General features: G+C 34.6%; 13 protein-coding genes and 1 non-coding gene across 14 annotated transcripts; 7 read left to right on the top strand and 7 right to left on the bottom strand.

Moving 5' to 3' along the window:
* Positions 1-3,055: 3,055 nt before the first annotated feature.
* LOC112422078 (uncharacterized) lies at positions 3,056-4,951 on the top strand. The gene is made up of 2 exons (XM_024784818.1): positions 3,056-3,116; positions 3,207-4,951. Exons 1-2 carry the CDS (start codon positions 3,056-3,058, stop codon positions 4,949-4,951), a joined length of 1,806 nt encoding a protein of 601 aa, XP_024640586.1.
* Positions 4,952-4,953: 2 nt separating this feature from the next.
* LOC112422077 (uncharacterized) lies at positions 4,954-12,658 on the top strand. Its single transcript, XM_039834670.1, has 5 exons — positions 4,954-6,521; positions 6,811-7,680; positions 7,759-8,686; positions 8,774-9,829; positions 12,539-12,658. The coding sequence occupies exons 1-5, from the start codon at positions 4,954-4,956 to the stop codon at positions 12,656-12,658; spliced, it is 4,542 nt and encodes a 1,513-aa protein (XP_039690604.1).
* Positions 12,659-16,334: 3,676 nt separating this feature from the next.
* LOC120580640 (uncharacterized) lies at positions 16,335-17,588 on the bottom strand. Its single transcript, XM_039834669.1, has one exon. It carries the CDS (start codon positions 17,586-17,588, stop codon positions 16,335-16,337), a length of 1,254 nt encoding a protein of 417 aa, XP_039690603.1.
* Positions 17,589-29,591: 12,003 nt separating this feature from the next.
* Positions 29,592-30,614, bottom strand: LOC11423438 (AUGMIN subunit 7-like). The gene is made up of 2 exons (XM_039834029.1): positions 30,449-30,614; positions 29,592-29,841 (listed from the first exon to the last, which is right to left on the bottom strand). The coding sequence occupies exons 1-2, from the start codon at positions 30,580-30,582 to the stop codon at positions 29,721-29,723; spliced, it is 255 nt and encodes an 84-aa protein (XP_039689963.1). The 5' UTR covers positions 30,583-30,614; the 3' UTR covers positions 29,592-29,720.
* A 7,481-nt stretch (positions 30,615-38,095) lies between these two features.
* Positions 38,096-39,221, top strand: LOC11433625 (germin-like protein subfamily 1 member 7). Its single transcript, XM_003614164.3, has 2 exons — positions 38,096-38,252; positions 38,511-39,221. The coding sequence occupies exons 1-2, from the start codon at positions 38,135-38,137 to the stop codon at positions 39,056-39,058; spliced, it is 666 nt and encodes a 221-aa protein (XP_003614212.1). The 5' UTR covers positions 38,096-38,134; the 3' UTR covers positions 39,059-39,221.
* A 3,153-nt stretch (positions 39,222-42,374) lies between these two features.
* LOC11426661 (germin-like protein subfamily 1 member 7) lies at positions 42,375-43,536 on the bottom strand. Its single transcript, XM_003614162.3, has 2 exons — positions 43,375-43,536; positions 42,375-43,146 (listed from the first exon to the last, which is right to left on the bottom strand). Exons 1-2 carry the CDS (start codon positions 43,490-43,492, stop codon positions 42,599-42,601), a joined length of 666 nt encoding a protein of 221 aa, XP_003614210.1. The 5' UTR covers positions 43,493-43,536; the 3' UTR covers positions 42,375-42,598.
* A 1,455-nt stretch (positions 43,537-44,991) lies between these two features.
* Positions 44,992-45,603, top strand: LOC112422076 (uncharacterized). Its single transcript, XM_024784816.1, has one exon. It carries the CDS (start codon positions 44,992-44,994, stop codon positions 45,601-45,603), a length of 612 nt encoding a protein of 203 aa, XP_024640584.1.
* Positions 45,604-61,996: 16,393 nt separating this feature from the next.
* Positions 61,997-70,124, bottom strand: LOC11435841 (receptor-like protein 7). The gene is made up of 3 exons (XM_024784814.2): positions 69,069-70,124; positions 66,767-68,940; positions 61,997-62,156 (listed from the first exon to the last, which is right to left on the bottom strand). The coding sequence occupies exons 1-2, from the start codon at positions 70,122-70,124 to the stop codon at positions 66,781-66,783; spliced, it is 3,216 nt and encodes a 1,071-aa protein (XP_024640582.1). The 3' UTR covers positions 61,997-62,156; positions 66,767-66,780.
* Positions 70,125-79,597: 9,473 nt separating this feature from the next.
* On the top strand, positions 79,598-79,704 carry LOC112422267 (small nucleolar RNA R71). The gene has a single exon (XR_003012634.1). It is a non-coding gene; the product is annotated as a small nucleolar RNA R71 (small nucleolar RNA).
* A 5,884-nt stretch (positions 79,705-85,588) lies between these two features.
* On the bottom strand, positions 85,589-87,324 carry LOC11436870 (F-box protein CPR1). The gene is made up of 2 exons (XM_003614158.2): positions 86,195-87,324; positions 85,589-86,004 (listed from the first exon to the last, which is right to left on the bottom strand). Exon 1 carries the CDS (start codon positions 87,277-87,279, stop codon positions 86,224-86,226), a length of 1,056 nt encoding a protein of 351 aa, XP_003614206.1. The 5' UTR covers positions 87,280-87,324; the 3' UTR covers positions 85,589-86,004; positions 86,195-86,223.
* A 2,666-nt stretch (positions 87,325-89,990) lies between these two features.
* On the bottom strand, positions 89,991-91,727 carry LOC11427256 (F-box protein CPR1). The gene is made up of 2 exons (XM_003614157.2): positions 90,598-91,727; positions 89,991-90,407 (listed from the first exon to the last, which is right to left on the bottom strand). Exon 1 carries the CDS (start codon positions 91,680-91,682, stop codon positions 90,621-90,623), a length of 1,062 nt encoding a protein of 353 aa, XP_003614205.2. The 5' UTR covers positions 91,683-91,727; the 3' UTR covers positions 89,991-90,407; positions 90,598-90,620.
* A 24,029-nt stretch (positions 91,728-115,756) lies between these two features.
* Positions 115,757-119,231, top strand: LOC120580537 (transcriptional elongation regulator MINIYO-like). The gene is made up of 4 exons (XM_039834290.1): positions 115,757-116,741; positions 117,661-117,755; positions 117,889-118,076; positions 119,134-119,231. The coding sequence occupies exons 1-4, from the start codon at positions 115,922-115,924 to the stop codon at positions 119,138-119,140; spliced, it is 1,110 nt and encodes a 369-aa protein (XP_039690224.1). The 5' UTR covers positions 115,757-115,921; the 3' UTR covers positions 119,141-119,231.
* LOC120580536 (transcriptional elongation regulator MINIYO) lies at positions 119,147-125,074 on the top strand. Its single transcript, XM_039834289.1, has 6 exons — positions 119,147-119,239; positions 119,329-119,589; positions 120,007-120,192; positions 120,324-122,612; positions 123,663-123,872; positions 124,594-125,074. Exons 2-6 carry the CDS (start codon positions 119,332-119,334, stop codon positions 124,786-124,788), a joined length of 3,138 nt encoding a protein of 1,045 aa, XP_039690223.1. The 5' UTR covers positions 119,147-119,239; positions 119,329-119,331; the 3' UTR covers positions 124,789-125,074.
* Positions 125,075-126,630: 1,556 nt separating this feature from the next.
* Positions 126,631-129,095, bottom strand: LOC11432078 (protein CRABS CLAW). The gene is made up of 7 exons (XM_024784812.2): positions 128,765-129,095; positions 128,397-128,528; positions 128,107-128,206; positions 127,931-127,979; positions 127,628-127,703; positions 127,026-127,085; positions 126,631-126,929 (listed from the first exon to the last, which is right to left on the bottom strand). Exons 1-7 carry the CDS (start codon positions 128,858-128,860, stop codon positions 126,924-126,926), a joined length of 519 nt encoding a protein of 172 aa, XP_024640580.1. The 5' UTR covers positions 128,861-129,095; the 3' UTR covers positions 126,631-126,923.
* Between the last annotated feature and the right edge of the window lie 15,084 nt (positions 129,096-144,179).

Raw genomic sequence — 144,179 nt, 5'->3', positions numbered from 1 at the left:
TTCATAATAGACTTGATTTCTTGTAATTAAAATTTGACCAACCTCACCTTATTTTATCTGATGCCTTGAGGCTTCTTATCCCTTCTTAAAACCATTTTCTAAAATTTAAAATCAACCAACCCACCAAAAAGAAACTTTTTAGGTGAACTACATTGGTTTTGATCCCTTTTCTTTAAGGGTATGTAGGCATAGGATTTTCATCCTTCCAAATCAAATAAAAATAACCAAAAACATACTTCTTCTCCCTCCATTCTTTCACTTAGACTTTTAGGTAATAAAATAAGCACAAGATAAATTAGGCAAGAGGTTCCTACGGAATACCGTAGACGCTTAGGGTGCTAGCACCTTCCCTTCGCGTAACCAACCCCCGAATCCAAAGTCTCGATAAGGGTTTTCACTCATTTTTTTCCCTTCCCACGAATAAAAATCGAGAGTTCAAAGATTGACGATTCAAATCAATTAATGGTTTGATATCCGAAAATCACGAGCACAGAAATGGCGACTTCACTGGGGACTTAAATTCTACGCGGGTTAAACCCACCTTACTTTATTTATTTTGTGCTGTACTATTTGCTTATGCTTTGTAAATATTTTGCTTACATACCTTGTTACATGAGTGGTGAGATAAGTCCTACACCCGGGCTTGAGTGAAACATAAGATAGGACGGAGTACGATCATAGTGCCATACCAGGAGCGGTCCTGCGATATGTGTACACGTGATGTAACCCCACTCAACATAGGTCTTTCAAAAGTAATAATATGTCATCATGAGCAGTCGTGATTGGCGTTATTATTTTTGAAGTCCGCTAAACGTTGAGGACCTTTAGACCACCCTTAACCCATCTTGGCCTTTTTAGGACGTAGTGCGGTGGCTAAACCAAGAGCAGTCTTGACTTTGGTCGACACGCAATACTACACTCAAACTAGACTTACTTATGGATGTTATTGGACTAGGAGCGGTCCTATACACCGATATGTTCATAAGGGAAGTTGTAATTTGGGAACTTGGTAGAACCCGTGATACAGGTACATTTGAAACCGTAGTCCTTACCAAATGGCATTGTTACCTTTGACTCCAACATTGTCGGTTTAACTGCATCATGCATAACCATTCATACATGCATTCATCCATAAATGTTTTTTTCATCCATTAAATTGTCGAAGGACTTAGACAAGAATTTTTTGTAAATATTGTAGATGGATTCTAAGACGAGGAGTATTAAGAAGTACACTTTCAAGAAACCGGATTTGACGAGGCTAAGGGAGTTGGCATCTCATGTGACTTATCCAAGAGACTTTCGGGAACATCATGGGAGATTACTTGACCTCCTCAAAGTGAAGGTTGAAGATAGAATTTTAGAGACCTTGGTGCAGTTTTACGACCCAATTTGTCATTGCTTCACGTTTCCCGACTACCAGTTGGTCCCCACTCTTGAAGAATATTCCTTTTGGATTGGCTTACCAGTATCCGAGGGAAGACCTTTCGACAGTCTTGAACCCAGCCCTAAAACTGCAACTATTGCAGAAGCCCTTCACCTCAAACCTTCTGACTTGGTTCATCCTCACTTCACCATTAAAAACAACCTCCAAGGCTTAACCGCCAAATTCCTGTACCAAAAAGCCTCCGACTTTGCGAAAGCCAAAAAGACCAATGCCTTTGAATCTGTTTTCACCTTACTCATATACGGCCTCTTCTTGTTTCCCAACATGGACAATTTTGTCGATCTCAACGCAATTAAGATTTTCCTAGCCAAAAATCCTGTTCCCACTTTACTTGCAAACACTTACCATTCTATTCACCACAGAAACATCCAAGAGGGTGGGCTGATTGTTTGTTGTGCACGCCTGCTATACAGATGGTATGCTTCACATTTACCTAAGTCTGTCTTCTCCAAAGAGAACACCGGGAAAACTTCTTGGTCTGAGAGGATCATGCCTCTCACTCCGGCTGACATTGTGTGGGTCCATGGGGGTACTAACACCGAAGGAATTATTGGTAGTTGTGGAGAGTTTGAAAATGTGCCCCTTATTGGTACGTGTGGAGGAATTACTTACAACCCCACTCTTGCTATGCTTCAGTACGGATACCCTATGAAGGGGAGACCTGACAGTCTTTCTCTGTCCAATGAGTTCTATCTTAACAAAAATGATCATACAAGTTTAAGGATGCGGTTTGTGCAAGCTTGGCACTCTATTCGTAAGTTTGATGGAATCCAATTGGGAAGAAAACAGAGCTTTGCACATGAATCGTATACACAGTGGGTGATTGATAGAGCTACAACTTTTGGTATGCCTTATACCTTGCCAAGATTCTTATCCTCGACCGTCCCGGAAATACCTTTACCTCTACTCCCACAGACCAAGGAAGAGTACCAAGAGCGTTTAGCCGAAGCGGAACGTGAGATACATAGGTGGAAAAGGGAGTATCAGAAGAAGGATCAGGATTATGAGATTATAATGGGCCTGCTGGAGCAAGAAGCCTATGATAGCCAACAGAAAGATGTGATAATCGCCAAGCTGAATGAAAGAATCAAGGAGAAGGATGCCGCCCTTGATCGAATTCCCGGGCGAAAAAAAAGGCGTATGGATCTCTTTGATGGTCCACATTCTGACTTTGAGGATTAGTCCGCTTCAGGAGCTTGAGAGTCTGTTAGTTTGTTTTTCATGTCATTTTCTAGTTTTCCTTTATGTATTTTGGAGTCTATCCCTTGACTCAGTTTGTTAAAAGGGAATTATTTTTGTTTCACTTTAAAGTTTATCCCTTGGCTTTGTTGTTAGAAAGGGAATTATCTTGTAATCAACTTTGTTTTTTTAATGAATTGTTTAGGTTGATATGTTTACAAAATTGCTTCTATAGGTCCTTCGATAAAAATATATAAAAATTGCATATTCTGGCATATAGCATATCATGCATCATATCGCATTCATAAAAAGTGTCAAAGCCAAGTCTCATACTTTCCTCATTTCTGCCTCAGGAGAAAAGCAAAGGTGGCCCGGCGTATTCAGTACAGACCTACCCGTGTTCACCATACTCGAGCATACATAAAAAAGAAAATGGTAGCTACTGAGCAAGAGAACAATGACCTTAGGGAAGAGGTTAGTAGCCTCAAGGAAGGTATGGAGAAGATAACTGCAATGATGATGGACATGATGGCCGCATAGGCACAAGCCTCTTAAGCAAAAGCTGTTCAGACTGTTCTGGCAGATGTTGAAGTCTCTCAGCCTACTGGTTCTCTGGTGACCCAGCCAATTTCTACTGCAACTATTGGTACTACACAACCTTTGGTGAATCAGTTTTCCGCTGGTGATATGACAAACATGTACAATTCAGGGTTTCGTCCTGCTGGCTCTCTTGGTTTTTCTATCCCCCCTCAGTATCATATGCCGCCAGGCTATCAGTGGGGAATGCCACTCGCAAATAATGAAGGTGTTCATCATAATGCACCGGAAATGCAGTTCCCTTTTGGTCAGCAACAAACACCGTTTTATCAGTCCGGCCAGCCTTTTCCTCAGGCCACTATGACCTGTGCTGGACCCCTCGTTCATGCTGCTCATCAAGAAGAAGATCAAGTTTATCACTCCAATAGTGTGGCTGGTGATGATAGGGTGGGAAACTTGGAAGAAAAGTTTGAGGCGGTGCATAAAGAGTTAAAGACTATCCGCGGTAAAGAAATGTTCAGTCAGAATGTGAATGACCTCTACTTGGTTCCAGACGTGGTGATACCTCATAAGTTTAAAATACCGATCTTTGAAAAGTACACAGGGGATACTTGCCTTGAGATGCACTTAGTCACATATGTCAGGAAGATGATAGCTCACAAGAATAATGAGCCTCTGCTTATTCACTGTTTCCAGGACAGTTTGACTGGTCCCGCACATACGTGGTACATGAATTTGAAGGGCATCACTACATTTGAGGAGTTGGCCAATGCTTTCATCCAACAGTACAAATATAACTCTTATCTGGCACCTAATCGGAAAGAATTGCAATCTATGACTCAGGGTGATAAGGAATCTTTCAAGGAATATGCTCAGCGCTTCGTTCAGAAATCTGCTCAAATCCGTCCGCCTCTGGATGAAAGGGAAGTGTCCGATCTATTCTATGAGACTCTGAGCCCTTTCTACTCAGAGAAGATGCTTGGTTGTGCTTCACAAAAGTTTACCGATATGGTAGATATGGGCGTGCGCATTGAAGATTGGGTCCGTAAGGGACGTGTGAGTAAGGATGGTGCTTCTTCAGGTGGTTCATCTAATGGTAATAGGAAGTTCGGAAATGGGTACTCAAAGAAGAACGCTCAAGAGGTTGGCATGGTGGCCCATGGCGGATCCCAGCCTGTATACCCCAGCTACCCCTATGTTGCTAACATTCCACCACCTATCCCAGCTCCACAAAACCCAAACTATCAACCACAAATGCCTCAAATACCCCATCCATATTATCCACCACTATATCAACCACAATCTTATCAACCACAACCTTATCAGCCACAACCGTTTTATCAGCAACCATACTATACCCCACCACCACAGCCACAACAGCCTCGCCCTCGAGCTCAACAACAACAGCCTCGCCCTCAAAGAAACCAATTTCCCCCTATTCCCATGACATATGAAGCCTTGTTACCTTCGTTGCTTGCCAGAGGTCTTGTTCAGACCCTACCACCTCCTCGTGTGCAGAACCCTTTACCCCCATGGTTCCGTGCTGATAGAAATTGTGCCTTCCATCAAGGGGCACCGGGACATGACATTGAACACTGTTACCCCCTTAAAGAAGCAGTTCAAAAGTTGATTCATAACAAAGATTTATCCTTTACTGACCCTAACCCTGTTGCTCCAAACAATCCTCTCCACCCCATGGGCCTACTGTTAACATGGTTGAAGATTATCAAGAAGGGGGTCTTGTCACTCGCTCTCAGGATATCAAAACTCCATTGGTTCCATTACATGTGAAAATGTGTGAGGCAACTATGTTTAGCCACAATCATAATAGTTGTGAGGTATGTTCTATGGACCCCCGCGGCTGCGTGCAGGTTCAAAATGATGTGCAAGGGCTAATGGATCGAGGTGAGCTGGTTGTCACAAGGGAGGACAAGAGCATTTGTGTTGTAATCCCTATGTTCAAGGATAGTGCGAAGACAATTGACGGTGTTACTCCGGTGTTCAAGGACAATTCCAAGCCAGTCGTCACTCCTCTTGTGATTTGTGTACCAAGACCCAAGCCGTTTTTCTCTCAAAACGCCATGCCGTATAACTATGAACCTAGAAGCATAGAGAATGGTAAAGAGATATCCTTGAGTCCCTCAACTTCCGTGAGTAACATTGCGGAGAATAGTCAAATTCTGAGAAGTGGACGTATTCTTCCGGCTGTTGTGCAAGCAAAGAAGAAAGCTCCGGTGATAGAATCCGTGCCAGTACCAGATCCTAGCAAGGGTAAGAGTGTGGTTCAACCTAGTGGAACTGATAATGATGAGATTTTGAAGCTGATCAAGAAAAGTGATTATAAGATAGTGGATCAGTTATTGCAGACTCCATCAAAGATTTCTATCATGTCACTATTGACAAGCTCTGATGCTCATAGGGATGCCTTGATGAAAGTGTTGAATCAAGCCTACGTAGACCATGATGTGATTTTGGGTCAATTTGGGAGCATTGTTGGAAATGTGACGGCATGCAACAATCTGAGTTTTAGTGATGAAGACCTCCCAGTGGAGGGGAAAAATCATAATATGGCCTTGCATATCTCTGTTATGTGCAAAACAGATTCTTTGTCCAATGTCTTGATAGACACCGGTTCTTCCCTCAATGTGATGGCGAAGACAACCTTTGATAAATTAACATATTCATATGGATTTATTAGGCCTAGTTGCGTGTCAATAAGGGCATTTGATGGATCCAGGAAGACGGTATGGGGAGAAGTAGATTTACCTATCACTATTGGGCCCCAAGAGTTTAAAGTTACATTCCAGATAATGGATATTCAAGCTTCCCACAACTGTTTACTTGGTAGACCATGGATTCATGAAGCCGGGGCAGTAACATCCACCCTTCATCAAAAGCTAAAGTTTGTGAGTCGTGGAAAGCTTGTTACAGTGAGTGGGGAATCAGCTCTTTTGGTTAGCCATTTGTCGTCTTTTTCCTTCATTGGTGGTGAAAGTTCGGATGGAACATTATTCCAGGGGTTTTCGGTTGAAAGTGGTACTACGAGAGGTGAAACTTGCATGGCCTCTCTAAAGGATGCTCAGAGAGTAATTCAAGAAGGAAAAGCTGAAGGCTGGGGGAAGTTAGTACAGCTGCCCGAGAACAAGCACAAAGAAGGTCTGGGTTTCTCCGGCAATAAGCAAATGATGTTCGACCCAACTAGGGGTACCTTTCACAGTGCCGGATTCATTAATGCGCCACCTGAGACTAATGCAATCTTGGAAGATCAATCAGAAGAGGTGGCACCTGACTTTGTGACTCCTGGTGGAAACTGCTGCAATTGGATTGCTGTTGACATCCCTTCTGCGATACCTCTTTCTAAGTAATGTGTTTGTCTTTTTGTTTTTTTTTTTAAGAAAACTCCTTTCGTCCTACCCCAGACGAAAGTGAAATCTTGCAGGGTTGTTTTTACTTTGAGTGTGTTTTCAGTATTAATGAAAATTTTCGTTTCTGTCACGGCCGTTATTATATTTTAGTGCTTTTTCTGGAAAAAATGGTAATACAAAAAACCAAAAAAAACTTGTTCTCCTTTTCTTTTTAAAAAAAAAAAATCAATTTCAAAGGTCTGCATTCACTATCTTACTAAAAAATCAATCATGAATCATATGCAGACTGAACATACATGAGCCCGTTGAACATGGTGACCCTATGCTGCCTCCCAACTTTGAGTTCCCAGTTTACGAGGCTTGGGTAGAAGAGGATGAAGAGATTTCTGATGAGCTCCGATGGATGTTAGAGCAAGAAAGAAAAGTCATTCAGCCTCACAAGGAAGAAATAGAGTTAATCAACCTGGGCTCTGAGGATGATAAAAAAGAAATTAAGATTGGAGCGTCGTTGGAGGCGTCTGTCAAGAAAAAGATAATTGAGCTTCTCAGAGGGTATGATGATATATTTGCATGGTCCTACAAAGACATGCCGGGGTTAGACCATGATGTTGTGGAACACCGTTTGCCTTTGAAGCCTGAGTGTCCTCCAGTCAAGCAGAAGTTAAGAAGATCTCATCCAGATATGGCTCTCAAGATCAAAGAGGAAGTGCGAAAGCAAATTGACGCAGGTTTCTTGATCACCTCGGAATATCCTCAATGGTTGGCCAACATAGTGCCCGTTCCAAAGAAAGATGGTAAGGTCAGAATGTGTGTTGATTATCGGGATTTGAACAAAGCTAGTCCGAAAGATGATTTCCCTTTACCTCACATTGATGTATTGGTTGATAGTACTGCTAGATGCAAGGTATTCTCCTTCATGGATGGATTCTCCGGGTATAACCAGATCAAGATGGCTCCAGAAGATAGAGAAAAGACGTCGTTCATCACGCCTTGGGGTGCTTTCTGCTACTTAGTAATGCCGTTTGGGTTGATAAATGCTGGTGCCACTTACCAGAGAGGCATGACTAAAATATTCCATGATATGATACATAAAGAGATTGAAGTGTGTGTGGATGACATGATCGTCAAATCAGGCACTGAAGAAGAACATGTTGAGTATTTGTTGAAGATGTTTCAACGGTTGAGAAAGTACAAACTCCGTTTGAATCCTAACAAGTGTACCTTCGATGTTAGATCCGGCAAGCTCTTGGGTTTTATTGTCAGCCAGAAGGGTATTGAAGTAGATCCCGACAAAGTCAAAGCTATCAGGGAAATGCCTGCTCCAAAGACAGAGAAACAAGTTAGGGGCTTTCTAGAAAGATTGAACTACATCTCCAGATTTATCTCTCATATGACTGCCACATGTGGACCGATATTCAAGTTACTCCGTAAAGATCAAGGGATCGTTTGGACAGAAGATTGCCAGAAAGCTTTTGACAACATTAAAAGGTATTTGTTAGAACCTCCGATTCTTGTCCCTCCAGTCGAAGAGAGGCCTTTGATCATGTACTTGACCGTGTTAGAAAATTCTATGGGCTGTGTGTTGGGTCAACAAGACGAGACTGGAAAGAAAGAGCATGCCATTTACTACTTGAGTAAGAAGTTTACTGATTGTGAGTCCCGATATTCTATGCTTGAGAAAACCTGTCGCGCTTTGGCATGGGCTGCTATGCGTCTTCGTCACTATATGGTTAATCACACTACTTGGTTGATATCCAAAATGGATCCGATCAAGTACATTTTTGAGAAGCCGACTTTAACAGGAAGAATTGCTCGTTGGCAGATGTTATTGTCCGAGTATGATATTGTCTACCGCACTCAGAAAGCCATCAAAGGTAGTATTCTTGCTGACCATTTAGCTCATCAACCAATTGAAGATTATCAGCCTATCAAGTTTGATTTTCCAGATGAAGAGATCATGTATTTAAAAATGAAAGATTGTGACGAACCATTGTTTGGTGAAGGTCCCGATCCAGACTCTAAGTGGGGTTTGATATTTGATGGGGCCGTTAATGTCTATGGTAATGGAATAGGGGCGGTTATCCTTACTCCAAAGGGTACTCACATTCCTTTCACTGCAAGACTCCAGTTTGATTGCACGAACAACATTGCAGAATATGAAGCTTGCATCATGGGTATTGAAGAAGCCATTAACTTGAGGATTAAAAATATTTACATATATGGAGATTCAGCTCTTGTGATTAACCAGATCAAAGGAAAATGGGAAACTCACCATGATGGTTTGGTACCTTACAGAGACTATGCAAGACGTCTGTTGACTTTCTTCAACAAAGTGGAACTGCACCACATTCCTCGGGATGAGAATCAAATGGCAGATGCCCTAGCTACTTTATCTTCAATGATCAAAGTGAATCGTGGCAACGACGTGCCGCTGATCAGTGTCAAATTCCTTGATAGGCCTGCTTATGTGTTTGCAGCCGAAGCAGTTTTCGATGATAAGCCGTGGTTTCATGATATTAAAGTGTTTCTCCAAACTCAAGAGTACCCTCCTAGGGCATCCCGTAAAGATAAGAGAACTTTAAGAAGATTGTCTGGTAACTTCTTTCTAAGTGGAGATGTTTTGTACAAAAGGAACTTTGATTCAGTTTTGCTCAGATGTGTGGACCGACGAGAAGCAGATTTATTAATGCAAGAGATACATGAAGGCTCATTCGGGACCCATTCTAGTGGATATTCAATGGCTAAGAAAGCATTGAGAGCAGGCTACTATTGGATAACGATGCATGCTGACTGCCATCACTATGCCAAGAAGTGCCACAAGTGCCAGATTTATGCGGATAAGATTCATGTGCCACCGTCAATGCTCAATGTTATCTCGTCACCATGGCCGTTCTCTATGTGGGGTATTGATATGATTGGTCGGGTCGAACCAAAAGCTTCCAATGGACATCGTTTCATACTAGTGGCCATTGACTACTTCACCAAGTGGGTTGAAGCGGCTTCTTATGCCAATGTGACCAAGCAGGTGGTGGTCCGGTTTATCAAGAACAATATCATATGTCGCTATGGTGTCCCTAACAAGATCATCACGGATAATGGTACGAATTTGAACAATAAGATGATGAAGGAATTATGTGATGATTTCAAGATTGAGCATCATAATTCTTCTCCTTATAGACCCCAGATGAATGGTGCGGTCGAAGCGGCAAACAAGAATATTAAGAAGATTGTGCAGAAGATGGTGGTCACCTATAAGGACTGGCATGAGATGTTACCCTATACTTTGTATGGTTACCGTACTTCAGTACGTACTTCAACAGGGGCAACCCCTTTGTGCTCGCGATTTTCGGATGTCAAACCATTAATTGATTTGAATCGTCGATCTTTGAACTCTCAATTTTTATTCTTGGGAAGGAAAAAATGAGTAAAAACCCTTTTCGAGACTTTGGATTCGAGGGTTGGTTATGCGAAGGGAAGGTGCTAGCACCCTAAGCATCTACGGTATTCCGTAGGAACCTCTTACCTAGATTATCTTGTGCTAAGCTACTTGTTTATTTGAAAAATTATTGCCTAATGTCTAAGTGAAAGAATGGAGGGAGAAGAAGTATGCTTTTAGTTATTTTTATTTGATTTGGAAGGATAAAAATCCTATGCCTACATACCCTTAAAGAAAAAGGGATCAAAACCAATGTAGTTCACCTCAAAAATTTCTTTGGTGGGTTAGGTTGATTTTAAGATTTTTTGAAAATGGTTTTAAGAAGAGAAAGAGGCCTCAAGGCATGAGATAAAAGAAATGAGTGAGGTTGATTGATTTTAAATTTTGAAAATGATTGAAGTTGAATTAAAATTGATTAAAAATTTGATTAAGAAAATAAAGAGAAAATATTGCTAAGAAGAAAAGATTTTTGAATTTGACATATTTGATTTTTTTTATAAAAAATGATTTTTTTCTAAACTAACGGTGAAAACTAACGTAACGTCGTAAAAAATTAACGGAAAGCGGTAAATAAGATGTGGTAGTGTCGGTGCATGTGTCGGTGCTTGTGTTACCTACATTATTACATCAATTCCTAAATACAACCCTAAGGCCTTTATGCCAAAATAAAAATGCGAGAAATAAAATTACATCAATTCCCTATTTATACATACTAAGTCAATGACAAAATAAAATGATGAGAAAATTAAATGTGCATGCTATGATTCAAGACAAAAATTAAATGGTTAGTAATCACAAGAAATATTATGATGAATGAGACATAAGAAATAATGAGCAAGAATTAAGACAAATAATAATTAATATCATCATATAAGAAATAAACAAAAAATTAAAAGAAAACAAATAGGATGGATTTTTAAAATTAGAGAAAATTAAAATAGGGAGAAAAATATTTTTTTTTGGAATTTTTTCTAAGCACAAAAATGTCAAAAAAAATGTAAAAATAGTATTTAAAAATAAAGACAAAAGGAAATAAAAAAAATGACTCAACAGGAACTAATCTAGACCGTCGGATTAAAAAAAAGAAAAGGATCTAAAGGTTTAGAAAGAAAGGTGAAAGGAATCAAATGGACCGGTCCGGTTCAAGTGAACCAGACCGGTTCACACATGCTTATAAAAGGCAATAGGGACCGTTTTTTTCTATTTTTCCTTTCCTCCCTCTCTCTAAAAATTTCTAGTGAGAGAAGGTCTGCAATTGCAGCCTTCTTCTCCGGCCAAGCTATGACTTTCCGGCGTGGTGGCTGCCGGCCAACAGGCGGCGCCGCCGCGCCGGAGCAACCAAAACTCCTCCGTTTTGAAATTTTTTTACGTTTTTAGAAATCCTTTTTCTTGTTTTGCATGAATCCCAACTTAGATTTTTGAAAACAAGCTTCTACAAGCCTAGATCTAACAAAGAATATTCAAAGAAAATGAGCAAAAAAAAACTACCTCTCTCTCTCTCCGATCCGGTTTTCTCCCTTTGGTCTGGTGGCTTCCTCCGTTCCGTTTCTTTCCTTTTCCGGTTCGGTTTCCTCCCCTGAATCCGGTCCGGCGCAAGTTTTTTTTTTTTGTTGTGATTGTGTGATGTTGTTTGTGATTGTGGTGTTATGTGACTTGTTTATTGATGATTTTTGTGAGAAAGTGTTTTTGTTGGTTTATTATTATGAAGAATTTTGGTTCCTAGAATGGAAGAGGATAATGTTCATGATGCATGGCTATGAATATTCATGATGATTGTTGTGTATTTTTTTATTTTTTCTTTGATCTGAAAAAGTTGGGAGAGATGAAAGATTAGGGTTTCTTATGGTGGTTGCTGCAGCTGCTACAGTGATTTTTTCTCTGACCCATTTCTCAATGATTGACAGGGTTTTTATAGTGACAAACTAGGGTTGGCTCTGGTACAAAACAAAGACCAAAATGTCCCTGCAGCTGAGACTTGGAGAAAAAGACTTTAACAAAGAAATAAATAAATAAATAAGAAAAAGAAAAGAAAAGAGGAAGGAAGAAAGAAAGTCACTCACGTGACTTTCCTTTCTTTGTTTTTTTTTTTAAAAAAAAAAAAAAAATTAATAAAATAAAAATACTAATAAACAAACTAAAATATAAAAAATAAAAAGTCCTTTCGAAACCTGACATGAGGTACTTCAAAGTATCCTTCCTGCCGAAATTTCGGTTGAAATGATTAAAAGGACGCGATTTTTAAAATATGATTAAACCTTTTAAAATGACTTGATTATTATGACTAACAAGATTATAAAATGCGCTCCAACAGTTATAAAAATGCAGATAAAAGTTTTTTTAAAATGATTAAAGAAGAAAAACACGAGTTTTAAATGGTAAAAAAAACAAATAGAAGAGAATGTGGACTATTTTTAAATATGGACAAAAAGATTTTAAATGGTCCAAATTTGGGGTATGACAGATGCCCCTATTTAAGTTTCTTCGTCACGAAGGTTTTAAAAGGGAAAACTTTTAAACCAAAGGGTCGAAGAGACTTAAATATAAAAAGACGCCAATTTGGACCGTTTGAAATGCCAGATATGCGATGCTGATGAATGTGATGATATGACTGCACATGATACAAGCATGAATGTAAAGATGATGCATAAAAGACTGATTGGGGGACAATTGGATAAATATCACTGGGGAAAGAAATGATAGGTAATGCTTAAGATTGCTGTGAGATAACTTGGAACAACTGAACTATGAATGATAATGTTTGTTAACATTGTTTCAAGACGAAAGTAAAGACATGATTGATTGCCGACGAGTGGTGAAAGTAAAGACATGATTGATTTGCCGACGAGTGGCGAAAGTAAAGACATGATTGATTTGCCGACGAGTGGCGAAAGTAAAGACATGATTGATTTGCCGACGAGTGGCGAAAGTAAAGACATGATTTGCCGACGAGTGGCGAAAGTAAAGACATGATTGGCCGACGAGTGGCGAAAGTAAAGACATGATTGGCCGACGAGTGGCGAAAGTAAAGACATGATTGGCCGACCAGTGGCGAAAGTAAAGACATGATTGGCCGACGAGTGGCGAAAGTAAAGACATGATGGACCGACAGGGTTTACTAACATTGTGGGATAGCAAACACACGGTAAAAATAAAGACATTGGTAAAGTAGTTGTTTGACACAAAAGTATTTGCGGGCTATTAACCTGATTCAAAAACAATTGCAAGGTATCAACCTGATTCAAAAGCAATTGACAGGGTGTCAACCCGACTCTGAAGGTATTTTGCAAGCTATTCACTTGACACAATGAAGCAAAAGTTGTTTGCAAGCTATTCGCTTGACACTTAGGTAGCAAAAGAGGTTTGCAAGCTACTCACTTGACACACATGAAACAAAAATATTTGCAAGCTACTCGCTTGACGCATAGGTAACAAAAGATATTTGCAAGCTACTCGCTTGACCCGTAGGTAATAGCAGATAATTGCAAGCTACTCACTTGACCCACATGTAACAAAAGATGTTTGCAAGCTATTCGCTTGACACACAGGTAACAAAAAAGGTTTGCAAGCTATTCGCTTGACACAATAATGAGTGAAGACTGAATTGAAGGGATACGACAAAACAGGACCCTGGGTGAAATTTCTGGGTCAAACACATTGGAGACGATGTTTTTGTGAGATACAAATGAAGTAAGACACAAGGTAGTCAATGCAATCATGTATAAATGGTATTTGTTATGCATGCAATGCGTGCAAGAATGTTTATATGCATGAATATGTATATATGAAATGAATGAATGTATGAGTACATGAATATATGACTGTATGAATGCATGATTTAGACGACTCTATACAACAAGTGAAGCTGTCAAGACTAGACAAGTAAGATGGAAGGCGGACTGACATCGCAGTACAAACACTCGACAATCTTCATTGGGGATAGTATTACTGGAGATGAATCAAACCACTGACGGGGTAAAGCTCGATATCCAATCACTGATGAGAGGAAAGGGTAAAACCCAATTATCAGACCGCAGGTAGAGGTTGCCATTCATCAAACTACTAGAATGATATCAACCCCTGTTTTGGCAGAAGTCGCCATTAATCAAACCACTGGCCGAAGTCGCCATTTGTAAACCAAACTCAAGGTGTATTCTTCTGTTTGACTCATTGGAACTGTGATGCCTCTGTCTTTTCCATTTTTTTTATTTCATTTTTTTTTGTATATATTGTTTTTTGAAAATCCCTAACTTTTGCCTGGACCGCCCTTTTGGGTTTTCGATCCACCGGGAATATTGTCTTTTTTTTTTTTTTTTTTTTTGTATGCCCCTAATTTTTGCCTGGACTGCCTTTTCGGGTTTTCAATCCACCGGGACGCTCGTTTTTGGCTTAAGCCGCCCTTTCGGGTTTTCGACTTAATGAGTTTTTTTTTTTTTTTTTTTTTTTTTTTTTTTTTTTTTTACAGAGGTCATCTCTCAGCTTTTGGTCATGCCAACCTTGCAGAGTTTAACTGTCCTTGAGACGGATGTTGATGTATGTTTCACCTACTCATAAGTTCAAAGAACATGTACTGGTTGTTTATGCTTTTCAAAAGACATGAAAAAGTTTTAAAAGATTTTTTTTTTTGCTTTACATATTAACATCAAAAATAGAAGAAAATTTGCAAAATAGAATAAATGAGAATTTCAAATAAATGGGCATAAGCTCAAGTTAATGTAAATGGAATGGTGGCCTGCCAAAGGCGTGGTTCCACAGATTTTAAAAGTTTGGAAAAATGGTAATTATATGGAAAAGGTACGTTGAACACAATAATCACTGTTTCCTCTACCAACTTTGAATTCCACTATTTTGAGTCTTTGATTTGCAGACATTTCAGATCGGAAGCCCTTTAACAGCTAAGATGCCCCAGATGAATCATATCTGATTTGATGCAATTACCTTGCCATGAGTCGGAAGTCTTTTGACGGCTGAAATGCCCCATATGAATCATGTCCGACCAGATGCAGTTACTTTGTCATGATGCTTAACTTTTGCATAGATCGCCCTTGCGGGTTTCAACCTATCAGGATAAACACATTTTTTTTTATATATGTCTCTAACTTTTGCATGGGCCGCCCTTTTGGGTTTTCAGTCCATCGAGACGCTCTTTTTTTTTTGCCTAAGCCGCCTTTTCAGGTTTGCGACTTATCGAGCTTTTTCATTTTAACAAAGTATTTCTTGACTGCATCGGTATTCACAGGACATACAAGTTTAACCTCATGCTTTGTATTAGGCATTCATTGCTCCTGGAGCTTGTTTAAATCAGATAGCATAACTTTTGAGCACAAGGCCACTCTCTTGACATTCATGGGGACGAGCCTTCTCTTATTGAAAACATGCTTTTGATACAATTGTTCACGCCATACAACAATAACACTTTTAACTTCAATCAAGCTTAGCTTTCATTGGAACTCCCGTTGATGGGACTTTGACCTTCATGTGAGGCATTGCCTTTATGTTGTATACTGAGGGATGGAGGGGGGGTTGCCCCTGCTGAAGTGTTCACTTGAAGTACAATATCCTTGCAAGGAAAATGGTGGCATCTCGTGCCAGTCTTTGTACATGAAAGTCCTCTTCTAGACAATCTCTTTTGATATTTGCAGCTTCGACGGCCAAGATGCCCCAGTAGGCGAGAAATCTCAGTGGAAGCTTCTTCATCATCCTCTTATTCAGCCTCGGATACAAGGAACTCAAGGTCGAGAGGGAGCATATGATTAAAGTGTTCAACGGGTTTATTAATGCATGATTTGATTATTGATATAAACATTATGATTATGCAGATATGTGGAAATGATTAAAGAAAAGGATTCTTTTTTTTTTTTTTGGTTTTTTGTATTACCATTTTTCCAGAAAAAGCACAAAATAAAACAAAGTCGGGATCAAGCGACCTTTCACTAATGATGAAAATACATAAAGCAAAAAGCCCTAGATGAATTCACTTTCATCTCGGGTGGGACAAAAGGATTTTTTTTGAAAAAACATAAAGCAACAAACAAACATATTAATTGAACAAAAGAGTATTAGAAATAAACATCAGTAAAGAACCAATTGCAGCTAAACATTCCACAAGTCAACACAAGGTGTAAAAATCCGATAGCGGATTAACTTGCATATTCAAATTCAAACTCTTCGAAAGGTATGAGGTTTTTTTGGATCAACTTCTGAACTACCTTCTGCAATGCAAAGCAGTGCTCAATATCATGACCTGGTGCCCCTTGATGGAAAGCACAAAAGAGGTCGGGCCTGTACCGGGATGTCAACTTTGCTGGCATTGGAGGAGGTGCCTTGGTGTAGACCAAATTCCTTTCGAGCAACTTTGGAAACAAATCTGCATACTTCATGGGAATAGGATCAATCTGTGTCCTTGGGCCTGTTGTCGAGGCTGTTGTTGATATTGTTGAAACTGGGGTTGATAACCCGAACTTTGAACAACATCTATGATAGGCATAACAGCGGCAGCAGGGTGAAAAGCCAGATACTGTTGTTGAGGCTGACTTTCTACCACACTCATTTCCTGATCTTCGTACTCAAAATCATCTGTGGGAGCACTTTCTTTGACCAATTGTCCTTTTCGGACCCATTCTTCAATACGCATGCCCACAGTCATCATGTTTACGAAGCTGCCGGATGCACTTGTAAGCATATGCTCATAATAGAACTGATCCAGAGTCTCCAGGAAAATCTCGGTAAATTCTTTCTCTTCTAGAGGTGGACGAACCTGTGCAGCGACGTCTCTCCACCGTTGGGCATAAGCTTTGAAAGATTCATTATCACTCATGGTCATGGCTTGCAGTTCCTTTCTGTTTGGGGCTAAATGCAAGTTGTAGTTATATCGCTGGACGAAAGCCTCACACAAATCATTGAACGTTTTGATATCAACCTTGTGTAGGCCCATATACCATATCAGTGCGGCACCAGTCAAACTGTCTTGGAAACAGTGGATAAGGAGCTCATCATTACCTACTTGAGCAGACATCTTTCTCACGTACATTACCAAATGAAGCTCAGGACAAGTGTTTCCTTGGTATTTCTCAAAATTAGGGACTTTGAACTTGGGTGGTATCACGACATTGGGAACCAAGCAAAGATCATAAGCATTTTTCCCAAACAGTTCTTTCCCACGAAGAGTTTTCAATTCCAATTGTATTCTGTCAAACCTTTCTTCCAGCTCAGCTGTCCGGTCGTATGCAACCACCTTTCCTGAATGATAGATTGGTTTATGGCCTTGTTGAGTAGTATGAATCATAGCAGCTTGAGGGAACAAAGGACCCGGTTGAGGGATAGGCGTTGTCAGTTGCACAAAAGGAGCTTGAACCTTAGAGTCATCAGGACGAAATACTTCACTAGAACCAAAGGGTGTGCCCCATAGATAACCTTCAAGCATAGCATGTTGAGGACTACTAGCAAACACTGTTGAAATCGGGGTAGTGGAAGCAACCGTCTGAGCCTGAGTGCTGACAACAGGATGAGATAATGGTTGTCTCTGTGCCATCGTCATCAAAGATACTAAGTTCCTTAAAATCTCATTCTCGGCCCGGAGGGTTGTCACCTCTTCACGAAGCTTGTGGTTCTCTTCTTCAAGATGATCCATTCTGATTTGCTCGAGTGTTGTAGATGCGATTAGACCGACGGATAGACCTTTTATGGAGAAGATACAGTATGAGACACAAACTAGAAACTATGAATGAAAAAAAAATGATGCATGATATATGTATGCAAAAATGTTTTTTTTTTTTTGAAGGACTTATCAAAGTTAATTTTTAAACATGGTAGAGAAACATGGTTTCATTTGAAAATTATGAAGATATTGCAAAAGGTTCTTTTTCGAAAGGTAAGATCGAAACCAAAGAAAAAGTTCTTAACAAAAGCTAAAGTTTAGTTAAGATTTTTTTGAAGTTGTATCTCTTGGTGTTCATTCTTACAAAGTCCATACCCATGATGTTTGCAAAAAACTTGTCTAAGTCCTTCAATTTTTGATGGAAAAAAGTTGTTTATGAATGAATGCATGTATGCATGGTTATGCTAAAGTACATAGAATACATGGTGATGTTAAGTCCACATGTTGGAGTCGAGGGTAACAACGCCATTCGGTAAGGACTATGGTTTCAAATGTACCTGTATCACGGGTTCTACCAAGGTTCCCAAAGTCCTCGACCACTTCCGAATATTATCGGATACCGAGAAAACACCCGGTCCAGCAACGTTCGTAGGAAAGTCTCATTTGAGTGTAGTATCGCGTATCGACTAATTCCGAGAAAACACCCGGTTAGCCACCGCACTACGTCCTAAAAGGCCAAGATGGGTTAAGGGTTACTAAAGGTTCTTAGCTTCATTGGAAGATTAAAAGTAATAAAGTCTAAACGTGAAAACACACGCCGACATTTATTACTTCAATCTCCTTTGCTAAGTGTGGTTATCTCACGTGTGACAAGACACGAGTATACTCTCGGTATGCCACTATGAGTCTACCACTCCTATCTTACATTTCCCTCAAGCTCGGGTGTAGAGCTTATTTTCTCACCCCTCACGTAATAAGGTAAACATGTAAGCAAATATTTACAAGATATAAACAAATAATAAAGCACAAAATAAAGAAAGTAAGGTGGGTTTAACCCGCGTAGGATCTAAGTCCCCAGTGAAGTCGCCATTTCTGTGCTCGCGATTTTCGGATGTCAAACCATTAATTGATTTGAATCGTCGATCTTTGAACTCTCAATTTTTATTCTTGGGAAGGAAAAAATGAGTAAAAACCCTTTTCGAGACTTTGGATTCGAGGGTTGGTTATGCGAAGGGAAGGTGCTAGCACCCTAAGCATCTACGGTATTCCGTAGGAACCTCTTACCTAGATTATCTTGTGCTAAGCTACTTGTTTATTTGAAAAATTATTGCCTAATGTCTAAGTGAAAGAATGGAGGGAGAAGAAGTATGCTTTTAGTTATTTTTATTTGATTTGGAAGGATAAAAATCCTATGCCTACATACCCTTAAAGAAAAAGGGATCAAAACCAATGTAGTTCACCTCAAAAATTTCTTTGGTGGGTTAGGTTGATTTTAAGATTTTTTGAAAATGGTTTTAAGAAGAGAAAGAGGCCTCAAGGCATGAGATAAAAGAAATGAGTGAGGTTGATTGATTTTAAATTTTGAAAATGATTGAAGTTGAATTAAAATTGATTAAAAATTTGATTAAGAAAATAAAGAGAAAATATTGCTAAGAAGAAAAGATTTTTGAATTTGACATATTTGATTTTTTTTATAAAAAATGATTTTTTTCTAAACTAACGGTGAAAACTAACGTAACGTCGTAAAAAATTAACGGAAAGCGGTAAATAAGATGTGGTAGTGTCGGTGCATGTGTCGGTGCTTGTGTTACCTACATTATTACATCAATTCCTAAATACAACCCTAAGGCCTTTATGCCAAAATAAAAATGCGAGAAATAAAATTACATCAATTCCCTATTTATACATACTAAGTCAATGACAAAATAAAATGATGAGAAAATTAAATGTGCATGCTATGATTCAAGACAAAAATTAAATGGTTAGTAATCACAAGAAATATTATGATGAATGAGACATAAGAAATAATGAGCAAGAATTAAGACAAATAATAATTAATATCATCATATAAGAAATAAACAAAAAATTAAAAGAAAACAAATAGGATGGATTTTTAAAATTAGAGAAAATTAAAATAGGGAGAAAAATATTTTTTTTTGGAATTTTTTCTAAGCACAAAAATGTCAAAAAAAATGTAAAAATAGTATTTAAAAATAAAGACAAAAGGAAATAAAAAAAATGACTCAACAGGAACTAATCTAGACCGTCGGATTAAAAAAAAGAAAAGGATCTAAAGGTTTAGAAAGAAAGGTGAAAGGAATCAAATGGACCGGTCCGGTTCAAGTGAACCAGACCGGTTCACACATGCTTATAAAAGGCAATAGGGACCGTTTTTTTCTATTTTTCCTTTCCTCCCTCTCTCTAAAAATTTCTAGTGAGAGAAGGTCTGCAATTGCAGCCTTCTTCTCCGGCCAAGCTATGACTTTCCGGCGTGGTGGCTGCCGGCCAACAGGCGGCGCCGCCGCGCCGGAGCAACCAAAACTCCTCCGTTTTGAAATTTTTTTACGTTTTTAGAAATCCTTTTTCTTGTTTTGCATGAATCCCAACTTAGATTTTTGAAAACAAGCTTCTACAAGCCTAGATCTAACAAAGAATATTCAAAGAAAATGAGCAAAAAAAAACTACCTCTCTCTCTCTCCGATCCAGTTTTCTCCCTTTGGTCTGGTGGCTTCCTCCGTTCCGTTTCTTTCCTTTTCCGGTTCGGTTTCCTCCCCTGAATCCGGTCCGGCGCAAGTTTTTTTTTTTGTTGTGATTGTGTGATGTTGTTTGTGATTGTGGTGTTATGTGACTTGTTTATTGATGATTTTTGTGAGAAAGTGTTTTTGTTGGTTTATTATTATGAAGAATTTTGGTTCCTGGAATGGAAGAGGATAATGTTCATGATGCATGGCTATGAATATTCATGATGATTGTTGTGTATTTTTTTATTTTTTCTTTGATCTGAAAAAGTTGGGAGAGATGAAAGATTAGGGTTTCTTATGGTGGTTGCTGCAGCTGCTACAGTGATTTTTTCTCTGACCCATTTCTCAATGATTGACAGGGTTTTTATAGTGACAAACTAGGGTTGGCTCTGGTACAAAACAAAGACCAAAATGTCCCTGCAGCTGAGACTTGGAGAAAAAGACTTTAACAAAGAAATAAATAAATAAATAAGAAAAAGAAAAGAAAAGAGGAAGGAAGAAAGAAAGTCACTCACGTGACTTTCCTTTCTTTGTTTTTTTTTTAAAAAAAAAAAAAAATTAATAAAATAAAAATACTAATAAACAAACTAAAATATAAAAAATAAAAAGTCCTTTCGAAACCTGACATGAGGTACTTCAAAGTATCCTTCCTGCCGAAATTTCGGTTGAAATGATTAAAAGGACGCGATTTTTAAAATATGATTAAACCTTTTAAAATGACTTGATTATTATGACTAACAAGATTATAAAATGCGCTCCAACAGTTATAAAAATGCAGATAAAAGTTTTTTTAAAATGATTAAAGAAGAAAAACACGAGTTTTAAATGGTAAAAAAAACAAATAGAAGAGAATGTGGACTATTTTTAAATATGGACAAAAAGATTTTAAATGGTCCAAATTTGGGGTATGACACCCTTTTTCTTTGGTGTATGGTATGGAAGCGATACTCCCCGTAGAAGTTGAAATCCCGTCTTTGAGAGTCTTGATGGAAGTTGAGTTGTCAGAGGCTGAATGGTGTCAGAATAGGTACGATCAGTTGAATTTGATTGAGGAAAAGCGCATGGCTGCTTTGTGTCACGGACAACTATATCAGACAAGGATGAAACAGGCGTTTGATAAGAAGGTTCGTCCCCGTGAATTTAAAGAAGGAGACCTAGTGGTCAAAAGTATCAAGTCTTTTCAACCAGACCCCAGGGGCAAGTGGACACCTAATTATGAAGGTCCCTACGTAGTGAAGAGAGCTTTCTCTGGTGGTGCTTTAATTCTTACAACCATGGATGGAGAGGAGTTACCTCGTCCTGTGAATTCTGATGCAGTCAAGAAATACTTTGTCTAAATATGTATAAAAGAACAGCTCGGTAGGTCGAAAACCCGAAAGGGCGGCCTAAACCAAAAATGAGCGTCTCGGTGGACTGAAAACCCGAAAGGGCGGTCCAGGCAAAAATTAGAGACATAAAAAAATTTGATTGTCCTGATAGATTGAAAACCCGAAAGGGCGATCTATGCAAAAGTTAAGGATTGGGTCAAGTAACTGCATCAGTAAAGCATCACTCACTTGAGGTACCTTAGCCGTCCAAAGATCTTCGATATTGAAGCAATCTAAACAGTGGAATTCAAAGTTGGTAGGAAGTATGATGGTTATTGTGTTCAATGTACCTTTCCCATATTAATTACCATTTTCCAAACTTTGTGATCTGTGGTGCCATGCCTTTGGCTGGTTACCATTTCTTTTAAATCAATTTGAGCCTGTGCCTTTTATTTGAAGTTCCTATTTATTCTATGTGCAAGTTTTCTTCCCTGTTTACTGTTAATACTTGAAGTAAAAACTTTGAAAATTCTTTTAAAATCTTTATGTTTTCTTTTTTCAAATAACAAAATTGACAAACATTTTCTCTTTAATTCATGTATCATAGAAGCATCTGTCAACATTCGATTCGAAAGCATGGACATAGGCATTGCTAAAAAAAAAAGAAATAAAAAAAAAAGAGCTCGCTAAGTTGAAAACCCAAAAGGGCGGCTTAGGCAAAAAAGAGCATCCCGGTGGATTGAAAACCCCAAAAGGGCGGTCCAGGCAAAAGTTAGGGATTTCACAAAAATTAATATACCAAAGAAAAAGCAATGACTATTCGAAGCATGAGTTTGCAAGAGTACATCCGTTCAGTTCTGGAATGGCGACTTCGGCTAGTGGTTCGATTATTGGGTCGTATCACCATCATTGGGTTGATTATTGGGTTGTTCGCCCGCCAGTGGTTTGATTTTGGGCTTTATCCCGCCAGTGTTTGGTTTAAAGGGCTCTACCCCGACAGTGATTGGTTCATCTCCAGTAAAGGGTATCCCCGATGAAGATTACCGAGTTGTTTGTACTATGACACCGGGCCATCTCAGTTCTGGACCTGCCCAATCATCCCTCAATGATCTTATCGTTATATTGTCATATGTGCCTCATACATGTTCATTTCATTCATGCATATATAGCATGCATACCAATATCATTCATGCATTGTTGCATTTTTACCTAGTGTCTCATTTCAGTACATCTTGTAAAAGCGTCACCCTCAATATATTTGATTCAAGTTTGTCACTAATTATTTCAAGGGGCAGACCCCATCAAGTAGTCTTTGTCTCGACATATATCCCAGCTCCCTAGTACCTTATGTGAGTTATCCTTGTACCGAAAGCATATGCCTTTTATCTATGTTTGTCGCTATCTCAGTAAAGGTAACTGACCGTATTTCTGTTCGTATGTTTGTCGTTATCTCAGTAAAGGTAACTGACAGTATTTCGTTTCGTATGTTGGTCGTTATCCGAGTTGAGGTAACTGACGGTATTTCCTTTTCTTATGTTGGTCGTTATCCGAGTCGAGATAACTAACGGTATTTCCTTTCCGTATGTTGGTCGTTATCCGAGTTGAGGTAACTGACAGTATTTCCTTTCCGTATGTTGGTCGTTATCCGTGTTGAGGTAACGTATGTTGGTCGTTATCCGTGTTGAGGTAACTGACGGTATTTCCTTTCCGTATGTTGGTCGTTATCCGTGTTGAGGTAACTGACGGTATTTCCTTTCCGTATGTTGGTCGTTATCCGAGTTGAGGTAACTGACGGTATTTCCTTTTCCTATGTTGGTCGTTATCCGTGTTGAGGTAATTGACTGTATTTCCTTTCGTATGTTGATCTTTACCTCAGTAAAGGTAAGTGACAATATTCATGTTTGTATGTTCGTCTTTACCACAGTAATGGTAATAAAATAATATTTCCTCCCCAGTGATATCTATCAGTTTTTTCCCAGTCAATGTATTTTTGTCGTACTTGCATTCATACTTGCATCGCAGACATTCATACCAGTATATTCATGAGCATTGCATTCTCAGCATTTCAACTGGTCAAAAATTGGTGTACTTAGTATTTAAGTCTCTTCGACCCGTTGATTTAAAAATTTCATTTTTTTTAAATCTCCGTGACGGAGAAACTTAAATAGGGGCATCTGTCATACCCCAAATTTTGACCACTTTTCTCTATTCTTACCGATTTTATTCGTATTTTTAAAGTCGGGAATTTTCGTCGTTTCAGACGAAATTTCGACAGAGAGGTTACTTTGAAGTACCTCATTTTTTATTCCGAGTCGAACCCTCTTCTCTCATTATTTTCTCTTTATTTCATTATTTAATTTCCATCTTTTATTAGTTTTAATTTTAATTTTGATTTTTAAAATTGGTTACTTTTTTTTTTTTTTTATATATTTAATAGTTTATTTTCTGTTTTGTCCGATAATGTCAATGAGTCCGAAAAATCCCGGCAAGGGTCCAAAAAAATTATTATTTACACGCCTCATATTCAGGCAGATGGTCAAACTATTGTTTCCAAATTCAGTATGTTGTTTCCTTTTTTCCCTTTAACCCTAATGGTATAAATTGAAACCTGCAAAAAAAAGAGAGAGGGGAGGAGATCATAAAACCCTAGCCGCACAGTCAAATCGAAAAAACCCTAATTTTCCTTTTCTCTACCCATTTTCGGATCACACAAACTTGACACAACCGATCCAACAATTTTTCAAACCCCTCCATACAAACCGATTCACAGCAACACGAATCCTCCAAATAACCAATACAAGGAATTCGATCATAGTTTCCGATCCAAGCACACAAACATTTCAGATCATGAATCCAGTAAACACTGATTCACGAATCCGTACAACTCGTCAACAACAAACCGAATCAGAGGTACAAGCTTGGAACGCAACCGGATCGGAGAGAGGAAGCAGATCAGATCGGAGCGTGAAGGAAGAAGAAGAAACTGAACCGGCCTTACAACGCTGAAGCACAAACCGAATCGGCTCCTCCTTGTTAGAGCAGATCGGAATCCGAGGTAAAGAAGGTAGTATTTTATTTTCGTATTGTTTGATTGTAGATCTAGACGTGTTGTTGCTTTTCTTTGAAATCTAAGTCCGGATCTATCATCTACACGAAAAAAGATATAATAATATGTAATTGTTTTTGAAAAAGGAGTGTTTTGAAAACTCCGGCACGGTGGTGCACCACCGGCCACCGCGCCGGAACCCCATCCCTTCCGTCGGAGAAGACGAAGAAATTAGGAGAGAGAAGGGAGAAAACGTGTGAGGAGAGAGAAGGAAATTTGGAAATGAATGAATTTTGTGAACTACAGCCTATATATAGCCCTCTTTGATCCCATACGCGTGGGTGTATGGCCTTACCATGCACCCACACACCCTTGTCCTTTGAATCTTTGATCCTGTGGTCTATGTTGCTCCTCTGTCCGATCTTAATCTGTCTGATCTTAATCATGCGGCTAATGTTTAACCTGATGACCCGCTCCAGTAACCCGAACCGACCCGTTTTTGCTTAAGCCCAATTTTTTTTTAAAATTCACTACAGTTTTGTTAATTATACCCCTGTTTTTACTTTCTCCACCTCTTTCACTTTTTAAAATCTCTCTAAAAATTACAAAAAATATGTTTTGCTTTGTGTTAATTGGTTATTTACTATTTTGTCATTATTATTGTAGTATATTTGAATCATCTCATGCATATTTAATTTTTTGTCATTTTATTTCATTGGTATTATTTTACTATGTATGATTAGGAAGTTGATGTAATTTATTTTGTGCATTTTTACTTCTGGCTATTATCTTTCTCTTGAGACCATAGAATGTATCTAGGAATTGATGTAATAACACAACGCACCGACACACGCACCGACACCACCGCACTTTATTTTCTTTCATGTTACGTCGTTGCGTTTAGTTTTTTAGCTAGCGTTTAGTTTAGAAAAATCATTTTCTCAAAAAATCAAACATGCAAAACTCCAAAAATATTTTCTTAATAAACCTTGGTTTGTAACCCAAGTGTTTTCCTTTTTATTTTCTTAATCAAATGCTTAATTGAATTAATATTCATAATAGACTTGATTTCTTGTAATTAAAATTTGACCAACCTCACCTTATTTTATCTGATGCCTTGAGGCTTCTTATCCCTTCTTAAAACCATTTTCTAAAATTTAAAATCAACCAACCCACCAAAAAGAAACTTTTTAGGTGAACTACATTGGTTTTGATCCCTTTTCTTTAAGGGTATGTAGGCATAGGATTTTCATCCTTCCAAATCAAATAAAAATAACCAAAAACATACTTCTTCTCCCTCCATTCTTTCACTTAGACTTTTAGGTAATAAAATAAGCAAAAGATAAATTAGGTAAGAGGTTCCTACGGAATACCGTAGACGCTTAGCTTTCGCGTAACCAACCCCCGAATCCAAAGTCTCGATAAGGGTTTTCACTCATTTTTTTCCCTTCCCATGAATAAAAATCGAGAGTTCAAAGATTGACGATTCAAATCAATTAATGGTTTGATATCCGAAAATCACGAGCACAGAAAATATAAACATAAGAAAGTGTGAATAGTGTTTGATTATGTTACGTTAATGCTGCTTGCTTCTTCAATTCGTATCGATGATGATTGGGTTCACCTATTTCAACTTCAAAATTTATCAACTACCAGTTCTATGTGAAAGAAAAGAAAAATTCAAATTTGAATGAGTATCTCTTAGGCATAGATACTTCTAAAATGGTGAAATAATTTTACAGAATTTGCGAATAATACTCGTACAGTATTACCGATAAGTATCCATTTTTTACTTGGTTGATCCGGGGTGGTGGATAGCAAAAAGGTGGTGGTTGTGGAAAAATAGGAATAAATATTTTGATTTTTTTATTGTACTACTATAATAAGGTTAGAAATTGGATAAATAAATGTCCTCGTGAGCTTAGCTCAGTTGGTAGGGATAATGCATAATATATACAAGGTTTGAGTTCAAATCCCACCCACCACAAAAAAGAAATTGGGAAAATAGTCAATCAAGATTGCAATGGTGATATTGAGATGAAAGTGAGTTTTGTTTTTGTTCGATTTACACCTATTAAAAAAAGCTTAATAGCAGTTTTAGCTTCTAAGTATCAGAAAATTGTGATTTTGGTCTTCTAACAAAATAAATTACAACTCAGCTCTCTAAGTATTACCTTTTTTGCACTTTTGTTTTCATACCAATTTTAACCCGAACAACGCACATGTGGAACCTCACTTAAGTGAGTTGGATGTTATGTGTGTAATTTTCAATTTAAAAGTAATTAAAAAATTCAAATATGTATTTTTGAATTAAATAAAGACAATAAATATAAAAATAAAAAAGGAATGACACGTGATTTCTTCTTTAAAAAAACCCAGAATTTCTTCTTTAAAAAAACCAATTCAGTCCATTTCATATAAAACATACTAATCAAACATGATTTCATTCCAAATCTAGTGAGTTAAGGCATAAATGACGGTTGAAATATAAACCACAAGAGTAGAAGAAACAAGAATAGCCATATTTGGATTTTTTAAATTTAAAATTACACATGTGGCATCCAACATTTTAAGTGAGGAGCCACGTGTGTGGGTCAAAATTGATCTAGGGGTTAAAACTTCAAAAGTGAGTTGTAATTTATTTTGTTATTAAGGGGTCAAAATCGCAACTTTCTGATACTTAGCGGGACAAAACTGCTATTAAGCCTAAGAAAAATTGTATTGTATGAGAGAGAGAGAGATAGAGAATGGTTTTGAGTGCTTTAGTCAAGTATTAGTGCATTATTCTTTATCTTAAATGTAATGTAGAATATTAAAGTTATAACTGGAAGAAAGAAAAAAAAGTAATTAATATTGTATTGAAAAGTGAAATGAGTCAATTTTTTTGGGACACTATTTTTTACAAATGACTCACTTATTATAGGATGAAGGAAGTAATCTTTAATATGTAAGCTACTTGAATTAGCTTATCACAAAATGATATACGCTCATAAAAATAAGATATAAGTTCATAAAAAGATGATTGTTACTAAGCTTATATGACATAAGCTATAAGCTATAAATTTAGAATAAGCTTACCAACATACCTATATATATAATATAATTCAGTTGAAAATTTGTTGGGTTTTATTTTTATTTTTTAGCTTAAATTTGGTTAATTATTCAAATTAGTCATGTAACATATACGAAATATGAAAAATGAGACCGTAAATATATTCTAACGTTGTAATTTGATATTCTTCTTATTTTTCACTTTATAGTCCAAAAAAAACTATAGAGATTGAATTTTTTATGATTTTATGGAGTTATGTTTAGGAAGTGTTTTTCTTTTAAAAGTGTGATATTCATGACATTAAAATATGGCTTTCCATAAAGAAGATAAAATTTTCTCACAAGGGACGGATGAATTAGGAATTTTTTTAAAGCACAAAAAACTCAATAAAAAAACGTCTTGATTTAAAAACCTTTACCATGAAATTCCAATTTTGGTCTGACTAAACATTCACTTAATTTTTAGGCATTATGAGAACGTTATAAGAACCTTCACAATGAAATTTTGGAGTTTTTAAACGATAAACAAATTTATTATGAATTATCCAAGAAATTCATAATTATGGGGAACGAAAACTCATAATTAATCTTTCTCTTGCCAGAAAATTCCAATTTTTTTTTGGAAAGCCGTATTTTAACATCCTAAAACAGTATGCAAAAAAAATCATGAAAATTGAACCTCTGACACTTTTCTAGACTTCATATATATTATATGGTCAAAAATAAGAAGAATCTCAAATTACAAGTTTAAAATATGTCTTTTATTTTTATAGGGTTATTTTTTAGAATTCACGTGTATTACAAGATCATTTTGAACAATTAATTACCCTAATAAATTTGACATGTTTTTGTATTTTTCTTTTGAAGTGTCTATAACAACAGATAGGTTTTTAGTTTTCTATTTTTATCTGCATATTTATTCGTTTGAAGAGTGAATTTGTGACTATCCTTTAATCATTTTATGTTTATGATATCTTTTACTTTAGTTCAATCTTTTCCTTTTCAAAAAAGTGATGGTCAGAGGTCTGTTATTTTTTTTTTTTGGACCTTTTTAGACAAAAAAATTGACTTTTGAATCATATGATTTGAACGAATGAGTTGAACGAAATGTGTTAAATCAAGTTGCTCGTGAAGGTTAAACGAAACTAACTTGTGGTAAAAAGAAAAAAGATTCATATCAAAATCGAGTCAACCTCAGACGAGTTCGATTCGACTTATGTCCATCCCTATTCGAAACAAAGAGTTTAGTGACAAAGCTTGTGCAAGATTACGCTCTTTGTTCAACTTTGTTCTCAATATAGAGATGTCAAATGCATGAGACAATGTATTTATTAAAAAAAATTATTAGCACACTCAAACAAACATTAGATGGTAAAATTATTCTATCGAGTTTATTTGTTATCATAAAAATTTGATTGAGTCTGTGTTCTTCAAAGTTAATTTGTTTAAGGAGACTCTTTGCATGATTACCATATAAGTCCTTATTTTACTGAAAAAGGGTGCATGACTACCGCGTGGTAGCCATGCAAGCATCAAACATGCATGTGGATTAGCATTGCTTAGTGCCAGACTGTCGCATGAACTAGTATGATTCTTTTCGGGGTTAACATGTGATTGATGAGTTTGCAAAATGCATATATGGTTCCAAGAACCTATGATCTTTTCCAAGAACCTCTAGTATGGACCACATACATCATTAATTGAATGAATCTAAAAAGTAAAATTTGTTTATATTTAGAAACGAAGGAAGTACCATTTTAAGTGGCACAAATCTTTAAAAAAAAAGTAGCTCATATCATATCTTTAAACAAGCAATAGTTTGGTCCTCAGTGTTGCAAAACTCGGTTGCAAATAAAGCTTGGATGCTGAGGTATCAAACAACAACAACAACCAAGCCTTATCCTACCAAGTGGGGTTGGCTATATGGATCAAATTACGTCATAATGTTATGTCATAAACCATATTTGGATCCAACTCATTAATCTCTAGATCCTTCCTACTAGTTTCAACCAACAAAATTTTAATTTTCGAAACAAAGAAAAAGAAACCTCTTACATTGAATTCGAGCCGTCTCCTCATCCCGATCAAGGGCATCCCCTTGTAAGTTTTGTTGAGAGAAGGGTGACTTATCACCTAATAGCCTGTTGCAAGTACAAACATCAAAGATCATTAGGTCTAACTCTTACCATGGAAATCAATACATCACAGAAGTGTTAGCAGCACTGCTGCAAATACGCTCAAACAAGGAAATCCAAAACATCGTGAAAATAGAAAATTGGCAAAATAATCAGTAAAAATTACTTTCAAGCTACAGAAGCATAGCTAGAAGAAAACACTTTGGGGGTTATTGAAAACACCAAGCAAGAGAAAAATAAATTTTTGTTCCAAATTTTCAACTGCAGTCTGCCCCTATTTTCACCTGCCTAATTTTAACTCTGAAACAGTTAAGAAATGCGCGTCAATTCCAAAACATGCACTATAAATCCTTATCATCCAGATGGTTGTATGAACTATGAAAGATTATTACGCAAATCTAACACCTTAAGAATTCCAGTTTCCGTTAACTTGTTTTCGAAAACAACTTTACAAGGAAGGTTTTAGAAAAGCGGTTGTTAAACATTTTGACAGCCAAAATTTGATTATAATTATTGCAAAATATAAAAAACGCAACACAACTGTGATTTTAAACCTTGTTCATAAGCGCCAACAAAATCAGAATGGATTTTAATGACAGAGAAAAGAAGATACCGAAAGAAGAGCCATTCAAAAAGGGCATAGCGCTCCATGCCAGCAAATAAAAGGGACTGAGCAGATGCATTTGCCCTTGGATAGTTTAGCATTCCTAATTTCTTCTGAATAGCTTCCATTTGCTTTGATGCCATCTTCTTATGTATCAAATTATTTCATCCACCTTTAGATAACAAATTCGGAAACTTATTTGATAGTGATTTACAAAGACATAGACCAATTTGATTGTTCATTCAACAATCAATCAATCTGAAAACAGAATTATTTACCAGATGAATCTGGATCTGATCTGAGGCAACAAATTGCAGGCAGTGCAACAAAGACAGCATTGAAGTGACGGTTATAAAATGAAAGTGGGAATGTGGAGATTAGAGAAAAATCGAAAAACAACGGTTAGTTAGTTACTAACAAACTTCTATAAGAAAATATAAACATAAGAAAGTGTGAATAATGTTTGATTATGTTACCTTAATGCTGCTTGCTTCTTCAATTCGTATCGATGATGATTGGGTTCACCTATTTCAACTTCAAAATTTATCAACTACCAGTTCTATGTGAGAGAAAAGAAAAATTCAAATTTGAATGAAATAATTTTACAGAATTTGCGAATAATACTCGTACAGTATTACCGATAAGTATCCATTTTTTACTTGGTTGATCCGGGGTGGTGGATAGCAAAAAGGTGGTGGTAGTGGAAAAATAGGAATAAATATTTTGATTTTTTTATTGTACTAATATAATAAGGGGTTAGAAATTGGGTAAATAAATGTCATCGTGAGTTTAGCTCAGTTGGTCGGAACAATGCATAATATATACAAGATCTGTGTTCAAATCCCGGCCACCAAAAAAAATGAAAATTGGGTAAATAGTCAATCAAGATTGCAATGGTGATATTGAGATGAAAGTGAGAAGTTATACATCCTCCATCCCATTAAAAGTGAGTTTTGTTTTTGTTCGTTTTACACCTATTAAAAAAAGTTTAATAGCAGTTTTAGCTTCTAAGTATCAGAAAATTATGATTTTGATCTTCTAACAAAATAAATTACAATTCAGCTCTCTAAGTATTACCTTTTTTGCAGTTTTGTTCTCATACCAATTTTGACCCGAACAACGCACATGTGGCACCTCACTTAAGTGAGTTGGATGTTATGTGTGTAATTTTCAATTTAAAAGTAATTAAAATATCCAAATATGTATTTTTGAATTAAAAAAAGACAAAAAAAAATAAAAATAAAAAAGGAATGGCACATGATTTCTTCTTTAAAAAAACCCAGAATTTCTTCTTTAAAAAAACCAATTCAGTCCATTTCATATAAAACATACTAATCAAACATGATTTCATTCCAAATCTAGTGAGTTAAGGCATAAATAGCATTTGAAATATAAGCCACAAGAGCAGAAGAAACAAAAATAGCCATATTTGGAATTTTTAAATTTAAAATTACACTTAGTGGCATCCAACTCACTTAAGTGAGGAGCCACGTGTGTGTTGACTGGATCAAAATTGGTCTAGGGGTCAAAACTTCAAAAGGGGCAATATTTAGAGAGCTGAGTTGTTATTTATTTTGTTAGGGGGTCAAAATCGCAACTTCCTGATACTTAGGGGGACAAAACTGCTATTAAGCCTAAGAAAAATTGTATTGCAAGAGAGAGAGAGAGAGAATGGTTTTGAGTGCTTTAGTCAAGTATTAGTGCACTATTCTTTATTATAAATGTAAAGTAGAATATTAAAGTTATAATTGGAAAAAAAAAGTAATTAATATTGTATTGAAAGGTGAAATTGATCAATTTTTTTAGGACAATATTTTTTGCAAATGACTCACTTATTATAGGATGGAGGAAGTATTCTTTAATATGTAAGGTACTTAAATTAGCTTATCACAAAATGATATACGCTCATAAAAATAAGATGTAAGTTCGTGAGAAGATGATTGTTACTAAACACGTCTTAGTGGAATAAGCTTATATGACATAAGCTATAAGCTATAAATTTAGAATAGGTCTTACCAACTTACTTATATATATAATATAATTCACCATCTAAATATGAGCATATGAGGACTGTAATATCTAAAATGTCAGCTGAAAACATGGAACTCAAGGAGCGGTTGAAGACTAACGAGGAATTGATTCGTGCATCACAGGAGGAGTCACGTTTTGCTCGAGAGCAGTCACAGGAGGATTCGCGATTGCTCCGAGAGCAGTTCCAGAAATTCATGGAGTCTTTTACACAAGGCCATTCAGATATACCTCCTTATCGACCTCATCGTTCGAGTTAGGATTAACATCTGTGTCCACCTACTTGATTATTTATCAGATTATTTTGAAAATTTGATTATAAGTTTTAGTTTAAAGTAAATGTTCTAATACTATTTAGTAAGTATTTCAATATATTTTGATGCAAAAGATAAGTAGTGTGATTCTTGTGAACGTAATCAAAAAGGTTTTTCATCAAATATTAATGTGATTTTTTATCGTATTTTATCATATTAATGTATTTTATCTTGTGATTTTTCATCACCTTGTTTTATATTCCAAAAGTGTTTTGAGAAATAATTGAGAAATTTCCTAAACTAATTTTAAAGGGAAAAAGAAAAAAAAATTGATTTGTGATGGATAATATGAAAGTCACAAAATTTTTGTCTTGCAGTATAGCGTCGGATAGCATCGCGACGCTACTTAAATTCCCATATATTTTGCGACGGGATTGTTCTCTCATAATGTTGGAGGCTTAGCGACGGATTTTTGGTGATTGCGACCGTGTGAGCCGCCGCAATGAGTGACGGAGTTGATATCCGTCGGTCAATTTTTCCGACCCCATTATTACGACGGACTTTTGAGGCGTCGCAAACCCCGTCACAAAGTTGTTTGCTTCGGAATTTTAACTCTTTTGCCACGGAAAACGGCCGTCGCTAAATGCGAGTTTTCTAGTAGTGAAAGAAGATAAAAATTTCTCACAAGGGAGGGATGAATTAGGAATTTTTTTAAAGCGCAAAAACTCAATAAAAAACATCTTGATTTAAAAACCTTTACCATGAAATTCCAATTTTGGTCTGACTAAATATTCACTTAATTTTTAGGCATGATGAGAACGTTATAAGAACATTCACAATGAAATTTTGGAGTTTTTAAACGATAAACAAATTTATTATGAATTATCCAAGAAATTCATAATTATGGGGAACGAAAACTCATAATTAATCTTTCTCTTGTCGGAAAATTCCAATTTTTTGTGGAAAGCCGTATTTTAACATCCTAAAACTGTATGCAAAAAAATCATGAAAAATTGAACCTTTGACACTTTTCTAGACTTCATGTATATTATATGGTCAAAAATAAGAAGAATCTCAAATTACAAGGTTAAAATATGTCTTTTATTTTTATAGGGTTATTTTTTAGACTTCACGTGTATTACAACATCATTTTGAACAATTAATTACCCTAATAAATTTGACATGTTTTTGTATTTTTCTTTTGAAGTGTCTATAACAACGGATAGGTTTTTAGTTTTCTATTTTTATCTGCATATTTATTCGTTTAAAGAGTGAATTTGTGACTATCCTTTAATCATTTTATGTTTATGATATCTTTTACTTTAATTCAATCTTTTCCTTTTCAAAAAAGTGATGGTCAGAGGTCTGATTTTTTTTTGTTGACCTTTTTAGACAAAAAAATTGACTTTTGAATCATATGATTTGAATGAATGAGTTGAATGAAATGTGTTAAATCAAGTTGCTCGTGAAGGTTAAACGAAACTAACTTGTGGTAAAAAGAAAAAAGGTTCATATCAAAATCGAGTCAACCTCAGACGAGTTCGATTCGACTTATGTTCATCCCTATTCAGGACAAAGAGTTTAGTGACAAAGTATATGCAAGATTACGCTCCTTGTTCAACTTTGTTCTCAATATAGAAATGTCAAATGCATGAGAGACAATGTATTTATTAAAAAAAATTATTAGCACACTCAAACAAACATTAGATGGTAAAATTATTATATCGAATTTATTTATTATCATAAAAATTTGATTGATTCTGTGTTCTTCAAAGTAAATTTGTTTAAGGAGACTCTTTGCATGATTACCATATAAGTCCTTATTTTACTGGCATGCAAGCATCAAACATGCATGTGGATTAGCATTGCTCAATGCCAGACTGTCGCATGAACTAGTATGATTCTTTTCAGGGTTAACATGTGATTGATGAGTTTGCAAAATGCATATATGGTTCCAATAACCTATGATCTTTTCCAAGAATCTCCATTATGGACTACATACATCATTAATTGAATGAATCTAAAAAGTAAAATTTGCTTATATTTAAAAACGGAGGGAGTACCATTTTAAGTGGCACAAATCTTTTAAAAAAAGTAGCTCATATCATATCTTTAAACAAGCAATAGTTTGGTCCTCAGTGTTTGTGAATAAAGCAAACTTTGTTGAAAAAAGTCTCATTTGCTTTCAAAAATACCTAATGATGCGATTAATCTCTAAAGTTGTCGGCTGAGATAATCTAATTTACCAAATGAGTACTACCCTTCAAGGACTGCTGTATTTTATTTTTTATTGGTTGTTTTTTTAGGTTCATTTGTTACATAGTGTCTTACATAAAAAAATGATGTCACAATTTTTTTTAATAAATAGTTAGACCCATCAAATGCAAATTTGTATATGCAAAAAAAAAGTCATTAATGATTAGCCATGTTATAATAATTAATTAAATATTTTTTTACTTTTAGCAATTATCGATGCTTTAAAAGAGGAGCTTCAACATTTAAAAGCAGAAGTTATGCTTCAGGAAGAAATTTTAAGTGGACGAGTGCAACAAGACTAAGATAACAATCAAGCTACGCACATTATTTTAGCTTTGCCACACTTACAACAAGAGGATGGAGAAGAGGACGAGGAGGAAGATGATGAGACGAAGAGGAAGAGGAGGGAGAGGATAATGATGATGATGATGAAGATGAGTAGTATATCAACAAATTGGGGACTTCGAATTGAGAAAAGACATCTACACAATATTTCATTTCATTTGGTGTGAATATATTCCTTAACAGAAAAAGATTCCTGAGAGAGCACATCGTCTTTACTTCTCACCATCAAGAATTTTCATTCATTGTGTTTACTTATGAACATTAAATAGTCTTGACGGGTTTGAGAAGTATGCATTTTATCTTGTTTGTATAAAATAATTTGCTACATTTTTTCGGGGTATTTTGCTACATTTGTTATTCTGGATCGGAAAAATATATGTATCTTAGTTAAGTTTTTCATTATGGATATTTATATGAAAAATGTATTTATCTTCATTACATTTTTCATTGTGGATATGAAAATTATTATTTATATTCCTTAAGTTTTTTTTTTTTTTGACAAAAAACAAGAATCTATATATTAATTAGGATTTCACCACAGACGTACTTAATGAAAATCATTGTAATTCCATTAATCTCTTTATTTTTTTATTTTATTTTTGACAAGAATCTCTTTATTTAACACTGTTTTGTTACTGTGTTGTTAAATGTACTCGTTTCACAAAAAAAAAATTATTTCAAACGCCAAAACCTTAATAGATTTATTTTAAACGCCAAAAGCTCTCAGAACCCGTATCATTATGGAAATCATTCTGCATTTCTTCTCCTGGTATTTGCTTAATTTTCTACAGTATTGTCAAAAGGAGATTTAGTTCTTCTCTTACACTTGCTTACATCATGACCAACATGGACACGATCAAAATAACAAACAAACGATAAAAAATTGACATGTTAGTCCTTTCGTAAAATTGGGGGTTCCAATACTAATTACAATTGCAAATATAGTACTTTAGGTCTTCAGTATTCCCATGATAAGACATAAATTCCAACCTATACCTGAGATTGTACTTGCATGTCTCTATAACAGCCAAAAATTGCTCCTTCAGGATCGTCATAGCAATATGATCACCCTTTGGCACAGGGTTGGCGCAACATGCTAACCGGAAACATTATTCAAAGCTTGTGCAGATGTTTTATGTTGGGTCAATTATTTCAAAGTAAACGGGACATTAATCTTAGCTTCTATAGCTTGCTTAGATCCATACAGGGCCATGGTATGAGGACTTTACATGATATGGTGGCGGCGTTGATGGTGATATTTCAGGACGTTGATGGTGATATTTCAGGACAAAAGAACCCTAAAACCTCCTTTTTCGCTAGAACAAAACATGTTTCCCTAGATTATATCTTTTTGGGGGTATATTTCAATTGGGAAATGATAGATAGAGTGACAAACTGTATCAAGAAAGTTTCAAGACGGTATATTTGCTAACACCTTTCTTTAATTACACACCATTATCTCCTTTGATTTCAGGAAAATTTAACAGATTTAATTGACCGAGACATTTTCTTGATCAATTCTTGATAAAATCTCTCTAATAGCAATGCGCATTTCAATTACCGATTAAATCCTAGAACAAACCTCATCTGAAATGAAAATGAGATCAAAATAGTAATGAAACATATATTAAAGTTGGCAATTGTTGACACACTTGTTGAAGCTGGCAATTGAAATTAAGGTTTTGCTTCATTTAAATTCTTACTTATGAAATGAAATACTTTTTTCTATATGAAGGGCATTTTAGAGAAATCAACTATATTATTAGAATAAAATATTTAAATAAAAAATTACTACTACTATTTCTAATTAGCAAGACATGTTTCTCTTTCTATTTAAAACTATGAATCCTCGGTTAATTACTTGTTGACTTGGTAATTTAGAAACGGTCATTCTATTTTGCCTTGTGACATGTATTAGTGATGGCATGATTGTGACCAAATTACTCAAGAAATTGCCACATTAAACTTTAAATCCTAATCACACGCAATCATCAAAAGGTAAGTTTGCAAAAGAGAGTGCAATTATAATTAAGTCTCAAAACAACTAAGACAAAGTCTAAATTAATACAAGAACAGGTCCTAAACTAATCTTAACACGAATTAAAATTAGAGCCCTCTAGTTAATTATTTGTGGAAAGGGTAAATCAGAATTGGTCATTCAATTTTGCCGTGTGAACATATTTTAGTAATGGTTCGTACGATTGTGCCAATTACTCCAATATTCTTCAAATAATCAAATTACACCAACTAACTAAGAAAAAGTATTTGTAAAAAAAAAAACTAAGAAAAAGTCTAAATTTATCCTCTTTTTTTTTTGTAAACAGTACCCCCAATGCATAAGTCAACGACTAATCATTCGAGAAAATTAAAATTCAATCAAGGAATTGATCTCACCCAGCATATATTTTACTCTATGTGCTAGCCGAAGATCAAACCCTGAATAAAATGGTTAAATAACCCAATCATATACCACTTGTGCCACACTGTGTTGGTCTAAACTTATCTTAATTTCATTCAGCCCAAAACATTTTAAATTATAAATTACCATTACGAGAATAGGTTGTAAATTCAATGTCAAGTGAACACGGTAATGCAATTAAATATGGTCTTGACTTTGGTTTGGGGAGATCAAGTATACATGTAGTTGTTAAAGAATGGTTCATTAATTAATAAAATATTAATGACGGTAAAGATCAAATGCAAACAACTATAATATTTCATTCATATAAATAGCAAGCAAATACATGCAAGAAAACTCAATTCTCATAAGTTATTTACATAAGAAGAATATTAAAGAGTACTGAGTTGCAAAATGAAGATTATATACTTCCTTGTTAGCATCTTGGCTTTGGCATCCTCTCTTGCCTTTGCTTATGACCCCAGCCCTCTCCAAGACTTTTGTGTTGCAATCAAAGACCCCAAAGATGGTGGTATGTACATATTCCTTAACTTTAAGTCTTGATTACTACTCAACTTTTAAGCTTAAATATGCAAATGTTCCTTGCAAATATTAGACTTTTTGGTTTTAATCCCTACAAAAAAAAAATTTAAAAAAAAATGGTTTTAGCGCTTGTAAATATATAATCTTTTGTTTTGGTTCTTGGTGTTTCCTGGTTTAGCTAGGTCATTACTAGAAACTATACAATAATTTCTTTGGTATAACTAAACTATGATTTGATACTTTGCAGTATTCGTGAATGGAAAATTCTGTAAAGACCCCGCACTTGTTAAAGCTGAAGATTTCTTCAAACATGTTGAAGCTGGGAATGCCTCTAACGCACTAGGCTCTCAGGTGACTCCAGTCACTGTAGACCAACTATTCGGACTTAACACTCTTGGTATATCTTTGGCTCGTGTTGATTTTGCGCCTAAGGGTTTAAACCCACCTCACATCCACCCTAGAGGAACAGAGATCCTTATAGTACTTGAAGGCACTCTTTATGTTGGATTTGTCACTTCAAATCAAGACAACAATCGTCTCTTTACCAAAGTGCTCAACAAGGGTGATGTGTTTGTGTTCCCAATTGGTCTTATTCATTTTCAACTGAATGTGGGATATGGCAATGCCGTTGCTATTGCTGGACTTAGCAGTCAAAATCCAGGAGTTATCACCGTTGCAAATGCTTTGTTTAAATCAGATCCTCTTATTTCCGACGAAGTTCTTACCAAAGCTTTTCAAGTGGATAAGAGCATAATTGATTATCTTCAAAAGCAGTCTTGGTATGACAACAACTAGTTAGAGAACATGATTAGTTGACTTTAGTCCTTCAATCACCTTGTGCAATCAACCTATCTACTTATTATTATTGTATTAAATAAAATGCATGTGATTTATTTGAATACATAGTTGTTTTGTTTTGAGTTTAATTTGGTTTAATAAGGATTGTTGTTGTGATTTCTATATCCTATTCATTATCATGTTAATTAGAATTATTCATTGTGATTTTCTTCATAACAAAATACAACAAAACATATGAGAATTAGCAAGAGTAGCATTTATGCATCCAGAATGTGATCAATAATACTATCATTTAAAATAATTTAATATATCAGTTTAAATGTTTTGTCTTCATTGACACCTTTGGCATCCATAAAGCAAAGTTGATTTGTCGAAGATAGAAGCCTGAATCACATACTATCAGTTATAACTACATTATTTTGTCTGTCTATGATTCTCTGCATAACAATGCAACAAAACACAAGATATAGCAAGCGTTCTATTTATGCAGCCAGAACGTGTTCAACTTCAATACAGTTATAACACGTTAAAGTTACCAAACAGATCAAGGGGCTACTTATGTTGAACTTAAGCTACTTTTGGAATGACATTTTCAAAGCCCTAAGACAAATGACAATGCTTTTTTAAACTTTTCTGAAGTCCGATATAGAAAATCTTAAATTGGAAGCCGAAAACAACTGAAAACATTTGAAAATCAAGCAAAACATAAAGACCAATGTTCTGCCACAATCCAATAGAATTTAAACATGAAGAAAATTGGTGGAAGTTAAAGGTTACACGGAAGAACAAATAACAATCAAACCTTAATCTCTTCAGCAATCTAATTAACCATGTGTCTTTTCTCTCATCTCTTTATCTCTTTTACTTTATTTATTTTTTTTTGGTAGTGATTTGTTATTTATTTTAGCACAATATCTTTAGTTTTCATCTTTATTAAAAACTTTTTCAAGCATTTTATTTCTTTTAGTTAAAATATTTTTTAAGTGCTTTCTTGAACCATTTTTTAAAGATCATAATTCACTCGCCTCTTGTATGTTTGAAGTCACTTGTTCAACACCTTTGTATTTCAGTTATCCTCTTTTGAACTTTTGCTGGCATTTTCAACACCTTTCTTTCTTCCGAACAACACACTGCATTAAAATCACCTATAATGCACCAAGCACCCTCACCCAAACCCCTCTTCACCTCCAACAAAGAATGTCATAACCTCCTCAATTTCATTAAGTCACATTTTGAATAGACATAATTAACAACAAAGGTCCTCTTCTTCAACACTCCCCACTCCAAACACACCCCAACAAAACCTTTTCCTGTAAAAGAGAAAAGAAGGTTAGAGTTTGATTTACTCCGCAAGGACAAGATACATCCACTATTTCTCTACAAAGGGATGAACGCCCACGGATAATCATCACTCCCCCAAAGGCTACAATATAAATGATTCGTAAGAAGTTCCAATTTTGTTTCTTGGATGACCATAAAGTCCACCTACTATCGCGAATTAACGCCTTAATCTTCTTTTTCTCCAACCGCCCACCCAAACCTCTCATATTAAAAGAGGACACAATCATTGAGTAACCTCTACCATCTCCCTTTTATCATTTGTCAAACCATAAACCTCTTCTAATTCCACCAACTTATCCGCAATAGGACCTTCCGGGATAGTGAACGAGTATCCCACACACACACACACATACAAAAGCGGTAAAAGATTTGATAAATACATGGAAAATTTTCAAAATGCATTCATCATCTTCCTATTAAAAAAAAATATATCAAAATATAATAGCTGCGGATTTACCAACGGATATTTGTTTCCTTAAAGATTTTTCCTGCGGTTTTATCTACAAATATTATTTTTAAGCAGAGTTTCCACGGTTTTTTCCTGCGGAATGTATGCAGGATACATATCATGGGCGGAAATTTCCTGCGGATTTTGTTCAGTTTTCCAAAGGAAATTTCCGCCTGTAATTTTTCTGCGGTTCCTAAAATCCTCAGGAAACAATTACCCACAAAGGTATTAGCGGAAACCTTAATCCTTATCAAAATCTGCAGAAAATGTGTTTGCTGCAGAATTGACATCAAAATCCTTAGCAAATTGAAGAATTTCAAGTAGTGAGCATATATGAACTGGTTTTTCAAATACAATTGTCAATGCTGAACTTGTTCAAAAAAAAAAGTTGTCAATGCTGAATTAATTGCAAATGAAATGAATACAAAAAAATCAACTAGCTTTATGAATGCCAAAGGTGCCAATGAAGACGGAAATTTAAAGTTTGAAATGATATATGAAATTATTCAGAATGATAGTATTAATAAGGGTTAATATATGTTTAACCCCCTCTAATATTAGTGATTTTCGGTTTACCTTCCGGTAAAAAAATTGTTTAGATTCCAATCCTGTAATTTGAAGATTTTTTGATTTTGAACCTTGATGGCATCAAATTAAAAAATTTAAGGTACTCTTGCCCCTTGTAATTTGAAGGAATTTCGGTTTACCCCCTGCAATATCATCGATATTTTGGTTTACCCCCTACCATATCATCGATTTTGTACAGTCAAAATTCATGAAGGTTCAAAACCAAAAATCTTCAAATTACAGTGTTGAAATCAAAACAATTTTTTTTTACAGGGGTAAACTGGAAATCGCTAATATTTTAGGGGTAAACAATTTTCATTAAGGTTTGACTATTATTTGTTCTTCTGTGAGACCTTTGACTTCCACCAAATTTCTTGATCTTTAAATTCTATTGGATTGTGACAGAACATTCATATTTATGTTTTGCTTGATTTTCAAATGTTGACACCCATAATGTCACTTATGGATATTTATTCATAAGTATCCCCTACATACGACCTGTTTGGTAACTTTAACGTGTTATAACTGTATTGAAGTTGAACACGTTCTGGCTGCATAAATAGAACGCTTGCTATATCTTGTGTTTTGTTGCATTGTTATGCAGAGAATCATAGACCGACAAAATAATGTAGTTATAACTGATAGTATATGAGTCAGGCTTCAATCTTCGACAAATCAACTTTGCTTTATGGATGCCAAAGGTGTCAATGAAGACAAAACATTTAAACTGATATATTAAATTACTTTAAATGATAGTATTGTTGATCACATTCTGACCGCATAAATGCAACTTTTGCTAATTCTCATATGTTTTGTTTTGTTGTATTGTTATGCAGTGAATCATAAAGACTTAGTAATGTAAACTGATATAATAGTGTCAATGAAGATAAAAACATAACTAGAAAGCACCCATGAATAATTCTAATTAACATGCTAATGGACGGGACAACAACAATTATCAGTGGCTATGTACATAGAAAATTATCAGTTTACAGAAATCACAACAACAATCCATTATTAAACCAAATTAAATTCATAACAAAACAACTATGAAGTCAAACAAACATGTCTTTTATTTAATACAATGATAATAAGTAGAGAGGGTTGATTGCACAAGGTGATTGAAGAACGAAATTCAATTATCCATTCAGAGTAAACCATGGAATAATCATGTTCTCCAACTAGTTGTTGTCATACCAAGACTGTTTTTGAAGATAATCAATTATGCTCTTATCCACTTGAAAAGCTTTGGTAAGAACTTCGTCGGAAATAAGAGGATCAGATTTAAACAAAGCGTTTGCAACAGTGATTACTCCTGGATTTTGACTGCTAAGTCCAGCAATAGCAACAGCGTTGCCATATCCCACATTCAGTTGAAAATGAATAAGACCAATTGGGAACACAAACACATCACCCTTGTTGAGCACTTTGGTGAAGAGACGATTGTTGTCTTGATTGGACGTGACAAATCCAACATAAAGAGTGCCTTCGAGTACTATAAGGATCTCTGTTCCTCTAGGGTGGATGTGAGGTGGGTTTAAACCCTTAGGGGCAAAATCAACGCGAGCCAAAGATATACCAAGTGTGTTAAGTCCGAATAGTTGGTCTACGGTGACTGGAGTCACTTGAGAGCCCAAGGCATTAGAGGCATTCCCAGCTTCAACATGTTTGAAAAAATCTTCAGCTTTAACAAGCGCAGGGTCTTTACAGAATTTCCCATTCACAAATACTGCAAATTATCAAATAATAGTTTTGTTATATCAAAGAAATTTTAATAGTATAATTCTTCTGGTCATGACCTTGCTAAACCTAAAATCACTAAGGACCAAAACAAAAGATTCTATATATGCAAGGACTGAAACCATAAAAATATATTTACAGAGACTAAAACGAAAACGTATGATATTTGTAAGGAGCGTCTTATATTAAGATTTAAAGTTAAGGAATATATACATACCACCATCTTTGGGGTCTTTGATTGCAACACAAAAGTCTTGGAGAGGGCTGGGGTCATAAGCAAAGGCAAGGGAGGATGCCAAAGCCAAGATGCTAACAAGGAAGTATATAATCTTCATTTTGCAACTCAGCACTCTTTAATATTCTTCTTATGTAAATAAACTTGTGAGAATTGAGTTTTGTTGCATGTATTTGCTTGCTATTTATAAGAATGAAACATTGATGTATTTTTGCATTTGATATTTACCGTCATTAGTTTTTTATTAAATAATGAACCATTCTTTAACAACTACATGTTTGCTTGATCTCCAAACCAAAGTCAAGACCATTTTTAAACTTGTCCTTACCTGTTCTCTTAATGGTAATTTTTTAATGTTACTATTTTGGGCTAAATGAAATTAAGTTAAGTTTAGACCAACACAATATGACTCAAGTGGTATATGCTTCGAACATTTAATCAATTGGGTTAATAGTGTTTTTCACCCCTGTAATATATATCATTTCCGGTTTTCGCCCTTATAAAATTTTCGGTTTGATTTGCACCCTCGTAAAATTTTTATTTTCCAGAAAACACCCTTAATAGGCCATTCAAAAACCAAAATTTCTTGAAAAAAAATTCTGAAAATGGCCTATTAGGGGTGTTTTCCGGAAAATAAAAATTTTACGAGGGTGTAAATCAAACCGAAAATTTTACAGGGATGAAAACCGGAAATGACATATATTACAGGGGTGAAAAACATTATTAACCCTAATCAATTTGTGTAGGGTTCGATCTTCGGCCGGTGCATATGGCAAAATATATGTTAAGAGAGGTCAATCTCTTAAATGAATTTCAATTATCTTGGGTGATTAATCTCTGACTTTTTCACGGAATACGTTTGTTAAAAAAAAACTAAGATAAATTAGACATTTTCTTAGTTCTTGAGACTTAATTATAACAATAGTTGGTAGAATATGGAAAATATTCGAGTAATTGGCACAGTCATAGCATTACTAAAATACGTTCACACGGACAAAATTGAAAGACCATCTCTGATTTACCCTTTCAACAAATAATTAACAAAAGGGATCTGATTTTAATTCAAATTAAGATCAGTTTAATACTTTGTATCTGTTGTGGGCTAAATCAACATAAGATCAGTTTAGACTTTGTCTTAGTTGTTGAGACTTAATTATAATTGCACTCTCTTTTGTAAACTTACCTTTTGATAATTGCGTGTGATTAGGATTTAAAGTTTAAACATCGTGTAGTAGTTGTGGAATTAATGTGGCAATTTCTTGAGTAATTTGGTCACAATCATGCCATCACTAATACATGTCACAAGGCAAAATAGAATGACCGTTTCTGAATTACCAAGTCAACAAGTAATTTACCGAGGATTCATAGTTTTAAATAAAATAAAAAGAGAAACATGTCTTGCTAATTAGGAATAGTTGTGTTGTACCAAAAAAAAATTAGGAATAGTTGTGGAATGTGGCAATTTCTTAGGTAATTTGGTCACAATCACATCACTAATAAAAGGCGAAATAGAATGACCGTTTCTGAATTACCCAGTCAACAAGTAATTAACTGATGCTGAGGGCAATCATCGCAAAATTTGTCATTCCCAAAAAAATAATGCTCCATAGACCTAAACGCAAGGCATCTTCTTTGTTGTATGAATGGAATGCAGCTCGAAACGCAAGGCTGAACAACAATGTTGTTAACGGAGATGGTGAGCACTCACAGTCAACAAGGGTGATTAAATGGAGTAAGCCGAATAGAGGTCGAATGAAATGTAATATTGATGCATCGTTTCCTAATAATGAGAACCGAATTGGAATAGGCATTTGCATTCGGGATGATGAAGGTGCATTTGTGATTGCAAGAACAAAATGTTTAACTCCAAAGTGTGATGTGCATATTGGTGAACCATTGGGTTTGTTGACAGCTCTTCAATGGGTGCATGAGTTACAGTTAGGATCTATAGAGTTCGAACTTGATTCCAAAAAAGTGGTTGATAGCTATGGAGCTAATCGGCATGATTCGACGGAATTTGGAGCTATTATTAATGACTGTAAAACTTTGTTTAATCATTTCTATGAAAACTCGAGTGTAGAGTTTGTTCGGAGACAAGCAAATGGGTCTGCCCATGAATTAGCAAAGGCGGCCACATTATCGGCTAGTTTCCATATTTTGGTTACGCCACCACATTGTATTGAACACATTTTAATTAATGATATGCTATAAGGTTTCCCCTTTAAAAAAAAAAAAGAAATGTAATAATATAGAGTTATTAGTGAGACCTATTAGCAAATTTTGTTGTGGTGCTGGGCTGAAGGAATTGGGTGCTTATTAGGTATTGACATTAAAAATTTATAAAATGAATGATGTGTACATTTGTGGCCCACTTAAGCACCCAACTAGGGGAGCTCAATTGTGGATGGTCTTATAACAATAACCGTAGAAAACATACACAAAGAAATAACTTAGTAATGAAAAATGCTAATACTACTGCTCTGATTTTCTTAACAAACTAGTTACAAACCCGTGCTTCGCACGGGTTCAATAACGTATTTGAAAAATAATTCTTTGAAAGAAGTGATGCTAAAACGACGGAACATTGTGATTCATCATAAAATATGTATGGGCTGATTAAGAGAGCATATAAGCAGTTTATGAGATTAGGAATTGACATAATATTTAGGATGAAAACAATTGGAACCAATAAAGGAACCAATGATGTGTGAATTTACATATTATCCAAAATTGTAAAAAAGAGTGTTGTTGTTATAGAGTTACCAAAAAATGATTGATACCCATATTTACATCAAATGAAATCAAGCAAAGAAGTAGCATCGATGAGTGAAGATAATCTAGTGTAGGATTAGAGTTAAAGTGATTTGTTGAAAGTGTGGATCATGAACACCAAATCTTTATTTGGGAACGACTTGAACGTGCATATTTTTAGGTGGCTTCTCTAGATAAAAAAATTAACTTATCACCTACCTCTAACATATGTTCTCGGCAAAATTTGAACCGTTGACCGCCTAAGTATTTTTTGTAACTTGATCGCTTTGTCGTTATCAAGCGACACTCATACCTTTTTTGAGCTTGTTTGTGCTTGAGTGTGATTGTTTTCCGTGTTCCTTTTAGAAATGTCATTGATATCTCATTTGAGAAGTGCTAGGTACAAAACAAATTGCAGTGTTAATTAGAAGTTATATATATATATATATATATATACATTTCTAAAATATTTACCAAAGCATTATAAAGATTTGTTGTAGGAAAAGAGCATGTTTTATTTTGTTCAAGAGATTAAGAAACAACATTATAATTAACATGATACTAATTAGAACCAATGAAGGAACCAACAATGTGCAGATTAACGTTACATAATAGTTAGGTTTATAAAAGAGATTGCAAGTTTCATAAACTAACCAAAATGGGATTTTTGCCAATATTTACATCAGAAAAAATGAAAAGAACAAATGACATCCCAAAGTCAAGATAGTTTATGACTACAGTGCAAAGCGATATGTTAAAATAGTAGAAGTTCAAATAGTTCAACAACAAAGATCTATTTTGGAACAACTCAAATTTGCAAGTTCTTCTGTGACTTTTCGAGATCAAAGATGAGCTTACCACCTTCTTCTATCACTCGTTCTCTGCAGAAATTGAACCACTGCCCACCCAAGTAATTTTCATAGCTTGCTCTATTGGCGGTAATGAGGTGACAATTATATTGTCTCTATATCTGGTCATCAATGAGAGTGATTGTTTTGCGCTTTCCTTTTAGAATTGTTCTTGACACCTCGTTTGGGAAATGCTAAACAGGGAAATAACTGCAATATTAGTCTAATGCATATTTACATGGATAAAATGTATCCAGTTACATATAATTTATTAAATAAAGGTACCATAACTGATTTTAAGCTAAAAAAAATGTAGCATGACTTATAATTTATCTTCCTATAAAGTCTAGATAAATGCATGCATGTACATTATATGTACCCCGTTGACCAATTAACATTGTTCAAACAAATGGAAATTAAGCATCACTTCCGCATGTGCATATATAGCTAGCACCATTTGACATTGATGTCTTCGAACATTTAGTGCAACTCTCATAATACAATCCAAACTGGTTAGGATTGAATTATTTGTTTTCCAAATAGTGATGCAGTATGTTTCCTAACACAAATTATGCACATTAAATAAAGAATAATGCAATATGTATTTTTAATTTGTGCGTAAAAAAACTCAAAGCATGTTTGTGCATAAAAAAAAACAGACATTGATTAAGTTTATAAATTCAGCAATTTGCCTAACCTGAGACAATTTGGAAAAATCGTTGTACGAAGTACGTTGAGAAGAAGTCGAACTCTGACTTAAGTTCTAACTGAAGCTTTGACTCTGAGCTTGAAAAGTGTTAAGATCACGACAACAATTCAAGAAACATGGTCAAAAAACAATCGGATTGTGAAATAATAAGTTACTCTAACACTGTATTGTGAAATGATAATGCAAACTTACTAAGTCTTAAACTTCTAACCAATTGTTACATATATTTGGGTTGTCATTGACTACAAAATGGAAGCAAAGAACACAAGGTAAATAGATAGTAAATGATAAAGCTACGAAGTATTTTTCCCATAGTGTTACATCAAATATATTCTCACTACATAAGGAAAGACATCTTTCGGGTCATTATCAAACTTATACAAAATCCTATCATCTGATGCTGGCAAAATAGAAAATAATATCTTTTCTATTTAGCAATGTTTAGTTTTTTTGAATAAGAAAAAGATATGCATAGTTTGTTACGATATAAAGGTGCAATAAATATATATATATATATATATATATATATATATATATATATATATATATATATATATATGGGTGGGGATGTAACGCCCTAGTTGTTATATTTAATTAATTTGAATTATGTGGAGTATATATATATTTATATATGATGTTTGGTGATTTATGTGGAGTATATATATATATATATATATATTTATATATATGTGTGATTTTTGGGTGATTTATGTGGTGTATTATTTTATTATATGGTTTATTTAATAATAATTAGAATAAGTATGAAATAATAATTATTTTGGTGTTTGGGGAATTAATAGGAGTTAATAGAAATTATGGGGAGTTAAGTGTAATTAGAAGGGAGTTACTTTCGAGTGGGAAGTTATACAGAGAAGTTAGAATCAGTTTCACGTAGAACCAGTTTTGGGAGAAAGCAAGAGAGAACCAAGGAAGAATCAAGAGTTGATTTTTGCTGTGCATTTCTTCTGCAAATTTAAGGTAAGGGTGAGGTTTACTTCAATAGTGTAGATTTTAAAGTCTGATTTTGAATTTAACAGGTTTTGGAGTGAAATTGAAGAATTGGGTATAAATTGAATTAAGGGTTTTTGGGGTAGATATTGTTGTTCTGATGTTAGAATTTGATTTTGGTTGCATAGAAACATTCATTTCTCATCTGTAAACTGATTTGGGGAGTGATTGGAAGAAAAATGGGATTTTTGGGAAAAAAACCAGTTTTCTGCCCGTACAGAAGTTCATCGCTCGCCTCGCGAGTAGCCTTGCTCGCCATGGCGAGTGAGCAACTTCATAGCTCGCCTCGCGAGCAGACCAACTCGCCATGGCGAGTAGCCCAGATTAAAACTTGATTTTTGAAAAGTTGTTATAAGATGTTTTGGGGATGGTTTAAGGTACCTAGATGATATTAATGAAGACTGGAACAATTTTCAGGTTAAAAAGATGATTAGGGAGCTTAGTATAGAAGTTGGAGTGAGAAAATGTCATTTTTCCCGAGAGCACCTATTTTTCACTCGCCTCGAGTTCGCCTTGAACGCGCCATGGCGAGCAAGTAGTTTTGTGAACTCGCCATAGCGAGTAGATGTGCTCGCGAGGCGAGTTGCACAGTTCCTGAGTGATGTTTGTTTGTATGGATGATAGTGTTTGATGTTGTAGTTTTTGAGCATGGTTATATGTAATTATGAATTATTTGGGATGATTGGATTGCTGGATTGATGATTAATGATGACTGAAATGGATGTTATTTATTGAATCACACATGTTGTTTAAGTGGTGTCACATGGAGTTTGCATTGCATGGTCAGTTGTATGTAGATATACACAAGTAGGTCCATTGCATATGCATAAAACAGCGGAGAGGATTCATGTCCTGGAGTACTAGTTGCTCAACAGCGGTGAGGGCTTCGGTCTTGTTTGGTACCACATGCATATTTGCATCCATTGAGAAGTCTAAGGTGTTGTCTTAGCAGTGTTGTCTTGTCATTTGCATGAGTCTTAGTTGTTGATTGTGGTTGTTAGTTGATGATGATGATGTTGTTGGTGAATATGTACATTGTATACATTCTTGTTAAGTGGATTATGATGATGTTGTGGTTGCTTGTGAATTAATTATGTATATTTGCAAGATGATGTATTTGATGTTATAGGGTGTTAGATTCAATTGAAGATTTAATATCTATATTTATTGTTGTGAATCTCACCCCTTCTGCTTGAAAATGTTGCCCTTCCTATGGGTAACTTGCAGGTGATCCTGAGTAGTTGGTGGTGGCTCAATGTCGTGTCTAGGGCTCTGATACGTGGGATGGGAATTATTATTTATATTATTGTTGTTTTTCCTTTCCATGTATCATATTTTGGAATTGTGATGTGGAGCCTTTTATTGTCTTTTGAACAATGATGTTGACTTATGCTAAGGCCTTTAATGCCATAGACTGTTGTTGGATGTTCATGAGGTTATGGAATTGAAAACTATTCCGTTGCTATGTTTTGATATATATCAAGTTGTTTTGACTAAATAGTTTTATTTTCTATTTAAGAAATTTTGAAATGACGTGTAGCATGCCCGTTGTGGAATTACTCTGATGAATATTTGTTATTTAATTGCTTTTGGGTAACGGGGTGTTACAATTTTGGTATCAGAGCAGGTTGGTCCGTCCGGCCAAGTAGTAGAGTCGTGTTGAGCCACCTAGGATAGAGTGTCAACTTTAATGTTGCTTTTTGTTGTTGTTCTGAGTTGTTGTTTCTCGTGTAGAACTTCGAGATGACTGGAAGTAGTGATGCTGCCCTTGTTGCTGCGCTTGAGGCTGTAGCTCAAGCTGTTCAACAGCAACCTAAGGTTGAGACTGGTAATGATGGAACCAGGATGCTGGAAACTTTCTTGAGGAATCATCCACCGACATTCAAGGGTAGGTATGATCCTGATGGTGCTCAGAAATGGCTGAAAGAGGTTGAAAGGATTTTCAGGGTCATGCAATGTTCAGAGATTCAGAAGGTGCGGTTTGGGACGCACATGCTAGCTGAAGAGGCCGATGATTGGTGGATTAGTTTGTTGCCTGTTCTGGAGCAGGATGGTGTGGTAGTGACTTGGGATATGTTCAGGAAAGAGTTCCTGGGTAGGTACTTCCCGGAAGATGTCCGGGGAAAGAAAGAGATTGAGTTTATGGAGTTGAAGCAGGGTGACATGTCTGTCACAGAGTATGCTGCAAAGTTTGTGGAACTTGCCACATTCTACCCTCATTACAGTGCGTAGACAGCTGAGTTCTCCAAGTGCATCAAATTTGAGAATGGGTTGAGGGCTGACATCAAAAGAGCTATTGGGTATCAGCAGATCAGAGTCTTTTCTGAGTTGGTTAATAGGTGCAGAATTTATGAGGAAGACACCAAAGCTCATTACAAGATAATGAGTGAGAGGAGGGGTAAGGGACAGTAGAATCGTCCTAAGCCTTATAGTGCTCCTGCTGACAAAGGAAAGCAGAAGATGGGTGATGATAGGAGGCCCAAGAGGAGAGATGCTCCTGCTGAGATTGTTTGTTACAAGTGTGGTGAGAAAGCCCACAAGAGTAATGTTTGTGGTAAAGATGATAGGAAGTGCTTCAGGTGTGGTCAGAAGGGTCACAGTCTAGTTGAATGCAAGCGTGGGGACATTGTCTGCTACAACTGCAATGGGGAAGGTCATATTAGTTCACAGTGTCCTGAGCCGAAGAAGGCTAGAACTGGTGGGAAGGTATTTGCTTTAACTGGTACGCAGACTACCAATGAGGACCGACTTATCAGAGGTACTTGTTTCTTTAATAGTACTCCTTTAATTGCTATTATTGATACTGGTGCTACTCATTGTTTTATTGCTATTGAATGTGCCTATAAGTTGGGTTTGGATGTATCTGATATGAAAGGGGAAATGGTTGTTGAAACTCCAGCTAAGGGTTCAATAACCACTTCTCTTGTTTGTCTGGGGTGTCCTATATCTTTGTTTGGTAGAGATTTTGTGGTTGATTTAGTTTGTCTGCCGTTGTCGGGTATGGATGTTATTTTTGGAATGAATTGGTTAGAATATAATCGAGTTCATATCAACTGCTATAGTAAGACGGTGCATTTTTCTTCTGCTGAGGAAGAAGGTGAGGTTGAGCTTCTGTCTACAAAACAGATGAAACAGTTTGAACGTGATGGAATTCTGATGTATTCTCTAATGGCACAATTGTCGTTAGAAAATCAAGCTGTGATTGATGGGTTACCTGTAGTGAATGAATTTCCAGAAGTATTTCCTGATGAGATTCCTGATGTGCCACCAGAGAGGGAGGTTGAATTTTCAATTGACCTTGTTCCAGGAACGAAGCCGGTGTCGATGGCACCATACCGTATGTCAGTTTCTGAGTTAGCTGAATTGAAGAAGCAGTTGGAGGACCTGTTAGATAAGAAATTTGTAAGACCCAGTGTTTCACCTTGGGGAGCACCGGTGTTATTGGTTAAGAAGAAGGATGGTAGTATGAGACTATGCATAGATTACCGTCAGTTGAACAAAGTCACGATAAAGAACAGGTATCCGCTTCCTAGAATTGACGACTTGATGGATCAGTTGGTTGGTGCTAAGATTTTTAGCAAGATTGACTTGAGGTCTGGTTATCATCAGATAAAGGTGAAGGATGAGGATATGCAGAAGACGGCCTTTAGGACACGTTATGGTCATTACGAGTACAAAGTGATGCCTTTCGGTGTTACTAACGTGCCTGGTGTGTTTATGGAGTACATGAACCGAATCTTCCATGCTTTTCTGGATAAGTTTGTTGTGGTGTTTATTGATGATATCTTAATTTATTCCAAGAATGAAGAGGAGCATGCAGAGCATCTGAGAATTGTCTTGCAAGTTTTGAAAGAGAAGAGGTTGTATGCTAAGTTGTCAAAATGTGAGTTCTGGTTAAGTGAAGTGAGCTTTCTGGGTCACATTATTTCTGGTAATGGTATTGCAGTGGATCCTTCGAAAGTTGATGCAGTATCGCAATGGGAGACTCCGAAGTCGGTGACTGAGATCAGAAGTTTTCTGGGTTTGGCTGGTTATTACCGCAGGTTCATAGAAGGATTTTCGAAGTTAGCACTTCCGTTGACTCAGCTGACCTGTAAGGGTAAATCTTTTGTGTGGGATGCTCAGTGTGAGAGTAGTTTCAATGAATTGAAGCGAAGATTGACAACTGCTCCTGTTTTGATTTTGCCTAGACCAGAAGAACCGTTTGTTGTGTACTGTGATGCATCTAAGCTGGGCTTAGGTGGTGTTTTGATGCAAGATGGTAAGGTGGTAGCATATGCTTCTAGGCAATTGCGTGTTCATGAGAAGAATTATCCTACACATGATTTGGAATTGGCTGCAGTGGTTTTTGTTTTGAAAATTTGGAGGCATTATTTGTACGGTTCCAGATTTGAGGTGTTCAGTGATCATAAAAGTTTGAAGTATTTATTTGACCAGAAGGAACTGAACATGAGGCATAGGAGGTGGTTAGAGTTACTGAAGGATTATGATTTTGGCTTGAATTACCATCCTGGTAAGGCCAATGTGGTTGCTGATGCTTTGAGCAGGAAAACTTTGCACATGTCTGCTTTGATGATGAAAGAATTTGAATTGTTAGAACAGTTCAGAGACATGAGTCTTGTCTATGAATTGTCATCTCAGAGTATACAGTTGGGGATGCTGAAGATTGATAGTGATTTCTTGAACAGTATTCGAGAAGCTCAGAAAGTGGATTTGAAGTTTGTTGATTTGATGACTTCAGGTAATGACACTGAGGATAGTGATTTTAAGGTTGATGATCAGGGTGTGCTGAGGTTCAGAGGAAGAGTTTGTATTCCTGACAATGATGATTTGAAGAAGTTGATTCTTGAGGAGAGTCACAAGAGTAGGTTGAGTATTCACCCGGGGGCTACAAAAATATACCATGATTTGAAGAAACTGTTTTGGTGGTCCAGTTTGAAAAGAGATGTTGCTCAGTTTGTTTATGCCTGTTTGATTTGTCAGAAGTCCAAGGTTGAACATCAGAAGCCTGCAGGGTTGTTGACACCGTTGGACGTACCGGAGTGGAAGTGGGACAGTATCTCTATGGATTTTGTGACGAGTTTACCGAACACTCCGAGAGGGCATGACGCTATTTGGGTCGTTGTCGACCGGTTGAGGAAGTCGGCACACTTCATTCCTATCAATATCAGTTATCCGGTAGCGCAGTTAGCAGAGATTTATATTCACAGTGTGGTGAAGCTTCATGGTGTACCGTCAAGTATTGTGTCGGATAGAGATCCGAGGTTCACTTCTAGGTTCTGGAAGAGTTTACAGGACGCCTTGGGTTCGAAGTTGAGGTTGAGTTCGGCTTATCATCCTCAAACAGATGGTCAGTCGGAGAGGACAATTCAATCATTGGAAGATTTGTTGAGGGTGTGTGTGCTTGAACAAGGTGGAGCTTGGGATAGTCACTTGCCTTTGATTGAGTTCACTTATAACAACAGCTATCACTCGAGTATTGGTATGGCACCGTTCGAAGCCTTGTATGGTCGGAGGTGTAGGACTCCTTTATGCTAGTTTGAGTCGGGTGAGAGTGTTGTGTTGGGACCGGACTTGGTTCATGAGACTACTGAGAAAGTCAGGTTGATAAGAGAAAAGATGAAAGCTTCGCAGAGTCGACAGAAGAGTTACCATGACAAGCGAAGAAAGGATCTTGAGTTTCAGGAGCGTGATCATGTTTTTCTGAGAGTCACCCCTTTGACAGGTGTTGGACGTGCTTTGAAGTCGAGAAAGTTGACTCCTAAGTTCATTGGTCCGTATCAGATTTCAGAGAGAGTTGGTACAGTGGCATATAGAGTTGGTTTGCCACCTCATCTTTCGAACTTGCACGATGTGTTTCATGTTTCTCAGCTTCGGAAGTATGTTGCGGATCCTTCACATGTGATTCCGAGGGATGATGATGTGCAGGTTAGGGACAACCTGACAGTTGAGACTATGCCGTTGAGGATTGATGATAGAAAGGTGAAGTCCTTGAGAGGTAAAGAGATACCTCTTGTGAGAGTCGTTTGGGGTGGAGCGACTGGTGAAAGTTTGACTTGGGAACTGGAGAGTAAGATGCGGGAGTCGTATCCGGAGTTGTTTGCTTGAGGTAAGATTTCGAGGACGAAATTCTGTAATTTGGGGAGAGTTGTAACGCCCTAGTTGTTATATTTAATTAATTTGAATTATGTGGAGTATATATATATTTATATATGATGTTTGGTGATTTATGTGGAGTATATATATATATATATATATATATATATATATATATATATGTGTGTGTGATTTTTGGGTGATTATGTGGTGTATTATTTTATTATATGGTTTATTTAATAATAATTAGAATAAGTATGAAATAATAATTATTTTGGTGTTTGGGGAATTAATAGGAGTTAATAGAAATTATGGGGAGTTAAGTGTAATTAGAAGGGAGTTACTTTCGAGTGGGAAGTTATACAGAGAAGTTAGAATCAGTTTCACGTAGAACCAGTTTTGGGAGAAAGCAAGAGAGAACCAAGGAAGAATCAAGAGTTGATTTTTGCTGTGCATTTCTTCTGCAAATTTAAGGTAAGGGTGAGGTTTACTTCAATAGTGTAGATTTTAAAGTCTGATTTTGAATTTAACAGGTTTTGGAGTGAAATTGAAGAATTGGGTATAAATTGAATTAAGGGTTTTTGGGGTAGATATTGTTGTTCTGATGTTAGAATTTGATTTTGGTTGCATAGAAACATTCATTTCTCATCTGTAAACTGATTTGGGGAGTGATTGGAAGAAAAATGAGATTTTTGGGAAAAAAACCAGTTTTCTGCCCGTACAGAAGTTCATCGCTCGCCTCGCGAGTAGCCTTGCTCGCCATGGCGAGTGAGCAACTTCATAGCTCGCCTCGCGAGCAGACCAACTCGCCATGGCGAGTAGCCCAGATTAAAACTTGATTTTTGAAAAGTTGTTATAAGATGTTTTGGGGATGGTTTAAGGTACCTAGATGATATTAATGAAGACTGGAACAATTTTCAGGTTAAAAAGATGATTAGGGAGCTTAGTATAGAAGTTGGAGTGAGAAAATGTCATTTTTCCCGAGAGCACCTATTTTTCACTCGCCTCGAGTTCGCCTTGAACTCGCCATGGCGAGCAAGTAGTTTTGTGAACTCGCCATAGCGAGTAGATGTGCTCGCGAGGCGAGTTGCACAATTCCTGAGTGTTGTTTATTTGTATGGATGGTAGTGTTTGATGTTGTAGTTTTTGAGCATGGTTATATGTAATTATGCATTATTTGGGATGATTGGATTGCTGGATTGATGATTAATGATGACTGAAATGGATGTTATTTATTGAATCACACATGTTGTTTAAGTGGTGTCACATGGAGTTTGCATTGCATGGTCAGTTGTATGTAGATATACACAAGTAGGTTCATTGCATATGCATAAAACAGCGGAGAGGACTCATGTCCTGGAGTACTAGTTGCTCAACAGCGGTGATGGCTTCGGTCTTGTTTGGTACCACATGCATATTTGCATCCATTGAGAAGTCTAAGGTGTTGTCTTAGCAGTGTTGTCTTGTCATTTGCATGAGTCTTAGTTGTTGATTGTGGCTGTTAGTTGATGATGATGATGTTGTTGGTGAATATGTACATTGTATACATTCTTGTTAAGTGGATTATGATGATGTTGTGGTTGCTTGTGAATTAATTATGTATATTTGCAAGATGATGTATTTGATGTTATAGGGTGTTAGATTCAATTGAAGATTTAATATCTATATTTATTGTTGTGAATCTCCCCCTTCTGCTTGAAAATGTTGCCCTTCCTATGGGTAACTTGCAGGTGATCCTGAGTAGTTGGTGGTGGCTCAATGTCGTGTCTAGGGCTCTGATACATGGGATGAGAATTATTATTTATATTATTGTTGTTTTTCCTTTCCATGTATCAAATTTTGGTGTGATGTGGAGCCTTTTATTGTCTTTTGAACAATGACGTTGACTTATGCTAAGGCCTTTAATGTCATAGACTGTTGTTGGATGTTCATGAGGTTATGGAATTGAAAACTATTCCGCTACTATGTTTTCATATATATGTTTTGACTAAATAGTTTTATTTTCTATTTAAGAAATTTTGAAATGACGTGTAGCATGCCCGTTGTGGAATTACTCTGATGAATATTTGTTATTTAATTGCTTTTGGGTAACGGGGTGTTACAGGGGATATTTTGACTCCAAGAGTAAGTGTAATATCTTACTCCAAATCTTGACCTTTAATTCCAATTTTGGTTAATGGCTTAGATTAATTGATATGGTAGGCTTTAATTTCATTTTCTATTGTAGTCAACACTTATCACCAGAAAATAACAAAACAATAAATGTCTTTTAATTGATTGATTTTTTTTTCTTCCATTTTCTTTCTCAAATAACATCATCATCTATGTATGTCCATGACAACAAAAACTAACTACAATGGAGATGATGATTTTAATTTGTCGTTATTTATATAAGAAAATACACAAATTCATTTATTTTTTATGCAATTATTGTAAATGAATTAGATATAAGAAAACATGTGCTTTTCTTATGCAATTACTTCCTCTCTCGTCTTTTTTTTTTCCGTGACAAATTAGTACAAAAACGTGTGCTTACAAAAAATATTAGAAAAGATCAGGATTATAATGAAGAAACCGAAAAAAAAATGTCATATAAAAAATAGTAACGGGAGAAGAATAAATATGCTATTCTTTAAAAAAAATATATATATATGCAATTTTTTTAGCTAAAAGAAAGTTTTTTTTAAAGAAAGTTTCAAAATTAAAATAAAGTTAAAGAAAGTTTCAAAAAAAAGATAAAGGACGAAAGTGTTACCTAAAATAAAGTTAAGGGATTAATTGTGTAATTTTGCCTAATATTAAATTGATCCTCCTTTAAAAAAAATTATATGGACCGGTTCAAAAAAAACATTAAATGGAAGAAAAAAAATTGAAATATAATATTAAAAAATAAAAGAAAAGGTTGCCAGCGTGAGTTGAAGAGAGGTGCTTGTGAAATAAATTACGGAGAAATAGTTTTTTGAAGTAGCATTTAACAACTTTTTGGTTAAAGCTCATTCCATTCAATTTTATGCATTCTAAAAAAGTACTTTTTTTCGAAGGTACTTTATTGATATTGTGTTTGGCCTAGCTTCTCCTTAAAAATTGAGAGAAGCTGAAAAAAAGTCGGGTCAAATGGTACCTTAATCTCCCACAACGGCAGTGTAGAAGCAACTGAATTTGGGAGAAAAAAATTAGAAAATAGTTAAAAGTAAAAAAATTGGAAAATAGTCAAAAGTTTATAAAATATGAAAATTGGAAAATAGTTAAAAAAAATTGGTGAGGTAGGCACTCAACCAGGCAACACTAAAATAAATTATTTGCATTAATGTAGAGCTGTCAAAATGGGCCGGGCTTTACGGGCCGGCCCGAAAGTCCGAATAAAATGTAGGGCCTAGGCCGATAAATAGCAGCCCGAATTTTTTCAGGGATTTTTAGCCCGGTCCGAAAAAGCCCGAAGCTCGTTAGGGCTAGCCCGTTCGGACTAAGGGCAGCCCGGCAACCCGCAAAAAAAAAAGCGTTATTTTTTATACGGGACTCGACGGATAGCCCAAATAATTATGTTCATTTGATATTTAAGTCATTCTCTCTTCTAAAAATTGTACATACTTATGTTCATTTGTTTTGTTACTTCTAATTTATTTTTTTTACCGAAATTTTGTTACTTCTAATTAAAATGAAGGAAAAACAAAAATCAAAGTGGTCGTGTTTCATCATTGTTTCTTAACTCTCGTTCTCCTATGATGTTAAAAATGTTATGCTTTTATTCCCCACTTTTGAAACCCTTTTGCTTATGGTTGCATTGTGATTTCCTTTCCTCACTTTTAACTCAGTTTAGTACCCTTTATCTTTCTTTCTTTTTTTAATTTATTTTTACATGTGTTGGCTAATTAATTAATTATATCATATATGTGGATCTTGCAAGACAATATAGTGACTATGCTGTTCCCTAAAAGAATTATATATAGTAACTATACTCATCAGTAAATGAATTTAATAAATATACTTTTTTAGTGTACAATTATGTTAATGTTACTATGAATAATTGTTATTCTCTTGGACCAAACTTAATTTATCTTTTGTTCACTATAAATTTTGTGTACATTTATGTTATTATGTTTTCAATCCTTAAATAATGAAAAAAAATGAAAGAAAAAAAACAGGTCTGCGCTGGCCCGTTAGCCCGTGAGCCCGTAAAAGGCCGGGCCTAAACGGGTCGGGCCGCCCATTTTGACAGCTCTACATTAACGTAACAAAAAAAGATAGACAGACATAAAATATTACTTTAAACGTTAATATGTGTGTGTATATTCGTGAGGTTTAAGAAAGGAAATAAAAATATTTGACATCATTAAATGACAGCGTGAATAAAAATATTTGTGAGGTTGTGGTGATTAAACAATATTGAAATTAAAATAATTGATAGTGTGTTTGACCTAACTTCTCCTTAAAAATGTAGAGAATTTGGAAAAAAGATGGGTCAAGCGATACCTTAATCTATCACAACGGCAATGTAGAAGCAACTGAATTTGGGTGAAAAAATTAAAAAATAGTTAAAAAATAAAAATTGAAAAATAGTTAAAAGTTATTTTTTTTTGACGGAAAAATAGTTAAAAGTTATTAAAAATATAAAAATTATAAAATAATTAAAAAAAATGGTGAGGGGCAAAATGGGAAATGCACCCTAAAAATGATGAGGTGGCACGAACCACACCCATCAATAGGAAATTACAAAAATGCCCCTTTTAAGGGCAAAATGGTAAAATCATAGGCATTTAATTTTATAATATAGTAAGTAGATGCTCTTTTTTTTTATTTGGTCTTGGTTAGGGTCCGTAACAAATGCTTCAACATATTTTTTTGTTAAATTTTTTCAGGGTTTGTATGAACGGTCAACGAGGATGGAACCGCGCTGCAATAAAGTGCGGTTCATCTGAGGGTCATGTGGGTCAGTGTGGTTCTTAGCTTGGCCTGCCTTGGGGTAAGTTTTAGCACCCCCCACCTCCCTCAGGGGCATTGTTTTCTTCTTCCCGCCCTCCGCTTCCCTCCTCCTCCGGTTTTCCTCCAATAGGCAAACTACTGGTATGTCCTATCACATACTAGTGGTTAGACTCTTGGGAGATTAGAATTAGGCTCTTAGGAGATTAGAATTAAATTTAGTATCTTATGTAATAGGCTTAAAAAGCTTGAAAATTATTGTAATGTATTATTCATATATTAATAAAATGAGTTGTTTTTATATTTGTGTCTTTTTATTTCTGTTTTTTATTTTATTCGCATTTTATTTTACGAATTGTAAAGCTTAAAATTGCAAAAGTTCTGGTAAAACATTATTCCGGATTTTCAAATCCGAAAGCATCTGCAAAATTCTAACAATGAAATCCGGAATAGAAAATCCGGACTAGGGGTAAAAAACAGATTAAATTCAAATAAAAATAATTAAAAAATAATAATGTCAAACAATCAACACTACTACTACTACCACTAATAATAATATTATCTAATAAGTATATTAATAAAATAATATTAAAAATCGGGTGTTAACTGAACATGTTGACACATCGTGTTCAAATGAAACCAATATACATATATCCAACACATTCTCTTCAAGACTAGGTTGCCTGCCTCGAATTCTTGCTTATTCACTTTCTTGATTTCTGCTTCTTTAGTCCTACATTGCATCTGATTTCTTCAACAAAATCTAGGTCTTTGCAAAGGCTTTCGTCATTTGTTTTGATGTCTATAGGAGCTGTTGCTTTCCAATTGAGTATGTTTAGTTCAATGGAAATAACAGATTCGGTTCAGTAAGTTAAATGGAATGGAGATTCTTCAGTGGTCGAGTGGAGGGTGTGGTTTGATATGTCCATACTACTGAATGGAATTCTTTGACCTAGTTTTCCATTGCATCATCAAAAACACAAAGCCAACCACAAATAGGTCGTGAGACTAATTCTAATTAGAGCAAAGAGATGCGTGGATGTTGAATAACACACTAGATGCAAAACACTTGTCTCGAAAACCCAAATCAAGCAACAAACACATATCTATAAACTTTGACAATTTAAATATATGGTTAATGAAATTCAATTAATGGTTAATGAAATCATTAAGGGGTCATGACTCGTGACTCATTAACCATCAACTGCACACAATTGACCATTACTTAAATGCCATTAACCATGATTTGCAAGTGTACATTAGAACATTTTTGTTTGACTGACAGTGTACATTAGAACATAAATATACAATGAGGTTGGTTGGCCTGGTGAGGTTGTTGGTGATATATTAGACCTGTGTGTGTTTTAGTAAACTGTTGACGGAGGAGGACGAGCAAAACTTGGCAAAGAAATATAAGGGACACAATGCTATTTAGAAGTTTTCTTTAATCTTCCAAATGCAAAAGAAGGATAGTCTTCTAACTTGAATGTGGAGTTTGTTTTTATTCGTAATGCAAAATCCCCCTAATTTAGGGGTAACCAAGAAATGGAGTGAATTTAAAATATCTGAATCCGTGTTTAAGTTTCTAACAACGTTTTGTTGTCATCGTTGTCTGATTCATTAGAACAAATTGCAGAGAGACAGATGAAGTATACAAACAACTGCTATTTATTTAACTTAAATTAAGTAGAGATATAAGCACACACTCGATTTCAGATAGTGATTATTCATTGCTGAATCAACAGGTTTCTTAGGCTTCAAGGATAACAATATGACAAGCAAAATAGTCGGATTAACGAGGCAATGTGAACAAGGGAAGAATAAAAATGATGCATCGAGACTCAAGATATTATTTGCTTGCAGCCCTGGTGAGATTCTTATTAATGAACTTCCATGTTTCCCTGAAGTTACACGTATATATATGCTAACCATCATTTCACTTGGAACACTTTTCTATTCAGACACTAAAACTTTATAATGAAAAGAGTAAGTTATTTTCTTACACTTTAATCCACGTTTCATTTTCTAACTTTGTGTTGACATTGTTTCACAATTAATGAGAAATAATATGCAATGATAATGTGGCCAAAGTTCATTCATAAGGACAAAATGCAGAGAGAATGATGAAACTAAACTAACTTTTGAAGTAGATATATAACTGGTATATATAGAACTGAAATGGTAGCAGAGAAACTCACATACACTCTAATACATAGTGATTATTTCTGAAAATAGCTAACAAACTAACTGCAATTTTAAGCTATCAGATAGCTATCAGATAGCTATCAGATTCGTTCTGCTTCAACAATACTAACATGAGAAGAAAAAGAGTCCTAGTGAACAAGGGAGGAATACGAATAATGGATCCACACCTGAGTCATGTTTTGCTTGCACCATTGATGTGAGTCCAATTTATGGACATATAGCTTCGAAACCAAGAGTATTGAAAACGTGTCTTTGGATGCTGCTAACATATTTTCTATTTGTTTTAAATTTGAATAAGTCAAAGCAAAATATCTATTATTTTGTTTTAGTGGACAAGTTAGTTTCACTTAGTAAGTAGTGGTGCTATAATTAAGGAGCATTTTATTCATTCAGTTATTTCTTTTGATTTGTAATATAACATCAGTTTCTCATTAAATAAAAATAGTTTTGCAGCCCTATTCTCTCTGTTACGTTCTATTCTTTCATATTCCTCCTGTTATTCAAAACTAGAAAACTACAATTGGTATCCAGAGCTCTCTTCTTGAGGGACTTGTGAAATGGATGATGAGTCAAATTTTTCAAAAGTTGCCCCTCCTCTCTTTGATGGGAACAACTATGAACTTTGGGCAGTAAAAATTGAGGCTTACCTAGAAGCTTTGGATGTTTGGGAAGCCATAGAAGAGGATTATGAAGTTCCTCCACTGCCGAATAATCCAACTATGGCTCAGTTGAAATATCACAAGGAGAGAAAAACTAAGAAGGCGAAAGCAAAATCATGTCTCTTTGCTGGTGTTTTAGAAACAGTTTTCACTAGAATCATGACCCTCAAAACACCAAAAGCAATATGGGACTATTTGAAGGAAGAATATGCAGGTGATGAGAGAATTCGAAGCATACAAATGTTGAATCTGATGAGTTTGAGTTGCAGAAAATGAAAGAGTCTGAGACAATCAAAGAATACTCAGACAAATTGTTGTCTATTGCAAACAAGGTTAGATTACTTGGCACTGGATTTGCTGATTCCAGAATTGTAGAATTTTTTTTGGTTACAGTGCCTGAAAGATATGAGGCATCTCTAGCCTGTTTAGAGAACACAAAGGATCTTAGTAAGATCACTTTGGCAGAAGTCATACATGCCTTGCAAGCCCAAGAACAACGAAGGCTTATGAGGCAAGATCGTATTGTTGAAGGTGCTTTACCAGCCAAGAGCCAACAATCACACTCTTTGAAGAGTCATCCAACAAGTAGTGAATACAACAAAGGAAAGGGTAAGAAGAAAAGTTTTCCACCTTGTGAACACTGCGGAAAAATGGGTCACCCACCATTTAAATGTTGGAGAAGGCCAGATGCAAAGTGCAGCAAGTGCAATGAAATAGGTCATGAAGATGTGATTTGTAAAGCAAAAATCCAACAAGTTGCAGTTGAAGCAGAAAATGTACAGCAAGAGGAGGAAGACTATCTCTTTGTTGCAACATGTTTTTCCAGCAGCAGTTCATGTGAATCTTGGCTGATTGATAGTGGATGCACTAATCACATGACCTACGATAAAGCTTTATTCAAGAATTTGGAGGACACTGAAATCAAATGGGTCAGAATTGGAAATGGTGTACATATTCCAGTTAAAGGCAAGGGAACAGTAGCTATAACAAGCTACTCAGGTACGAAAAATTTCACTGATGTTCTATATGTGCCTGAAATTAATCAGAACTTGCTTAGTGTTGGACAACTACTTGAAAAAGGGTTCAAAGTTATTTTTAAAGATAAGAATTGTATAATTAAGGACCCAACAGGCCAAGAAATGTTCAAAGTAAAAATGAAGAGCAAGAATTTTTCATTTGATCCAATGAAGGAGGAGCAATCTGCTCTTCCAGTCACAATTAGCACAACTGATCTTTGGCACAAACGGCTAGGACATTTCCATCATTTGGGAATGGAATACATGTTGAAAAATCAATTAGTTCGTGGAGTTCCATCTTTAACAGAAAAGTTATCTGAATGTGAAGCTTGTCAATTCGGGAAGCAAACAAGGAAGCCATTTCCTACAAGTACCTGGAAGGCGAGCCAGAAGCTCCAACTTATTCACACTGATCTTTGTGGACCACAAAGAACTCCATCACTAAATGGAAGTCTTTATTATATTGCTTTTATTGACGACTTAACCAGAATGTGCTGGATTTATTTTCTTAAACACAAATCAGAAGTAGCTGCAGTGTTTTGGAAATTCAAAGTTCATGTTGAAAATCAAAGCAATTGCCGTATTCAAATTCAGAGGTCAGATAATGGAAAAGAGTATGTATCAAATCAGTTTCAACAATTTTGTGATGAAGTAGGGATCGAACATCAGTTGACTGCTCCTTACACTCCTCAACAAAATGGAGTGAGTGAAAGGAAAAATCGATCAATCATGGAGATGGCTAGGTGTATGCTTCATCAAAAGGAATTGCCAAAGAAATTATGGGCTGAAGCCGCAAGTACCGCTGTTTTCATACAAAATAGACTCCCTACACGAGCTTTGCAAAATCAAACTCCATTTGAGGCTTGGTTTGGTTTTAAACCTTCTCTGGATTTTTTAAAGTGTTTGGTTGCTTATGGTACTCACATTTACCTCAGGTTAAGCGTGACAAGCTTGACAAAAGGGCTGAACCTGGAATATTTATTGGCTACAGCACAGTCTCTAAAGCTTATAAAATTTTTCAACCTCAAAGTGGAAAATTTTTGGTAAGTAGAGATGTGCACTTCATGGAAGATGAAAAGTGGTGCTGGAGTGGTCCAAATAAGAATCATAATGTTTTATTGGACCTTGAAGAAATAGTAGATGATCCACCAATTCGAGGAACAAGACTAGTTTCTGACATCTATCAAAGAAGCAATGTAGCAGTGTGTAACATAGCTGTATTTGAACCAGCTAGTTTTGAAGAAGCTGTTATGGAGGCGAAATGGTTAGCTGCAATGAAAGAGGAGCTCTCCATGATCGAGAAAAACCAAACATGGGAGTTGGTTCCAAGACCTCATAATAGAAAGGTCATTGGAGTGAAATGGGTTTTTAGAACAAAATTCAACTCCGATGGTTCTATAAACAAGCACAAAGCAAGGCTTGTTGTGAAGGGTTATTCTCAGATATTTGGAATTGATTATTCTGATACTTTTGCTCCGGTAGCAAGACATGACACAATCAGGCTACTACTTGCCGTTGTTGCACAAAAAGGGTGGAGAGTGTTTCATATGGACGTTAAGTCGGCTTTCCTTAACGGTTTTCTGCAAGAGGAGATATATGTTGAGCAACCAGATGGTTTTGTGATCAAAGGTCAAGAAAAAAAATTCTACTTGCTAAAAAAGGCTCTCTACGGCTTAAAGCAAGCACCAAGAGTGTGGTACAATAGAATTAATGATCATTTGCTGCATTTGGGCTTCCAAAAGAGCCTCTCTGAAGCTACACTTTATGTCAAGCATGTTGGTGCTGATATTTTAATCATTTCTTTGTATGTTGATGATCTTTTAGTGACAGGAAGCAACCTAGCACTAGTTGAAGAATTCAAGCAAGAAATGAAAGATGTCTTTGAGATGACTGATCTTGGTCTTATGACTTATTTTTTGGGCATGGAAATCACTCAAAAGAAGAATGAGATTTTTATTTGTCAGAAAAAATAGGCAAAGGAGATTTTTAAAAAATTTCAGCTTGATGAATGCAAAACAATGAACACTCCTATGCATCAAAAGGAGAAGTTCATCAAGGATGATGGGGCTGATAAAGTTGATGAAGCTCATTTTAGAAGTTTGATTGGGTGTCTAATGTATCTTACTTCTAAAAGGCCTGACATCTTATTCCCAGTTAGCTTGTTGTCAAGATTCATGCATTGTCCTAGTGAATTGCACTTAAAGGCAGCAAAAAGAGTTGTAAGGTACATCAAAGGAACTGTCCATTATGGAGTAAAGTACTGCAAGGTCAAAGAATTCAAACTATTTGGCTACTCTGACAGTGATTGGGCAGGTAGCTTGGATGATATGAAGAGTACTTCAGGGTACTGTTTCAACATAGGTTCAAGTGTTTTCTCTTGGTGTTCAAAGAAACAAGAGGTTGTAGCTCAGTCAACAGCAGAAGCTGAGTTTGTAGCTGCAACAGCAGCTGTAAATCAAGCTATTTGGTTGAGGAATATCTTAGCAGATTTGGGCCTGAAGCAAGAGCAAAGTACACCGATTTTTGTTGATAATCAAACAACTATTTCCATATCATATAATCCAGTATTTCATGGGAAGACCAAGCACTTTAATGTCAAGCTATTTTACTTAAGAGAAGTGCAAGAAAATGGTGATGTGAATCTGATTTATTGTAAAACAGAAGATCAAGCTGCTGATATGTTTACCAAGTCTTTTCCACTCAGCAGGTTTGAATTTTTAAAGAAGAAGCTAGGAGTTTGCAGCCTCCACGGCAAGGAGGAGTATTGAAAACGTGTCTTTGGATGCTGTTAACATATTTTCTATTTGTTTTAAATTTGAATAAGTCAAAGCAAAATATCTATTATTTTGTTTTAGTGGACAAGTTAGTTTCACTTAATAAGTAGTGGTGCTATAATTAAGGAGCATTTTATTCATTCAGTTATTTCTTTTGATTTGTAATATAACATCAGTTTCTCATTAAATAAAAATAGTTTTGCAGCCCTATTCTCTCTGTTACGTTCTATTCTTTCATATTCCTCCTGTTATTCAAAACTAGAAAACTAACATGAGAAGAAAAAGAGTCCTAGTGAACAAGGGAGGAATACGAATAATGGATCCACACCTGAGTCATGTTTTGCTTGCACCATTGATGTGAGTCCAATTTATGGACATATAGCTTCGAAACCAAGAGTTAAGCGACTAGTACCTCCACCTTAGAGATCTACACCTCTTCCCTTCATGCTGTTCATACACAAAATCTAGCTGGGGGATGAACCTGTGAAGCATTTCATCTGCACGATTGGAATACCACAACCTCCATTTCATCAAGCAAACAAGGGGGAGGATGAAAATTCCAAGGCCAAAAATAAATCCCAACTCCACACTTAAGAAATTCCAATCAATTGAACTGTTATTATGACAAGGAGATAACTCGGATGCTGGTGGTGGCAGCCCTTGCACTCCACCATCATCGCAATTGGTGGTCAGTGGAGGTCCACATAACCCTTCATTCCCTTTGAAGGAGTCTACATCAAATGATTGAATTTGAGTACCCAAAGGAATTCGCCCCACGAGGTGATTGAACGAGAGGTTCATATATGCTAGGAAAGATAGACTTGAAAGCCCTTGAGGAATCTCTCCATTCAAGGAGTTGTTTGACAAGTCCATAGACTCAAGATGCTTTAAATTCTCCACTGATGATGGTATATGTCCCGTTAATGCATTATGTGACAAGTTTAGAGCCATCAATGCCTTGAATTGCATTAACTCATCAGGTATTTGTCCCTCTAAGTAATTGCTTGACATATCCACATAAGTGAAAGCCGTTTGAACTTTGACAAGCTTCATCTGATGACCTTTGTTGACAATAATAATTGACTCCTGATAACGACCAAGATCCACATGTTCTGCGGTCCTGTCAGAGAATACTTGATACAGATCAGAATGGGACATATTTAAAAGAAGTTGGGTCACTTGCTTAGCACAAAATTTTTCCATCATCCGTACTACATCCTTAAAACCCATTTGGTGATAGTTATCATAAACTTCAAAAAACAAACTGCCGAATTCTGGTCCAAGCACGTCTTCGTCACGCATCATTGCTTGCCAACTATTTAAGAGTGCAGATGATATCATGCCACTGAAGTTATTGCATGCTAGATCAACGATATGAAGCATCTTCCAATAACCAGTGCTATTTGGGCATCTGATAGACCCATGCAGCTTATTTGACCTTAAAACCATGATTCTCAATGTTGGAATTTTACTTAGAAAACATGGAAATCTGCCTGTTAATGCATTCTTTTCAAGGTTTAAGACTTGTAGTTCCTTACAATTGATCAAGGATGTTGGTATAGGACCTCCTAAAAGATTGTCATTTAGATCAACAAACCTTAGTGCGCATAAATTTGGAAACATACTACTAGGAATTTGACCTCGAAGCTTGTTTCCACCGAAATTCAACACTCTTAGACTGCTACTCAGTGCTTCAAAACACTTGGGAATTGTCCCGACAAAGTTATTGTGGGAAAGATCTAGCAACCTTAGACTAGATGCATTACAAAAAGAATCATGGATTTGTCCTTGAAATTTGTTGTTTGAAAGAAACATAAAAGTCATGTAAGGGAGGTGGTTCCCAATGTCTGGTCGAATGATAGAGCTGAAGTTGTTGCTTGAATAGTCCAAATAAGCGGCGTACTTTGGAACTAAAGGAATTGGCCCTTGGAGGTTGTTATAACTTAGATCAACAGTGTTAAGGTTAGAACTGAAGTTCGAAAAACTTTCTTCCAAACCTGTAAAATAATTATGGGAAAGATTCAAGCTAACAAGAGATTCAAGTTGCCAAATCCACTTAGGTATTGGTCCTTCAATGTTGTTGTCAGCCATGTGAATAGATAATATTGTGGATTGGTTTTTCAAGAAACTAGGAATTTGTAACAGCTTACAAGATTCCAAATCTAGAATTCTCATCTTTGGAAAGGATGACATGTTATGATCATATTTGAAGTTGACATCAACCAAAATATTGTTATATGATAGCCCTAATACAGTTAAATTACTTAACCTTCTAATGACATCCAACTTTACTGTACCATTAAACTTGTTGGAAGAAAGTTGAATGAAACGAAGTGTTTGAAGGTTAAAGATAGATAATGGAATAGGGCCTTCTAAATAATTATTGGACAAATCTATCATCTCCAATAGAGGTGAAGAAGCATTGTGAAATTCACCCAAGATACCACAAAGCTTATTATAGGGAAGCTTCAGTTCTCTCAAACATGGGAGCTTAAGAACAGATGATGGCACACTCCCGTTGAAAGAATTGAACCCTAAATTGATGCTAACAAGATTTATGAGGCCCTCAAAAAGATTGGATGGTAAATTTCAATTAAATAATTTCGAAGGAGGGATATATATCTGAGGTTCTTGGACATGCTTAAAGAAGGGAGTAAGCCTGTGAAGTTATTAAATGACAAGTCTAAATAAACAAGTTGGGTGAGCTCAGACATTGAACTGGGAAGTGTTCCATTGAATTGGCAGTGAGATAGATCAATAGTCGACAGGTGCTTCAGATTGGAGATAGTATTTGGAAGTGGTCCTGAGAAATTTGTATCGGCAAGATTTAGGTACTTAAGAGATGCAAGTGGTGAGAAGTCTGGCAAAGAACCACTAAGATTTTGATTGTCTGATATGTCAAGGACCTTTAATGTGTGGATTTGGAAGATTTCCTTTGGGAAAAAACCATTCAAGCCACAACTACTGATTTCTAGGATTGTTAAATTGGAGAAATTTGCAAAGGAATCAGGCACTTTGCTTGACAATTTGTTGTTGTTTAATCTTAGAACAGAGAGTGACTGAAGCTTAGCTAGTGAAGAATCAATAGGTCCTGAGAGATTGCACGACGACATGCTCAAAACACGAACACCCTCCAATAAAGATAAAGCACGACCCCACTCATCTCCGCTGGAAGATATTGCTACACCGTCTAGATACAATTCTGTGATATCTGTAAGGTTTTTCACAAGCATTTCTATATTTGGATTCTCAAGTTTTAGGTTTTGACGTGAAGTAATTAAAGAAGACAAATCAAGAGTAACCAACCTTGTAAGGTGAGCAATTTCTTTTGGGACCTGCTCCTCAAAGCCAGCATCAGACAAGTTGAGATACCTCAAATTCTGCAGTTTATGCAGCGCTTGAGGAATCACAAAATTAAACTTATTAAAAGCCAAATTCAGACCCTGCAGGCTGAAAATGGCACTTGAATCGTTAAGTCCTCCGGAAATAGACTCTTGACTAAGATCAAGGGCTGTAACATGTCCATCTTTGCATGTTACACCATGCCATTTGCAACAATCATATTCACTTTGGTTCCAATGAACTAGCTTTGAAGATTTTTCAGGGTTGAATATCAAGTTGTTCTTCAATTGGAGCAACACGGCACGTTGATGGCCTCGACAGTTGCCATTCAGCAAAAAATTATTAGTGCTGGAATTTATGGAGCTGAATAGCATAAAGAAAAGCCAAAAAATTATATGTGCTCTCATAGTGAATTATGAATGAAGTAGTGGTATATCAATAAAGTAACTTTTTTCTCCTTTTGTAGAATGAACGAACAAGCTATTGGATGATACACATAAGGATGATATAATTTGTACCTCAAGTAATTGAGTTTAGAGTGTTTTAGTTATACTATAGTGTTTCTCTGCTATCATAGCTTATCATGTACGCTAGCTCTTGTATATAAACATCTTGTAACTACATTCAAAGGTTAATGAGAATTATTACTTTCATTCATATTCTTTCTCTTAATATGGTATCAGTTTCTTCTCCTTCAATTGGAGAGTTTGTTAAGATCCATAACAACCTTTTCTAACTACTTCCGCTGCAATTTTTCCTTTTTCCATCATCTTCTTCATTGAATCTTCATGATTCTGTGATTGATTCTCTTTTTTTTGTGCTTGATTGCTTCGTCTTCAAGCTTTGTTTTCTGAGAATTTGTTGCTTCAGTTTTTCTCAATTTTTTTTTCTGATTCTTCTTCACCATGCCTCCTCGTAATCAAGGTCCTGATCAAGAATCTCCTTTTTACGTTCATCCAAGTGAAGGTCCTTCATCGTTAATCGTTTCTCCTAAACTTGATGGTTCCAATTATCTAGCTTGGAATCGTTCCATGAAGCGTTCTCTAGGCACAAAGAACAAGCTTGGTTTTATCAATGGCTCAATTGAACAACCTGATCTTGATGATCTTAATCGATCTGCATGGGAACGTTGTAATTTTTTGGTGCAATCTTGGATAATCAATTCTGTTTCAGATTCTATTGCTCAAACTGTTGTCTTTTATGACACTGCTTATGAGGTATGGCAAGATCTTCATGAACGTTTTTCTAAGGCTGATCGTATTCGTATTGCAAATTTGCGTTCTTCCATTAACAACTTGAAACAAGGTGCAAAATCTGTTCTTGAGTATTTTACTGAATTGAAATCTTTATGGGAAGAACTTTCATCACATAGACCTATTCCATCTTGTGTGTGTGTTCATGCTTGCCGTTGTGATGCTACTAGGGTGGCTAAGATTTACAGAACTGAGGATCAAATTATGCAGTTTTTGACTGGTTTGAATGATAATTTTGGAGTTGTTAAGACTCAAGTTCTTCTTCTTAATCCTCTTCCACCTCTTAATAAAGTTTATTCTCTTGTGGTGCAAGAAGAAAGCAATAACTCTTTACCAATTTCAATCTCTGCTTCAGATGATAGTAACATACAATTGAATGCTTCTGAGGTTAAGAAATCCCAAGGACGTGGTAAAGGTTTTGTTAATTCTCAAAAACCTAATAGGTACTGCACTTTTTGTCACAAAACTAATCACACAGTTGATTTTTGTTATCAACTACATGGTCATCCTAGTTTTCCTAAGCAACAATCTAAAGTGACTGCTTCTCATGAGATCCCTGATGAAAATGGTGCATTGGATCATGGTTTGGGGGGCTCTACAGGTTCTGGTACTAGTTTGTCTCCAGAGCAATATACTCAACTTGTTTCCTTGCTGCAGCAGGCTAGTTTGATTTCCTCATCATCTCCTCCTCCTACTTCAAATGCTACCACCAATCATGTCCAAACCACTCCTTTTGTTTCCAATAACATTTCTGCTTCTCCTCATGATACTGAAGGTATATCTTCTAAACCCTATTACTGGCTTCTAGATTCAGGAGCAAATGAACATATATGCTCCAACCTTTCCTTTTTTACTTCTTTGCATAGAATCAAACCTGTTCGAGTTAATCTTCCTAATAAAACTTCTATTATTGTTCATTTTGCTGGTAATGTTGTTTTCACTCCTCAATTTTATCTTACCAATGTATTATATTCACCTTTGTGTCAAATGAATCTTCTGTCTGTTGCTAAACTATGTGAGTCTTTATCTTGTGTTCTTAATTTTTCCTATGACAAATGCCTTATACAGGACCAAACTTCATTGAAGATGATTGGTTTGGCTAAGCAAGTGGCTGGTCTTTACAGATATACTCCTCCTTCTGATTTTAGTTCCACTAGTCTTATGCATTCTCCAAATAAATCTTGTAATTTTTCTTCTATCAGTTGTAATTCCAACAATTGTATTCCAGTTGCTGCCTTATGGCATTTTAGGCTTGGTCATCTCTCTAATCAAAGAATGATCAAAATGTCTCATTTGTATCCATCTATTGTTCACAATAATAGAGATGTGTGTGATATTTGTCACTTTTCTAAACAAAAACATTTACCTTTTTCTTCAAGTTTATCTCATGCTTCTACTAATTTTGAATTACTTCATTTTGACATATGGGGTCCTATTTCCATTTCATCTGTCCATGGTCATAGATATTTTCTCACTATACTTGATGATCATAGCAGATTTTTATGGATTATTCTTCTAAAATCTAAATCAGAAGTTTCTCTTCATGTGAAAAACTTCATTCTCATGATCAGAACTCAATTTCATGTCACCCCCAAATATGTTAGATCAGATAATGGTCCTGAGTTCTTACTTAATGATTTCTATAGTTCTCATGGCATTATTCATCAAAAATCTTGTGTTGAAACTCCTCAACAAAATGGTAGAGTTGAGAGGAAACATCAACATATTTTGAATGTTGGTAGAGCTCTGTTGTATCAATCTAAACTTCCTCCTTCTTTCTGGTCTTATGCCATTCTTCATGCTGTGTTTTTAATCAATAGAGTTCCTACTCATGTTCTTCATAATCAGTCTCCTTATCATGTTTTGTTTCACAAGCTTCCTGATATACAACTTTTTAAGTTTTTGGCTGTCTGTGCTTTGCTTCTACATTACAATCTCATAGATCTAAACTTCAACCTCGTGCTAGGAAATCATTGTTTTTAGGTTATAAGTCTGGTTACAAAGGTTATCACCTGTTTGATTTGTCCACCAGAGAAATTTTTGTATCCAGACATGTTATTTTTCATGAAAACATACTTCCTTACACTTTTACTACCTCTTCCACTACTCCCAGCTGGGATTATTTCTCTCCTTCTACTACAGAAACTTCACATTCTCCCAATAATACTCCCTCTACACCTTCTGCATCTCTTCCTCATACACAATCATCTTCACCTTCTGTACCTGTTTCTCATTTACCTAGACATTCTACTAGAAATAAAATTTCCCCTTCTTACTTGCAAGATTATGTTTGTAACAGTATTAATTCTACTACCTATCCCATTTCTCATTATCTTAGCCATAATAAATTGTCTTCTCACCATTCTTCTTATGTTTTGTCCTTACATACTCACAATGAGCCTAAAACCTATGCTGAGGCCAACAAACATGAATGCTGGCAGAAAGCGATGCAAGTTGAGTTACAAGCTCTTGAACAAACTGGGACTTGGAATTTTGTAGATTTACCCCCTAATGTGAAACCCATAGGCTGCAGATGGGTATTCAAAATCAAACGTCATGCTGATGGCAGTATTGAGAGATATAAAGCGCGTTTGGTTGCCAAAGGATACACTCAAGTTGAAGGACTTGATTACTTTGATACTTTTTCTCCAGTAGCCAAACTCACTACTGTCAGATTAATCATTGCCTTAGCTTCTATCAATCATTGGCATCTTCATCAGCTTGATGTTAATAATGCTTTCCTCCATGGAGATTTACAAGAAAATGTTTACATGACTTTACCTCCAGGCATCTCTGCTAAACACTCTAATACTGTCTGTAAACTCAATAAATCCCTCTATGGTCTCAAGCAAGCAAGTAGGAAGTGGTATGATAAACTTACTTCTATACTTCTCAAACATCAATATACCCAAGCTCATTCTGATCATTCTCTATTTACCAAGAAAACTGGTACTTCATATACTATTTTACTTGTATATGTGGATGATATTATTCTTGCTGGTGATTCCTTAGAAGAATTTCAATATATTAAATCCATTTTGGACACATTGTTCAAAATCAAAGATTTAGGACAATTAAAATTCTTCCTTGGACTTGAAGTTGCTCATTCTCAACTTGGTATCTCTCTTTGTCAGAAGAAATATTGCTTGGATTTACTTGCAGATTCAGGTACTATTGGTTCTAAACCTGCATCCACTCCCTCTGATCCTTCTCTCAAGTTACATAAGGATGGTGCTTTACCCTATGAGGACATTCCTTCTTATAGAAGGTTGATTGGCAGATTATTATATCTTAACACCACTAGACCAGATATCACCTATATCACACAACAATTGAGTCAATTTCTATCTGCTCCCACTCATACTCATCATTCTGCAGCTTTAAGGGTCTTGAGATATTTGAAGAATTGTCCAGGCAAGGGTTTATTTTTTCCTAGAAATTCACCTCTACAATTGCAAGGATACTCTGATGCAGACTGGGCAGGTTGCCTTGATACTAGGAGATCCATTAGTGGTCAATGTTTTTTCTTAGGGAATTCTCTCATTTCATGGAGAACAAAGAAACAAGTGACTGTTTCTAGATCTTCTTCTGAAGCTGAGTACCGTGCTTTAGCTTCAGCAACTTGTGAGCTTCAATGGTTGATTTACCTTCTTCAAGATCTCCATGTTACTTGCACTAAACTTCCTGTACTATTCTGTGACAATCAAAGTGCTCTACATATAGCAGCTAACCCTGTTTTTCATGAACGCACTAAACACTTGGAAATTGATTGTCACATAGTGAGAGAAAAGCTACATTCTGGCATACTCAAGCTTCTTCCTGTTTCTTCTAAAGAGCAGGTGGCTGATTTTTTCACCAAATCTCTTCATCCTCAACCTTTTAATCTTCTTCTATCCAAGTTGAGCTTGTTAGACATTTACCAACCTCCAGCTTGTGGGGGGCTATTGGATGATACACATAAGGATGATATAATTTGTACCTCAAGTAATTGAGTTTAGAGTGTTTTAGTTATACTATAGTGTTTCTCTGCTATCATAGCTTATCATGTACGCTAGCTCTTGTATACAAACATCTTGTAACTACATTCAAAGGTTAATGAGAATTATTACTTTCATTCATATTCTTTCTCTTAATACAAGCAGAACTGTTGAATATTAGACCATTCAATTCAACCCTATTTCGTACGCAGTTTAATCTTCTTGATTGTTAAATGATTCTGAAAAAAAGTCTTCTTGATTGTCATTCATATGTCTTATCACTAAGTTGGTGATGAGTGACTAACCTATAATTTTTCATGGTGGGGTGGTAGTTTGTTGAAAACATGAAATTAAATGAAATAAGTGAATAGGTATTAAATATTAGATGGGAAAATACAGTAATAAATTAGTTAATAAAAATTATTTTGTTGAGGAATGAATGATGCAAAACTAAGTTTTCATGTTTATGGACCCACCGTTTTTATGCTATGTTTAGATATCTAATACTAAGGTTGTCAAAATTGGGACTTTACTTCAGGTCAAAAAGGAATAGTAAAATCGGGACTCATAAAATCGCAATCAAAATTGAAGGATTTTACTGAAGGACTTTTGTAGAATCTATATAGGAAATTGTAAAATCGCAATCAAAATCGATGGATTTTACCCAGAAAAAATTAATATTAAATATATGTTATAAATGATATATGGTCATAAATGACTTAGTTTATAAGAATCGTAAAATCGCAATCAAAGTTGATGAATTTTATCTATTTTGGAATTTTACTATGGATTTTAGTCATTGAAGGTGAAGAAAATCGTTGAAGGTGAAGAAAGTTGCAAAATCTTAAATTTTAGGATTTAGGTTGGGATTTTGACAACATGTTACATCAAATTTTCAGGTTGTGGACACACCATATTATCATCACATTTGTTCACTCAAGGATATCATGTAGTATTTATGGTTATTGAAATTCTTTTAGTAAGTTTTATCATTAGCTTTTTATGTTTTCGGTTCTGATGGTAATTATTCCCTTTTTTTTTTCTTTTTGCTATTTCTTTAGTGTTTTGGTGAAAACACCATATTTTAACAGTGTGTTTGGATGAATGAATGTTTTGAAGGAATGTAATATTTTAAGGGAATTCAAATACTTTGGTGTGAATTCCATTGTTTGGATGGGGGAATATAATGTAATGAAGGAATTCAAATACTTTGAGGTAAATTGCCTAGAATTTTAAATTCTTTAAAATTTTCAAATTACCTCATCCAAACACACTCTTAGTCTTTCACACACCATGGAAATTAAGGTAAGAACTTTCAAGTCTTCAAATGTGACCATTCAAAAGCAACCTTTGACTTAGTTCCACTATAATGTTTCTGTTTTCCACCACTCAAACTGTCAATTGACTCTAGTTGTCTATTCAACACAAATAATTCCAGCTTAAGAGATTGAATGAGTAGTTCTCAACGTCTGGAATACACTTGAAAATATTCTTTTTTATTCTTTTATCTCATATTTATATTTTCATATAATACACACTTTTTAAAATATTATTAACGTTTTAAATGAATTTGGAAACATTAATTTAGCAATTTGACCTTGGAGATTGTTTTCAACAAAGTTCAACATTCCAAGACGTTTGCTAAACATTTTTGCTTTGATTTAGGTGTTGATGTTGATTTGTGTGGTTAATTTCTTATTAATGTTGTCCTTCGGTTATTTGGTGTCCGTATTAGTGTTTTTATAAGTTTTTTTTGTTGTTCCGTCTATATACGGCGTCCTTTACTTTGTTGTTTGTGTATTGCCATCTCAATTCGTTTTGTGTAAAAACTTAGTTATTAATACATTTTGCCGTTAAAAAAGAAAAAACTTTGGAATTGTCCCAACAAAGTTATTTTGGGAAACTTCTTTTTCGTTCTTGGATTTTTTTCTTCAAAAAAAGAAGTTATTTTGGGAAAAATCTAGCATGAGAAGACTAGATGCATTATAGAAAGATTCACTGATTTTTCCTTGAAAACTGTTATTTGAGAGAAATTAATGAGAAAGATTCAAGTTAATGAGTGAAGCAAGATGCCAAATCCAATTAGGTATTGATCCTTTAATATTGTTTTCAGTTAAATGAAGAAATAATAACAATGTGGACTGGTTTCTCAAGAAACTAGGGAGGGATTCTGTAATAAGTCAAAGAGCAATCAGGGGCAATATGGGAAATAGAAATAGGACCCTTATAAATAAGAGAAAAGTCCAGGAAATAAGCATGAAATATGTGTGATGAAACTCTTCTTCTCTCTCTGATTCTCTAATCCTCTCTTATTTCATATACTCTTTCTTCAAGTTCTTTCTTTCTATTGTTACCATTGTCTTATTTATCTGCTGTGATCTATCAACAAAGATTATAATTACTAAGTTGTTTTGCTTATTTGGGTGAATCAACGTAATATTGTTTGCATTTCCATTCCAATTGAATACAACCATTACAGATTCCTCAGCTTGCATGAATCCAACTGTAGAATTTTCATCGAAGGAAAGGCCAAGTGTAATTAAATTACTTAACTTTCTAATGACGTCTAAATTTATTGTGCCATTAAACTTGTTAAAAGAAAGTTGAAGGAAACAAAGTGTTTTAACGGAATGCCCCCTTCTATATTATTAGTTTTTGGAAATTTCACCTTTATTGCGGTTTGCGCCAAGTCGCTTAATTGCGGCATTTGGGTTGCTGCATTGCATCCTCCAACACCTTCATGGTGTTGGTTGTAACACCCTATTTATATTAAAGAGATAAAACATACGAATAAAGCATATATTCAAGAAATAGACGCTACCCCCACTCTTTCTCTAATGGTGTCATTCCTAATCCTATCCAGTCTTACCACTCATCCAACGCAACATCCTCATCTCTGCTACACTTACTTGATTCTCATGTTGACTCTTAACCGCGCAACACTCCGTACCATACAACAACGCCGGTCGGACTGCTATCCGATATAACTTTCCTTTCAACTTAAGTGGTACTTATCGCACAAAACACCTGAGGCTCTTCTCCATTTCAACCACCCAGCTTGAATATGATGGCTTACATCTGCTTCTATTTCTCCGTCATTTTGTACGAAGGACCCAAGATATTTAAACCGTGTAACTTGGGGTATGATATGATCTCCAACTTTCACCTCCAAGGTAGAACTACTTCTCCTTCCGCTGAAGTTACATTCCATATACTCCGTCTTGCTTCTACTCAAGCGGAATCCATACGCTTCTAAGGCTTGCCTCCAGGTCTCTAGCCTCCCGTTCACTTCCTCCCTCGACTCACCCATGAAGACTACATCATCTGCAAAAAGCATACATCTCGGTGCTAACTCTTGAATGTGTTTCGTCAATACATCCAAAACTAAAGTAAAAAGATAAGGACTTAGGGTTGACCCTTGGTGCAATCCTATTGTTATGGGAAAATCTTCGGTAGTCCCATCCTGCGTCCTCACACTAGTCGAAACTCCCTCATACATATCCTTGATAGCCATAATATAGGCAATCCTAACCCCTTTCTTCTCCAGGGCTTTCCACAAAATCTCTCCCGGTACTCTATCATACGCCTTTTCCAAATTAATGAAAACTAAGTGCAAGTCTTATTTATCCGTCCGATATCGCTCCATCACGCGTCGAAGTAAGTAGATTGCTTCCATAGTCGACCTCCCAGGCATAAAACCAAATTGGTTATCTGTAACTCGAGTCTCCTTTCTTAGTCTTCTTTCGATCACCCTTTCCCATAACTTCATGGTATGACTCATTAGCTTAATTCCCTAATAATTTGCGCAATTTTGTATATCCCCCTTGTTCTTATAGATTGGAATTAAAGTGCTTCTTCTCCACTCGTCCGACATTTTCTTCGTCCTCATAATCTCGTTAAAAAGGTTTGTGAGCCACACAATCTCTCTATCGCCAAGACTCTTCCACACTTGGATATGTATGTTGTCCGGCCCAACTACCTTACCACTACTCATCCTTTTCAACGCTTCTCTAACCTTGTGCTCTTGAATCCAACGATAATAATTATAGTTTCGGTCCTCCTCTCCGATGTCTAACCTGTTAGAGTCTGGTAAGGTCTCATATCCTTCATTAAATAGGTTGTGAAAATACTTCTTCCATCTACCCTTAATATCTCTTTCCTGAACTAGAACTCTACCCTCTTCATCCTTAATACACTTTACTTGGTCCAAATCTCTTGTCTTTCTTTCTCGTCCCTTAGCAAGCTTATATATAGATTTCTCTCCCTCCTTGGTACCTAAAGATTGGTATAATCCTTCAAAAGCTTGAGTTCTCGCTTCGCTCATCGCCTTCTTAGCCTCTTTCCTAGCTATCTTATATTTATCCCAAGTTTCGACAATTTTACACCTAAACCAATCTTCAAAACAATCTCTTTTGATCCGAACTTTACTCTGAACACTGTCATTCCACCGCCAAGATTCTTTACCCCTAGATCCAAAACCTCGATTAATCCTAAGTTGTTGTGTTAATCCTAAGCTGTTGTGAGTCTTCTTGTCTGGTTTGAAGCTCATAGTCGTATATTTTTATTGTCCCCCCAGCCGAAGCATCTAACAACATTTTAGTTGTCGAGCGAAGCCCTACTGTGATGTAAAATATTTGATCCATACTAGAGAATTTATGATCTGGACACCTTTTTAGTGATATTTTGAATCTCTCCCAAGCATCGTACAATGTTTCCCTTTCTTGTTGTTTGAAACATGCAATCTCTTTTTTTAGAGCTAAGTACGTCGTTGGGAAATACCTGTCCAAGAATCTTCATTTGAGCTGGTCCCATGTTGTTATAATTCCTCGTGGCAATGCGTCTAGCCAGTCTTTTGCTCTCCCTATTAGAGAATAACCGAATAGTCGAAGTCGTTTATCTGATTCCGATATTCCTGGTGGGTTGATTGTGCTGCATATGTCGCGGAACGATGTCAAATGAGCATTAATGATTGGTTAGTTTTCACGTTTACTTGCACACTGTTCTTGATATCGAAAACTACTGGATTTTGTAACACCCCAAAATTTTCATGTAATGATTTAATGAAGTTAATTATATTTATTCTTGATTTTATGATTATAATGATGTTATGATGCTAGAATATTATGTTAGCTATAAAGAAATAGATTTATGATGATTAATGACGTGTTAGGAGGACTATTATGATGAAGGAAAAAGTAAATAAAATATTATAGAGGCGGAAGGTGTAGAATAGAAGTTTTAATTAAGTGGGGGGAGGGAGAAGTAAAAATAATAGAAAATAGAATGGAAGGAATAATAGTATGATGTTAACCCAAATATAAATAGAGAGTTAATAATCAGAGTTGTCGCTTTTGCTGAAACGTAGAAACAAGAGAAGAAGAGAGAAGTAGAGGAGAAAACCCTAATTCATGAGGAGAGAGCCAAAAAGTTATGACTTCAGAGATTCGAGGTAAGGGGGAGATTTATTTCACTCTAGGGTATCTATTCTATGTTGGGGGTTGTTTGAACTCTTTAGATGTTAATGTTGTTATGATGTGAATTTCGCTGAGAACATAACGATGAAGGTACATGATGATGATGTTGAAAGGTTAGAATTGAGGGAATCTAGTCTAGGGTTTTGAATTGAGTCTGTAGTCTTAAAAAGGGTAGATAATTAGCTAGGTTAATGGATAATTAGTGTTGGAATAATAGTATAACCTTAGGATGATGATTTAAGATGTTGTAATTGAGTTTAGTGGTTTAAAAGTGATTATTGGGTAAAAAACGCATTCTAAAACTGATTTTTGAAGCTGTCTGTTAACCCAAAATCGGGCCCCCTTAAGATGTGAAATTTTTATGAAATATCTTCCGCTGTTGTACCTTTATTATTATTATTATTATTATTATTATTATTATTATTATTTTGAAAGATGAATGAATGTATGTAACATCCTTTTTCGTTAAAACCATGATCATTATTATGAAAAATTATCGTCGGGATTTAGGGTGTTACAAATTTTCCGGTTGAAACCCAAGAAAGATTTCATCCAGATTGTCCAACCTTCCGTAATCTCCTAGAGTAATGCAATTTTCATCCCCCGTACTTGATGAGGTTTTGACAAAGTTGTAACCTATCTTATTAGTACGTATAAACTAAACACAATAATTTTTTTAGTGATGCATAGAAAAGTAAAGACCGAAAATAAGCAATTTAAATTGTTCAGTCGAAAATATCAACAATCCTCGGCAACGACGCCTAAAACTTGATGGTTGAATCAATGCAATTGCAATTATGGCAAGTGTACCAATCGTTTACCAAGTAATAATGTGATAAGTAGAGTATCGTATCCACATGGATTATCCTTTCGTCCAAACAATTCGCGTAACTTATTTTTATTAAGTTGACGATATAAAATTTAAGGGATAAAGAAACTTGCAATTTTTATCTGTTTGCAACAAAGCAAGTTTACATGTTTTGGTTGCAAAATAGTAAGAAGCGATTAGGGTTCTTCGAATCCCGTCTGTATATTCATTGTTGGATAATAAGTAAAAGATATGTCGCGTTTATTTATCTTGGGTAGACTATACAAGTGATGAGATCGTTGGGATGTTCATAAATGGATAAGGCACCACCTGACCCAATGGGATTTAACACTGAGTATCTATTTAGGTTTTTCCCGGCTAAATGCACCTGCTGATCGCGCGGTGATCCTTACGTCCCAAGGCAATGAAGGCCAATGTTCCCTTAGGTCTGCCCATCTATGAATCCTAGGACACTCATAACACACTCTCTTTATGCTTACTTAGTAGTTCTACAAGCGAAAAACCCTAATCTACGTCTACCTTACTAAGGGTTTCAAGAGAATGGTTCTACTAGGTTATAGCTTTAACTCAGACAACTAGGTGCTTGTTTCCCTAATTACTAACCAGTTAATTCCTAGTTTCCGTAAGGCACCACCTGACTCAATGGGATCTATCCATTAAGTACCTACACCTAGAGTCAACAATTCCAATGGCATCTTTGGCTAATTAATAATTACTTACTTCCTAGACAGATAGTTATTAGTAAAGGGATATAAATATCAAGATATAAGCATCCAGTTAGTGATAGCAATATTAGGCCATGTCACAACCTAAGTACCTAATATAGGGTTGCACCTCTCACAGAAATAAAAAAACTATATCCTAATAAAACTTAATAGAGAACAAAAGAATAAATAAAATGAGCGAGATATTAAATAATTAAATAAATATCCAATAAAAATATATAGAGGTTCATCTTAGAACTTTAACCTAAAAAGATTTAGTTACACAAGGTAACTAAAAAAAAATTACTAAAGATCAAAACATACCCTAGAAAATCAAGGAGAAGATAAAAACTCTCCTGAAGCTCCAAAGTCGCATTCCTCTTGAACTGCCACAGTTCTGAACGAGAAATTCTGAATGAGGAATGCTGGTATTTATGATGAGTTTCTAGTTGGGTTTGGGCTAATACAAAATTGAAATTGGATTGGAAAACAAGATTTTATGCGCGAAAACGTACAAATGCATTTTGCTGTACTGATGAGGTGACACGAACATGTGTCTAGATGATACGACCGTGTCAGCGTCTCCTGTAAGGGATGGCACAAGCGCGTGTCCTGATGACGCGACCGTGTCAGTTCTGCAGAACCCGAAAACCTCATTTTTATTTTTTGTGTTTTTGTGTACTTTTAAGCATGCCAATGGATTCCAAACACCTAACCTTATTCAATCAATTTATAATTAAGCTTAAAAGAGTATCATAGCTTGATTCTAACTTGGTTTTGTTTTGAAAATGAATTAGTTTTGCAATATGGGAGAAACGATATGAACTTTGCAAAACTTTGAAATTTAAGTGAGTTGGCCATGAGACGTTGATGTATACATTACTGCACTCATATGTGATTTGTGTATATACTTAGTTGAGGTTTCCAAATGTGTTTACTCTGTTTTATCGGATAACTTGAAAAATGGTAAAATGATACAAACTTGTCGTAACTTTCTGATTTTGATGATTTTGTGTGGTCTGTCGGTGAAGCGCACATGTATGTTCAACTACACTCATATCTGATCTAAGTGTTTACATAGTCGAGGCCCTAGAGTTTATTTACTTGGTTTTGGTTCATTTGTCTCAATTATTTTTCTAACGCCCTATTTTATTTATTTATTTATTTTATTAAGTTTAGAGTCTATTTGATAATTTAATTGATTAATTGCGAAGTGTGATATTGTCGTGGTATGTGTTGGTAATTATTAGTATATTATTATATTATTTAGTGGAGAAATTATTAATTAAAATAGAATATTGAGGCTGAGGGGCAGAATAGGAATAAGGGAGAAAAACTAAGTTAAGAATAGGAATTAGAAAGTCAGAATAAATAATACGTAGAAACTGCTTTTGGGAGAAAAAGGGAGAAAGTGATAAGTCAGAGAAGAGAAGAGGAGCAAGTTTGTAGAGTCCTAATTCAACCAATCTAAGGTAAGGGTGGGACTAGCTTCTCTAATAGTGGGTTTATAATTCTGAAATAGGGTTTAACATGGTTGTTGTTGTTTGATTTTGATGATTAGAGAAATTAGATTTTGATTTGGAATTGATTGCTAAAAAAGTAGAGAATTCAATGAATTAGTGTACAAATTGATGTTCAAGTTATAGAATAAACATAGATTGAGTTTCCTATTGAATTTGGGATTTGGGTGGTTGAAAATTGGGTTTTTGGCTGAAAAACTGGTTTCTTCCCGTAGAGCTGTCTGTCATCGCTCACCACGACGAGTGAATCTTGCCGCCTGGCGAGTGGCTTAGATGTTAGTTCTCCATGGCGAATGTTCTTTTCGCCTGGTGAAATGTTCAGTGATAAAAAATGTGATTTTGTAAATTAATGTTTTGGTCCAAGTTTTATATGGTTTTCAGTGCCTTTTCATGTTTAGAAATGTTTAGACAAGTTTTGGAATCAAATTTGGGCATAGGGAAGGTAAGAATGGGATTTTTGGGTGAAAAATGTCAAGTTCTCGAGAGCTATCAGATTTAGCTCGCCACGGTGAGTACTTTGGTCGCCATGGCGAGTGGTTCATATGTTGAGCTCACCATGGTGGATGATCTTTTCACCTGGCGAATTGTTCAGTGGCAGACTGCCTTGTTTCGCGTTCGTGCGTCTGTTTCACACGTTTCTGTTTTGAGTTGGTCTTCGGTGTAAACATGAAAGTTGTTGATAATTGTGTTATCTTTCCAGTGGTCTTAGTTTGATGTGAATATCTATGTTGGATGATATAATATCTATATGAATGTATATGTTGATGAATATGATGTTATATGTTGTTGTTCATGATTGATGAATAATGAAGTCATAATGCAAAGTCGTCGTCGTTGTTGTTGTTGTTGTTGTTGCATTGGTAATGTCAATACATAATCATTCTAAGCGAAGGGGGCTGTAGCCTGACATGTCGAATTATGACATTAGCGAAGGGAGCTGTAGCTCTGTTAATTTTAAACGAAGGGGGGTTGTAGCCTGACATGTCAAATTATGACATTTATGAAGGGAGCTGTAGCTCTGTTAATTTTAAGCGAAGGGGGCTGTAGCTTGACATGTCGAATTATGATATTAGCGAAGAGAGCTTTATGCTCTTATGGTACCACATGCATGTTGCATTTGTTGAGTCGTTGTTGTTGCACTGTCGAGTCATTGTTACGTATTCTTTTTATGAATTTATTGTTGAACCATTTTTAGATGGAATTAATTATGTTGATGACGTTGAGGTCTTTAGTGCCAAGTTTTGTAAGATGAATAAATATTTCTGCTGCGATGTTGTTTTAATTATTTGAAAAAAAGTTATTAAATAAATAGTGATTTAAACTCTATTTGTTTTAATTGGATATTTGAAGAACGAAATGTGACATCCTGTTTGCAATGCACTCTTATTATTTTGTATTATTTATATGTTGGGAAAACGGGGTGTTACAATTGGTATCAGAGCAGGTTGGTCCGTCCTGCCAAGTAGTTGAGTCGTTTGTGTCGTGTGACGGTTGAATACTGTCGTTGTGTTTTCCTAATCAATGGTTGTCGAAACCCCAACTAAGGGTTCGGTGACTACTTCTCTAGTATGCTTGAAGTGTCCTTTGTCGATGTTTGGTAGAGATTTTGCAGTGGACTTAGTCTGTTTGTCGTTGAGTGGTATGGATGTGATACTAGGTATGAACTGGTTGGAGTTTAACTATGTTCATATCAATTGTTTTAGTAAGACGGTACAAGGAGCAGGTGCAGATAAACTAAAGTTCAATGGGGTGACACTTCTCAAACTCCTAATACTAGGGCAACACTAGGAACCTACCTATGGTTCTGCAACATTTGCAGTGAATTCACCTTGTTTCATTTAGAAAAAGCAAAACACAACTTTTACATTACATTACATTCTTTTGGGAGTCAAAAAACATAGCACAATAAACTTCATATCATTGAAGCTACTATGAATATTGGTTAAAACGTAAAATTAATGTCAGACATGCTCACAAATTCAACAAAGACTCCAAATAAAATTAAATTTAAAAACAATATGAAATAACACCTTACAAAGATATGAAAGTATTCGAAACAAACCAAATCCAAAACTAAATATTTGAAATATCAAAATAAAAATTAGAGGGCATTTTTTTCATCAAAATATTGAATAAGTCGCATGTAGGTAGCTCGGTTGATGAGCTAAGTAACACCTATTCAGTTTTAAGAAGGTGATATTCAGAGTTTAAACCCTCAAAACAAACGTAACTCGTAACTTATAAGTAATACTTTTCCTATAAACACAAGGGTCTTGCATAAAGCAAAATAAAAATATAGTCCAAAATCAACCTTCCACATTCTATTCACCATCTGATTCCTTCTCCATGCTAGGAGCCTGCTGCCTCATGAGAATCAAGATCAATATCCAACTACATTTATGTCTACCTCACAATCCTCTTGTATAGCAAGCTATTCTTCATGTATTTGCTAGCTTTGCCCTCACAACAACAACGACAATAACAACAACAATCAAGAATACCAGTAAGTCAGCCCAGAAAATCAGTAGACCTGCAACAAATAAACAAGTCCAAAATATAATAAAACCAGAAACCAGCAAACTGCAACAAGTCTCATAATCAAAATGCTTCAAAACCAACCAAATGTTATTTAAAACCATAATGAGGCCACCAAAACACAAATACAGCCACCGAATTCTTTTACATAAGTGGCAAAATAAATAACACAAACAGAAACTAACCATATCTATGTTGCAGCTGAGTCTCATGCTTAAGGTGATATTAAACTCTCAATGTAGACTTTTGGGTTCTTCAACAAACTCCCATTTTCAATATCTTGAATATTGAAAGTATCAATTTTGGAATCGTAAACAATTAGATGTTGTGTCCTTTCCCAATCATGGAGTTCTACTAATATTTGGTCATGCTCAAAAATATATAAAGTCCTGATATCGTACATTTGACCTCCCACAAAAGAAACGCTGTATAATTTAGTCCAAGACTCTTTAATTCCATATTCCTTCATAATCCAGACATCCAAATCCAGATCACTAGTTACATAGATGCACAAGCAATCCCTCAAAACCTCCAAACTCCAATACTTGTCACTATTCACATCAGGAATCGAAATTATTTCATATGATTCCGTCTCCAAATCAAGAGAAACAATTGCAAACAAACCATTATTATCAACATTCTCAAATGCCAACCAATTAACAGTGTCCTTCACAAATATTCCTGGTCCGCCAATGTGTCCGGAAAATGGAAAGTCTTGTATCCTTCTCCAATATTCAGTACCCAAAGTATGAACACTAATTTCATTTTTTTCGCTTTCACGGGAGAAGTAAACAACTATGATCTTATAATTATCAATGAAAGGATCATACCCAAAGCTATAGTGATTAGAAAATAATCGACATTGATATCCCAAAGGAGGCACTCTCTTGAATTTTCTAATGGAAGGGTTCCACAAAACAACAAAATTATCCTTAGAGGTGGAGGGGGTGAAACACAGGATGCCATCGCATGTGCACATACGCCAACTAAAGGTGTTGAGAATAAATGGGTGACTGAGTTTTGTAAGGGTAACCCTAAAATTTGAAAAAGAGGAGATTGGGGAATCTATGAGATGTAATTCACCTAAGTTATCCCTAGATTCTAGGATTAGGTGGTGGAGCGTTGTTGACAAGCGAAGGTGCTTCTTGGCGAATTTGGGATCGGTGATTAGAGAATTGAAGGACTTGGAAAGACACCGAAGTTGCAAGAGTAACTTAATGGGAAGTCTGCATAGAATTTCTGCAACCAGATCGATCGGTAGTGGTGGCATTGATGTTAGGTTTTTTTCGATCGAAGAAACAGATTCGCCGTTGTCGTTGTTACCTGGAGTATAAGAGAAGTGAATTTTTTAATCAAAAGAGAATGGTGTGCGGAAAAAAGTAATATGATCTGATCTATTTACGTACCTTGCATGGTGAGACGTGAGAGAAATTAGGGCAGTGTGATTGCTGAGATCCCGACTGCGCCGGGAGAAGAAGGAGGTGAAATTAGGTTTCCAGGGGAAACCATACAAATCTTTGTTTATGGAGTTAATCTTTGTTAGTCCCAAACAAAATAAAAATTTCAATTTGATCCCTACTACCACCAACTAGGGCTGAACTCCTTTAATTTTTGAAAAAATGCAAAATAACACGACATCAACTTGCCGTGGAATCCGCACGACATGTATTCCACCGGCACACAATTTTAGATTTTTTCATTTATTTCAATTAAAATTTATTTACACAAAGGAGGTGATGCCACGTATTATGTCGTGCGGGTCGTGGGATGCATTTTTGTCGTGCGCAATAGCAATTCTCATTTTTTTACTAAATCTTTACTCGTGCACACAATAGCAATTTCTTTCTTTTAAATCATCATTAAATATTATGTTAACATGCTTCCATGAAAAAAATCATGTAAACTCTTTGTTCTTCACATCATATGCTAGTCAAAGAATATTAAAAAGCATCAACAGTTGATATAAAAAAATAAAAAAAAACCATGTAATCTTTTGCCATTATTACTACACGCAACAAAAAAAAATGCAATAATATCTGTTAGATATTTTCCCACACTATGCCAAAGAAAGTGCAATAACTATACGATTTCTAGCATACTAATGAGTTCTTGAGACAATTTTCTTAAAGTGTAGCTTTACACCACTGATCTTTCATTTAGGGAAGAATATAATTCATGGGTTCTAAGAACATTGCTTTGTATATTAGATAGTTGGTGTTGATCTTATCCTTTTGTATCAACTTCTCAAATTACTTTGTTCCACTAATTGCGTTAGTATTATAAAGTTGTTCCTATCAAATAAAGAAAAGAGATAAGCATAAACAAAGAAATAAAAGACAACATCTGAAGTGCAGGATTAAAAAGGCCAGAAGAAATCACATAAATGGAAATAAAGCATGTTCTATTACCGCATACCATCATTTTAAAATTAAAAGTCTCAATCACAGAAAGAACACTAACAAAAAAAATTTCATTGGACTTTCTATAGTTAGAATAAGAAGTTTTAAACATCAAACATATTTTCTCACACATTTATTTTCTTGATATTTATAGTTCACTATATTTATTTCTCTTCATCTCGTATTTTCTCACACATCTATAAAAGGTTTCTAGCATATATGCCTTGAGAAAACAAAGAAAGAAAAAGAACATCGGCTATCAACTGAACATAAGTTGCAGGACAGTTAAATGGTTAGGTCATAGGTGGCCTCAGAATATAACCTCAAATGTCTTGAGATGTTTTTTGATCACAACAACTCCGATGCAAGGGGAAAATGATTCTAAAATTTAAGAAAATGAATCTTTTATTTCTATCTCATGGGTCTCGCTCCACAATAAAACCCAACCAAACTAATATTGTCCTAAGTAGAGACACAGCGAAACTGAACTATGAGCCATAAACTGAACTATCGATCTGTACTTTTTAGTAATCAACAATATAATACTTTATACCAGACTATATTCTCTCTCAATCGCTGGATAACTTAGTTGGTTTTATAACTTTAAAAAGAGGAAAGAAAGGACTTAGATATCAAGAAAAACCCTATAATTTTACAACTATCATCAACACCAAAACCATTAATTGGTAAAGAAGCCTCGTTTGATAATTGTAACCGATACATCATAAAATAAAAATATTGCAAGAATTAGATCTTGTTCATGAATAACTTGCACCGTGCAGAAAAATATCATCCATGTCACGTAACATTTTTTACATTAGCCGAGGTCTACTTTCTTTAACAACTATGTTTAATCACTAACAAGATTTAGTTCCTCCCATCGTGCATAAAGTGTTTTGATTCACGACCAACACTTTGGGATTTTGAGATAAGGCATAACAAGTTATATTAAGACGTGTGAATTAGAGTACCAATCTATAAATGCAAATGACAACGAGAATTAAAGGTATACTGTCAAAGAGCAGTAAGATACATATCAGATCAATTAGTCCAAAGCTCCATACAAATCAAATGAAATTATTCCAAAAAAGCAAGATTTATATTAACATAAGCGAGGAAGAGAGTAATTCAAACATCTTTCAGAAGAATGGAATGTAATTTACTCTGAATCTTATTATTCTCAACGTCGAAGATATATTAATTCCAACAAAATGCAAGATTTATGGTATGTGTATAACTCAAACACAGGATGCTATAAAGATAACTTAAGCCAAATCCCTGCATCATATATACATAGCTTGGTTATTATGTATTAAACTTTTCTTTCCGAAATACCATTCTTTCATTCACTACCCGTCTACATCATCCACCATTCTTTCGCAAATACCATTCTTTCATTCACTACAAGCTTAAATTTAGAAAACTCAACCAATAAATCATGTTCACAGATTCAACAAAGACTCCAAATAAAATTAAATTTAAAAACAATATGAAATAACATCTTACAAAGATATGAAAGTATTCAAAACAAACCAAATCCAAAACTACATGTTTGAAATATCAAATAAAAATTAGACGGCATTTTTTCATCAAAATATTGAATAAGTCGCATGTAGGTAGCTCGGTTGATGAGCTAAGTAACACCTATTCAGTTTTAAGAAGGTGATATTCAGAGTTTAAACCCTCAAAACAAACGTAACTCGTAACTTATAAGTAATACTTTTCCTATAAACACAAGGGTCTTGCATAAAGCAAAATAAAAATATAGTCCAAAATCAACCTTCCACATTCTATTCACCATCTGATTCCTTCTCCATGCTAGGAGCCTGCTGCCTCATGAGAATCAAGATCAATATCCAACTACATTTATGTCTACCTCACAATCCTCTTGTAGAGCAAGCTATTCTTCATGTATTTGCTAGCTTTGCCCTCAGAACAACAACGACAATAACAACAACAATCAAGAATACCAGTAAGTCAGCCCAGAAAATCAGTAGACCTGCAACAAATAAACAAGTCCAAAATATAATAAAACCAGAAACCAGCAAACTGCAACAAGTCTCATAATCAAAATGCTTCAAAACCAACCAAATGTTATTTAAAACCATAATGAGGCCACCAAAACACAAAAACAGCCACCGAATTCTTTTACATAAGTGGCAAAATAAATAACACAAACAGAAACTAACCATATCTATGTTGCAGCTGAGTCTCATGCTGAAGGTGATATTAAACTCTCAATGTAGACTTTTGGGTTCTTCAACAAACTCCCATTTTCAATATCTTGAATATTGAAAGTATCAATTTTGGAATCGTAAACAATTAGATGTTGTGTCCTTTCCCAATCATGGAGTTCTACTAATATTTGGTCATGCTCAAAAATATATAAAGTCCTGATATCGTACATTTGACCTCCCACAAAAGAAACGCTGTATAATTTAGTCCAAGACTCTTTAACTCCATATTCCTTCATAATCCAAACATCCAAATCCAGATCACTAGTTACATAGATGCACAAGCAATCCCTCAAAACCTCCAAACTCCAATACTTGTCACTATTCACATCAAGAATCGAAATTATTTCATATGATTCCGTCTCCAAATCAAGAGAAACAATTGCAAACAAACCATTATTATCAACATTCTCAAATGCCAACCAATTAACAGTGTCCTTCACAAATATTCCTGGTCCGCCAATGTGTCCGGAAAATGGAAAGTCTTGTATCCTTCTCCAATATTCAGTACCCAAAGTATGAACACTAATTTCATTTTTTTCGCTTTCACGGGAGAAGTAAACAACTATGATCTTATAATTATCAATGAAAGGATCATACCCAAAGCTATAGTGATTAGAAAATAATCGACATTGATATCCCAAAGGAGGCACTCTCTTGAATTTTCTAATGGAAGGGTTCCACAAAACAACAAAATTATCCTTAGAGGTGGAGGGGGTGAAACACAGGATGCCATCGCATGTGCACATACGCCAACTAAAGGTGTTGAGAATAAATGGGTGACTGAGTTTTGTAAGGGTAACCCTAAAATTTGAAAAAGAGGAGATTGGGGAATCTATGAGATGTAATTCACCTAAGTTATCCCTAGATTCTAGGATTAGGTGGTGGAGCGTTGTTGACAAGCGAAGGTGCTTCTTGGCGAATTTGGGATCGGTGATTAGAGAATTGAAGGACTTGGAAAGACACCGAAGTTGCAAGAGTAACTTAATGGGAAGTCTGCATAGAATTTCTGCAACCAGATCGATCGGTAGTGGTGGCATTGATGTTAGGTTTTTTTCGATCGAAGAAACAGATTCGCCGTTGTCGTTGTTACCTGGAGTATAAGAGAAGTGAATTTTTTAATCAAAAGAGAATGGTGTGCGGAAAAAAGTAATATGATCTGATCTATTTACGTACCTTGCATGGTGAGACGTGAGAGAAATTAGGGCAGTGTGATTGCTGAGATCCCGACTGCGCCGGGAGAAGAAGGAGGTGAAATTAGGTTTCCAGGGGAAACCATACAAATCTTTGTTTATGGAGTTAATCTTTGTTAGTCCCAAACAAAATAAAAATTTCAATTTGATCCCTACTACCACCAACTAGGGCTGAACTCCTTTAATTTTTGAAAAAATGCAAAATAACACGACATCAACTTGCCGTGGAATCCGCACGACATGTATTCCACCGGCACACAATTTTAGATTTTTTCATTTATTTCAATTAAAATTTATTTACACAAAGGAGGTGATGCCACGTATTATGTCGTGCGGGTCGTGGGATGCATTTTTGTCGTGCGCAATAGCAGTTCTCATTTTTTTACTAAATCTTTACTCGTGCACACAATAGCAATTTCTTTCTTTTAAATCATCATTAAATATTATGTTAACATGCTTCCATGAAAAAAATCATGTAAACTCTTTGTTCTTCACATCATATGCTAGTCAAAGAATATTAAAAAGCATCAACAGTTGATATAAAAAAATAAAAAAAAAACCATGTAATCTTTTGCCATTATTACTACACGCAACAAAAAAAAATGCAATAATATCTGTTAGATATTTTCCCACACTATGCCAAAGAAAGTGCAATAACTATACGATTTCTAGCATACTAATGAGTTCTTGAGACAATTTTCTTAAAGTGTAGCTTTACACCACTGATCTTTCATTTAGGGAAGAATATAATTCATGGGTTCTAAGAACATTGCTTTGTATATTAGATAGTTGGTGTTGATCTTATCCTTTTGTATCAACTTCTCAAATTACTTTGTTCCACTAATTGCGTTAGTATTATAAAGTTGTTCCTATCAAATAAAGAAAAGAGATAAGCATAAACAAAGAAATAAAAGACAACATCTGAAGTGCAGGATTAAAAAGGCCAGAAGAAATCACATAAATGGAAATAAAGCATGTTCTATTACCGCATACCATCATTTTAAAATTAAAAGTCTCAATCACAGCAAGAACACTAACAAAGAAAAATATCATTGGACTTTCTATAGTTAGAATAAGAAGTTTTAAACCTCAAACATATTTTCTCACACATTTATTTTCTTGATATTTATAGTTCACTATATTTATTTCTCTTCATCTCGTATTTTCTCACACATCTATAAAAGGTTTCTAGCATATATGCCTTGAGAAAACAAAGAAAGAAAAAAGAACATCGGCTATCAACTGAACATAAGTTGCAGGACAGTTAAATGGTTAGGTCATAGGTGGCCTCAGAATATAACCTCAAATGTCTTGAGATGTTTTTTGATCACAACAACTCTGATGCAAGGGGAAAATGATTCTAAAATTTAAGAAAATGAATCTTTTATTTCTATCTCATGGGTCTCGCTGCACAATAAAACCCAACCAAACTAATATTGTCCTAAGTAGACACACAGCGAAACTGAACTATGAGCCATAAACTGAACTATGAACTATCGATCTGTACTTTTTAGTAATCAACAATATAATACTTTATACCAGACTATATTCTCTCTCAATCGCTGGATAACTTAGTTGGTTTTATAACTTTAAAAAGAGGAAAGAAAGGACTTAGATATCAAGAAAAACCCTATAATTTTACAACTATCATCAACACCAAAACCATTAATTGGTAAAGAAGCCTCGTTTGATAATTGTAACCGATACATCATAAAATAAAAATATTGCAAGAATTAGATCTTGTTCATGAATAACTTGCACCGTGCAGAAAAATATCATCCATGTCACGTAACATTTTTTACATTAGCCAAGGTCTACTTTCTTTAACAACTATGTTTAATCACTAACAAGATTTAGTTCCTCCCATCGTGCAGAAAGTGTTTTGATTCACGACCAACACTTTGGGATTTTGAGATAAGGCATAACAAGTTATATTAAGACGTGTGAATTAGAGTACCAATCTATAAATGCAAATGACAACGAGAATTAAAGGTATACTGTCAAAGAGCAGTAAGATACATATCAGATCAATTAGTCCAAAGCTCCATACAAATCAAATGAAATTATTCCAAAAAAGCAAGATTTATATTAACATAAGCGAGGAAGAGAGTAATTCAAACATCTTTCAGAAGAATGGAATGTAATTTACTCTGAATCTTATTATTCTCAACGTCGAAGATATATTAATTCCAACAAAATGCAAGATTTATGGTATGTGTATAACTCAAACACAGGATGCTATTAAGATAACTTAAGCCAAATCCCTGCATCATATATACATAGCTTGGTTATTATGTATTAAACTTTTCTTTCCGAAATACCATTCTTTCATTCACTACCCGTCTACATCATCCACCATTCTTTCGCAAATACCATTCTTTCATTCACTACAAGCTTAAATTTAGAAAACTCAACCAATAAATCATGTTCACAGATTCAACAAAGACTCCAAATAAAATTAAATTTAAAAACAATATGAAATAACATCTTACAAAGATATGAAAGTATTCAAAACAAACCAAATCCAAAACTACATGTTTGAAATATCAAATAAAAATTAGACGGCATTTTTTCATCAAAATATTGAATAAGTCGCATGTAGGTAGCTCGGTTGATGAGCTAAGTAACACCTATTCAGTTTTAAGAAGGTGATATTCAGAGTTTAAACCCTCAAAACAAACGTAACTCGTAACTTATAAGTAATACTTTTCCTATAAACACAAGGGTCTTGCATAAAGCAAAATAAAAATATAGTCCAAAATCAACCTTCCACATTCTATTCACCATCTGATTCCTTCTCCATGCTAGGAGCCTGCTGCCTCATGAGAATCAAGATCAATATCCAACTACATTTATGTCTACCTCACAATCCTCTTGTATAGCAAGCTATTCTTCATGTATTTGCTAGCTTTTCCCTCACAACAACAACGACAATAACAACAACAATCAAGAATACCAGTAAGTCAGCCCAGAAAATCAGTAGACCTGCAACAAATAAACAAGTCCAAAATATAATAAAACCAGAAACCAGCAAACTGCAACAAGTCTCATAATCAAAATGCTTCAAAACCAACCAAATGTTATTTAAAACCATAATGAGGCCACCAAAACACAAATACAGCCACCGAATTCTTTTACATAAGTGGCAAAATAAATAACACAAACAGAAACTAACCATATCTATGTTGCAGCTGAGTCTCATGCTTAAGGTGATATTAAACTCTCAATGTAGACTTTTGGGTTCTTCAACAAACTCCCATTTTCAATATCTTGAATATTGAAAGTATCAATTTTGGAATCGTAAACAATTAGATGTTGTGTCCTTTCCCAATCATGGAGTTCTACTAATATTTGGTCATGCTCAAAAATATATAAAGTCCTGATATCGTACATTTGACCTCCCACAAAAGAAACGCTGTATAATTTAGTCCAAGACTCTTTAATTGCATATTCCTTCATAATCCAAACATCCAAATCCAGATCACTAGTTACATAGATGCACAAGCAATCCCTCAAAACCTCCAAACTCCAATACTTGTCACTATTCACATCAGGAATCGAAATTATTTCATATGATTCCGTCTCCAAATCAAGAGAAACAATTGCAAACAAACCATTATTATCAACATTCTCAAATGCCAACCAATTAACAGTGTCCTTCACAAATATTCCTGGTCCGCCAATGTGTCCGGAAAATGGAAAGTCTTGTATCCTTCTCCAATATTCAGTACCCAAAGTATGAACACTAATTTCATTTTTTTCGCTTTCACGGGAGAAGTAAACAACTATCAACTTATAATTATCAATGAAAGGATCATACCCAAAGCTATAGTGATTAGAAAATAATCGACATTGATATCCCAAAGGAGGCACTCTCTTGAATTTTCTAATGGAAGGGTTCCACAAAACAACAAAATTATCCTTAGAGGTGGAGGGGGTGAAACACAGGATGCCATCGCATGTGCACATATGCCAACTGAAGGTGTTGAGAATAAATGGGTGACTGTGTTTTGTAAGGGTAACCCTAAAATTTGAAAAAAAGGAGATTGGGGAATCTATGAGATGTAATTCACCTAAGTTATCCCTAGATTCTAGGATTAGGTGGTGGTGCGTTGTTGACAAGCGAAGGTGCTTCTTGGCGAATTTGGAAAGACACCGAAGTTGCAAGAGTAACTTAATGGGAAGTCTGCATAGAATTCTGCAACCAGATCGATCGGTAGTGGTGGCATTGATGTTAGGTTTTTTTCGATCGAAGAAACAGATTCGCCGTTGTCGTTATTACCTGGAGTATCAGACAAGTGAATTTTTTAATCAAAAGAGAATGGTGTGCGAAAAAAAGTAATATGATCTGATCTATTTACGTACCTTGCATGGTGAGACGCGAGAGAAATTAGGGCAGTGTGATTGCTGAGATCCCGACTGCGCCGGGAGAAGAAGGAGGTGAAATTAGGTTTCCAGGGGAATCCATACCAATCTTTGTTTATGGAGTTAATCTTTGTTAGTCCCAAACAAAATAAAAATTTCAATTTGATCCCTACTACCACCAACTAGGGCTGAACTCCTTTAATTTTTGAAAAAATGCTAAATAACACGACATCAACTTGTCCTGGAATCCGCACGACATGTATTCCACCGGCACACAATTTTAGATTTTTTCATTTATTTCAATTAAAATTTATTTACACAAAGGAGGTGATGCCACGTAATATGTCGTGCGGGTCGTGGGAAGCATTTTTATCATGCGCAATAGTAGTTCTCATTTTGTGCACATAATAGCAATTTCTTTCTTTTAAATCATCATTAAATATTATGTTAACATTCTTCCATGAAAAAAATCATGTAAACTCTTTGTTCTTCACATCATATGCTAGTCAAAGAATATGAAAAAGCATCAACAGTTGATATAAAAAAATACAAATCATGTAATCTTTTGCCATTATTACTACATGCAACAAAAAAAATGCAATAATATTTGTTAGATATTTTCCCACACTATGCCAAAGAAAGTGCAATAACTATACGATTTCTAGCATACTAATGAGTTCTTGAGACAATTTTCTTAAAGTGTAGCTTTACACCACTGATCTTTCATTTAGGGAAGAATATAATCCATGGGTTCTAAGAACATTGCTTTGTATATTAGATAGTTGGTGTTGATCTTATCCTTTTGTATAAACTTCTCAAATTACTTTGTTCCACTAATTGCGTTAGTATTATAAAGTTGTTCCTCTCAAATAAAGAAAAGAGATAAGCATAAACAAAGAAATGAAAGACAACATCTTAAGTGCAGGATTAAAAAGGCCAGAAGAAATCACCTAAATGGAAATAAAGCATGTTCTATTACCGCATACCATCATTTTAAAATTAAAAGTCCCAATCACAGCAAGAACACTAACAAAGAAAAATATCATTGGACTTTCTATAGTTAGAATAAGAAGTTTTAAACATCAAACATATTTTCTCACACATTTATTTTCTTGACATTTATACTTCACTCTATTTATTTCTCTTCATCTCGTATTTTCTCACACATCTATAAAAGGTTTCTAGCATATATGCCTTGAGAAAACAAAGAAAGAAAAATAACATCGTCTATCAACTGAACATAAGTTGCAGGACAGTTAAATGGTTAGGTCATAGGTGGCCTCAGTATATAACCTCAAATGTCTTCAGATATCGTCGTTGAATCGTTGAAGTTGTTGTTGATGACAAACCATGGAATATTAATGATTATGTTGTGTTTATATTCTTATTAGATGATGAATATGTTGTTGCTTATGTTATTATAAGATGATGATTATGTTGTTGTTTATATTTGTTATGAGTTAATGATGATTAGAAGTGGATTGGACTATTAATGAAGCACTATATGAAGAATTATTATTATTAATTAATAATGTTTATGTTGTTAAATTTAATTGTTGAATTATATGCTTAATATTATTGTTTGTGAAATATCACCCCGTCTGCTTGGAAATGTTGCTCTTCGTATGAGTAACTTGCAGGTGATCGAGTATAAGTAGCTGTTTATTGCTGTCGTGAGTGGCTATCCCTCACTGTGTCTTTAGGTGCTCTGATACGTAACAGGATGAGAACTTTTGTGGCTATTTTCTATTCCTTAGGTATTGCTTATCAATATACATGATTAAGTTGTTAAATTGGATTTTATAAGATCTTTTGATGAGGCCTTTGTGCCAAGACTATTTAAGATGTTGAAATAAATTCCGTTGCGAAGTAATGATTATTATATTGATTAAATTTTGAAGGATAATTAGTTAATTATTCCATTTATGATTGTTATGAAATGTAGCATTCCGTTTATGTGAATTACTCTGATTATTTTTATTAAATTTTTATGTTGGGAAAACGGGGTGTTACAATCACAACAACTCTGATGCAAGGGGAAAATGATTCTAAAATTTAAGAAAATGAATCTTTTATTTCTATCTCATGGGTCTCGCTCCACAATAAAACCCAACCAAACTAATATTGTCCTAAGTAGACACACAGCGAAACTGAACTATGAGCCATAAACTGAACTATGAACTATCGATCTGTACTTTTAAGTAATCAACAATATCATACTTCATACCAGACTATATTCTCTCTCCATCGCTGGATAACTTAGCTGGTTTTATAACTTTAGAAAGAGGAAAGAAAGGACTTAGATATCATGAAAAACCCTATAATTTCACAACTATCATCAACACCAAAACCATTAATTGGTAAAGAAGCCTCGTTTGATAACTGTAACCGAAACATCATAAAATTGAAATATTGCAAGAATTAGATCTTGTTCATGAATAACTTGCACCGTGCAGAAAAATATAATCCATGTCACGTAACATTTTTTACATTAGCCGAGGTCTACTTTCTTTAACAACTATGTTTAATCACTAACAAGATTTAGTTCCTCCCATCGTGCAGAAAGTGTTTTGATTCACGACCAACACTTTGGGAGTTTGAGATAAGACATAACAAGTTATATTAAGACGTGTGAATTAGAGTACCAATCTATAAATGCAAATGACAATGAGAATTAAAGGTATACTGTCAAAGAGCAGTAAGATACATATTAGATCAATTAGTCCAAAGCTCCAAACAAATCAGATGAAATTATTCCAAAAATGCAAGATTTATATTAACATAAGCGAGGAAGAGAGTAATTCAAACATCTTTCAGAAGAAAGGAATGTAATTTACTCTGAATCTTATTATTCTCAACGCCGAAGATATATTAATTCTAACAAAATGCAAGGTTTATGGTTTGTGTATAACTCAAACACAGGATGCTATAAAGATAACTTAAGCCAAATCCCTGCATCATATATACATAGCTTTGTTATTATGTATTAAACTTTTCTTTCTGAAATACCATTCTTTCATTCACTACAAGTCTACATCATCCACCATTCTTTCCGAAATACCATTCTTTCATTCACTACAAGCTTAAATTTAGAAAACTCAACCAATAAATCATGTTCACAAATTCAACAAAGACTCCAAATAAAATTAAATTTAAAAACAATATGAAATAACATCTTACAAAGATATGAAAGTATTCAAAACAAACCAAATCCAAAACTACATGTTTGAAATATCAAAATAAAAATTATAGGGCATTTTTTCATCAAAATATTGAATAAGTCGCATGTTGGTTGTAACGCCCTCTCTAATTATTTGATTATTTTAAATGAGTTTAGAATATACTTATATGATTTGTGTAATTTATATGATTTATTTTGATGAGTGATATTTTGTTATGATATATGTTATATATTTATTAATATAATATATATGTTATTTGATTCAGAAATATATATGATTCGTTATAGAAATATATATATGATTTGTTATAGAAATAAAAGTTATTTATCATAGAAATATGTATGATTTATTGTAGAAATATATGTCATTTGCTATGGAAATATAAATGATTTGTTATGGAAATATATATATGTTATAGAGATATATTTGTTATTTATTATTGTTATATAAATATTTTATATATATGTATATATTAGAATAGAATATTAATATTTGGATTTAAGAGAAAAATAAGTAGGTTAAAGATTTATATAAATAGGAGAGACCTAGTTTAGAAAAACATAACGTACGTACGACTGCTTTTGGAGAAAAGGGAGAAGACCTAGAGGCTGCGATTTTCTTCACTTTAAGGTAAGGGTGAGACTAACCTTGCAATTCTATTAAGTATGTGAATCAATGGTTAAGTTTAACATGAATTAGGATGAGTTTAAGAAGAATCGGAAATTAGGTCAAATTGATAGAATTGATGATTAAACGGTGGAAACTTGTTAAAAAGATGTAGAAACTGTCCTTAGACCTTAGATAATGATTTAGATGAATTCTGGAATTGAAATTAGGCTTAGAACCTTGTTAGATGATGATTTTCGTGTAGAAAGTGCATCATGTCCGAGCCTAGATTCATCGCTCGCCATGGCGAGCTATGATCCTCGCCTCGCGAGTGATGATCTTCATCGCTCGCCACGCGAGCCTTCCCCTTCGCCTCGCGAGTGTTTTGGTATTGCTCGCCATTGCGAGCAACCTTACTCGCCATACCGAGCTAAGGCAGAGAGCATGTTAGATTTTGTGTTTCGACCTTTTGAGTTGAACCTTAGATGCCTTTGAGTACCTTTAGGTGCCTACTATTGATTAGAGAATGATTTAGAACGAGATTGAACCTAGAACAACCTTAGTTGGAAAGTTGGCTTGTACTCGCCACGGCGAGCAGATGCTCTCGCCTCGCGAGCACTTCCAGAATTGAGTGTTTTTAGTGCATTGTGAGACTTGAGTTGCTTGGATTGGTTAGAAATGAACTTTAGGTACATAGTGTGACCTATTAAAGATAATGATTGTGAATTGTGAAGCTATATTGAAATGCTAAGTGTTTATAATGTGATTTATTGATTGATTGCATTACTTGAATTATTATTGAATGATCAGGAAGTTGTTGAAAATGAATTGGTATTAAGCTGTTGATATAATCTGATTATGCTGCTATTGTTATTTAACTAAGTTACATGAGTTGTTGTTGATTATCATTTGATATTGTTATATCCTGAGATGTTTATGTGTCGCCTATGTTGCTGTTGTTGGTTATGTGAAATATTTATATGCCTTATGTGGAAGATGTTTGATGTTTAAGTTGTTGATGCTTCACATTAATATTGTTATGTTGTGAATTGCAATTGATATATTGATATCTCTCTATTGTTGTGTGATTTGACTGTGCTACTGCTGTTATTTAACTAAGTGCATGATGTCTATATATATATTATGAAATGATGACGTTTAGCTCCAAATTATTGGATGCATGATGATATGTTGATTACGATGATTACGGTGTTTTGTTGTTAAGAGTCCATGCATAGCATTTCATTGAGCTTTGTCCTCACCACGATTAGGAGCTTTGTCCTCCTCACGTTTTAGGAGCTTTGTCCTCCGCACGATAAAAGTATATTAATACTTATGATGACGATTGGTACCACATGCATATAAGTGTCTAAGTTGCATTGTCGCATATGTCGAGTCAAGGTCGTTGTTGATGAATTATCATCCATGAGTTGTTAAGTTGTCGATGAATTATCATCCATGAGTTTGTCGAGTTGTGTTCTACCCATGTGTTGTTAAAGAAGTACCTACGAAGATTATACGATGTTGACTAAAATATTGCTATGTTTTTTAACATGTTGATTATGATATTGTTATGTTGCTATGTTGTTTAACATGTTGATTATGATACTGTTATGTTGCTACGTTGTTTAAGATATTGATTTTGATATTGTTACGTTGCTATGTTGTTTAAGATAATGATTATGATATTGTTAAGTTGTTATGATGTTGTGTATAATTGTTACTATTAAGTGATGAATATGTTGTTCTATATATGATTAATATTATTAAGTGAATATTATGTTATGTTATTGATGATGATCGAATGTTGTGATTACTTGGTAATTGTTTATCAAAGATGCCATGATGTTTAAGATGATATTGTTTAAGATGTTTATGTTGAAGATTTATGATGTTGATTTTGGTGTTAGTATGTGTTGATTATATTTTCATAAGATGATGAATACGTTGTTGTTATATTAATACAAGAAGATGAATATGTTGTTGTTATATTATTATATTATGACGAGATGATGTATATATAATTATTATTATTATTATTAAGTGAATATCATGTTACGTTGTTGTTATATTATTATAAGAAGATGTTTATGTTATGATGTAGATAATTATTACTATTAATAAGAGATGATTATATTGTGTTGTTTTAAAGTTATTAGTGATGATGATTACATGATGATATCTATGAGTTGTTAAGTGTACTTGATGATGTTTATGTTAAATTGATAAGTTGTCTTTTATTAATGAATTGATAATGAGATGTTTGATGAATAATTATTATTATGAATTAATGATGTTGTTATGTTGTATATGAATTAGGATTAAGATGTTGTTATGCTATATATGAACTATGACTATGATGTGATGATCTATGTTTGTTACGATTTGGTTAATATGTGTTAAATGATAATTAGAAGTTGGTTGAGTTATTAAGAATTATTACATGAAGAATTATTATTACTAATAGATGAAGTTATGTGTGTTGTTAAATATAATTATTGAACTATATGTTTGATATTATTGTTTTGTGAAATCTCACCCCTTCTGCTTGAAAATGTTGCTCTTCGTATGAGTAACTTGCAGGTATTAATGATTAGTAGGAGTGGTGGCTCAAGTGTCTTTAGGTGCTCTGATACGTAACGGGATGGGAATTTGTTATTGCTTTCTATTCCTTACGTATTGTTTCTGAAGAGTTATGACTATGTTTTTAGAATGGATTTTTATGACATAATTGTAAAGAGGCTTTAGTGCCAAAGACTGTTTTGATTATTGAATAATTTCCGCTGCGAAGTATTAAAGACTTTTTAGTTATTGAATTTTAAAGGATAAATAGTTATTTATACAGTTTATGATTTTAAGAAAAGAATGTGACATTCCGTTTAGGTGAATTACTCTGATTAAATAAATGAAGTTTTCACGTTGGGAAAACGGGGTGTTACATTGGTAGCTCGGTTGATGAGCTAAGGAACACCTATTCAGTTTTAAGAAGGTGATATTCAGAGTTTAAACCCTCAAAATAAACGTAACTCGTAACTTATAAGTAATACTTTTCCTATAAACACAAGGGTCTTGCATAAAGCAAAATAAAAATATAGTCCAAAATCAACCTTCCACATTCTATTCACCATCTGATTCCTTCTCCATGTTAGAAGCATGCTGCCTCATGAGAATCAATATCAATATCCAACTACATTTATGTCTACCTCACAATCCTCTTATGGAGCAAGCTATTCTTCATGTATTTGCTAGCTTTGCCCCACAACAACAACGACAATAACAACAACAATCAAGAATCCCAGTAAGTCAGCCAAGAAAATCAGTAGACCTGCAACACATAAACAAGTCCAAAATATAATAAAACCAGAAACCAGCAAACTGCAACAAGTCTCATAATCAAAATGCATCCAAACCAACCAAATGTTATTTAAAACCATAAGTGGCAAAATAAATAAAACAAACAGAAACTAACCATATCTATGTTGCAGTTGTGTCTCTTGCTTAAGGTGATATTAAACTCTCAATGTAGACTTTTGGGTTCTTCAACAAACTCCCATTTTCAATATCTTGAATATTGAAAGTATCAATTTTGGAATCGTAAACAATTAGATGTTGTGTCCTTTCCCAATCATGGAGTTATACTAATATTTGGTCATGCTCAAAAAATATATAAAGTCCTGATATCGTACATTTGACCTCCCACAAAAGAAACGCTGTATAATTTAGTCCAAGACTCTTTAATTCCATATTCCTTCATAATCCAAACATCCAAATCCAGATCACTAGTTACATAGATGCACAAGCAATCCCTCAAAACCTCCAAACTCCAATACTTGTCACTATTCACATCAGGAATCGAAATTATTTCATATGATTCTGTCTACAAATCAAGAGAAACAATTGCAAACAAACCATTATTATCAACATCCTCAAATGTTAACCAATTAACAGTGTCCTTCACAAATATTCCTGGTCCGCCAATGTGTCCGAAAAATGGAAAGTCTTGTATTCTTCTCCAATATTCAGTACCCAAAGTATGAACACTAATTTCATTTTTTTCGCTTTCACTGGAGAAGTAAACAACTATGATCTTATAATTATCGATGAAAGGATCATACCCAAAGCTATAGTGATTAGAAAATAATCGACATTGATATCCCAAAGGAGGCACTCTCTTGAATTTTCTAATGGAAGGGTTCCACAAAACAACCAAATTATCCTTAGAGGTGGACGGGGTGAAACACAAGATGCCATCGCATGTGCACATACGCCAACTAAAGGGGTTGAAAAAAAAGCGTGACTGAGTTTTGTAAGGGTAACCCTTAAATTTGAAAAAGAGGAGACTGGGGAATCTATGAGATGTAATTCACCTAAGTTATCCCTAGATTCTAGGATTAGGTGGTGGCGCGTTGTTGACAAGCGAAGGTGCTTCTTGGCGAATTTGGGATTGGTGATTAGAGAATTGAAGGACTTGGAAAGACACCGAAGTTGCAAGAGTAACTTAATGGGAAGTCTGCATAGAATTTCTGCAACCATATCGATCGGTAGTGGTGGCATTTATGTTAGGTTTTTTTCGATCGAAGAAACAGATTCGCCGTTGTCGTTGTTACCTGGAGTATCAGAGAAGTGAATTTTTTAATCAAAAGAGAATGGTGTGCGGAAAAAAGTAATATGATCTGATCTATTTACGTACCTTGCATGGTGAGACGCGAGAGAAATTAGGGCAGTGTGATTGCTGAGATCCCGACTGCGCCAGGAGAAGGAGGTGAAATTAGGTTTCCAGGGAAAACCATACAAATCTTTGTTTATGGCGTTAATCTTTGTTAGTCCCAAACAAAATAAAAATTTCAATTTGATCCCTACCACCACCATCTAGGGCTGAACTCTTTTAATTTTTGAAAAAATGCTAAATAAAACGACATCAACTTGTCGTGGAATCCGCACGACATGTATTCCACCGGCACACAATTTTAGATTTTTTCATTTATTTCAATTAAAATTTATTTACACAAAGGAGGTGATGCCACGTAATGTGTCGTGTGGGTCGTGGGATGCATTTTTGTCGTGCGCAATTGCAATTCTCATTTTTTTACTAAATCTTTACTCGTGCACACAATAGCAATTTCTTTCTTTTAAATCATCATTAAATATTATGTTAACATGCTTCCATGAAAAAAATCATGTAAACTCTTTGTTCTTCACATCATATGCTAGTCAAAGAATATGAAAAAGCATCAACAGTTGATATAAAAAAATACAAATCATGTAATCTTTTGCCATTATTACTACATGCAACAAAAAAAAAATGCAATAATATTTGTTAGATATTTTCCCACACTATGCCAAAGAAAATGCGATAACTACACGATTTTCTAGCATACTAATGAGTTCTTGAGACAATTTTCTTAAAGTGTAGCTTCACACCACTGGTCTTTCATTTAGGGAAGAATATAATCCATGGGTTCTAAGAACATTGCTTTGTATATTAGATAGTTGGTGTTGATCTTATCCTTTTGTATCAACACTTTAGAACTTGTCATCGAAGAAGCAAACTCCACTAATTATGTTAGTATTATAAAGTTGTTCCTATCAAATAAAGAAAAGAGAGAAGCATAACCAAAAAAATGAAAGACAACATCTGAAGTGCAGGATTAAAAAGGTCAGAAGAAATCACATATAAATGGAAATCAAACATGTTCTAAAGTGAGAAGACATATTGGATAAGATGTAAATTATTGGATAGCACTTGTGCACCTTTGGCATCCCAATGTTATATAACATTGGGCAATGAGGGTGTGTCACGTAGCCAATGTAAGGAATGACTAAAGAGGAAGGAGAATATATATATACATGTGAAGTGCAATATATGTGGCACATCTTCATTGGCCAATGTTATAACCAATGTTATATAACATTGGGATTTCAATGGTACACAAGTGTTATCCGTAAATTATTAGTTGAATGCCATTGTTAATATTAAGAGGTTGCTTACATAGAAGAAAAAGAGATATAGATTTACGAAGATAGTTTTTCTAGAATAAAAGAGTATGAATTGTGTTGACTTTTAAAATGTTTTTCTAAAGCTATTTGTCAAAGAGATTTTCTTCTTCTTTTAAATAAAATATTTGAGAAATGGCCGAAAGGGAAAGATAAACAAACAAATACTGGTTCAAAATACACTATTGCTACATCTAGTCTTATTGAATGACTAAATCGATTATAAACTAAGTATTCTTCAATGTTTCCGTTCAGGCTTCATGACTATTCTTTCTCTTCTCCAAGTTGGTTCCACTGGACATCTTTTAGTCTACTCAACATATATGACTCAAAGCCAAATTGTAGTACCAAAGCATTTATAGATTGATGATTTCTGTCTACACTCCAATGTTGTAGTACCAATGCTAAGAAACACCGGTAAATGACAATTTTAATCTTGAATTCCATCGGCAGTTAACTATCGATGAGGTTATATTAGTATTTTTCTGGTGTTTTCTAGCACCCTTTAATGTGAGAACAACAATCTTCCAATAGATTATCGATCCAGACACTTGATAATTTGAACCATTCATATACTTCAATTATTTTAAGTTAAGGTTTTGAAAAGTGTGTTGTTTAAAGTAACAAATGGAAAAGTAGTGAAAATATCAGTTTTGAAAAATGTGTTGGAATTAAGCTTTGTTAATTAATACTCTAATGTATTTTCTTAATCGTAAGTTTTACCTTCACCGATCGCTCTCCATACATCTTGATAAAATAGAATAATGTTCTGATGCTTTGTCTGATTGTAAACCTACTTTAATGTCTAATAATTAACATCTACAAATATTTCTATTCCTCGTCCCTTTGATAAAAAGTACGGTTAAATAATGTTTTTCCCCTGCCATTTGAGCGAGTTTTGAGAACCCCCTGTAAGGTCTATGGACACCTTTGATAAAGCCTACGCCATACCCTCTACCTGCTGATTTCGCCACTCTAGAGGAGAAAGCACATTCTATGTTGCTCCATGCTTTGGATGATCATATCATCACTGAGGTCGCTGAAGAGGATAATGTTGCCAGTCTGTGGTGTAAGCTAGAGAGTCTATACATGACGAAGAGCTTAACCAACAAGTTGCTCTAGAAGCAACGTCTGTTCAGTCTGCGTATGCAGAAAGGTATGTACTTGAGAGAACATCTAGATCAATTGAATTCGATATTATTTGATCTGCATAATATTGATATTAAGATTGATGATGAGGATGTTGCCTTGATTCTGTTAGTTTCTTTACCATTGTCCTATGAGAACTTTAGGGAGTCTTTCATTAGTGGTAAAAATTCACTGTATGTGGAAGAAGTTAGGTATGCCCTTCATATTAGAGAATTGCGACATAGTTGTAATGGCACTGTTTTGGATGGTCAGGATGTTGAGCTAGTAGCAAACAACAATCAAGGATATGGTAAATCAGGGGAAAATAAGTTCTCTAAGAAACCAGTCAGTAGGGGTCTGAATTCGACTGATATTTGCAATTACTATAAGGAGAGGGGGCATTGGAAGAATGAACGTCCCAAGAAGAGGCAGATGCAACAATATAAGGCATCAGGTACGGTCGTTGTTGCCGAGGATGGTACACATTCCGAAGATGATGGTACACATTCCATCGCCTATAACATCCACCACTTTTTCAATAAATGGAACCATGAACTTTGACATATAATCAATAGGGCTCAAAACTGAAATAGTAGTTGGATCCAAAATAGGCTTTGGAACCGGGGTAGGCTAATTTGGAAACCGAGTAGGTGGTGAAAGTGGGGAACGTGATGTTTTACCAAGACGAGCACATTTCCTTTTAGAAAATGATGACGTTGTTGGTGACGGTGACGGTAGACTATCAGGATTTTGGGAATCAACACGCTCCCAAAAAGATGGGATTCGACTAGTTGATGCCCTTTTCTATAGACCTCGCAATATCCACTTTTTTCTTGGCTCCCTTGGCTGGTACTTTTCGTGGTGATGGAGACAACATTATGGTGTCAGGAAATGCCAACTGCCGCTAAACCTCTTTCATTTCTAGATTCATTCGATTAGGGATTTTCTTGAGACGTTCTTGAATACCATTCCACTCCTCCTCGACAGAAAAGCAATCTTCATTACTTTCTTGACCCATACATAACCTATTCCAATGAAGGTGTATCTCATCCAATAAAATAGGCTTGTCGTCACGGATTTTTGTAGCAACAAAGCATGCACATGGTAGCCCATACGATTTCCTTTAAACACAACCACAAATTTCCTTGTCCATACACAATGTTCCCCTACAACGTTCCTCTTCCAAAACAATGTTGCCCAAAGCATATCTAGACATATAACCCCCTAACCAAGAGTAAAAAGTGACATCTTTGAATATCTTCCAATACGGTACAACTCTGACCAAATGATGTTTGTATCACAGTTAACTGCATCACCAGCATATCAAGTATTTTCTCCCAACAAGTACCCAAATCACCCACACTATTGCTCCAATATTTATTTACTAAATCATGAGCCGATTCTACCCTATTGGTGGTTCTGCAACCAAGATATAACACATGGTTTATCCATGCCCTCACTATTTTCTCCTTAACAACATCCAAGGTAGACATGGCATAGGTTAGGAAAATTGGAAAATCATTACAAACATTTTTGAACTCCACTAATGCATTTGAATATAATTCTTGAGTGGGTGTGATTCAATAATAACTTACCACACTCTCATTATCTTCTTAACTACATCACCATGTTTCACCTCTTTCCCATCCTTTTTTGCCATAGGATATCTACAGTCTAAGATGCACCTGACTTTAACATTTTTCTGCACATGAAAGTAACAATTCATTGCAAAACTTTCTGGGAGAACATTTGAAACTGCATTCATCAAAGTCGTATCCTTGTCAGTCACAACCACCTTAGGAACATTCATCCTTGACGTAAGAAGTTTACACATCATTTGTAAAACCCAAACAAAGTTTTCCTCTTTCTCATGCGTCACAAATTCAAAGCCAACCGAATATGTCAAATCGGTCGAGGTGACCCCAACTATCTCAAACATAGGCATCTTGTACATGTTGGTTTGGTAGGTGGAGTCCATAACCAGAACCGTTGGAAAATTGTTAAAAAAACTTAACGGATGTTGGATGAGCGCAAAATATGTCTTCAATAGTAGTACTTTGACCATTTGTTCTTGAGAAATAAACATAATTGTGCTCCTCCAACTTTGAGATTAGAAACTGGAACCCCGTCTTGTCACCTCTGTTTGACTTTCATATTTATTGACGTTCATTATATACTTGCTTGATATTTGTCATACAATCTTGTCTTTTGCTCTTCAAATTTAACAAAATATTTTGTTGGATATTTGTATGTTGGCTTCACTTTTGTATAAAATAAATATTCAAATGAGATGTTGAACATAATGTGCCAACATCCTGGCATGGTTCAGTTGACCTCCACCCTGCCTTGTTTTTCGCACGCGCTATTTTATTTAAGGAATCCACGTCTTTATTCTTGTTGGTCAAGCTACGTGTTTTTAGCACAAGACCGGATCGTTTGGGATTTCCTAAGAATGTGTTATCTACTTAGGAAAGTTTGGAGGTGATCAGGATGTTCCTAATAATGTGCCTACATATTAGGAGTTTCCTTTTCTGGTTCTGTTGTTTGTGAAATGGATCACCGATTGTTCTGGAGCACAACAAAGTGTACTGACCCGTATTTCTTCAGTTTTTAAACAAGACTGGAAGACTTAGAGAATTATTCAAGCCGTCATTTTGAAGAATAGATCATCTAGGGTTTTGAGTCTATTATTTGTGAGCCTTTCGTGTATCATTTTGATGCATGTTTAGGACTGTGTTTTGAGTTGTAAGTTGTGCACTACTCTGAAGCTTTTAAGCAAAGATTTAGGTAGTTTGTTAAACTGCACCAAAGCTGTGACGTTGTACCGAACTGGGTTAACAAACCGACTGTGCCATTTACTTTTGTGTTTTCTGTTTTACTTGTCTTCTGTTAGCTTAATGTTCGAAACATATCATTCAACATTTCTTTCAGTATAACTTGTGTTGAAATATCGTATAGAACATCTTAAGTCTAACGTGCCAGAATTTCATATTTCTTGGATGCACCTTACTCTTGGTCAAGTCATGTACAATCTTTTTGTCATCCTCCTTTAATCTACCCGCAAGCATGTGTCCTTCTAAAGCCGGCTCCATCACATGGTTGTAAACTCCATTAAGAATGTTCAGGTTCCATTCATTTGTTTGCCTACTAAGATATCCACTTACCCATGAACATACACCCACATTTTCTTGAGCCCGTTGTCTCATGTTTCGGTTGTTGGTTAGGTAGGTGGAGTCCATAACCAAAACTGTTGGAAAATTCATAACAACTAAGCGGATGTTGGATGAGCCCAAAATATGTCTTCAATAGTAGTACTTTCATTTTGTGTTATTGAGAAATAAAGATAATTGTGCTCCTCCAACTTTGAGATTAGAAACTGCACCACAGTCTTGTCACCTCTGTTTGACTTCCATATTTGTTGATGTTCATTGTATACTTGCTTGATATTTGTCATGCAATCTTGTCTTTTGCTCTTCAAATTTAACAAAATATTTCTTGGAAGCACCTTACTCTTGGTTAAGTCACATACAATCTTCTTGTCATCCTCCTTTAATCTACCCGCAAGCATGTGTCCTTCTAAAGCCGGCTCCATCACATGGTTGTGAACTCCATTAAGAATGTTCAGTTTCCATTCATTTGTTTGCCTACTAAGATATCCACTTACCATGAACATATACACCCACATTTTCTTGAGCCTGTTGTCCCATGCTTCGTTTTTTTTTTTTTTCCGGCACTTTATGAGCTCCACTCCTTTCACATACTAGTTTCACCATTGGATTGATCAAACTGGATCTTTGTATCACAAATGTAAATCCCGCCTGATTTGCTTGGCGACGTGCCCAATTAAGCAAGTTATCACTATCTTTCCCTTTAACTTCTTCGGGAAAAAACATAGTTTTGTCAAATTCGTTGGCATCAAGTGGGACGACACTGGAGTCAACATATAATGAAGCTTCAACATGTACAAAAGCTCCATCAATATTTGGTTTGGCTTCAACCCTAATCGGTATCACATCTCCAACATTTTCGACAAAATTTGGTTTGGTCTCTCCTGATCATCAATTGTGTTCTCAACTATTACTATAAATATACAACACAAAACTATGAATTAACAACTAACTAATGCATAAACATCAATTGCATAATGAATTAAAACATAAAAAAACACCCAAAAACAAATTTGAAAAACTGGCAGTAGCTTGCGTTTTTTGCAAGTTTCCATCGACAGTTAACTACCGAAATCCATCGGCAGTTAACTACCGGTGCTCCCATGCCTCGGCACTTATGTGTCGATGACCCCATGTCAATGTTTTGCGAAAACTGACAGCAAAAACCCAAAAAACAGCAAAAAATAAAGGGATCAAAAGCAATAATTCCTTTTTTTTACGTCAAAAGTGTGTTGATACCTTCTAGGATTGATGCTTAAATGATTTTGGAGCAAGATTTCATGAAAAAATATTAGATTTTGGAGGTTTAGATGGAAGAGGAAGGGAAGTTGATGATGAAATAGTGAGTAGGAGGAGCAACTGGCTATTTCATCTGATGGAATAGTCCATCGGCACTTAACTGCCGAGGAATTCAAAAAATCGGCGGCAGTTAACTGCCGTGGAATAGTGAAACTGGCGGCAGTTAACTGCCGAGGGGTATTATGATAATTTAATGGTGTGTTTCAGCCTTATTAAGTGTGTGAACAACAAATTTTTTTACTTATTCCACCCGGTAGTTTTCTTTTTAACATTTGTATAATTTATGTTAGAATCTTTTGTTGTAACCTTTGGATATTGGTGATACTATTTTTATCTTATGTTTCACATGCTTACATAATCTTAAGGATGAAATTTTTGAGAATATTTGAGGGTGCGTGAGAAGAGAAAATGGTGGGAAAATAAAATTTCAAGAAAAGAAAAAAAAAACAATCTTGCCTTAAAAAAATACTTACTTTCTTTGCCTACCTAGACATATATTTTTACAAGTGAAAAACTACTTTTCTCAGGGAAGTAAAAAACCACCTTTTTATTACGCAGCCAAAGATCTCTAAAAAAAATTACACAACCAAGTTATTATATATTCATTTTTATTTTTCTATAAAAATATTTATTACTTTTTTTATAGCAAAATAATATTTATTAATTTTAAATTATGATTTGCATTATTTATTTATTATTTTATCCGATTTATCCAGTTGAATCGATTCATTAAATTATAACTTGTAGTTTTTGTCGGTTTGATGTTTGGTCTAGTTTTTAGAACGTTGGTATAGGGGGAAAATACACATTTTTTATGGTCTTTTAGATGGATAAACCGATTTAACGCAAAATTTTAATACTTTACCAAAATAAATTTGGATAATGTTCAGTTTAACAAAAAAGGTATGGGTGATATGATTAACTTATCCAATTTATTCATGTTGTTCGATCAATGGTTCAGTTGTTTGATTAGTGACCTCATGAACGAGTGTCTTTATCGAATCAATGACAGGGTTGATTTTTAAAATATTGATAATGCTCTTAATCCATGATTGAGATCTCAATCTGATTTAACACCTCTATAATTTTTTAAAAGACCAAGTATTTTGATTTTATTTTGGTTTATTTATTTGATTTAAACAATGACATGGTGATTCAATAAATGACAGAATATCTTTGTCAAGAAAGATATTTATCATTATTTAATTTAAAAATGGTATACATTGTGGTTAAACCAGTGACCACGTTGTTTGATCTCATTTTAATGTTCGGTTTAATTTTGATTATCTTAGATTAGAGACAGAAAAATTTGAATGATAAAATTCGTTTTATTAATTTAAAGAGAAATGATAACTTACACAAAATCAACACCATGGGTAGTTTTGACATTTCCACCTTAAATCCAGGGCAGTTTGGTAAAAATACTACCACCCTCTTCTTTCTCTCCTCTCTGTGTCGTCCCACTTCTTTCTTCTTCCTGTTTTCCGTTCGATTACCCACCACGACCTTCACCCATTTCCGATCTCGTCGGTGCCTTGAACCAACGACCACCTATTCTCTCTTCTCTATCGCTGCCTGCCGGATTCTCATCGTGATGGACTCTCTTCTCTCTCTCACTGGCGAAGGATGGCAGTGATGATGGTGGTATGTGAACATCAAGGAGGGACTCTGAGAAGAGGACTGAAAAGTGTTGGTGGTGCTGCTGTGTACGGAGATCGAAGTGGATATGAGGAGAGGGATGGTGGTTGTGTGATAAATACGAGTGGATCGAACGAGAGGGAGAGGAATGGTGGTGACGCTATGAATGGAGAAGAAGGCTGACGGCATAACGACGACAGTTGCGGTGGCTGGAGAGAGAGAGAGAGAGAGAGAGAGAGAGAGAGAGAGAGAGAGAGAGAGAGAGAGAGAGAGCAGGATTGATGGTGGTGAAAGGTGATAGAAAGGAAGCTGTAGATGGAGGGAGAGAAGAGAGAGAAAAAGGGAAGAAGAAAAACAAATAAAATAAAAAGTAAAAAGGAAAAATACGTATTAAAATACGATGGTGTCTGTATTGTGTTTAATTTTTTTGCGTTCACTTATCATAACAGTAATTTAAAAGGGTGGAAACACCTACTTAAATAAGGAGTGAATACAAACAAAAAAAAAAAATGTATTTTTATGTTGTGTTTGAAAATGGAAAAGGGTGAAATGAGAAAATAATTGATTCATCCATTGTATTTCAAGAGTTCGATCTCCGTGAGTTGGTAGAGATATTGAGGTTGGAGTTCCAACCTCGGACACACCACTTTTCCACATTTAAAATGTGTGAGCTCTAACAATTAGACTACTTGACAAAAAAAAAGTTCATTTGTTATTAATTAAAATTAAAATTAGAACCATTTTGATATAATTAATCTATATATATTATTTTTTTAAAAGTTGTCAAAAACATCATAAACCGTTTTATATTTGTTTTTAAATGAGTACCTATAAATTATTTTCACAAAAAATAATTATATTAAATTTTAGGGATTGCGATTGACTGCTGCAGTTATAAAAATGATGCAGTCACACAGTTAAACCAAACATAGCTATCTGATCTAATCGACGGTTATGATTCAAATTTCTCTAGTTTTTCTACTTTAAACCCATTACACAGCGATGGGTTCAGATTGTCTCCTGTTGATTTTTTCTCCAGTTTCTCCTGTGAATGAATCTCAGCCCTCCATTTGTTTTATTGACAGATCAATGGATATGAACAAAAACACATAAATGTGATGTCGTTTCTATTCCTTTACCTCACAAACCCATCTCAGTCCTACTACCTGTTCACGAGAAGCAAAAGTTGCAACTCCATAACTCAGTTTTTTGTTTTCCCATTCTCTATGTTTAATTTTTTGTCTTCAGTTTTTTGATAGGATTGTTTGATTGCTTCCATTTTCTTATCAACATCAATTGATTCCTTTCTTGCTGATTATTATTTATTGAGTAACCCCCATCACCCTTTTCTTCCTAAAGTTTCAACCTTTTTATATATTTTCAGTAATATATAACAATTAGTTAATGACTTTGAGTCAAAAGGGTTGTTTCAAAATAATGAATTGATATTTTTCGACACATTAGACACGACACTGACACGTAGGGACCTATGAAGCACTGACACGAACACCAGACATGCACATTGACACCGATAATTATTTGAAGGAAAAAGAAAAAACAAAAAAGACATAATCAATTGTAATCATGTGTCAGACACTGACACATGATGGATACCCGACACATCTTTGATCATAAGTGTTGGTGCTACATAAGTAGAGACCATGTGATAATTTATGAAAATCGAAGTGATTGAGTGTGACTACTTGAGTTGGTGTTGTGTAAGTGTGCAAGTGTTGGACATTAGACACGTCTTCAATCTGAAGTTTTTGTGCTAGATAGGTAAAATTGTATTGATGGTTTATAATATTCTTTATTTCCATTGTATTCTTCGTGTATTTTTTTTAGAGCAGTCAATAAGTAAAGATGCAAGTTTGTTTAACATATTTTATATAGAAGTACTGAATTGTTATCCCAATTTCGTCGAGCTTAAAAGGTATAACTTGGGTATGAAATTCTCTGTGCGTATGTTATATACGGACTTATTTTAGTTGAGAAATTTGGCAACAATGTTAGGAAATATAGTATAGGAATTAGTAGTGAAATATTCAGTGACATGGGACAAGAGGTAAAACAATAGTAATTAATTTATTGCAAGAGGCGGGATATAGTGTCGCGAAACCGTCAGTATTATGCACATTACATCTCAGAGACTTGCATACAATTGTATCCATGCTTGTTTGTTTGTAGTTGTTTGTAAATGTTTCTAAAAGTAGAATAATCTAGGGTTTTGTTTGACTTTTCTACAGTTCATTGTTATGTATGTTTCTATGTTACATGGTAATCATTTAGGCATTATTGGAACAGTCTAAAAATGTGTATCAACTTTAGACCATATTCTAGTTTTCTCTAATAATATGCAGCAATTTCAGCATACACTCTAACGCTATCTCCAACAACCTCTTCATTATTGGAACCCTTGTGAATTTCAACCAATCACGATGATAGTGTTGGAGATAGTGTGTCGCTAGCACTCGTTATTTAAGTTTATTGTCAATGTCTGTCTGTGTAATGTTTAGTAAGCCCATGGACTAATACTTAGAATTTGGTGTTTTTACAGCATTGGCGTCCACTTAATAGTAAAGGAGGTTATGATCATGATAATGATGATGGTGACAATGACGTTGAAGATGAAGATGACACAGATTTTATGGGGTTTGAGAAAGCTGCTGCCTTTGCTAATCCAGTATAAAGGAAGAAAACAAAGGGTATGGATTTTGGGAAATGGAGAGAGTTTACTCAAGATGATAAATCTTTCTTAGGCAAGGATTTGGAAAAAGACGTATCAAGCTATGGCCCGACTACAGGGAGAAAGAAGAATGAAAATGGTGGTAAGAACACATCCAAGAAAATCTCATCTTATTCAGATGGTAGTGTTTTTGCTTCTATGGAAGTCGATGCGAAGCCACAGTTAGTTAAATTAGATGGTGGTTTTATCAATTCAGCCACTTCCATGGAATTAGATACTTCAAATAAGGATGACAAGAAAGAAGTATTTGCAGCTGAGCGGGACAAGATTTTTTCCGACAGAATGACTGATCACAGTTCCACGTCTGAAAAAAACTACTTCATGCATGAACAAGAGTCGACGTCTCTTGAGAATGAAATTGATTCTGAGAATCGAGCTCGTATCCAACAAATGTCAACTGAGGAGATTGAAGAAGCCAAGGCTGATATAATGGAGAAGATAAGTCCTGCGTTATTGAAAGTGCTGCAAAAAAGAGGGAAGGAGAAATTGAAGAAACCCAATAGTTTAAAATCAGAAGTGGGTGCTGTCACCGAATCTGTTAATCAACAAGTTCAGATTACTCAAGGAGCTAAACATTTGCAGACAGAGGATGACATCTCCCATACCATAATGGCACCACCATCCAAAAAACAGCTAGATGATAAGAATGTTAGTGGAAAGACTTCAACCACCACAAGTAGTAGCTCATGGAATGCTTGGAGCAATAGAGTTGAGGCCATTAGGGAGTTACGATTTTCATTGGCTGGGGATGTTGTCGATACTGAACAGGAGCCTGTGTATGGTATGACTTCATTCATCCTTTTTAGGTTTCTTTGTCCAGCTTTTGAGTTCTAATGTCAAACTAATGCTATATATGATCCTTGCATTTCTAACTGCATCACAATCTTAGTTGTGGCTAGATATATCTGTAACTTCTAATAATATCAACGATTGTGATGTAACCGTAGACACACGTTAGAACCTTGAACCCTGCATATATAGATTCAAAACCTTGTATATATAGATATAAATATAGGATGTTCCTTGTTTTGTTTTTCAGGTATCTATTAAATAAATGCTCCGCTGGTGATAATATGCAATCTTAATTGTAGATATGGGCCCTTCTTTATTTGGTATTTTGATCATGTGGGAAACTAATACACAGCTATTGATAATATGTATTTTTAATGTTTGAATCCTTATCTTGATAAAACCATTTTTTCCCCAACTTACGCAGTTCAGTTTTTCCAACAATCTGTGGTCATTTTTTAATTGTCACTTTTAAATGCATATGAACTAAAAATAGTTGGCATTTCTGTGTGACCTTGAGAGGTTTAGATAAATGACTTTGCAAGGTCACAGGCTGTCTGTGAGCATCGAGTGAATTATGCCCCCTTGTTATCTTTAGGCTAGAAGTTAGAATATTTATTACGTCGCACTCTATACTATGGTTTCCTAGTGGTTTCCTTTGCTTTCTAATATTTCAAGTTCATAGACCACATTGTTTGGTTATTGTTCTATATACGTCATGTCAGATGTTAACATTTGTGAGAATAAAGTTGGAGCCGTGAATATAAATTTTCTGTTAGGAATAATATCCGTCAGATGTTAGTGTGTGCTGAATATTAATTGGTATCCTGATTATTCTGCTACTGCTAATAAAATGAATATAAATATAAATTTTTAATTTTCTTTGTATGACAATTCTTGTTATGATGCAGATAATATCGCTGAACGTGACTATTTGAGAACCGAGGGAGATCCTGGTGCAGCTGGTTATACAATTAAAGAAGCACTGGAAATTACTAGAAGTGTGGTATGTTATGTGATGTATCTTTTAGTTGGATGTGATTGGGGTGGATTCACATTTCTTAGTGCAAACTAATAAATAAAATCTATAATATTTTCCACTTGGTAACATATTTTCTGCAAAATGTTATTTTTTTAAGATTCCTGGACAAAGAGCCCTTGGATTGCATCTCCTTTCATCCGTTCTTGACAAGGCACTATGCTATATTTGTAAAGACAGAACTGAAAATATGACAAAAAAGGGGAACAAAGTCGACAAATCAGTTGACTGGGAGGCTGTTTGGACTTATGCACTTGGTCCTCAACCAGAGCTTGCTTTATCACTTAGGTAATTTTTGTTTTAGGCCTAAGTTGTTGGTCTCATCATCTACTCTTAACTGTCGACTGAAATGCCTGTTTATATATATAGTGAAATTATTATGATTCTGTTTCCTCTGTAGATTATATACTTGTATATATATTTTTTCAAATCTCCTTGTAAACATTTGTGAAAGTATTCATGTTAAACTGGCTTAGAGTTAGAGCTCAAAAGTGCATCAAAGAAGCAGCATCCTTCTTGACCTGTCACGTGACTATTTTGTTGACAAGTCCCTTAATATCTGGAGCTTGAAATTGTTTCATTTGTTATTTTTTCCATTTTATTTAGCTGTTTTTCTTATCATGCTCTCCTTCCGTCATCCTCTCTCTCTATGTTGTATTCTTTCTTGCCAATGTGTCTTTCACCTAACCGTTAGGTCTGGTATGTATAGATTGGCTGACTCCTGAAATCACCCCACCATCAAAGTTTCCAATGTCCAACAGCTTCTACAAGTGCCTTTTATGATTTGTTTTCATATTTGATCAGAATTTAGAGTCTAGTATCAGTATGAATAAGGAACTGTATTTTGTCTCTCATAAATCATTACACACCATATGTCAAATAAAAAATTCTAAATTTTTAATTCATAGTTTGGTTCTCTCTATTCCTCTTATAATTTCAACAATTTTCGTTATCTCAAGATGAATTCTTATGCACACAAGTTTTTGCTATCTGTGTCCAAAAGTCAAATTGGATGATTGAGAATCTAGATTGCTTACTTGATTCAAGCCTTTTATTGTCATGCAGTTAATAACAAGGATACATGTCGGTGATCCTTTAAAGGACTTTTGTTAAGCTACTAATTGCAAAATAATGTTATCCTAAATGATAACTCTATCTTGCCATTATGTATAAATTTTGCAATTAGATTGTACTGTTATGTTTTGATGCATTTGCTATCTGAGTAGCTTTGCCTTTTGATAAATAGCCACTGATGAATACTTAAAATCTTTTTAGTTTTATAGGCATATAATTACATTTCCCATTATATGGGCTTCTTGTAATGGCCTTGTGTCTGATTTTTCAGGATGTGACTTGATGATAACCATAATTCTGTGGTGTTGGCCTGTGCAAAGGTTGTTCAATCTGCATTGAGTTGTGATGTGAATGAGAACTACTTTGATATATCAGAGGTAAACATGGTTTGTATATTTATAAATTTAATCTTATACTGTTATTCCGTGTTACAAATTATATTCATCTGTAATTCTTTTACTTCCAGAACATGGCAACTTATGACAAAGATATTTGCACAGCTCCGGTTTTCAGGAGCAGACCAGATATTTCTCTTGGATTCCTTCAGGGGGGATACTGGAAGTACAGTGCAAAACCTTCTAATATTCAACCTTTTAGCGAGGATTCTATGGATAATGAGAGTGACGATAAACACACGATTCAAGATGATGTATTTGTTGCTGGACAAGATTTTACGGCCGGTCTAGTTCGCATGGGGATCCTTCCTAGACTTCGTTATCTTTTGGAGGTAAAAAATAATTATTCACGATGAAACATTTCATGTCATAAGATTTTTGTAGAAAGACACTTAGAATTTGGGTTAGGTCTAACTTAATCCTAAAAGCTAGCTCAAGTGGCGAGGATTGTCCAAATTTTATAATAAAAACGTTGATTTTATCTGTTGTCGATGTGTGATCTCAATACACCCCGTCATGCTCAGGATTAGACATCTGAAGTGTGAACAAATGCAAGATCCCCAATAACAGATCTAAAACAGACTCTGATACTATCTTAGATGTTGGCCTAGGCTTAACACAAACCTGAAAGCTAGTTCAATGGGGGAGGATTGCCTCAATTTCATTAGGAAAATGTTGTCCATATCAGTAGTTTCTGCTTTAGAGTCTGTAAATTTCAATGCCAAACTCATTATTTCCTATGGTTGCAGACAGATCCTACTGCAGCTTTGGAAGAATGTATTGTTTCTATACTGATTGCCATAGTAAGGCATTCACCTTCATGTGCTAATGCAGTGCTGAAGTGCGAAAGACTTATTCAGACAATTGTGCAAAGATTTACTGTTGGCAATTTTGAAATTCGATCTTCCATGATAAAATCTGTAAAACTCTTGAAGGTGAGTGATAATTTTAATTCCATTTTATAGATTGCTTCATATATGTATTATTTTCTTGTTATGTTTGTTAAATTATTTTTGTATTTGCAGTTAGAGAATCATCACTAATGTTTCATTTGATTTTGGAAAAGGTCTTGGCTCGTTTGGACCGCAAAACTTGTTTAGAGTTTATAAAGAATGGGTACTTCAATGCCATGACTTGGAACTTATATCAACTTCCTTTGTCCATTGACGACTGGCTAAAGTTAGGGAAGGAAAAATGTAAACTCAAGTCTGCACTGACCATTGAACAATTGCGTTTCTGGAGGGTCTGCATTCGATATGGATATTGTGTGTCTCACTTCTCCAAGATATTCCCTGCCTTGTGTTTTTGGTTGGATCTTCCTTCATTTGAAAAGCTTACAAAAAATAATGTTCTGAACGAATCTACTTGCATATCTAGGGAGGCATATCTTGTTTTGGAGTCTTTGGCCGAAAGACTTCGAAATTTATTTTCGCAACAGTGTCTAACAAATCAACATCCCGAGTCCACTGATGATGCAGAGTTCTGGTCTTGGAGCTATGTTGGTCCGATGGTTGACTTAGCCATAAAGTGGATTGCAAGAAGAAGTGATCCAGAAGTATATAAATTGTTCGAGGGACAGGAAGAAGGGGTGAATCACTTCACTTTAGGAGATCTCTCGTCAACTCCTTTGCTATGGGTGTACGCAGCTGTGACTCATATGCTTTTCAGAGTTCTTGAAAAGGTGACATTGGGGGATGCTATCAGCCTACAGGAAGCTAATGGGCATGTGCCATGGCTTCCGAAATTTGTCCCAAAGATTGGACTTGAGTTGATCAATTATTGGCATTTGGGCTTTTCAGTTGCCTCTGTGACAAAATCCGGAAGAGATTCTGGTGATGAATCTTTTATGAAGGAACTGATTCATTTGAGGCAGAAGGGGGATATTGAAATGTCATTGGCATCAACCTGTTGTCTAAATGGAATAATCAATGTTATTACTAAAATTGATAACCTGATAAGGTCTGCCAAGACTGGCATTTGTAATCCCCCAGTCACAGAACAAAGTCTATCGAAAGAAGGAAAAGTGCTTGAGGAAGGCATAGTTAGTAGGTGTTTGGTTGAATTAAGGTCTATGCTTGATGTTTTCACGTTTTCAGCTTCTTCAGGGTGGCAGCGAATGCAGTCCATTGAAATATTCGGCAGAGGAGGACCAGCTCCAGGCATGGGAGTTGGATGGGGTGCCCATGGTGGAGGATTTTGGTCAAAAACAGTTTTACCCGTAAAAACAGATGCTAGATTGCTTGTCTGTTTGCTGCAAATTTTTGAAAATACATCTAATGATGCTCCCGAAACTGAACAAATGACCTTCTCCATGCAACAAGTTAACACTGCATTGGGATTATGTTTAACTGCAGGACCTGCGGATATGGTTGTTATAGAGAAGACATTGGATCTATTGTTCCATGTCTCTATTTTGAAGTACCTTGACCTCTGTATACAGAATTTTCTCCTTAACAGGAGGGGTAAAGCCTTTGGGTGGAAATATGAAGATGACGACTACATGCACTTCAGTCGGATGTTATCATCTCATTTCAGGAGCAGATGGTTATCTGTAAGGGTGAAGTCTAAAGCTGTGGATGGCAGTAGTTCTTCTGGCGTTAAGGCCACTCCAAAAGCCGATGTGCGTTTGGATACGATATATGAAGACTCAGATATGTCTTCTACAACAAGTCCTTGCTGTAATTCTTTGATGATAGAATGGGCTCGACAGAACCTACCACTTCCGGTCCACTTTTACCTTAGTCCAATCTCAACAATTCCCCTTACCAAGCGAGCTGGTCCTCAAAAAGTTGGTAGTGTACATAACCCACATGATCCCGCTAATTTGCTTGAAGTGGCCAAATGTGGACTTTTCTTTGTTTTAGGCATTGAAACAATGTCCAGTTTTATAGGAACTGGCATTCCTTCTCCTATTCAGCGTGTATCATTGACATGGAAGTTACATTCATTATCTGTCAATTTCCTTGTTGGAATGGAAATACTGGAACAAGATCAGGGCAGGGAAACTTTTGAAGCTTTACAGGATCTTTACGGTGAGCTTCTTGATAAGGAGAGGTTTAACCAAAATAAAGAAGCTATTTCGGATGATAAAAAGCATATTGAGTTCCTGAGGTTCAAATCCGATATTCACGAAAGTTACTCGACATTTATTGAAGAACTTGTAGAGCAGTTTTCTTCCATATCTTACGGTGATCTAATTTTTGGACGGCAAGTTTCAGTATATTTACACTGCTGTGTTGAAAGTTCTATTCGACTTGCCACCTGGAATACACTGTCTAATGCTCGTGTTCTTGAACTTTTGCCTCCTTTAGAGAAATGTTTTTCTGGCGCTGAAGGATATCTTGAACCTGCAGAGGTAAACAATTAATTCTCAGTTATTTTACTACGGAACATTGTCTACACATAATATATCTTATGCTTTTGATACCCGTTCTTTTTTTAAAATCGAAGATATAAATGTCATTTGTATGTTGTATGTTGTCATGATTATAATTTATTGAAAATTTGTGTTTAAAGTGTGGTTTAAAACATAGAACATCTGCTACAGAGTACAGTAGACTTTTATTTTTTCTTGTATTGAAGCTAAAATCGGTAAAAGAAAAAAGTTTTTGGGTGAATTTTTTAAAGTGTTCAAAGAATTTTATATATAAACATCTGGTATCTCAGTTAGATATAGCTGTTGGGGTGGTATTTAATAATGAACTTGAAGAGTATTCTAAGGATGAGTAGAATAATGAAGATCTGGACGACGAAACAATCATCAATGATTCATAGGCCCAACCACAAATAGGGAATATGGAAATTGCATTACACTAGAGGTTATTGCCTTTGTATCAGTGATCTCTAGATACCATGTTGAGAGAGAAATAAGTGGGTGACATATGTTGAATATTGTGTTTCAACTAACATGTATCACATAATATGGGAAATATTATTCTCATTTACATAGCATGATACGATATGATATGCCTTTGCAATATTCCTAAAAAATAAATACAAAGATCATAATATATTTTTAAAAGTCTCTTTGCACCAAACACGCACATATCAATAGGGTGTATCTTTTGTGACATGTTTTTTTGTAGTGAAGAATTCTAAGGCTGTATCTTTCGTGTTTTTTTAAGTTCGACACTAACATGAAAGGCTTGTCAAGCAAGTTATCATACAAGGAATGTGAATTGCTCTGTTTTCTGTAACTCTTATTTTTCTTCTGTTAATGTTATCTGTAATTTCTTTTAGTAGCAACAATTGGAATCTAATGGTTAGGGCAGTTGGAACAATTTTCTTTTCACATTAATATGTAAGATGGGTCCACTGGCATAATTTAAACTGGCAGTGTATACAAGTCATTCATTGGATATACTGGATTTCTATCAAACATTCGTAACGTACTGTTCCGCTGCAGGATAATGAAGAGATCTTGGAGGCTTATGCTAAGTCATGGGTTTCTGATGCCCTTGACAGGGCTGAGATTCGAGGATCAGTTTCATATACTATGGCTGTCCATCACCTTTCCTCATTCATATTTAATGCTTGTCCTGTGGATAAGTTATTGCTGCGCAACAATCTTGTTAGGTCTCTCTTGAGAGATTATGCTGGGAAGCAGCAACATGAGGTGAGCATGTTTTGAATGCTTTTTACCTGATGGATGGATGGATGTATGGTTACTTAGAGAAATTTCCATTCAAATCTGTGCTGCCAAACATGTATCAAGTAAATGTTGTGTGTTTGCGTGTGTTTGCCATGGATGAAAGTGGAAGATAAGATTACGATGTAATCTTATTCGTCCTTACTTTAGAGCTGTGCTATTTTGATACAAAATGAAACAATTTTTGACAATTTATGCAGTTCAAGTATATGGTTAATAATGTTCAGTGGATGGCTAATGGATATAACAAGGTATCACAACTCATTAGTCGTCTACTGAACACAAGTAACAATGATTTTGAAAGTCATTTACCACGATTTTCTAGTGTATATTAGAACATAAATCACAGTTGATAGATATCATGTATATTTCAACACCTGAAAATCATTATATTTGAACAAAATTTGAATGATTAATGGATATCATGTATGTGGATTGGGAATCGTGGTTAGCTAATGTTTGTGGATAGGGAATGAGTTGCAATAACATTTGAACACAAATGATTAATGGATATCACGTATATATGGAAACCTTAAAATCGTGGTTAGCTAATGTTTGTGGATAGTGAATGAGTTGCAATACGTTGCTATTATTTCTCTATTTTATTGAGGCATCTGCATATACTTGCATGATGGTGTAGTCGGCCTTGTACTATATGCAACCGTTACTGACAGAATTTCTGTTACAGGGAATGTTAATGAACCTCATTTCGCATAACAGGCAATCAACATCTAACATGGATGAGCAGCTGGATGGTCTACTGCATGAAGAGAGCTGGTTGGAGTCCAGGATGAAAGTATTGATTGAGGCATGTGAGGGAAATTCCTCGCTTCTGATCCAGGTAAAGAAGTTGAAGGATGCTGCAGAGAAAAATTCCTTGTGAAGTATACAAGCATGTAAATATAGGTCACTCAGAAAGAGCAACAAAGGGTATTAAATTTTGTAAGTGGATTCTCTCAAATGTTACTGATTGGAGTGTAGTGACATTTTGTATTCCATGATTGACTGGTTTGGCTATGAAGATTGTTACTGTAGTAAAAAAAAAGGTTTCATATAGATGAGCTGAAGAATGTTACTGAATTGGCATAAACATATTACTTCATTCTTACTCTTCAGTCTTCATATGAATGGCACATGAATACAATTCATCATTCTTCATTTGCGCAGCAGATGAAAGCCTTAATGAGAACTAATTCCTTATTTTTCATTAGCTTATTATGCCAAAAAGAAAAAGATTGTTTATGCATAATTATTTGGATTTGATTCCTATCAAAATTTTCTCAATATTATAAAGGTTATTCAAATGAAAGATAGGGAAGTAACTAGGGAGGTCTAAATCCAGCTGAGGCAAGACCGTTTTAAATTTAGTGACAATATTAAAATTATTGTATATTTAAACTTTGTTTCGAAGATATTTAAACGTTCTCATATTTCTTTTTAATTTGATTTTAAGGTGATTTCCGTTCAAAATTAGGTTTCATATTTTATTTTATTTTATTTTTAGAAAATTCAAAACAAATATTTAAATGTGATTTCACGACGCCAAAAATACTGTTAGATGTATTTTAATATTTAAACTAGTGTTCCTAAAACAAACTAAAACGATGTTTTAAATGTTTTTTAAGAAAAACATAAGCGAACTAAAGCGTAGCCAATCCCCAGTTTATGTTTTTTTTTTTGACAAAAACAAAAGATATTCATTCATTCAAATTAGTAGAGTACATCGATACAATGAAAATTCGCTAAAAACAAAAAAGAATGAATCTGTGAACAAACTCACAACATCCATGTTAATAGCATAAAACGACAAAGTACTAAAGTCTACACATATGACTATATTTAAGTCTCCGAAATATCCATGTCTCCGGATCTGCAACGTTGAAGACTCCAAAGTCATTGATTTGATCTGCACTGGATTGAAGCTGATCTGACAATCTGAACCGAACAAATACCTGAACGAAACAAGAAAGGCAAACAACGTCGCACAAAGACGACGAACAAAACAACGTCGCACTAAGACGACGAAATCACAACAAAAAAAAAACATTTTCAACATTGAATATAATGACATTTATCAATACAATGATTATATTTTTGTTGGAGTTGTGTTATTTGAACAACCATTACTTTTGATACAATCATAGATTTACAAAGAAAATGAGGTATTGACACATAAATCAAAACAATAAAGAGAAATTAAAAACATAATGTGAGTATGAGAGATAAAGTTGTCCCATTAGTTGTCATAAAATAGTTTTACAAATATCATTTCACTTTTTGTTGTATGTCATTCTTGAATTGGAGAAAAAATTAGACACGACTTAAGAGGAACAGACTTCAAGGTCTCAAACTAACACTACCAAACCGACCCAAGTAAAATTAGACACCATATATGTGTATATTTACAATTCTTATAATATAAGTTTCACTTTTACTACAAATCTTTTGTTTAATTTATTTTCTTTCTAATTTTATAAGTAACATTTTATCAATTTAAGGTTTCTGTTGGATAAAAGTATGCAATTTTAAATTTTTATATGACCATTATGTAATTGTTTATATATAAAATTTATTACAATTTTAAGCCGTTTAAAAAAATACAATTTTAATTAAATTTCTCTAAATTAAAATGCATAATCTAAATTATAAAAGATATTAATAGAGAAGAAAATTTAATTAGTTTAATAAAATTAGATAATTCAATAGCTATGTCTAAACAACAAACTTTGCAAAGGAAGGGAATTCAATTACTAACGCAAACACACACTTGGAAAATCTCTTGTACTCTTACAACATCAAACATTCCATACATAAAATATTAATATAAGTCTAACCATCATTAAACTGGTCTCTCATAAAATATTAATATAAGTCTAACCATCATTAAACTGGTCTCAGAACATAATTAGAAGAAACCGATACAAATTAGCAATATTTATAATAATTTATTTAAAACTAGGTGACACCTAAATTACTTGCTCCAGTTTGCTCCAAATCTTCATTGATATCATAGCTCTTTCATTCCTACACACATAAGCATACAAAAGAAATTAACCAGAATACTATAGTCTTAGAATATGCATGGAAATAACCACAACATAAGTATTAATTAATTCTTACAATGTTTCTTTTAGTTGCAGAAATTGAACTGGTTGGTGAATTTGGTATGTACCTAGCCCACTGTGATAAAGTTGTGTAACAAAAGTTAGTTTAAGACTGTCATAATAATTAATCTTGAAAATTTCAAGAAATAAAATACACTTTCCGATCACATTTATAAACAAAAAACAATTTTTTAGATACATTGAATAATTAATGTATTTCGTCATATTTGTAGGTCAGATACATCAATTATTCAATATATCTAAAAAGTTGTTTTTTCTTATAAATATGATTGAAGGGAGTACCATACCAGTGATAGTGATATATATATATAGTTTTGCTAGAAACCACCTATGAAGGTATCTTTTAGCAACCGGTGTGATTTCCACTTTTTAGTTATAATTTTATTAAAAGACACCTTCATAAAAATTAATTGTTGTCTTTTAGCAAATGTTCATAGAATAACTTGCTAAAAGACACCTTCATAAAAGCTGTCTTCTAGCAAAATCCATATATATATATATATATATATATATATATATATATATATATATATAACCCTAAAGTAGCCCTACACATAAATAAGAATAAGAAAATAAAAGAGGATGAAAAATGCAAACATTTTTGGCAGCAGCACTGAAAGCTTCTCGATGTGGGATCTGAGGGTTGGCTACTTTGATGCGCTGTATCTCTTCTCTGACAGATAAAAAGTATATCAAATCAAATTACTTTGTTGTAAAGTGTACAGTACTAGTAAACTATATAGTCTAGTGTATATATTTTAAACAGGGTAAGGGAATGTAACAGTGTTACCATCTTGTAGTTATGGTTGGTTAAGTCTAGTAAAATAGTGAAATAATTAAAGACAAAATACACACGCATCACTGTTTCTTTTTTTTCTTTTTTTTTTTAATTCCACTTACTTCATGAAACGGTTATATGCAGATGGGAGACGGTGCTTCTTCTCAGGTGCTGCAAAAGAAATAAAAATAACAAATTATGAAAAATGCATCTTAATATAATATATATATATATATATATATATATTTTTTTTTTTTTTTTTTTCCTGATTGGAGAGAATGGTGAAAAGGGTTGTTACGTTTGACAACAAATGGCGGTGGTCTAGGGGACAGTGACTCAGTTGATGTAGTTGGTGAAGAAGAAGATGATGGTTGGCCCTTTTTGCTACTGTAAATCCCCTGCAACAAACAAAAGTATTCTTACTTTTCTTTCTACATATTAATTATTAAAAAGGTCCAATACATATGAACAAAATTATTGAATAATATATCTAGAATATAGATGTTATTTCTCAAAAAAAAAAAAATGTTATGTTCATAATAATATTTTTTTTTTTGTAGGGTATTATTAATTAAGAAAATAATGAACCTGGAGACTGAGGGTGTGATCAACAGTTTGATTTTTGGAACTTGGTGGTCTTGTTGTGAGAAAAGAGAGGTTGCTGCAGTGACCACACTTCACTGTCACAGTATCTAGCAGCCTCTTGCATGGTATGCCAACCTACATATTTTAAGAAAATTTATAATATTTGATATATTTCATAAACTCCATATATGTAGCCAATAAAAAAAAGTTGATCTAGTGACTAAAAATTTGTCTATAAATTTCGTATAGGATACTATTTTTTTTTTTTTTAAATTAAAAAGAATAATATGAATCACTGAGAAGTTAATTAACAAGTTGAAAATGATGGATGGTTGATATATGAATGAATATCAAAGGTGAAGTATACATACAGCTAGGACAGTGTTACAGAAGTTGCAACGAACGTAACAAAGGTGTTGATCAGAAGGTGGAACCAAGTCCATGGTAACTTTCTCTTCATGGTTCATGTTTCAAAGGATGCAAAGAAAAGAGTAAGTATAGGTTTTAGTAGAGGGAGAAGATTTTTGAGATAGGAAATTGTAAAGATAAGTGGAGTGATATATAGGAATAGGAATAGGAATAGGAGGAAGAAAGGTAAGGTCAAAAAGAAGAGATGGTTTTACCACTTAGTCTTATAGTACAATTTGCTGCATTTTATTGCATGCTTTATTTGCAGACATGAGCAGCACAATACACTGACATTAATTAAACCAACCAGAATTGCCTATGTATTGTTGTTACTATATATATATATATATATAATATTATATCAGTTTTATAATGCACCCCAAAATGATCTTGAGAAGTAAACTAAAACATTAGTAATCACTTATATATTATTGATCATGAAAATCAGCATTGAATTGGTAAGCCTTAAATAACTTTTTTGTTCTATCATGCATATATATACATATTTTCTGGTTTTAGTCCCGATATATAATAAGTATTTGTTCCTTCTGGTCCATACATTTTTATTTTTATTTGGTAGCAGAACAAAAATATATATTTATATATTTTTTTTTAAAAAAAAACATATTTATAATTGAATGAGAATACAATCAGTGCTAAATGCAAGTGCAAAAAGAAAAGCTATCCTTTGTGGATACATTAATTAGAGGATTAATATACCACTCGTAATCAAGATACGATGAGTGTTATAAACATTCTCTTTTTAACACTCTCTCTAACACCCAACTTTAGAATTTCACCAAAAAGGAGAGTGAATATTATAGAGAATGCTAGAAAGAGAGTGTTATGAGCATTTCTCTCAATATAATAGCCTACTTTTACCGTAATCAGGAACCACTTCTAAGGCTAACCTTAATCAGTTTGATTACTATTAGAAGTTGGTAATTAGGGAGCAGTAAGTTGGTAGGGTTTTTTTTTTTTTTTTAAAAAAAAAAAATAAAAAATTGGTAAGAGGGATATTTTTTGAATTTTTGTTCAAGAAACCAAACTAATCCACCGAAATTGATATTGGGAAGAATCGTACATGAGACTTTGAGAGGAGCATACTCTAATGTCTCAAGTCAACACCACCAGACCAACTCAAGTAGGTTGAGGGAAGAGGAAATATTTATTAATAAATGACACTAATAACTATTTGGCTTAAATGCAATTTTGGCCCCGCTATTTTAAAAAAAATGAAGTTTTGATCCCCCTATTTTAAAAATCAACATTTTAGCCCCCTATTTTTTATTTTCTTGAGTTTTGATCCCTCACTCCACTTTAGATCCAATTTTGATGATGTGGTCTTGTAACAAATTATGTGGCAGGGCTTATGTGGACAAAATTATTGTACATGTCAATATTAATTTATTTAATTCACTAATAAACATGTTAAAACAAAAATACAATTCCTTTATTATTATTTTAAAAATAATAAAATTTAGGTTTAATTGCACTTTTGGTCCTCGTATTTTGACCAGCTTACGAAAATGGTCATGTCTCTTTCAAATCGAACAAAATCGTCCCTAAACTATCATGGTTGTTGTAGTTTTAGTCCTACCCCCTATTTTCACCTCCAAAAATGCTGATGTGTCAGAATTTTAACTTATGTGGCCAAAAGAAAAACCTATGTGACAATGCATATTTGGATAATATCATTTATAAATTCATCAAATTATTTTTAGAAATATGGAAAAACGTTTTATCATTTTCAGAAATTAGAATGAATTAAAAATTAAAATATATAAGTAGGAGACAATATAGAAACCCTAGATTCCCTAAATTCCCAAATCGATTTGCTCTCCTTTCCAAATACGAATCCAAAAAACGAAAAAATCTTCTTCTTCCTTGCTTCCATCTACCTAATTCGACCATGGCAGAGAAGGGTAAAGAGAAAACTGGAGATGGACCATCATGGTGGAACCAAGACCACAATCCAAAATACTGTTTCAGGTATGTAACATGTCTTAGAAATTAGGGTTTTTTGATTTGTGTGAAGAATGAAGTAGATTCCTTGTACCCGCACACTTTATTCCTTGTTTATTTCATGGTTAAGCATATTAATGATGTACCCACATACTTTAATGTTTGTTTGTGTCATGGTTCAGAATATTTATGAGGTTCTTTATGAGATTCCTTGAACCCACTTGCGTAAAATTTGTGTTGTGTTGCTGTCTATTATGTGTGTATTGTGTCTTTTTGTTGGATGTTATTTTATTGTTGACAAAATGTTGTGGTTGTGATATACACAGGCCAAGTGAGTACCAAGAGTTGAAGTTATGTATTAACCATGTGGGTAGATTTGTAACTTTCCCTGTCAAGCTGTATGTGGAGGGTTGTGCATATGAGAGGGAAGACAATGTTGATGTTGATATGCTGAACTATGAGGACATTAAAAACTGGTCCTTAGTTTTGGATATTTGAAGATCAAGTGCTTGTAGTACCAACACCCAAGATTCCCATTTCAACATGGACTAAAGCCAGTAAACAATGATAGGGAACTGTTGGAGCTTGTTGTAGATGCTAAAGGGTGTATTGTGGTTTAAATTTTTATTGAACATAAAGTAGATATTCCAAAGGTAGTGATTTTAGTGATGAAGGTCCTTTGGTTGATGAGCTTAGGAACGATGGAGGTGGTGGTTCTTCTAATGTTGAAGAAGTTGTTATGGAGGAGGTTAGAACTGAGTTTAGGAATGATGAAGGTGGTGGTTCTACTGATGTTGACGAAGTTGTTATGGAGGAGGTTAGAAGTGATGGTGAGAAAGAATCAGAGAACAATGATGGTGAGACATTTGCTGATGTGAACAATGAAGGTGAGAAAGAATATGCCTCCTATGCTGAGAGTGAAGAGAATAATGGAGCAAGAGCTAAAGAAGTAAAGAAGGATGCTGAAAATGAAGGGATTGCTGAGGTCAGAAATGAAGATGTTGGGAAAGAAGGAAATGTTGAGGTTCCAAATGATGAAGATGGTTATGTTAGTGAAGAAGATGAAGACTATGGTTATGTTGAGGGTGAAAGTGAATATGACACTGACTTTGATATTGGTGTTGATAGAGAATAATAATGGGATTGGACACATGAGTTACCTAGTGAGACATTTGCTGGCAGTAATCAAGATGGTGATAAAGGAAATAGGGCATAAGTTGTCTACGAAGAGTCTGATCAAGATGAGAGTGATTTACAAACTCTAGTTGAAAGTGATGATGAAGTGGTTCACAAAAGGAAATTTCAATCTTTCAAAGTTCCTGAAAAGGGTGATCCTGTTAGGTTTGAGTTGGGGATACAGTTTTCTTCAAAGGCCCTTCTTAAGGATGTTGTCAAGGACCATGCTATGGAAACAAGGACAAATCTATGGTTCAATAAAAATGATGCCGTTAGGGTGGTTGTGAAGTGTCTTCCTACTTGCCCATTTCACATGTTAGTTGCTAAAAGGAGTGGAAGTCAGTATTGGCAAGCTACAAGCTTCAAACCAGATCATAAATGTGTTAGGCCTGCTGGGAATAAACAAGCAAAAACTGAATGGCTAGAAAATAAGTGTATTCCATTGATTAGGCACACTCCTCACATCAAACCAAGTGGTTTGGTTACTGAGGCATTTGACTGATGTAATGTTAATATCAACCCTTTTTATGCATATAGGGAAAGAAGAAAAAAAAACGAGCAATGGAGTTGCTAGAAGGTGCTGGTAGTGAACAATATGCACATTTAAGGAGCTATGCTGAAGATAATAGAAGGACAAATCCTAATAGCATAGTGATAATCACATGTGGGACATCAGAAATAAGACATGTATTTGAGAGGAAAAACATTTGTCTGGAAGCTTGTAAGGTTGCATTTGCTACCATATGTAGACCATTAATTGGGTTGGATGCATGTTTCTTGAAAGGTGATCATGTTGGTAAGTTTATAGCAGTTGTTGGTAAGGATGGAAACAACCAGATAATACCTATTACATATGTTGTGGTTGAATCTAAAACAAGAGATTCTTGGAAGTGGTTTGTTGACTTATTGTTGGAAGACTTGAACCAAACACTGCCTAAACAATATGCTTTTATTTTTGACCAGCAAAAGGTATGTAACTAGAATTGCCTATTAATTTGTAACTGCTATTTTTAAATGCATTTTTGTAATTGTAAGTATGTGATAATACACGGACTTGTGGAGGTAATGAAGGGACTAGGTGAGACTGTAGAACACAAATTCTGTGTTAAGCATCTATATGGGAATTGGAATAAGAGATTCCCAGGAGCACACATGAAAGAGTTGTTATGGAAAGCTTCTAGAGCTACTACTGTTCCAGATTTTAACCATGCAATGCAGAAAATGAAGGATATAAATGAAGAGGCTTACAATGAAATGGCTAAGGTTCCACCTGTGCAATGGTCAAGATCAACATTTAGCACAAATACTCAAAGTGATCTGCAGGTTAACAACATGTGTGAAGCTTATGATAGAGCTATTCTTAATTTAAGGGAGAAACCAGTAATTACTTTACTTAAGGGTGTGAAGCATTATATAACTGTGAGGATTGTGAAGCAAAGGCAGATGCTTGAAAGGTCCAATGGTGATATATGTCCTAAGATTCAAGTAATTATTGAGAAAAACAAAAGAGTTGTAGGGGGTGGAAGGCAACTTGGCATAGTGATGTGGAAATGGCTAAGTTTAGTGTATCAAATGAGATTGATACATATATTGTTAATCTGGCAGAAAAGACATGTGCTTATCGTAAGTGGGACCTAACTGGTATACCTTGTGCACATGCTATTGTCAACATTTGGCACAATGGTTTACATGTTGAAAACTTTATGGCATCTTACTATAGGTATATATATTGTCTCTAATATTTATTTGTTTGGATCTGTATTTATTTGTCTACATCTGGTATAAATAATCTAACTAGCAATGTTTTAAATTTTTGGTGTCAATGTTTTGTTGTAGGAAAACACAATGCTTAGCTACTTCCTCTCACATTGTGCTACGTTCAACTGGACCAAAACTTTGGAAAGTCACAAATGATGAATACATAAATCTACCAGTCATGAGAAGGGCACCAAGAAGACCCAAAAAACTTAGGAACGAGTCCAATGATGAGCCAATCAATCATCGTGTGCTACCAAGACAGTTTAAGACAGTAAAATGCATGAAATGTAACAAGTTTGGACACAACAGTAAGACATTTAAAGGCAAGAATGCTGCTGGCAGGAAGATTTCAAAGGGTGGAAACAAGCTGAAAAAGACAAAAGAGAAGGTTGCTAATTTTAGGTTGAAAATGGCAAAAGAAGGCACAAGTGGACCATTTGTGCAGTCTACAAGCCCAAGTGGACCATTTGTGTATGGTGTAGGCCCAAATGGACCACATGTGAATGATGCAGGCCCATCTGTGAAGGTTTTTGGTGTTAGGCAGAAAAGGATGAAACAGAAGACCAAGGCTAGGGAGGTTGAGGTTGTTGTGTCTCAGGGATCACAAGCTCCATAGACACAACAATCTCAAAATTAGATTAGCCTTATCTTAATTTTTTGGTTAACTTTGATGTAATATTTAGGTTTATAGTGTTGTGATGTCAATGTATGCTCCACAAACATATGGTTTTTTTACTCAAATTATGGTACTATTTTCATGATGTAATGACAATTATGTTTGATATTTATCTAATTTCACTTAATCAATGTATGGTTGCAAAATTATCTACTTATGTGAATTTTATGTTGGGTTTAATTCAAGTTTTACTTAATTGTGTATGATTATTTCATTTATGTAAGCAAATACTGTCCTTTTTTTGTGTGTAAATATAAGAGGACCAATTTTGCAATATAGATAAAATATGAGGACTAAAAGTGCAAACACTGCCTAATATGCCCTCTGTTATGCTGTTTTTGCATACCTGACTTATGCCATTCCTTATCAGTGCTCTGTTATGCTGTTTTTGAGTGAATCAACATCAGTTTTAACATCAATTTATAGGCAAAACACTTCATTTCATTCATAACTAGTTCAAATTACAACAAACAACTCGAGATTTAACTTGAACAAGACAACATAAACAACAACACAAAACACATAAACAACAACACCTAAACATTTTTAACACTTATAATTCCATAATTCCTTCAAGCCTTCATTTTTAGCACTACTAGTTCCTCTTCAAGCCTTCAACATAATAATACAGAGCAATACCATAATGACCACAACAACTACAACAAGAAATCCTTGGCAAAACTTTAGATTCTTTTTCAAATCCTCATCTTGTTTCAGCTTCATATTATCCTTCTTCTTAAGTTAATCAATTCTCTTCATTAAAGACAATATCACCTCCTTTGCACGACCATAAATTTCTTCATCGTACCAATTGAACAAACTACATCCCTTTCGTCCCTGCAACTGCATTGACAAACAAATAACACATTTTTAATTCTTGGTTTCAACTTATGCTCATACTTTCATTTCAAAGAATTTGGGATTTTCCTTGTATAAGCCACATCCATTAAACCTACAGTCTGGATTCTCAGTTGTCCATGCAGTAGTAAGAGGTGAATCAAGATCACAAAAGCAACAAACATCTCTTCTTCGTGATGCACAACTGTTACTGGACACAATATATTGTGACCTTTTCGATTTTGGTGGAAGAAGAAAAATTGGAATAAATTGAAGAAGAAAACGAGGAGGAAGAAGACAGAAAGTAGCGAAAACAAGGAAGGAGAAAACGATGAGGAAGAACGAATTGAGAAAGAAGATAATTTCTGAATGGATTGAAACTCAATTTGAGAATTAGGTTTCATGTCTTTTATTTCAGATTAAATTTCCTATTTAATTGTTTTTTTTTAATATTTGAAATTATTAAATTGTATTTTGAAATTCAAAAAACCTGTTTTAATGACATGTAAATTGTATTTTGATTTAGGGTCGATTTTGTTTGATTTGAAAGAGGCGGGACCATTTTCATGAGCTAGTCAAAATGTGAGGACCAAAAGTAAAATTAAACCTAAAATTTAAATAATCTAAAAGTTCCACTTCTCTTTCTTCATCCATTGTGTTCATCATCTTCATCCTTTTAACCCTCATCTTCATAAAAAGTCCAGAAAATTCAAAAAACATCTTCATCTAAATCAATAAAATCAAACAAATCAAAATTACTTTCAATAAGTCTAAATTACAACCCCCTCTTATGTTTTTAATAAGTCTAAATTAGTGAATATGTTTTTAATTTGTTTGAGATTATTGATTTTGATGAAAATATTTTTGAATCTTATGAGTTCATCTATGAAACACGAACACAATCAAGAACACCAGACACAACACTAACAAGAACACGTCGACACCGATAAAATTTTAAAAAAAGACATAATTCAAAGTATTTACAAGTGTCGATTTCGTGTCGGTATCGGATACGACCCGTGTCGAACATCGAAACACTTCTCCAATTAGAAGTGTCCGTGCAACATAGGTTCATTGATGAAGATGAGGGTTATGAGGATGCAAATGATGAACCGAAAGAGAAGTGGAATTTTAGGTTATTTAAATTTTGTTATTTATTAAAAAAAATAAAGGAGTTGTTTTTTAGTAAATTAAATGAATTAATAATGACATGTATAATAATTTTGTCCACATAAGCGCTGCCACATAATTAGTTATGAGGCCACATCGTCAAAATTGGCTTCAAGATGGTTTAGAGGATCAAAATTCAAGAAAATTTGAAATAGGGGATCAAAATGTTGATTTTCAAAATAAGGGGATGAAAACTCCATTTTTTTTTTAAAATAGGAGGACTAAAAGTACATTTAAGTCTAACTATTTTACAACCAGACTTTAAAATAATAATTATAAGAGTAAATTACACTTCCCTCCCTTAAGAAATGTTTGAATTAAACTCACATCCCCTCTTATGTTAAAATATACACTCCTCTCCCTTGAAAAGTAAAATTTATACTCATCTCCTCTTTGAGATGCTTGGATTGCAATCTCCTCCCTTAATAATTAAATATGTTCAACACTTTAATCTATTTTAACAAAAATAAATATTTGTATGATATATACTAATTTTGAACCGCCATTTAAAAATAAATAAATTCATTTCATTATAATGTAAAAGTTATTGATAATTAAATTTAAATATTTTTTATTAATTATAATTTAGAGTATAAAATTCATTTCTAAGTGATCATGCTTTATCGACTTTCGTAGTTTTTCACATATTTTAATTTTATTTTAGTTCGTTTCATATTTTATAATAGGGTTTAAAACTATATGTTAATGAAAGTGTGAATAAAAAATAGGAAAAATATGTATTTAAATTTTGATTATATTAAAGTGGACACGCAATACTATTTTTCTTCGAAATGTGTTATATTAGTTTTTTTTTTTTATGGATTATTAGAACTAAAAAAAATTATTGCGAGGAGTAAAGTGTAGATTTTAACATAAGAGGAGAGATAAATGTAATTCAAACTTCTCTCGAGGGAGGAGAGTGAAATGTTTTCTAATATGTTTTGAATAAGAAGGGAGATAAGTGTATATTTTAACATAAGAGAGGAGAGTATTGTAATTCAAGCATCTTTAAAAAAATAAGAGTGCAATTTACTCTAATTATAAATTGTTACCCTCGAGTAGCAGTTGATTCTCTCTATATAGGAGGCTGTCATCTGATGTAAAATCATATTATTTTTTTTGGAAATTACGGCATCATTTGGCCTGACTTTTTTACAGTCTAAATACAACTTCAAAACAAAGTTAAAATTAAGGGTTTTATGAAAGAAGTTAAAGTTGTTTGATTACTTTATTATTTTTAGTTTTACAACTATTTTTAAGTTAAAAATTGTTTGACAAAATATTGTACAAAGTTTTAGCCTACCTTTATATATCACAATATTCTCCATAAAAATGTAAAATAGCCCGACCATACGGTACTACGCAAAACAACTGGTATCTTATAAGATTAATGCATAATCTTGATATACACCAAAATTTTAGGATTTTTTTTTATGATAAAATTTTAGGAAACTTGAAAACTAACTATTTTTTGTTCAACATTATGCTACAAAGTTTCCTTCAACTAACTATTTTTTTTTTTCAAATTTCAAAACAAAAATTGTTTTTTTTTTTTTTGTTGGTGTCTGTGGTAAGTTCACAAGAACAAAACAAAAATCGAAGTACGAATTTTACCAAAAAAAAAACAAAAAATACGACCGAAAACAACATAAAAAGGCTGATAAACTTCCCGCCGGTACTTATAAAGTGGTAAATATCGTCATAAAAATGATAGGTGATGCAAGTTTTTTTTTTTTTTTTTTTTTTGTGGTGGTTGGGGTTCGAATCCTGCACCTTGCATATATTATGCATTATCCATACCAACTGAGTTAACCTCACGTGGATATAGGTGATGCAACTTAAGTTTAGTGAAGACATTCTCCTAAATATTTCTCCTAATATTTTTTTAGTGAAGACATTAATAAAACGATCCATAATCATTTATAAGTACTAGCTAGCATTTTACAGCCCTACTTTTTCAACCATAGCTAGCATGGATTCTTTTTAATTAAGTATCCATACTTAAAGGGTGGGCTTCTAATTCCGATGAGCTTCATTACAACCCACTTTAGTAGTTGGGGGAAATCACATCTTAGACATATATGGATGGGGTAGCATAGAGGGATATGGGAAGAAACTTGAATTAGCAATGCATTTATGATAATTGGACAATCCCTATCTCTTCTTTGCCTCATATGAAAGTGATCAATGTAGGAACATTATGGGTTGCAATTTGTGGGAAGACAATCAATACCATCAAAAGAAAGTTTCTTTTTTGACAAGATCAAAAGAAAGTTATTTTGGAAACTTTTTTATATATACTAGGGTTTGCTCGAGGTACGTATGAAAATAATAATATATATAAACCTTGTACGTTATTTTTTTGTTTTTAGCATGAATATCTCACCAAAATAATTCTTCTTTCTCTAATAAGGCGGCCCTAATTTTTCTCCCTAAGTTTTCTCTTCTAGTGTTTTCATCGAGGGGTAGTTTTTGGTCAATTTTTGACCTGAAATCATCCATCTACTTCTTTTTCTCTCTATTTCAATCTAAATAAGTGATTTTCACATAGATCTAGGTTTTTTTCTTCATTATTTTGCCATCTGAGTGTGGCAGCGTGTTGTTCGTCGTCTTGTGCGACATTATTGATTTTCCGTCTTGTTGCGGTGTTCATTTGATTCATATTGAAGTATCGATTATTCAATCAAAGATTTGCGCGTCAACGTTGTAGATCCGGAAACGTGGGTATTCCGGTCACTTTAATTTTATCATATATTTTTGTAGGCATTATGTCGTTATATGTTATTAACTTGGATGATGTGAGTTTGTTCACAGATTCATCATTTACGTTTTTAGCGATGTTGAATGATATAATCTATCGATTTGAATTAATGAATATCGTTTTGTTTTTTTTTTTAAAAATAAAATAAAATAACCATGCACGTTATATATTGTCACAAAAATAAATTAACTTGTACTTTACTTATATATATCTCCTATTTCATTTCTCTTTTGTTACATCAACTACATTATATCTTTTAATACTGGTCTTGTTTTTTCACTATATGATTTCCAAATGAAAACACCACAATAAATGTACAAATTAAGACTCAACACAAAGAAGTTAACTTTAGTGAAAACATTTTCCTCAAAAATACTTTAGTGAAGACATTAACAAGAACGAAAACATATTTGAGAAATTCTTATTGAACTCTTACCCAACACATCATTTTTACATCCAACTAATTAAAATCAAACACCTCATTAAAATAAAATAAAAAATTAATATCAGAATCTTTGTCATTATTTTTAATATTTCTCTCTCCTTTTTCCACTTTTTTTAACCGACAAGAACCACCCACCACCATTTATGTTTCCATTTCCTTAGCTAAAATCACACTTTTTTTTAAAGTTAATAACATGTGTCATATTTTTATTGTTGGGTGTAAGAAAAATGTGTTGGATGAGAGTTTATGCAAGAATATCTCAATACATTTTTAATAGATTATCTAACTAAGAAATTAAGAAACCGTCCTCGTGAGCATAACTTATTTGGTATCAACATTGCGATATACAAGGGCCAGGGCTGAAACCCCAAATTCATCACTTATTCACCTTAATAGTGTGAATTTCTAACTACTAAACTACTTGGAAAAAAAACCAATACGATTTGAATTTATTATGAATAGTTCTTGTTTCCAATAGAGGGAATGGTTGGGTGACTTGAGCTTTTTTATGGTTTTTCCTCAAATTGTTTGGGCTTGTTGGAGGGGAAGTATTATTTATACCTAATCTTTTGTTGAAGCTATAATACCATTTGTACTTATCTCAACTGTTCTATTTTTTGGTCAAGATCTCAACTGTTTATTTAATGAAATTTTGCTATTAAAAAAAATACATCCTTGACTTCAAATTTTGCTATTAAAAAAAACAATACAATCCTTGACTTTTCCACCAAGTAGATAGTTTTTTACTCTTCACTAGTTGATCAAAATTAGATCAGGAAAGGAAAAATTTTAACCCTTTAATTTGCACGTTGATCAAAAACAAAAATTAGAAGCCTAAAATAATATTTCATGGATGGTTTTGAAAATATATTTTTAAAAGGATTTAATATTTTTTTGTTATAAAGAAGATTGAATAATTCTCAAAACATAAAAAATTCATAACATAATTTTCGTTCTATCATTTCAACCTTAATTCTACATGCAAAATAAAAACCTTCTAAATGCAAACTAAAATAATGTAAGAACATTGTTGAGTAGAATTTATTTTCCCTAGTCTCTGTGTGTGATTAGGGTAATAGTTTAATACCCTAATCTTAAGGGGCGTTCGAATTCTCTAAATAAATGGTAAAATGATAAGTATTGACTTTGATTAATCAAAATATCTTGGTTCATGATTTTTTTAAATTAATTTTTAGTTTTTGATTTCTCTTCGAATTGATTTTCAGTAGCTAGAATTTGTAACTTTTGATTTAAACATATTTTTTATATTTAATTTTTTTTGTCCAATTCAATTTTAGAGGAATGTACCATAACCAAACAAACAAAAAACCACGTGAGAGATTTGAATCCATTATAAGACCAATCTACAAGAGACAGTGACAATTGGTTTCAGTCAAAAAAATAAAATAAATGAAAATTGTTTGTCTTATGAACTATCTTATCTCCCAACCAAACAAACTCAAGTATCGACATCACTTTATTTTTTTGGGAATATCACATTATTTACTCTCAAAATCAAGTTGGTGAATACATATATTAGGGCATGTTGATTGCATCTAATCAACTATAATAGACGTACTTGAACAAAATGCAATGTATGCAAAATGGTGTATATTTTCAGTTTCTAACCAGTAGTAATCTACAACATATATAAGAGACCAATGCAGCTTTTTTTTCCGCTTTCGCACCAGTTTCCGACTCACCAAAGGTGGACGACTAATCCGACTCATGCGTAGAGGCATGCGCACTGGTCAAGTGTTGTTCGTCCTGAGTTACGACCCCGGTATTCCCCGAGTACGTCCTTAGAATGAGCTCCTTGCCACCAGAGCCCAAACAACTTGGTTGAGACCAATGCAAGTTTATATTATATATAATAAAAAAGTGTAAAATAAGAATAATGAGAAGATAGAAAAAGATGAATCCACAGAGAAGCTTGAAAGCATGATATCAGGAGAAGGTTAATAAAATGAACAGAAAAAATATAGTGAAAAAAAGGGGCCCTGTGATGAAATCCCCCTTTTAGTGGGTGCAGCTCTTGAAGAAGAAAAATGAGAGTGACACATGATATAGTCACATGTCAAAGTCATGGCAGAAAATGTGAGAAGCCAGGAGATGGGGTTTTTGTTGTAATGTCTTTTATTGATGTGACGATTCCACAAATTACCAAAAAAAGAAACAAAATTTCTATTTCTTAACTTTAGGCCCCTACCTTTCTCATCTATATTAAAACTATTTTCATTAGGGGTCCCTTTTGTCATTGAGTCCTATGAAAATGCCAGTGATAATGCTCAACACAAAATTCAATATTCAATATTCAACATTCAAAAAGTTGATATCAATGTGGATTTTTTGGGTTCTAGAGATTCTTTTGTCTTGTTTTTAATTTGTAAAATTGTATAGCACAAACAACACGAACACCTCCTTTCACTTTCACATCATGTTTCCTACGTTTAGTTCTGTTCATTAACTTATTTGTATACAATCATTTGATCTATTGTTACACCAACTTGTTATCTATATTGGGATATTGAGACACTACACCTTCTTTTCCCCTTCTTCTACGATAAACAAGAATTCCTTTCTTTTCATAAAACATTTATTGTTGTCTACTTTCATTAGCCACATACACTTCTTCTTCTGATAGGTCAATGTGAAAAGGATACTGACAAAACATGTCAAATAATAATGATCTTTCTTAAACTATATTAGTATATATTATGTGTGTTAAACGTGGTTATATATACATATCTTGTCTTGTAATAAAAGAACTAACACAATCTACAATGGAAGATTTTCTAAAACATACTTGTTTGTTTATTTTAGATTGAAATCAACCCAAAATCAATAATATTGCATGCATGTTTTGGAAAATAATGTCACTTTTGAAAAAATATTGAAATTGATTTTATTCAAGTCAAGATGAATGATGATGAGATTGTATGTATCAAACTAATAAATATAATTTGGGAGGAAAATCAATTCCTTATTCATACCCACATCAAATTGATGTGAGCATCAATTTGCTAACAAGATATTTACAACGAGGACGCAAAATAATCTTGGTAAGAATATTTGTATCTCCATGAGAGGGACTTCTTTCACTACAATCGGAGATTATAGTACAAGGTATTTACCTCAAAATTTTATGAAGTATCAATCTTATCAAGTCCATTACCTCGATCGCTTACCCAACGCGAACCATGATACTCACATCACTTACCTTATCGACAATTATCCTGACTTATAAGTCTACTCGGTGTTCTAACACATGTGAGGTCCAATGTGTGAATGTGAGAAAAGACAAGGGGTGTTGAATTGTGTTTTCTTTAAACAAAATAAAATATGAGAGAGAGACATAAACAATTATCTTAGTTCATCTCAGAATTCGAGGTTAGTTTAGTCCCTTGCGCTTCCAAAGGAATTTTCACTTTAACCACACAAGATTAAAATTACATAGACAAAAAAGTCTAAGATTCTCCTCCCTCGTATAGGAGGACAACTACAATCAGATTTTACAAATAAATTTCGATACTTTACACTTTGTACTCATAGAGTGGTAAATTGACTATGACTCAAATGACTTTTGACACTTAAGAAATTCTAAGATATGAAAGTTTATAATAATTTTTCTAAGTGTTTATGCGCTATATAATTTGACAGTGTTTTTACACTTGTTAAAACTACGTGGAGTATCTTAAGTTGTTCAAACTTCTAAGGTCATTAATTAGGAGAGACTAATAAAGTCGTTGTTTGAAGAGGTGTCATCACATAAATCGTCCTTGAGAAGATTTGATCAAGTTTGAAATAAAAGGTTGTTTCTCTTTAATGGATAATTCTGTTAAAACACCCTTGAATCTCACATACGATATTTAATATAAATAAGACAATTATTCGTGTGTATAACAGACTTGGAAAAAAAAAAATATAAAGCAGACACAACAAAAATATTATAGAGGAACACATATTTTGTAGCATGGCCTTTTCTTTCAATAAATAAACTATATTTTATACGATATTTTTTTAGAGAATTTTATACAATTCTTAATAGTAAAAATGGGGAAAGCTGATATGGATCCGATTCAACGGTAGACCCTCAAATTTTTAGTTAATTTTAATAAAATATTATTTTTGTTTCTCCATTTTTATTATTATAAAATATATTTCTTTTTTATTAAAAATGGTTAAAGTTAGTTATTATCGATGTTATTTATCATGTGTTATATTTTTGCCATCCTTAATGAATTTTTTTGGCTCAGTCCCTGGCTCCCAAGACACCAATTAACATTTCCACACACATATATATCAATTACTTGGGGTGGGTGTGAGGTCGCTAAAAAAATTGCTTGGATTAAATGGGATTTTGTGTGCTTACCTTTGAATAGTGGTGGTTTGGGGGTTCGGAGGTTAGGGGAATTTAATTTGTCGTTATTGGGGAAGTGGTGTTGGAGGATGTTGGTAGATAAGGAAGGGTTGTGGTATCGTGTCCTAAAGGCTAGGTATGGGGAGGTAGGTGGGTGGATTAAGGATGGAGATCGAAATTCTTCTAGGTGGTGGAGGTCGATCTCTAATGTGAGGGAAGGTGGTGGGTTG

This window comes from Medicago truncatula, chromosome 5 (genome assembly GCF_003473485.1).
Source record: "Medicago truncatula cultivar Jemalong A17 chromosome 5, MtrunA17r5.0-ANR, whole genome shotgun sequence".
NCBI lineage: Eukaryota > Viridiplantae > Streptophyta > Magnoliopsida > Fabales > Fabaceae > Medicago > Medicago truncatula.
The sequence above is the reverse complement of the archived record's forward strand: the minus strand, read 5'-3'. Positions and strand labels throughout refer to the sequence as shown.

What these genes read in the sequence shown, in the direction of transcription:
- LOC112422078 (XM_024784818.1), top strand. Translation starts at nt 3,056, where the DNA reads ATGGTAGCTACTGAGCAAGAGAACAATGACCTTAGGGAAGAGGTTAGT. An exon ending in GGTTAGTAGCCTCAAGGAAG is followed by an intron (nt 3,117 to 3,206) that starts GTATGGAGAAGA and finishes CTGTTCTGGCAG; the next exon opens with ATGTTGAAGTCTCTCAGCCT.
- LOC112422077 (XM_039834670.1), top strand. Translation starts at nt 4,954, where the DNA reads ATGTGTGAGGCAACTATGTTTAGCCACAATCATAATAGTTGTGAGGTA. An exon ending in ACAACATTGCAGAATATGAA is followed by an intron (nt 8,687 to 8,773) that starts GCTTGCATCATG and finishes GTGATTAACCAG; the next exon opens with ATCAAAGGAAAATGGGAAAC. An exon ending in TGTATGGTTACCGTACTTCA is followed by an intron (nt 9,830 to 12,538) that starts GTACGTACTTCA and finishes TTGAAATGCCAG; the next exon opens with ATATGCGATGCTGATGAATG.
- LOC120580640 (XM_039834669.1), bottom strand. Translation starts at nt 17,588, where the DNA reads ATGGATCATCTTGAAGAAGAGAACCACAAGCTTCGTGAAGAGGTGACA.
- LOC11423438 (XM_039834029.1), bottom strand. Translation starts at nt 30,582, where the DNA reads ATGGCATCAAAGCAAATGGAAGCTATTCAGAAGAAATTAGGAATGCTA. An exon ending in TTTGAATGGCTCTTCTTTCG is followed by an intron (nt 29,842 to 30,448) that starts GTATCTTCTTTT and finishes TACTTGCAACAG; the next exon opens with GCTATTAGGTGATAAGTCAC.
- LOC11433625 (XM_003614164.3), top strand. Translation starts at nt 38,135, where the DNA reads ATGAAGATTATATACTTCCTTGTTAGCATCTTGGCTTTGGCATCCTCT. An exon ending in CAAAGACCCCAAAGATGGTG is followed by an intron (nt 38,253 to 38,510) that starts GTATGTACATAT and finishes GATACTTTGCAG; the next exon opens with TATTCGTGAATGGAAAATTC.
- LOC11426661 (XM_003614162.3), bottom strand. Translation starts at nt 43,492, where the DNA reads ATGAAGATTATATACTTCCTTGTTAGCATCTTGGCTTTGGCATCCTCC. An exon ending in CAAAGACCCCAAAGATGGTG is followed by an intron (nt 43,147 to 43,374) that starts GTATGTATATAT and finishes GATAATTTGCAG; the next exon opens with TATTTGTGAATGGGAAATTC.
- LOC112422076 (XM_024784816.1), top strand. Translation starts at nt 44,992, where the DNA reads ATGCTCCATAGACCTAAACGCAAGGCATCTTCTTTGTTGTATGAATGG.
- LOC11435841 (XM_024784814.2), bottom strand. Translation starts at nt 70,124, where the DNA reads ATGAGAGCACATATAATTTTTTGGCTTTTCTTTATGCTATTCAGCTCC. An exon ending in TGTCTGAGCTCACCCAACTT is followed by an intron (nt 68,941 to 69,068) that starts GTTTATTTAGAC and finishes AATCTTTTTGAG; the next exon opens with GGCCTCATAAATCTTGTTAG.
- LOC11436870 (XM_003614158.2), bottom strand. Translation starts at nt 87,279, where the DNA reads ATGCCACCACTACCGATCGATCTGGTTGCAGAAATTCTATGCAGACTT.
- LOC11427256 (XM_003614157.2), bottom strand. Translation starts at nt 91,682, where the DNA reads ATGCCACCACTACCGATCGATCTGGTTGCAGAAATTCTATGCAGACTT.
- LOC120580537 (XM_039834290.1), top strand. Translation starts at nt 115,922, where the DNA reads ATGGATTTTGGGAAATGGAGAGAGTTTACTCAAGATGATAAATCTTTC. An exon ending in TGAACAGGAGCCTGTGTATG is followed by an intron (nt 116,742 to 117,660) that starts GTATGACTTCAT and finishes GTTATGATGCAG; the next exon opens with ATAATATCGCTGAACGTGAC. An exon ending in TGGAAATTACTAGAAGTGTG is followed by an intron (nt 117,756 to 117,888) that starts GTATGTTATGTG and finishes TATTTTTTTAAG; the next exon opens with ATTCCTGGACAAAGAGCCCT.
- LOC120580536 (XM_039834289.1), top strand. Translation starts at nt 119,332, where the DNA reads ATGGCAACTTATGACAAAGATATTTGCACAGCTCCGGTTTTCAGGAGC. An exon ending in GATATCTTGAACCTGCAGAG is followed by an intron (nt 122,613 to 123,662) that starts GTAAACAATTAA and finishes GTTCCGCTGCAG; the next exon opens with GATAATGAAGAGATCTTGGA. An exon ending in CTGGGAAGCAGCAACATGAG is followed by an intron (nt 123,873 to 124,593) that starts GTGAGCATGTTT and finishes TTTCTGTTACAG; the next exon opens with GGAATGTTAATGAACCTCAT.
- LOC11432078 (XM_024784812.2), bottom strand. Translation starts at nt 128,860, where the DNA reads ATGAACCATGAAGAGAAAGTTACCATGGACTTGGTTCCACCTTCTGAT. An exon ending in TCTGTAACACTGTCCTAGCT is followed by an intron (nt 128,529 to 128,764) that starts GTATGTATACTT and finishes TAAAATATGTAG; the next exon opens with GTTGGCATACCATGCAAGAG. An exon ending in GCATATAACCGTTTCATGAA is followed by an intron (nt 127,704 to 127,930) that starts GTAAGTGGAATT and finishes TTTATCTGTCAG; the next exon opens with AGAAGAGATACAGCGCATCA.